Genomic DNA, 102,683 nt, shown 5'->3' with positions numbered 1-102,683 from the left:
AAAAAAAAAACATTAAAAGAATCCTCAAAATATGTTTCCACAAAAATATGAAGCAGCACAACTGTTTTCAACATTGATAATAATGCTTCAGCATATTAGAATGATTTCTGAAAGATCATGTGACACTGAAGACTGGAGTAATTATGCTAAAAATTCAGCTTCGACCACAGGAATAAATTACATTTTACCATATATTCAAACATAAAACAGTTCTTTAAAATTGTAACAATATTTCACAATATTGCCGTCATTTTATTTATTTTTTTCTTAATTTCTGGTTTTAACTCGTCCTTCAATTTTAATTAAAGAGAGAAAATACTGAATTTATCTGCATGTGTCAAAAATTAAGCCACTACAGAAGTGAACAGCAATTCAAAGCTGAGCAATATTCTCTTTTATGGTGAAAACACCTCATCATCGACAGTCTGAGGTAATAATTACCCGTCATACTCTAGTAATAGACTAAAGTGTTGTCTGAGATCATCAGAATGACATTAGCTCAGGTCTGAGATCAGTTTAGGTCAGTAAACAAGGTTACAAGGAGGTCTGAACAATCAGTAGTATCACTGTTTCTATGCATAGAGGGTTTGCACTTACGTCATGATTTGGTCAGTTACCCGGAAGCTAATTTAAACCATGGAAAAAACAACTTAGCAAGCCGGAAAGGGCACAATTAATAGGTGGTATAATAATTGCCTTGTCATACACTAGAAATAGAATATAGTGTTATCTGAGATCATCAGAATGACATTAGCTCAGGTCTGAGATCAGTTTAGGTCAGTAAACAAGGTTACAAGCAGGTCTGAACAATCAGTAGTGCTAATTTATGCTGTCTAAACCATGGAAAAAACAACTTAGCAAGCAGGAAAGGGCACAATATTTTGACAAACTAAAATTAATAGGTGGTAAAGATACATATGAGGAGTATAATTTAAGATACTAGCCTAATATATCACCTACCTGCCCGGAAATGATAAGAACAAACAAAAATATTGTCAAGATTCTTGCCCTGGAAATCTTAGTTCAGTTTGGCCAACTGTTCAGCTCCTCAGTTTTTTTTTTTGCACATTTCTTCTTGATTTGTTATAACTGTTGTCAGTATAGTACTTCAAATGTTTTTCCCCAGGCCGACCGATTAGTATACAACCCAAAACATGACAATAATTGACCATTTCAGCCGCAAAAATATTCAAAATATGCGAGTTTCGTTCGGTTCAGTGGCATTGTTTACTTACAATATGGCCGACTGATGACGCGTCGTATAAACAAAGCTGTGAAATATGCTCTTTGATGGTAAACACGCCTCATCATCCAGTGTCTGAGGTAATAATTGCCTGTCATACACTAGAAATAGACTAAAGTGTTATGTGAGATCATCAGAATGACATTAGCCCAGTAAACAAGGTTACAAGCAGGTCTGAACTATCCTTGTTTCTGCGTTGAATACGTTCCCAGTCGAGTCCAATCAGCAAATTAGCAAAATCATGTAGCTGACCTTGTATACACACTTAACCTTCTTGTCTGCGTGTGTGTGAGTTTGTGAGAGAGTGCAGTTCATTTGCCGTTTCTTGCCTGTTGGTCATGCTCTGGTTTGCATATCAGATGAATCATCTTTCCGAGGCGTTGGGTCACAGTTAAATTGAACATCTTGGAACCAATTTATTCCATTAGGAGCTCCGAGTCCAGCACCGGAATACTGACAGCCAATTTCAGCTCCTCTAAAGCGTCAAGCATGAAGGAACCGCGACAAAAGATGATAGATTTAGCCAGACAATACACACACCACTGGCATCAGGTGTGTGCGTGTGGGCGCGTTTCTATGTTTGAGCGGGTTTATGGAGTAAGATCTCACAATGCTGCCGCGATTTTATGTCTCTCTCATCAATTGTACCTCATTCATAAATGACTTCGGATTTTAAAAGACTGCTAAAATCCTCTCACAACACGGCGTGAGGTCTCATAAAGAGGCCGTAATTGAGGACGAGCTCCGACACGTGTCAACACATCCATTACTGAGCGCTGAAAGCGCTTCGACACTCGTCTAATCCCTTCTATTCTCTGTCACTAGCCTTTGTGTGTCCACTTCATTTTCCTTCGTTTGAACAGAGAACACGCTGAAAAAAACCTCTTGTCTGTGCTAAAGAAAGTCAAACGCTGTTCAAACTGCCTTTGTGAGAAAAGGGTTTAAATTATGGAGCACTTTTGGAGGACTTAAAATCATCCAAAAGAAGTTAGAACTAAAGGCGGAGAGGATTTTTAAAAGGTATATCTACCTTTTTTTTTGCAACGCGGAAGTAAGCCGTTTCATTTGAATGCGTGAAACTTCCAATTCATTAGCCGCTAGTAAACTAGAAGACGTGTAAACCTGCCAGCTTGTTTTTAATTGTGATAATACATTAAATTAATTTGAAAACAAATAACAGTTTGCAATTTCAAGCAACATCAGGCTGTATTTCTACAGGTAAAATAGAGGGTTTGCACCTACGTCACATTTTGGTCAGTTACCCAGATACTTGCAATACTCGGATGTAAACAACAGCATGGATTACGCGGTTAAAGGAGAAGTCCACTTCCAGAACAACAATTCACAAATAATTTACTCACCCCCTTGTCATCTAAGATGTTCATGTCTTTCTGTCTTCAGTCGTGAAAAAATCATGGTTTTTGAGGAAAACATTTCAGGATTTTTCTCCATATAATGGACTTCATTGAACTTCCAAAATGTAGTTTAAATGCAGCTTCAAAGGGCTCTAAATGATCCCAGCCGAGGAAGAAGGGTCTTATCTAGCGAATCGGTCAATTTTTTTTGGAAAATAAAAATTTGTATACTTTTTAAGCACAAAAGCTTGTGCAGCACAGGCTCTGGGATGCGCGTTCACGATGCTACATACTATTGAATCACGTCGAAAGGTCATGCAGAACTACAGACCCAGTGTTTACAAAGCGAACATGCAAAGACTAAGAAAGTGCAAGTAAGTCAAACGCTGTTTACAAACAAAAAGCTACAATGATGTCCTCCTCTCAAGTTGTAGGAGAAAATAAGATGGAGTTTTTCACCATACTCAGTGCATAGACGATGAACTTACACAATTCGTAGTAGTGATGGAAAGTTCGGATCATTTTACCGAATCTGACCTTTGAGTCTCATTCAGCAAAATGAACGAATGTTTTTTCAAGTCATTTCATTCATTTCAGCAAAATATAACTAAAATGTTACGTGTTACTTCCCTAACACATCTACTGCTTACACAAGCGTTGATCACACTACAAACAAGACAAACCTATAATGCTATAAGCAACAAAAAAATTACCTGGGTCTTTAGTCTATGATTCGCTCACCTCACCTCTTATCTGACAAGTTTTCAGGTTTGAGTTGTTCGTTCATCATGTGACAGTCTCATAAGATGAACGAACGACTCGAAAAACCCAAAGACTCGAAACAGGTGAACTAATTCCAGTGCAAAACTTAACAGGATGTTGCGCATGTGCAACTGAATGAATCACTCCCCGAGATGACTCATTCTTCCTGAGTCACATTAAAGATTTGTTAAAAATGAAAGAATCATTCAAAAACTATCCATTACAAATTCATAGCATCGTGTACGTGCATCCCAGAGCCTGTGCCACACAAGCCTTTGTGTTTAAAAATTTCAAAAAACTTATTTTTCGAAAAAAATGACACATCGTTTCGTTAGATAAGACACTTCTTCCTCGGCTGGGATCGTTTAGAGCCATTTGAAGCTGAAATGTTTTCCTCAAAAGCCATAATTTCTTTACGACTGAAGACAGAAAGACATGAACATCTTGGATGACAAGAGGGTGAGTAAATTATTTGTAAATTGTTGTTCTGGAAGTGGACTTCTCCTTTAACATACTACTGAAAGTTGTTCTGCTAATTTATGCTGTTTAAACCATGGAAAAATGTGTGGAAGCTGCTAATTCTTATAGAGAAGGACTTAGTAAGCAGGAAAGGGTGCAATAGTTTGACAACCTAAAGTTAGTAGGTGGTAAAGATACGTACGAGCAGTATTAATTAAGATTTTAGCCTAATATTTCACCTACCTGCCTGGAAATGATAAGAACAAACACAAATGTTGTCAAGAATCATGCCCTGGAAATCCTGGTTCAGTTTGGCCAACCACAAACGCCTTTTGGTCCTCCTTCTCTATGATTTGTTGGCAGTCTAGTATACTCCAAATGTTTGTCCTGGTCCAACCGATTAGTACAGCCTAAAACATGACAATAATTGACCATTTTCAGCAGCAATAATCAGCAAAATATGCAAGTTTTGTTTGTTTCAGTAGCATTGTTTACATTTAAGGCTGCACGTTAAATCGCATGCGATTATTGCGCACATCTCCTCAGTAAAGCCGGGTCTGTGATTAGTAGTAAATCTCAATCATATGCATTCAGCTGGAGCAGCAGTAAATGCACAGAGCTGTAAATCACTGACAAGCTTCCAAAAACCAACCTGACCACCTTAAGCTACTATGACCTGGTTTTTCCAACAGGAACTGTGCTGCAAATCACTCTATCGCACACTTTATTTAATTTAGTCCTTCAGTGTGATTATTATCCTGATCTTAACAGGAAGACTGAATCTGGCTTCAGAAATGAAGTAGATTTATGATTTATTAATATCCAATTTCTCCCCGCTGCACACCTACAGGACGAATCTGATAATGTAGGAGTGATAGAGAGATGGAGAGAGATGGATTTTGCAACATGGAAATGAGAATAAAGATGACTCTTTAACAAATACAGATTATGCAACTCTATTCACTATGAACACGTTACAATTGAACCGAATCTAATGGTTTAGTCTGAGGCTTTCAAGCACAAGCCGTACAGCACAAGTAAAGACACAAACCATCTCATGAAAATTCATAATCATGCCTAATAGTGAGGTTACAGAATATTTGTAAATATTCTCATTGCAGGCTAACTTATTCTGGCAAAGAGCTACTTGTCAAATAATGTGTCTTAAGTACACACCCACAATAGGGGAACTGAAACTTTTTAATGGGATCTAAATATCACACGACACCAGAGTTTTGAAATAAAAACAGGGTTTTCAGTGTTTCCAGAAAGTCTTTGTTCTCAAGGACCGGAAACTCCAAAGTAGTGTGGACCGCAGCGAAAGTTACGCATTTTAAACAAAAACGCACTAGTGAATTCTCGTATTCAGTCATGGGATTCAAAGCAACATATTTGGTTCTGCTCATGTGTGTCGCCATCATCCTCACCAGCACTAAAGATCAGAATCATTCACGATCTAATCCTGACATATTCTGTCCTAATGCTCCTCTGCAGATGTGGACTTACCCATCACGCAAAGGTAGGTGACCGCCTTTGGCCCCCAAAAGCCAAGGGCCTCTTAAAATGCTTTTTTATATGAGATGTGCATTAAGTTGAAGGAGTTGCCCCAATGGTTTCCTCTACAAATACCATTACAAACATAACAAACAATCAACTTTTAACCATAAAAACCATTAAAAGGTGGTTTCTGTAGTGTTTTGATACATATTCCAATAGAATTTATTGGATTTTAACAAGCCAATAGAAGGTGACCAATTACCAGTAGAGACCAACAAGGTCCATTACAGTTTCCATTAAAACCAATACAAGTCCCATTATAACCAGTAAAACCAATACAAATTTTGTGATGGTAACTATTGTTTTTTGTTGTTGTTGTTGTTGTTGTTTTAGCTGAGAAACATGCCTATTGTGTATCCTGCTTGTAGCAAAAGACAATACCATGCATTTGAAGGTGTAATTAAATATTGAGCAACAGTGTATATTATGTTTATCGTTTTAAATGCCGCTAAGAATTCCCTTTTCATTATTTTTTTTCAGTTTCATTTAAATTTGTAGTTAAAATAATTACAAATAAATGTTTTTTAAAGTTTAGAATGAGACAGCCTTGTTTGATGGCATTTTAATTTTATCAGAGAAAGCACCGTTTTCGCGCTTTGTTACAGCAGTTACCAGGGAAACCGCTATATTTCTGACGTTCCAAAAGCGCCTCCTACTGGCAGAAAATGAATGTTCATTTTGTTCTGTTTTAAGCAATATAATAAACAATACTTCTGACTCATCCCTTAAAAAAAAATAATTTAAGGCTCAGTTGTGAAGTTTATTATGTTATTTAATTTATTTATCCACCTTGCTCTTCAGGTTAGCAATAAAATAAAAATGATGATTAGATTGGATTAGATTGTGCTGCATTAATTTGAAGTCTTTCCACTCCCTTTATGAATTTGTGTTGTTACAAATTACAAAATGTAATGTTGACTTATAACATATAAACATATAAGTATAAACAGCAGTGTCATGAGCTTTTATACGAGGATTTAATTGACACAAATACAGACATAGTGAATTTTGCCTTTGTTCCAGGACCTCGCCGTGACACTTGCTGTAGGACCGTTTTAGAGAAAATCCCACGGCGCATTCTGCGATTAGTTACCAGTTGTGAGATGCAGAGGAATTATGGAGCCTGTCCCATCAGGGCATTGATGTGAGTGTTTAACATACAGAAACATAAATGACATATAAATCATCTGCTTTTGTATTTACTGTGTTTACTGCTTTTCAGATTACATATCAGAAACAGGCCAATCTGTGCACATCCCAGAATGTTGAAGAAACTGAAGAAGATTCACGAAACCGGCTTAAATGCAAACAGGAAATGAATGAACATGATTGTGCAATCTGTTTATAATCCAAGTGGAAGTGATACAGTTTCAATATTTTGCTGCCTATTTTTCAGCTGACAGTACCAAACATTATGCAGGTTACTACAATATACAGTATATATTCTTTGTATGCTCTGCTTTTTAATGAAATAAAACCATTTTTTCACTTTTGATTATATGTTGGTGACTGTTCATACCATTGTTGCTCCCAAGTGTCTCAAAGACAGTCAGTCCCTTAATGCAGAATCACTCAGATCTAGACTAGAGTTGCACTGCCACCTAGGGGTGTCCTTTGGTGTTGCTGCTTTTACTTCACTATCCAACTAAGCAGGTCAAACATTGTTTAAGATCAGGAGTAACACATTCAGTCACGAGTTAGTATATATGTAGTGTACGATACTGAACATGGAATAGCAAATATACACCAACATGTACACACATGCACAGACATATTACAAACACACACTGGAGTTAATGGGTGAAATGTGACAGCAGTGTAATAAATGCGGCTTAAAAACCTTTACACCTGTCAAGGGTGTCTGAGCCACATTATTATGATTCCTCTATTCTTATTCACTCATATTCAAGGATTTGCTGTGGTTTTGAGCTCCTCAAGGCCTGTCAGGATTAAAGAAACACAAAACTCAAGACAAACGCCTTTTCTATAAAAACATATGGTACTAATACCAAGGTACTTAGTTTGGAAGCTTGTTTCCGTCACTGAATTAAAAAAAAAGGTTGTTGCGACTTTTTATCTCACAATTCTGACTGTTTTTTTTTCAATTGCAATTGTGAGGTATAAACTCAGAATTGCAAAAAACTTACAATTCTGACTTTTTACTCATAGTCAAACTCATAGTTGCGAGAAATAAAGTCAGAATTGAGGTAAAAACGTGCAATTCTGACTTTTTTATCAGAATTGCATGATATAAACTCACAAACTTATATTATGATATTATAATAATTATGATATAAACGTATAATTGCGAGAAATAGAATTGAGATAAAAACACGCAATTCTGACTTTTTTCTGAGAATTGCATGATATAAACACACAATTGCAAGTTATAAAGTCAAAAATGTATAAATAAAGTCAAAATTGCGACTTCTTCTCAGAAATGCATGATATAAACTCATAATTCCAAAATATACATGTCCAATTCAAACTTTTTCTAAAAAAATCGTAATTGTGAGTTATAAAACTCACAGATATAATCTTAAAATTTAGAAAAGTCAAATTTGACTTAGAAATGCAAGATATAAACTTGCAATTGCAAGTTATGAAGTCAGAATTGTGAGATATAAACTTACAATTCTGACTTTTTTCTCAAAATAGCGTGAAATAAACTTGCAAGTAAATATAAAGTAAAAATGATATGAATAAACTCATAATATAAACTCAAAATTTATAAAGTCATGTCCAATTCAAAAACTATTTACAGTTGCAAGAAATAAAGTTAGAATTGTGAGATCAACGTACAATTTTTTTTTTTAAATTGCATGATATAAACTCGTAATTGTGAGTTATAAAGTCAGAAATGCATAATATAAACTTGCAATTGAGAGTTTGCGAACTATAAACTTACAATTCAGACTTTTTTCTCAAAATAGCGTGATATAAACTTATGAGTATGAGTTATAAAAATTGCAATATATAAACTCGAAATTTTGACTTTTTTCTCAAATTGCATATAAACTCACAATTGTGATTTATTAAGTGAGAATTGCACGATATAAACTTACGTTTTATTAACTTAAAGTCAGACTTGCTGATTTCAGAAATGCGTGATATAAACACAATTGTGAGAAATAAAGTCAGAATTAGGTATAAATATACAATTCTGACTTTTTTCTCAAAATTGCATAACAAATTCACATTTGCGAGAAAAAAAGTCAGAATTGCAAGATAAAAACTCACAATTCTGACTTTTTTTCTCATTGTGTGATATAAACTCACAATTGTTAGTTATGAAGTCAGAATTATGATATAAACACAATCGCAAAAAATAAAGTCAAAGTTGTGAGATATAAACTTGCAGTTGTGAGTTATGAAGTCCAATTTTGAGGGCTTTGACTTTAAACTCGCAGTTGTGAGTTTATATGACATTTATATCTTTGGCATATATATATATATATATATATATATATATATATATATATATATATGCGCTGTTTGAAAGTTTGGGATCAGTAAGACTTTTAATGTTTTTTTAAGAAGTTTCTTTTGCTCACCAAGGCTGATTTATTTGATGAAAAATACAGAAAAAACAATAATATTGTGAAATTTTATTACAATTTAAAATTACATTTTTCTATTTCAATATACTTAAAAATATGATTTATTCCTGCAAGTCAAAGCTGAGTTTTCATCATCATTACTCCAGTCTTTAGTGTCACATGACCCTTTAGAAATCTTTTTAATATGCTGATTTATTATTAATGTTGGAATATATTAGTAATATTTCTGGTGAATAAAAAGTTAAAAAGAACAGCATTAATTCAAAATATAAATCATTTCTAACAGTATAAGTCTTTATTATTATATTTTTTATTAATTTAACACATCCTTGCTGAACAAAATGATCAATTTCTTTCACCCCAGACTTAAATTTTAAATTTGTATTGTATATTTTTTGGCTGAAAAATGAATTGAAAACATACAGATGAATTTCTGGTCCCCAAACGTTCTAATTATTTCCTAACTGAAATAAAAAAGCAGATATTTAAGCTTTCATTGTGGTCTCAGACTTTCAGATCGCACTTCATGTCATGAACACTGAATGATTAAGATGTTAATTTGTCCAAACTCGTTGTCTTATCCACTCAAATGCAATCGCACACACTCGAGCGCTCCAGCGGTCAGAAAGGCATAACCGTGGTTATTTTTACAGAACCAATAACAAGTCCTTTATTTGAAAGGCACAGTGTTTGGACTTGCATAAGTGAAAAGGTCAGAGCGCCGGCGAGAGCTGAAACAGATTCAAAAACCCAGAGTGAAGTGATTGAACGCTGCAGTCTGAGACTCAAAAGAGCTGTGCTGAGATGAAGGTCAAACTCAAGTCTGAAATGATTTCCAAAGATACTTCATCTTGCACAATATTTATGGAGTCCGGCCTTAAATGCCAAGACAGGAAGTGAGTTCTTGAGCGCTTAGGCGGTGGTCTGCGTTCCCGTCGCAGAACTGCATGAACTTCTTGGCACAGCGGCGAGGACGCAGAGTTCTGCGGAGAAGGAGACGCAACGGACGCGATTCCCGCTCGCTCAGAAGCCCATCGGCATCTGCGTCCAGCCGCGTAAAGTACAGACGGAGAGTTTGAACGGATGAGAAAGAGGCCGGAGAGGTGAGGACATGAGGACGGGCCTCAGGTGTCCTGAGAGACAAGAACAACATCAGACACTTTACACAAAACTCAAGTCATGATGGACGTTCTAGATCAACATGTTTTCTAGATCTGCCACAAAGCTGAGAATGTAGAAATGCATTTAAAACATTTTTTTTGTAGGATTTTTATTAGTTTATTTTTGAATATTTCTATTTAACTTTGTTTACAATTAATTATATTACATACTTTTTTTTAAATACAATGGATGATTTTTAATTATCATGTTTAAATCATGTTTTTTCATGAAATATTAATATTATGACTTTCTTTTTATCTTTCTATTTAGCTTTAATCATATTTATTATCGTTTTAGTCATACATAGTATTTAGTCATTTTATTTCATTTAGTTGCCAAGGCAAGAATTCTAATTTAAATTTTTTTTTTAATCAACTGTTTGTATTTATTATTTTAAAAATATTTTTCGCTTTATTTATATATTAATTTTAGTTTCATGTAGTTGCCAAGATAACATTTTTTAAAATTGTAGTTTTTCATAACATTTTTTAAAATTGTAGTTTTTGAATTTTTAATCATTTGCATTATTATTATTATTTGTTTCTATTTAACTTTATTTATATATTTATTTTGGTTTTAGTAATTTAAACTTGTTTTATTTTATGTAGTGGCCAATGATTTCTAATTTTCATATTTTAATTATGTTTTTTCATCAAATATTTATATTATTACTTTCTTTTTATATTTATATTTCGCTTTATTTATATATTTATTTCAGTGTTAGTCATTTACACTTACACTTTTATTTTATTTAGTTGCCAGGGCAAGATTTCTAATTTTCATTTTTTATCAAATATTTGTATTTATTATTTTTTTAATATTTCTTTTTAGTTTTATTTATATATTTATTTCAGTTTAAGTGATTTAAACTTGTTTTATTTTATGTAGTGGCCAAGGCAAGTTTTCTAATTTTCATTTTTTATTTTTTTTCCATCAAATATTTGTATTATTATTATTTGTAAAATATTTCTGTTTAGCTTTATTCATATATTTATTTCCGTTTTAGTAATTTTAGTACTACAATTAATTTTTTTTTTTTTTTAGGTTTTTAAGTTTTAGTTTTTCATCTAATATTTGTATTTTATTTTAATTCATTTTAGCATTATATTAATCAACAAAAACGGTCACAAACTGACATTTCAGCATGTTTAACGACTTTCATTGAAACGCCGCTTGTTGATTCAACGTAGAAAACCATTCAATGGTAAATAGCTGTAAAAAGGTTAACAAAATGCTTATTAATCAATAATTTAACTGAATTCATCTATGTTGAAAAGACATTAAAAAAAGTCACAATATCAACGTTGACTGGAAATGCAAATTCAAAACAAAATTCAAGTGATTCAAACTTGATGCATGCTGTTGATTCACTCATATATAAACACTGAAATGTTGTCTGGGAGCAGATCAATGTTATGAAAGGGTCACAGAGTGATCGTTTACTCTGATGACTCAATATCGTGACGTCTAATGACTGTAATATCTGGTGACTGTAATCAGTGGGTGCGTCTCTAACCTGTAAACAGAAGACTGAGTCCCACTTTCAACTTTCTGCTGAAATGCTTGCATTAAACTCTTCAGAAAGTCTGGCTTTCGTACACTTGGACAACCTATACAAACACAGACAGATATCGTGAATGAAATCTGTGATATATATATATATATATAGTAGAGAATCAGATAGGCTAAGATCTGAGCTGTTGGTTGTATTTAAATTTATTGTCTAATCATATTCACATGGCAGATCCTTAAATGTGCACTACCAGTCAAAAGGTTTTCAATTTATTTTAAGGAGGTCTTTTTTGCTCACCAAGCTTGCATTTATTTGATTTGAAGTACAGCAAAAACAGTACAATTTTGAGAGATTTTTATTTTTAAAAAATAACTGTTTTCTATTTTAATATATTTTAAAATGTGATTTATTCCTGTGATTTCAAAGCTGAATTTTTAGCATCATTACTCCAGTCACATGATTCTTTAGAAATCATTCTAATATTCTAATTTGTGGCTCAAAAACATTTATTATTATTATTGTTTAAAAAAAAACAGCTGAGTAGAATTTTATCAGGATTCTTTGATGAATAGAAAGTTCAGAAAAACAGCACTTATCTGAAATAGAAATCTTTTGCAACATTATAAATGTCTTTATCATCACTTTTGATCAATTTAAAGCATCCCTGTTAAATAAAAGTATTGATTTCTATAATTTCTAACAAAAGCTTTTTATTTCAGATAAATGCTGATTTTTGGATCTTTCTATTCATCACAGAATCTTGAAAAAAATCTACTCAACTGTTTTAAATATTGATAATAATAATAAATGTTTCTTGAACAGCATATTAGAATGATTTCTGAAGGATCATGTGACACTGAAGACTGAAGTAATGATGCTGAAAATTCAGCTTTGATCACAGAAATAAATTACATTTTAACATATATTCAAATAGAAAACAGTTATTTTAAATAGTAAAAATGTTTCAAAATTTTACTGTTTTGCTGTATTTTGGATCAAATAAATGCAGGCTTTAGAAAACAATAAAACTTACTGTTCAAAAACTTTTGACTGGTAGTGTACTTACGATAAAAATATGATTTACAAACAAAAAAGTGCTACAATATTGACATTTTGGTGGTACTTCACCCTTACATAAATGCCCATGAGTCCCATAGTATCTATGGAAGCGAAAAAAAGGATTGTGGAGGAAAAAAAGTCATAATTGTGAGATATTAACTCAGAACTGAGTCATAAACTTGCAATTCTGAGAAAATTTGGGAGAGAATACTTTTACAATTCTGGGGTTGTATATTACAATTACACAGATATAAAGAATTGTGAGGGGAAAAGTCCACATTTTTATTCCTTGACTGAAATAAACTTCCCCAGCTCCCTTGTATAAACATCTTGAACATGTCTGGATTTAGAAGAGCAAATGCATTTTTTCCCACCACAGGATTTGTTGTTTTAACATTCTTCCCTGTCTGCATGCCACTTATCTAATCCAGATTGAGATCTGACCTGAGAGAGTAGTTTGTGTGTAGCTGTTGTTGATGATGAGCGTGTGTGTTTCCCGAGCGCTGCAGTCAGGCAGTTGGTTCCTGCACACAGTAAAAAATTATGTGGAGTTTTCTACACTCACTCACTCACTCACACTCTCTGACACACACACATAATCTTACATGGCTGAAGTGCCCGGGATGGGCCGTCCTGAGTCCACTCTCACACACCAGCAGTATCCTGTGTTGCTGTGGCACTGAACAGCTCTGTACCGCCCGTCTGCACTGCATTCTGGAACAAACCGCTTTTCTGAGCCCTGAGTGGCCACTTCAGCAAGTAAGGACATTCGCTCATGTTTACAAGTCTTGAGAGAATCTGCAAAGGAAGAAACAGAACAAATTCAGCCTTCAAAACACTCAGATAAAGCTTTGATCGTCTTTCTATCTCACCTGCAGGTCGTCTGACGGAACGGTTTCCATTCGGGTCCGAGTTCAGCAGGATTGTCACCCAAAATGGAGGCACTGTGACTCCTGGATACATATATATAAGCAATAATAATATTAAGTATAAGCACAAAGTATAAGGTAAGAATAAAGTAATTAACACTGAACGCTCACCAGCAGTGGTCAGAACAGAGCGCTGGTCAGGATCAGGAGTGGAGCGCCACTGAATGTTTCGCTCTAAACCCAGAAAGCAAATGTCAGATATTGGGATGCTTATTTAATTGTACTGCAATAATTGTGTGTGTGCGTTCTTACTTGTTTGCACAAATTCAGTTTCCTGAGCCATCTGACCTTCAACACAGATAATCATAATTGAGACATAAGTGAAAACCAATTCGATTTATATTGTATATTTTGTGAAGAAAAGTTTGGTTCTAGAGATGTTTTCATCTCATTTTACTACTCGAACATCCAATCATTTAAAAAATCCCGAACAAAGGTATCTAAAATTAAAACAATAATAAAACTAAACTTAAATAATAATAATAATAATAATAATAATAATAATATTTGATGAAAAAATAACATTTTAAAAATGAAAATGAGAATTTTTTACCTTGGCAACTACATGAAATAGAACAAGTAAAATAAAATAAAAAATATAAATAAAGCTAAAAATAAATATTAAAAAAATGAATAAATACAAATATTTGATATGAAAAAAAAAAAAAAAAAAAAAAAAAAAAATTAGACATCTTGCCCTGGCAACCACATAAAATAAAACAAGTTTAAATGACTAAAACGGAAATAAATATATAAATAAAGTTAAATAGAAACAAATACTAATAATAATAATAATAATAATAATGCAAATATTTGATGAAAAACTACAATTTTAAAAATGGAAATTAGAAATCTTGCCTTGGCAACTAAATGAAATAAAACAACTAAATACTACGTATTACTATGACTTAAACTATAATAAACATAAATAAAACTAAATAGACAGATAAAAAGAAAGTCATAATATTAATATTTTATGAAAAAACATGATAATCTTGCATTGTGTAGTAAAAAAAATATGTAATATAATTAATTGTAAATAAAGTTAAAGAGAAATATAAGAAAATACACTAATAAAAATCATACTAAAAAATATTTTAAATGCATTTCTACATTCTCAGCTTTGTGGCAGATCTAGAAAACATGTTGATCTAGAACGTCCATCATGATTTGAGTTTTGTGTAAAGTGTCTGATGTTGTTCTTGTCTCTCAGAATGGGCTTTCAGTAATATCTGAGTGAAACGAACTCATTTAACTTAGTTAATTCACTGTTTGGTTTTAAAGTGTACAGTAGTTGATTCTACTTTCAAACAGAACTCACTAGTGCAGTTGGGCCGCAGGTGTAAGACAGAGCTTCCGCTCACAGGAATCCCATCAGGAGAAGAGCACCAGCAGTAACCTGTCTGATTGTGACACTGCACCTAGAGGTCAAAGGTCATGAGACGTCACACCATATGAAATACTGTCAGTTACTCTGAACTAAGTTGCTAGACTTTAGCATCACAATACCTCTGTGTAGGTTCCATCAGCTTTGCATTCTGGGATAAAGCCGGCGAAGGAATCAGAACGAGCACTGGCCCGCAGAGCTTGAGATCGAGCCAGCTGACATTTAGACCTCAGTGCATCTCCTGACAAACACAAACAATTCCTGACTTTTAAAAAGCCTCAACTGAGAGCAGATGTTTTGCCTGTGATGAATCTCACCTGTGCACGTTGACAATGCGGCCGTCCTCAGCTGCCTGTTGATGCACTGCGCACGCTGGAAAGAGCACAAAGATATATACATTCGGCCGTTGCTGCCACACACAACTTGATGGCGCCCTCTAGCACAATCCACCACGCACGCCTGACGCCAATGCTCGTCCAACACCAGCAACTATAATTAGAGAACGGGAGGGGGTCAGCTGCTTTACATCTGGCTGAAAGTGAAAGGCTAGTCTGTGTAAAAACTCTCAAAAAAATGGGAAACATGGTGTCTGGCTGAAGAACAGCAGGCTACTGTCGTGGAAGGTGATGGGAGACGTTTTAGACACACCAATGAAAGATTCATATTTATGCACTCTCTCAAAGGACAGATTTTCTTGTTGAAGGTACGCAAAGAGAGCATATTTATATTTTAAATAGATTAAATATTTAAAAAATACTCTCCTGCAACTGAATTTGGATTTGTGTACTTTGGTGAACTTTGGTCAGATGGCAGCCCTCAATCTGAATTGGCCAATATCAGAGCATACGTTTTCCAATTATAACAGTAACAATCTTTCTATGCCAGATTCTAAAAAATACATCAGAGATGTAGTGTGGAAAAAAAAAACAGCCAAACAGTTAAGAATTATAATAGCAGAGGTTCCATTACCCAAGAATATCCCAAACATATGTGGCTGTGTTTACTGAATCCATGAAAAGAATAGAGCAGTGTGTCCTTTAATGAGGCCCGAGAGAGAGCGCTTGCAAAATGGCTTGCACATGTTCACATTTGTGGAAACATCTCCATCTCTGATGAGTGTGTACATGCGCACATGTTCTATATGCAACCCATCATTACTGAGAAACCATGAAAACTTTCAGTTCTGGAAAAATCCCAGAAAAATATTTGCCTAATTTTCCACAACATGCTGTAAAGGGCAAGTCATGACCCATCAGATTTAGAATTTATCCTGTTTCTTCTCAATTTTGTCATGAATTATGTACAATAGGGTCTCTTTGTGTGTATGCCAGTATGCAGTCCAAGTTACACAGCTATTGAAAAGACCTATTTTTAACAAATTTATATGTAAAAAAGGGTTTAATATAATATCAATTCTAATATGTGACCCTCGACCACAAAACCAGTCATAAGGGTCAATTTTTTTCAATTTAGACTTGAAGAGTTCAGATGCAAAACCAGCTAAAAGCCATCTCGGTCAAAAATGAGATAGTGATACTGAGTGAATGTTCTCGACACATATTATACGTCCATCAAATACTTTTACTTCAAACTTGCTAAAATCCCGTCCTCAGCCCAATCCGAAGTACCGGTACTTACACAGAAACCTATATAACCGATTCTGATAAAAATGCATTTTTTAAAGAAAGACGTCAGATGGATTTAGGGGCTTTTGCATCTGAACTCTTCATTTATACATCATCTGAAAGCTGAATAAATGTTTTCCACTGATGTATGGTTTGTTAGGAAAAGACAATATTTGGTCAAGATACAACTATTTGAAAATCTGGAATCTGAGAGTGCAAAAAACTACCTTTAAAGTAGTTCAAATTAAGTTCTTAGCAATGCATATTACTTAAAAAAAAAAAAAAACAAGTTTTGATATTTTTACGGTAGGAAATTTGCAAAATATCTTGATGGAACATATTTACTTAACATCCTAATGTTTTTAGGCATAATAGAAAAATCAATAATTTCGACCTATGCAATGTATTGTTGGCTTTTGCTACAAATATGCCTGTGCTACTTATGACTGGTTTTGTGGTCCAGGGTCATATATTTCAATGATATTTCAATGAGTCAAGGTACTAAAGTAACTCTTAATTTTTTGGACTCTAGGTTTTGCATTTCCCTGTACGCTTACTGATGCTGATTTGCCAAAATCATCAGGGTGGAAGCTTTCCACACCTTCACAGTCCAATTTCAATGTGAAACAGCAAATGAAACATTGAAAGTGACATGGACATGGTTGCGCTTAAACCTGCTCCTGCCAAGTGTGCAGTAACAAACACAGAAAGTCAACGATGTCTCTGTTGGAGAACAAGGCAGCACTGTAGACACGAGGCATGTCTAACAATTTTATAACTGTGAATGAAAATATATAGGCAGTCTGAGTGGCCTCAGGTGGTTGGTTTAGTAATGAATGAGAGATGTGGTGCCACTTTGCTGACAGGTGTGCATATTTTGAATTTAATGCCAATATTTTTTGTCTTTAACATATGGGCCTTGTAAAAACAGGGTGATTATAAAGAAATAAAATCTGTATTCCTGTCGCTTTTAGACAAAAACTCTTATAGTCTGCTCAGATTTATGTGCCTTGTGGCATTTCATATTTCCAGGTGGCTTTTTGCAGGTTAACAGGTGCATGTTTTGACATGGAAATTTATGACAGAGCGATACTATAATACATAGAAATTATTAATTAAACCCTTTTTTAGTTTGCTAGGGTTACATGTTAAATATTCATTATTTGTGAAGAAAAATAAGACAAATTATTAGACATATAATTGTATCATTTAGACAGATAAGTTTAGCAAATGTATTCGTTTATCTGTCAATCTGACCTTTTCAGAAAATTTGTCCTAAGCCTCTTGCATCTGTAAAAAATATTACAAAACTATACATTTCACACACGCAAGATTAAATTATTATTTTCGTCTCCAGTCGTAAGTTTACCTGCTTTTCGTCCGTCATCTTCACTGAATCTGACAACAGAAAGATGAGCAGTACGCGACAGGTGAACATCAAAACCAGCATGATTCCAGCCACAACAGCCCAAGCTCTGAGACCGGTCACGCTCTTCCCGCCAGCGTGTGAATTTAAACACAAGGCGCGCGTCCTCTCCACAGTAACGGCCAGGATTCAGAGGTTAAAGCCCGCGCTTACTCAGGTTGTCATAGCAGCCTAACCGTTCGCCTAATTCGACGAGTTCTTCGACGACGACAATCAACAGACAGGCGATAAAAACTACCAAAATAATACAAACTTAAACACGGTATGTCTTCAGTAGTATTTCACTCATGTTGTTTGGGGAACTGAATACAACCGACTGTACTGACTTCACATTTTCACACAGGAACTCCTCCTCGGGACGGCTAGGAGGATGGTAAGTTAACTCTCTATTGGTCCTCACCTGCCTAAAGTGTTTAATAGAGCGACTGATTTCTTGTTAAATTTTTATATGACTATAATAGCACATGTGACCCTGGACCACAAAACCAGCTATATTTCCACTGATGTATGGTTTGTTAGGATAGGACAATATTTGGCCAGGATACAACTATTTGAAAATCTGCAATCTCAGGGTGCAAAAAAAAAAAAAAAAAAAAAAAAAAAAAAAAAAAATCAAAATACTGAGAAAATCACCTTGAAAGTTGTCCAAATGAAGCAATGCATATTGCTGATCAAAAATTACGTTTTGGTATATTGGTATTGCTACAAATTTACCTGTCTTATGTAAGACCAGGTGCACATTTAGTATCTGGCTAATTTGAGCCTTCTTAAAATAATGTTTCAACATTTTACAAATTGAGCACCATCCACAACGTGCAAGGATAATGCAGATTACCACAAAATGTTCTTTTTAGGAAAAAATAAAAATAACACTAATACAGTAATACACCAAATCTGTCACAGTATGGATCATAATCTGAAAGATTCATTGCTAATCAATATTTTGTCACTAATGTTGTTGATAGAACTTGTAATAAAAAAGTTAAGCTCCAGAGAGACAAAATCAAATGATTGGTTGAAAAGCTCAAGCAAGCAGGGACACAGACAAATAATTCAAAGTGGTAATATTTTATAAGGAAACTTTATGTGTGCATGTGAAATTCACTTTTCATCTTGACAGAAAGCAGTTTTTGCAAATTTCCAGTACAGCAGATAACGTTTGATATTAAAGAGTACAAAAGAAAAAAAATCAGAATTCCAAATGCTTTTATTCAACTTTGCAGACGTAAGAGCAGGCTTTTGGTCCAAGTCTGTTCAAATTTTCTGAAGCCCATCAGCCCAACCCTATTCCCTCCCTCTACCCTTAATTTGTTCTCACTTCAATTCAACACTTTCGATTGCAAATCACCCCCGCCGTTCATTACAGAGCATGGTTGGTATTGGATACATGATTGCATAGATTTGTTAGACAGTAATTTAAATTTAATTAAGACATAATGGAATGTTCATTAAGACTTCAGCTCTCCCACTCCTTCCCCTCAACCTCCAGAGCTGTACGATGGGTCCCTGCCCCTCCCTGTAGAAAGAGAAAAAACGAGTGTACAACAAAAGAAAAGGAAAAAATGAGTGGGAGAGAGAGCAACCTGCAACTACCAGGCACATTGTACTTATTTCTGACTATATAAAATTCTCTTTTCCACTGTTGATTCAGCAGCTGTGTATTCATAGGCTCTAGTGGAGGATCACTACAAGGCTATGCTGCTTACATCAGCACTGAAGCTCTCACATGGACATTCAGTAATATCTGAGAAACAATTAGAGATGGATGGCAGATGGACATTAGTTACAGTTAATCTACTTGAGTCAGGGAATCAATAAGAGAACGCTGTATGGTTGATTAGGGATAGAAAAAAAAACATAAATCGACTGGGAATTTTTGTAGCTTCACTCTTCAACCCCTCAAAAAAGAAACAGACCAGTAGCTACTCAAACCTGCCTACAGTACTCCGCAGGGGTGAAACTGCTCACTTTATAATCTTTGCTTATGACCTGAAGCCCTGGGTAGTCCGACAGTTCTGCGTACTGGAAAATAAGTATGTACAGCGTAGAATCCCGCTAACTCAAAATTGCTGGAGAGGAGAGAAATAAAAAAAAAAAAGGAAGGAAAAAGCTGAGGTTAGATTTTCAAAGAGTTCCGCCGATCCAGCAAAATGGGTTAAGAGGGCATGTCACAAATTCCCTATCAAAACACTTGAGTCTTTCTGTCCATTTTCCTACGATATACAGCTTCGCTATATGCCAAATAAGAGATTCCAACCCCAAACCAATCCTCCCACCCCACCAACTCTAGCAAGAAAACATCAAAATTAAAACAAAGAAAATAGCATGTTAACTGGAAAAGCTTGGGCCCTCCCCACCAGGGTAGAGGGTGCAGGTTAAGTGTCTAGGCGTAGACTGAAGCCAAAGCTGATTCTTTAAGCTCTCTTTAGTTCCATCCCAGAACAACCTAGTAGATTTATTAATAATTAACAATTTAACAAGCCCACTGGCTTAACATCAACGGTTACTGCTGGTGAGAAATCACTTGAAAGCTGGAAAAAACACATCAAGTTCTTTCATAGTACGCATGTCATTTTAAGAGGAACGGAAGGAGATTAAAGAACCTGAGCTGTGGCTACAGTCCAAAGCCACACACCCTCTTCCCTTGACACTGAATCTGCAATATTAAACTTCTCTTTTTTCTTCTATCCTACATCTTTCCTTAAGCTCTCCAAGACCAACATGTTTAACACAGAATCAAAAGGTTATTCCTCAATGCATGGCAAGCTTCATCAACAGTTATTAGCTCTTCCAACAATGCCATGGTAACCCCCTTCCCCCAAACATCTATCCCCCCCCTCCCCCTCAGGTGTGCTATGAAGTCCCATTTCCAACACTCTTAAATATCTTCCTCTTCCTCAGGAGCACTGATCTCTTTAAGGACTGGATGGTTGAGAGAAAGACAGATGCGGCTCCATCCAGTGCTCTCATCTATCTAGTCTGTGAGAAGATCAGCACTGATGCAGGAGAGAGAACTGCTCCGGAGTTCTGGAGTTGGCCCTTAGAGGTCGCTCTCCCCATACAGAGCGGTGGAGAAGGACATGTAGTCAAGAGCACCCGGCACCGCGTCGGGGCCAGAGTATGGTGCCATTCGGGCAATGCAGTACTCTGCCTGGTCGGGAGGAAGCTCACGCCTCAACTCCTCAGCTGTGATGTAGTTCTGAAAAGCAGAATAGGCAAGGGATAGGTTGAAGTCTCGGACAACAAGAACTTTGGACACTCTCGGAGGGATGTCCTGGCGTGCACATTCATACCTTGTCTCCAGCCAGGATCTTAAATGAGGCGATGACCTGGTCAGCGGTGTCTGTGTCAGTTGTTTCCCTTGACATGAAGTCAATGAAAGCCTGGAAGGTCACTGCGCCGCTGTTGTTGGGGTCAACAATGCCCATAATACGAGCAAATTCAGCATCACCCTGAAGAATAGAGGTTAGAGGTTAACCCAGAAAAACCAGGAGAAGAGTCTTGAGAAGCAAAGTTAGAAACCATATTTGACGCAAATGAAAACAAGGCTGTAAGAAACTGTCGGCTCAATGCATTGATTTCAAGACATGAATGGTTACCTGAATGGTAAACCCCAAAGTACCCAGTAGTACAACCCATTTACATCTATCCCTCAGCTCCATTTTCATTTGAGCCAAATTAGTATTGCATCTAAGGTGCTTGACTATGGTCTATTACAGAGGTTCTCAACTCTGGCCTGTGAGTTTAGCTCCAACCTTGATCAAGCTTAAAGTTTCTAGTGATCCTAAAGAACTTGATTAACTTGTTGAGGTGTGTTTGATTAGGGTTGGAGCTAAACTCGTCGGGAAAATGGATCTTGCGGGCTAGAGTTGAGAACCCCTGGTCTATTACAAGGTGGCCACCTCTGGTTCTGGACAGCCATAGTCCTGCAGAGTTTTGCTTCAACCATGATAAAACCTCTTACTGTAGCCTTCTAGTAATTCTTAGATCCTGATTGGCTTGTTCAGGGGTGTTTGAGTTGTTAGGGATGAAGCAAAACTCTTTAGGACTGTGGCTCTTTAGAACCAGAGTTGGCCACCCCTGGTCTATTAGGATCTATTCAAGGGATGTGCAACTTTGGTCCTGGAGGGCCACTGTCCTCCACAGTTTAGCTCCAACCCTAATCAAACACTCCTGAACAAGCTAATCAATGTCTTTAAGATCACTAGGCAGGTGTGTTCGATTAGGGTTAAATCTAAACTCTGCAGGACACCGGCCCTCCAGAACCAAAGTTGCCCATCCCTGATCTATTCAGTAATTGTTTTTGTTCTTTTACAGATCTTAACCTAAAATTATAAATAAAAAAAAAAAAAAAAGTGTATATATATATATATATATATATATATATATATATATATATATATATATATATATATATATATATATATATATATATAAATAAAGTAACCAACAATATCCAACAAAACAGATTATTTTTAACAGCAGGCAAAAGCAGGAGTTCAGGAGAAACTGTTGCTGTAGATTGAGAAAGGAGGTAGCAGTACCAGGCTGTTCCCAGTGGAAATGAGCAGTGCGCGGAAATCATCGCTGTCCATTATCCCCGTGCGCTTCTACAGTTCGCAAAGGGAAGGATGAGAAAAGAAACAGGAAGGATGCATGTGGAAAGCAGAGAATTTGGGGAGATGAAGAGGTTGTACGCAAACAGAAGAGTTTGAGTTTGAAGAGAGGAATCAGAATGAATTTGTACAGAAGACAAGTAAGAGAAGGAGGGAAGTTACAGCAAGGACAAGTAAAGAAAACAAAAAGAAAAAGGAAGCAGTGAGAAACATAAAACATGAAAGCAAAACCTTAGCTGACCTGCAGAGGGCACCTTTTCAAGCAGCAGCACAACAGGTGAGTGAGGGAGTTAGTGAGTGATGGAATGAATGAGTGATGCGGCACGCACACACATACACACAGACAGACGGCAACCATCGTAATCCTTTCTTCACTGGGCGTGCTCATACCTGCTTGTCGTTTTCTACGTCGTAACCCAGACTGATCAAACAAGCCTTGAACTCCTCGGCGTGCAAGACACCACTGTGGTCCTGTGGTGAGCCAATCACGCAAGGGGCCGCAGTGGATGAACCAATCAGAGCATGCAGATTAGGGTTGATGATACCGATACGCAATGACACAACAGCACGTGTGGGATGAAGGCAGTGGCATGACATAAAAAAGATGGAGACAAAAAATTGTGGATGTCAGACACATGGACTGATGGCTAAACACGTCTAATAAAACACAAGTATGGCAGTGAGGGACCCGATTACATATGAATGTCAGACATAACATTCAGCTCAGAAAATTAGAGAGCCATTATGAAAGCACTATATCAATTTCTCTCCTTTATTCTAACATAAAACCCCCTCATTATTTCACTTCCACTAGACTATATTTACGTAATAGGTACAGGTGGCACATTTCATGTCAGAGGTGTTTGACGCACAGTATATTTCAGACGTTTTCCCTCCCATTAGTGCCAGAGTAAGTGGAGAAAATTGAGCAATGGACCAAATATTAAACAGTCTAACCAAAATTTTAAACTGAGGTCCATTTTTGTCATGCATCAATCACCCTGAAATTAAACACAGACATTCACCTTGACATAAGCAGCGTGGACTTAATTTTCCATATTATTCTTTATATATACACTTTAATCCACTGCAATGTATTTTAGTGGCGTGCCGCTCAGATGTCTTTGCTAACACAGGTTCAAACACATAAACCCTATTCAGAAGAACAGTTCACTCAAAAATGATCTTGTAATTTCCAAACGATGTGGGAAAACAAGATGTTAGACTATCCATTCTCATTCACACTGGGACATATTCAATTTTGGAGCAAGAAGACATCAAGTTTGACATAAGTGATGCAAAACGCCCAATGCTTTCGTTAAAAATGACAGTTTGAGTGATCCATTTCTCTACTACACTAACCTTGAATGACATTCATGCTCTTACAAATACTTATTCTTTCACCTAAATTAACTTAACTCCATTTCACACAAGAGTTAATCATGCAAATGAGTTCCTGACCTTGTCGAAGTGATTGAAGGACGTGCGGTACTCGTGAAGCTGCTCCTGGCTGATGCCTTTAGCATCACGAGTCAGAATCTGGTTCTCGATCTCATTAATGGTGCGGGCAATTGTAGTAAGCAATTGCTCCCAACCAACACGAAGGTGCTATAGAGGAGTAAAAGGCAATGGTAAAACTGTCAAGAAACAACACAGCTAGGAATTGTAAACACTTGACATTAACAGTACATCTATGGTTCCTCCATAGTTTCAACATGGTTTCAAAATGTGTGCATTTGCATATGCGTACCTCCATAGTGTAAGCAGTGTATTTGTTGTCAAATATAAGTGCTTCCTGAATGAGCTGATGGTCTCCCTCCAGTTGGTCAATTTTAGGTTTGTATTCGATGATGCTCTGCTCATACTGACGGAGGTGGGTCAGCTGATCTTCCAGCGTTCCATTCATCTCAATTGATATCCGGCCAATCTCCTACAAACATCATGCCATGGAGACAGATGAATCATACTTTTCTTCTTCAAAAAATGTTAACATCATCAAGCTACACAAACAGATGCAACAATACCTCCATCTTATTTTGGATCCATGGTCCAATCATGTTGGCCTGGTTGGCAAACTGGCGTCTGAGATGGTCATTAGACTGCTGACGTCCGAGTTCTTCCTGAAGAGCCTGATCACGCTGTGGAACCAGTTGCTGCACCTGCACATTGACACGAGATAGCATCAATACACGCATACTCAACTGATTTGTAAAACTACACCCACACACCTGGAGGAAGCAATGTCTCGTTCACAATACAAACAGATCTTACCTTCTCCCACTTCTTGTCAATGCTCTGAGGGGTGATGGTGGTGTAAGGATTGTTTCCTGCCAGTTTGATGCCATTGTACTGTGCGATTTTCTGAACTTCAGCCTGGATGGCCTGGATAGCTTCCCGCTCTTTATTCGCCTCTGGAAGAGTTGATTTGAACTGGTCGTGAGCTGTTATCAGTCCCTACAAATAGAGAAAGACGTTGGAGAAAGGATTCTTGCATCCAGCACATTACTGTTCCCTTCACCTCATTCTGAAATCTATGACTATCCAGAGATATCCATTTCAGAAGTGAAGCAAGATGAAAAGATTACAAATGCAAAACATTTTGCAGTACCTGGATTTCCTCGATGTTGTGTACAATGAACATGTCCTGAAGGTCCTCCATGGCTCCCTCCATCCAGTTGTTGAATGGCGCTGCTCTCTTGGCATACTCCAGGTACAGCTCATCAATAGACTCCAGCTGTTTCTCTGTTCTCTGTAGAGCAGATAAACACACAGTCAGCATGATAAAATGTAGAAATATGCCAGAAAGTGTCTCTTCGAGAAAGCACACATACCTCGAGGGACTCTCTGCGACTCTGTGTGAGGGAACCCAGAGCATCCCATTGTTCACAGATCTTCTGACAGCGTGCATTAACGCTCGGGGAGTCGTAGTAGTCCAGCTCACTATAATAGAGGCACAGAAGAGTTTGAACATTTCCCTTACAACCTAAATTTTATATTTGATTAATTAGCCCTTTTCTCACTTGAGCTCCTGTGCAATGGCGGCAATCTGCTCCACTCTGTCCTGGTGGGCGGCAAGGTCACTTTCGAATGCCTCATGCTTCTTCAGGAGAGCTTTGATCTCAGACAGAGATGCAGTCTCATAGTCCTTCTGTGTTAGCATGGCCTCCTTACCTACACACAAACAAACACAGTTCAATTTAGATGTATAAAGATCATCTGATCCTCAAAACTTTTGCTTGGCTGACAAGGCTCTGCAGTCATAAAAATCAAAACACTGATGAAAGAGTCATCAAGGAGCAGCCTCTCGGTGTATAGCAAGAACAATTGGTGTATTAATGTAGGTTAGGGATGTCCAAACTCTGTCCTGTAGGGCCACTGTCCTCCAACTCACCTCAACACTCCGGCCTGGAAATTTCTAGTATGTCTAGTAAGACCTTGATTAGCTGGTTCAGGTGTGTTTAACTTGGGTTGGAGCTAAACTATAGGACAGTGGCCCTCCAGGAACAGGAATGGACACACTGCTTTATGTGAATATGAATAATTGTCAAAAGCATCAGTAATTTCAGGGGTAGTTTCTGTATCCATACCATCTGTCCAGCTTTCATGGATGGCTGCTTTCTGACGGAACTTTTCTGCAAGATGGTCAAGTCTCTCCAAGCGACGGATCTCATTCAGTAGCCACTCTTCATAGCCTTTCTCGGCCCCTTCCAGTTTATGCCAAGCACCATTAATGTCCTAGAGAAAAAGTGAAAACTTTTCAGCCAAATGCCTTTCAGAATTGAGACAATGGTCCAACAACAGAGGTTTAGAATGAACAAGTTTCAACACTAAAACTCATACGTTTCATCAAAGCGATAAAGCAAAAAGAACTTATGGTTTATAAATTGAATTGTGCAAGTATTAAGCTTGTTTCTTACGGACACCATGCGCCCCTCAGATGGCATAAAGGCTGGTCGGTTGCTCAGACGGAGTTTGGTCTGCAATGTGTTGAAGTTGATCTCCAGCTGACACTTCTCCTGAACTTTGGGTGGTTTGTGAACGCGGCGGTAATCACGGAAATCTTCCAACTTCTGCTGCATCTCTGTCATGGTTTTCTCTGGAGCACGGTTTTCCAACCATGGAATTGTCCTACGAATCCACTCCAACAGCTATAAGAAAAAAAGCATGCAAAGAAATAAATAGAGGATCAATAGAACACACATACTCTGGGTAATTTGTCTAGAAATAGGTCTACTTAAATATTAAATTATCTACTTAAATATCACACAAACTCACATCGCTGGCCAGTTTTTCATAGTCCTCCATCAGGTGCTCGTTCTCCTGATTGACCGCCAACACCTTGCAAATACGATTGGCTGCGGTCTCAGCCTATCGCAGAAGAGGACAATCGTATTACATCACGCCATTTTCTAATTCTGAAATTTATCCATACATTCTAAAAACACTGAACAGCACAATGTTTACTACACTAATATGTAGTGTATACCATATGTTTAAAGTATTCTGATACAGTATACACTTCAATTAAGAGGTACAAAAATAAGTGTTTAGAACTGTAAATGTCAAGATGCTGCTTTAGTTTACACAGGAAAGAAATTCTGAACTATCCAGTATTTAATGGTTTTTGGTTTGGTGGGTTTAGCAAAAAGTGCCTCAAAATTACATTCAAACACACGCAAATGATGTACTGAGCACACAATGAAACAAAATTCCAAGTGTTGTAAGTTAATAATGTGCTATACACACAATAACATGCGTAAAATGAAATAAAGATCGAGTTAAACATCAACATTACATATTTCACTTGTAAGCTCTTTTTTAAACTAATTGACATTTCATGCAAACACCAAAACTGGTTAGTTTCGAAAACGTGTAGTCTAGCTGAAAAAATCCACATGCTATTTGTAAAATCAAATCTGCATTCTCAATTTTTTATACCACCAGTGGAGGATCTCTTCAGGGTTCTCTACAGCATTAACTAACGCTGAAACACAGAAAGTGTTCAAAACACTTGTGTAAAATGCTAAAGCACATTTAAACAATTATGATTCTAAGAGTCTGGCTTCACTTTAAATGGAAAACATCTAGCTTATGCAGCACCAAAACTTTACAGAAAAGTACTGTTTAATCTAATGGTGGATTTAACATGACTAACAAACATAATACATGACGTGCTTGTGTAGACAGATAAACAACACTAAACATCTAAGAACCAAAAAAGCAACCATAGTGTTTTAAATGTGAGCTATACTGTGAATTGCATTATGATTTTCATATTTACACTCAGCACTGTCCTCAACGGTTTCAAACTTTATCAGTGAGTGCAAATATGAAACATCAAACAATGAAATTCACTATTGCAGCATTTAAAGAAGGTTGTGATAGCCAGTAAACCCATTGAGGATATTAAATGACTACAGAACCATTAGAAAATAAGTGCGTATGTGAAAAAGGGTGAGAGCAATGGTTTGAGTGTAGTGAAGCCCAAAGCTGTGATGAATCAAACCCAGTCAGTGGCCTTAACTCTGAAGTCACGTTCACACCTGGTTCAGTTTACAAATTGGATTACTAATGGAAGTATCAACTGGCTACAAATCTGACATTCAGATTATTACGGCTGGATTCTTTTCACCATTTAAGACTCAATATTTGACTCAAAGTACTGAAATAAAACAATGGATCATGATAACAAGGCATCCACTGAAATATCCAGAACAAGTCAGTGGCGAGCCAACCAGAGGGTAAATATGGCGAGCCAACCAGAGGGTAAACCCATATTGAATAAAAACGCTCTTTATTTGACTTGGTTACATTTATGTATATTATTGTAAGGGCAACAACTACAAGAATTTTGAAATGGCTAACCTAGTACTACATTAGCAACCAACATTAGGGAATAGGGAACATTTACTGTTAGTCTTTTACTCTTGTAACACATCTGATTGGAGCAAAGTACAATGAACCAAGACGAGAACTCAGGTATGAAGGCACCTTAAGAGTTTCAAGGCCAGCAGTCAGGGGTCAAAGGTTTCTCACCTTCTGAGCACCTGAGAAGGCGTGATAGAAACAGGAGACGTAGGTCATAATAGCCTTCTCATCCGGCCGCAGAGTGCCCACGATATCTATAGCAAAGCCAGCGGAAAAAGAGAGAGAGAAAGAGACAGAAGTGAAGCAAAGCAACCCAAAGCCTGTGTGTCCCCACCAAGAGAGGAGGGGATGGTTATGCATTTTATGGGCTCCCCATTCAAAGGGAAATGGGGTTTGGAGTCCTGTGTTAAATCCCTGGCAACCCGCAAAGTAAGAGAAAGAGCCAATCCGCTGTTGAGAAAAAGAGTCGTAGGCCAAGGGAGGATGGGTTAAAACACCAGCTCCCCTCTTTGGTTATTCCAGCATTGGTGGAAAAAGCCATGCTGAAGAGGGGATGATGAGGGGTCAAGGGTTAGGGGTCATGGGGTACCTTCTGGGCTCCAGAAAAGGCATGGTAGAAACTGGACACATAGGTCATTATGGCTTTCTCATCTGGACGTGCTGTATTCACAATGTCTGCAGGGAAACAAGAGTTATAGACACACACATGCACATGATGCAACTCAAACACACACCCATACACACAACGACAATGGGCGAATCTCATACATTTGAGTATGTAGTAAAGCAGTATGCCATTTTTAGACACTACATCGCTGAATTCCATCTTGATGCCAAAGATCCATTGGCTCCACGCCTTTTGAAATTGTATGTGACCATTAGTGCCTACATACATTCATTTCTACTAAATCTGACCCCATGTTTGAATATAGTTTTCTCTACTATGTAGTATGCCAAAAGCAGCATGTCAAATGAATAGCACCTGAAAACAAAGTACAGATCAGATCTATAAAATCCATTGGAAGCAAAACACCATTCAGGCACTTTTAGCATACTTTTTTTTGCTGTACTATGATTTGGGACACACTAATTCTAATGTTACATACTATGTAGGATAGATAGTATGCAAATTGCAACGGACCTCTACTCTCATCAGAAATAGTGCACAATCCACGCAATCTAATTCTAAAGTCACATACAATTTCAGTATGACAGTATAGGAATAGTAAATCAAAAATAGTGTGCTTAAAGTGCATTCTTGTCAACATTAATAATATACCATCCAGGCACTTTTTGCATTCTGTTTTTGATTTACTATAATTTGGGACACACTAATTGTAAAGTCACATACTATTTAGGATGTTTAGTATGGGACTTAACACAAATAGTATACCATCCAGGCACTTTTAGCATCCTATATTTGAGGTACTATGATATGGGAAGCACCAACTCTGATATCACAAACTATAAAGGCTGGTCTTTATGCAAATTAATATTCAGGATTTCAAAACAACACACACACACACACACACACTGGTGCAGCAGGTTGAACGGAGGATCCTGGAGAAATCATGCTTGAGGGAGAAACAACATAATGCTCAGGGATGTTACCATGGTGACACGCTGTTTGTGGAAGACATTAAGTGTGGGTGTTTGCACTGTCTGTGAGCAGGAACAACTCCTGGAAATACAGGACATGTGCTGACATGCACAAAACACACACACTTTAATAGAGCAACTCATTCACTCTCTCCCACTCACACACACTCAAAAACATCATTGCACAGCCAAAAGCACACAACTAACTTCATACGCAGACACACGGACAGTGACGCACACACAGAAAATGAGAGAAGAGTTCATACCCTCTGCGTCCAACATCTTGGGGATGTCAAGATATCGCTCTGCCACTTCGAAAGCGTTGTTCAGATTGGTCACTGGGTCGTCCTGTTAACACAAAATGAACATCCGTCACTCCCTTGAATGTCTATTTATTATTTAATTTGGATGGATAGTATGCAAATTGTCTCATCAGAAGTAGTATATCATCCAGGCATATTTTTCATACTATTTTTGACATACTGTGATTTGGGACGCACTATTTTTGTCACATACCATTTAGAATGGATAGTTTAGTATAGTAAAATACTATACCATCCAGACACTTTTAACATACTATTTTTTGATGTATTAACATTACAGATAAACCAACAGTAAGGTCACATACTATTTAGTATGGATAGTATGCCAACTTTGATTCAATTCTCCTCTCATTAGAAATAGTACATAAAATATAGTATGCTAAAAGTGCATGGATGTATACTGCGATTTGGGACACTAATTCTGATGTCACGAAATACTTAGACAATACTGAATTTCAGTTCTCTCGTGAGAAACAGTACAATATTCAAACTACTATTTTGACAAACTGTGATTTGAAATGCACTATTTTTTGTTGCATACTATTTAGGATGGATAGTATGCAAACTAGGAATCAATTCCCCTCTCATAAGAAATAATATCATCAGAAACAGTACACCATCCAGGCTCTTTTAGCATACTATTTTTGATGTCCTAAGATTAGGGATGCACTAATTATAAATGTTGCATACTATTTATGATTGATAGTACCATTCAGGATGGATTTGCATACTATCCATACTAAATAGTATTTGACATTGAAATGTCACATTCTATTTAGAATGGCTAGTATGCAAACCGGCATTCAGTTCTCCTCTCATTAGAAATTGTACATTAAAAAAAAAAATAGTATACCATCCATGCACTTTTAGCATACTAGGATTTAAGACACACCAATTCTACTTAGATACTACTTCGTATGTGAACTGGGATTTAGTTCTCCTCTGAAACAGTATACCATCTAGGCACTTTTAGCATACTGTTTTAAAAATGCAATGATTTAGGATGCATTATATTTGTGTCACATGCTATTTAGGATGGATAGTATGCAAACTGAGAATTGTATGCAAACAATTCTCATTAGAAATAATACTGTCAAAGCACTTTTAACATACCATTATTGATGTACTAAGATTAGGTACGCACTAATTATAATGTTACAATCTATTTAGGATGGATCTGCATACTATCCATACTACATACTAAGTATGGATAATATGCAAATTGGGATTTAATTCTCTCTGTACAAACAGTACATTAAAAAAATAGCATGCTAAAAGTGATGGATTTGGGATGCACTAATTATAATGTTGGATACTATTTAGGATGGATCTGCATACTATCCATACTACATACTAAGTATGGATAATATGCAAATTGGGATTTAATTCTCTCTATATAAACAGTACATTAAAAAAATAGTACGCTATTAATAGGATGCACTAATTATAATGTTGCATGCTATTTAGGATGGAGCTGCATACTATCCATACTACATACTAAGTATGGATAATATGCAAATTGGGATTTAATTCTTTCTATAGAAAGAGTATATATAAAAAATGGCATGCTAAAAGTGATGGATTTGGGATGCACAAATTATAATGTTGCAAACTATTTAGGATGGATTTGCATACTATCCATACTACATACTAAGTATGGATAATATGCAAATTGGGATTTAATTCTCTCTATATAAACAGTACATTAAAAAATAGCATGCTAAAAGTAATGGATTTGGGATGCACTAATTATAATGTTACATACTATTTAGGATGGACAGTATGCAAACTGGTATTCAATTTTCCTCTGATTAGAAAGAACACATCAAAAAATTGATAAAAGTGCCTGGATGGAATATACATTTAGGATACACAAATGCCACACAATTTTTAGGATGAATAGTATGCAAATTGGGACATCAGAAATTGTATAGCAACCAGGTACTTTCAGCATACTATTTTTGATGTACTCCGATTTTGGACGCACAAACTCTGATATCACGAAATTAGATTTTCTCAAAACGTTTATAGATTGCATCTCATCCTTTTTGTTTTCTCATGAAGTACTAACCTTTCTCAGCTTGTCATAATCGATGAGCTCTGGCCTGTGTCTGTGGATCAGAGCATTGAAGGCGAGACCATCCTTCCAGCTGTCAAGAAAAGAAAAACAGTGTGAGGGAAAACAGGTATGTTATATTTCTCTCCTTTAACCAGCAGAGGGCGCCACTCAAACCACAGCTTATAATAAACTTTCCCCTCATTTCTCCATTTATGTCTGTTTAGGACTTGCTAAACTTCGACAAACTACAGCAAAGGAATCTTGCTTGCAAAATGACTGTGCAATTGAGATACTTCAGTTTCAAGTGTCATTTCATCAATCCTCTTTAGCCATCACTGATGATTTGTTTATTCAAATACATCCATAAATCCGCTTTATGCAAAAACAACAAATGAAAACCGCATTAAACACTCCCTGGACTAGTCAAATAAACCGTGTAGATCAACACTAATATGCATTTCAAACCTGATATGGAAGTTCTGAACGTTGACGTTCTTGTAAGGAGCCGTCTTTCTCTGACACCAGAGCAACAGTCCTTCTTTAGCGGAGGTTTCTAAAGAGAGACAAACAGCAGAAACAGGCCATCACCGAACAGTCATTAAGTTTGTTTGGTTTTGTTCTCTAAAGTATGTTTGATTATGCTGTGCAGAGCTGTTCCTAAAATTTCTAAAAGAATATGGAGGTTAAATTATACCCTCCACTGAGATGTCCTGGATGGCGAAGCGGAGGATGATGGTCCAAATCATTCCCAGAGTCATCTTGGCATTTCCATCCACGATTTCTACAAATGCAGACAAAACAGTTGTTGAAAGTGAAAAAAAACTGAAATAAAAATAAAAATAAATAGAAAATAGATAATAAAATTAAAATATAAAAATAAAATATATAAATACATATAAAATATAAAAATAAAATTGTTAACTTTAGTATTTTGGTATATTTTGGGTTTTCAGTTTAATTTAAAGCCTATAACTTAAAAAAAATAAAGACTTAGCATAATATTTTTAGTATGTAGTCATTTTTAAGTTCTCATATTTTATTTTAGACAATATTCAGTTATATTTATTTTATGTATTGTACATAAAACAATTAAATTGAAAATTAGAAACTGCTAACTAAATAAAATAAAAACAAGTATAATCTGACATACTAAAATTCCTAAAACTAAAATAAAAATAAAGATAAACAGAAATATTAAATAAACAAAAGTCAAAAGGTAAATAAAGTTACTAAAACTTACCACTAAAATTAAAATGAAACTGAATATATACAAGTAAAAAGAAATAACAGGAATATTATAAAATAAAATGACAAAGCAAATTACAAAACTAAAATTAAAATGAAAACTGAAAATATAAAAATAAAAATTATTTTTTTTTAATTAGTTTTTTGTATATTTTCAGTTTACATTTTCATATTAAATTTAGTTAATATTTATTTATATTTATTTTGTGTATACACACACACACAAACATTAAAAATTAGAAATTGCCAACAAAATAAAAGTTAAATGAAATATAATTAAAAGAAAAAACTTAAACTGAAATAAAAATAAAGCAAAATACAAATAAAAAAAATGACAAAAAGCAAATTACAGTTACTAAAACTTACACTAAAATTAAAATGAAAACTAAAAATAAAAAAGTTGATGTTTTGAATTAGTTTATTTTGTATATTTTTTCTCTTCATAATTTATATATTTAAGTTAATATTTATTTATATTTATTTTATATGTTTAGAAATTGGCAACTAAATGAACTAAAACAAGTACAATCTGACCTACTAAAGTTACTAGAAGTAAAAATGAAATAAAAATAAAGGTAAATAGAAATCTAAAAAAAAATAATAATAACAAAAAGCAAATTACAGTTACTAAAACTTACACTAAAATTAAAATGAAAACTGAAAATATAATCTAAAAGCAAATTAAATATCTATAAATATATATAGTATTTTATATATAGTATTAAAATACTAATATATATTAGTATTTATTAAAGTTTTTAATTTGCTTTTATTTTTGTATTTTCTGTTTAAACTTACACTAAAATTAAAATGAAAACTGAAAATATAAAAATAATTCTATTTATTTTTTAAATCAATTATTTTTTATTTATTTTGAAAACGAAAACTGAAAAATTTTATATTATTATTTTTTAGTTATTAACTACAGGACAGTCGACAGAAGGAGGGATCGCGGACCCTGTGAGACAACCAGACATTTTAAAAAATAAAAACCCTAGCCAATATTTGTATTGCAATAAATGCACTGCAAACTCAAACACAGACTCGATCTCAGAGACAGACACTGCGTCAACATGAAGGAGGACCGAAAAGGTCACAATTTCCCAAACACACACGCACACAAACATGCACAAGCCTTCAGGTCTGCAGTGGGATCTTCATCTGGCAAGAAAACACAGAGCATCTCTGAATACAGGAGCGTTTGTACCTTCTGCGCCGATGGACACCAGTTTGACTCCTTTGCTGGCGATGAAGTCCAGCGCTTTGTTGACGTTGTTGATCTTGTGAACTCTCATCTTGCCTCTTTCAGGTTTTGGTAACCTCTCCCCTGCATAAAAACACGATGAGCTCTCACACGCTTTCCGTCGTATCAGCACAAACACAAGCCCATTACATTCTCCTCGGCTAAACATTAGCTCAGCGTCTCTGCAGCGTTTTGCACGGCTCTGGAAATTTACAAATGAACTCGAGACTTCTGGGTGAATGAATGAATGAAGGAATGAAGGAAGGAAGTTCACTGACCTGAGATGACCTCTAGGAGCAGCATGAGTTTGAGTCCATCTCTGAAATCCTCCTCGATGTTCTCGATCTGCGTTCCCGCCTTCCGCAGGTGAGAGTTGCACCAGGCCGTGAAAGTCTAGAACAAACAGGAAATGATGTCAAAACAAGTGGAAGCAAGGTCAGGGAAACAGGAAATGGGCTGCGTACTGCTGCATACAGGAATGCTTAAGATGTTTGCTCAGGAAACAGGCGTGAAAATCAATGTCTGATGCGTTTCTAACATGAATACAAGACCACCTCTTGTACGAAATAGCTCAACAAATGCTCAAATATTACATACTTTGCTGCCAAAACATAACAATATGATAAGGTCAGCAGACAACAAACTGTAGCAAATCTTCCAAAACATGTATACATTTTTTTTTTATATTTTAATAAAAATAATCTAAAAAAAAAAAAAAAAAAAAAAAAAAAAAAAAAAAAGTTATTTTATGAAAAAAAATATTTTTAATATAAAAAGAAAAATACTACAACTGCTAAAACAGAAATACAATGACAGCTAAATAGAAGTATTAAAAAATAAAAAAAATATATACAAATAGAAATAAAATATAATCAAAAATGATAAATGTTTATTTCAGTTAATGATTATTTTAAACAACAAAAATGTTCTTATGGTTTTTGATTTAGTTAATTATTAATTAAAAGAAAAATAAATTAAATGAAAATTAGTAATATCTTGGCTACTAACTGAAATAATAATAATATTAATATTAATAATAATAATAATAAAGAAATACTAACATTTCTAAAATGAAAGCTAAAATAAAAATAAAGCCAAATATTAAATGAAGAAAAAAAAAGGAAAACAAAAAAAGTTAAATATTAAAAAAAGTACTTTTACTATAAGCCACCCTACATTAAATTAAATGTAAATTCAAAATAAAAATATTGAAAACAAAAACAAAAACATAGAATTAATTTTTTAACATACGTTTTTGGTTTAATCTTTATTTTTTACTAGAATTTTGTTGTTTGTTTCTAATTAATCTGTTTTTTTTTTGTAAATATGTACTTGTTTTATTTGCTAGTTTTAAATATAAACACAATATAAATAATATAATAAACACAAAATGATAAATGTTTGTAACATTTAATTTTATTTCAGTTAATGTTTATTTTGAATAACAGAACTGTTTTTATGGTTTTTGCCTTAATTAAAATAACCCTGAATAAAGCTAAAAAAAAAAAAACCAAACAAACACCATAATAATACAATATAATTTATAATATAATATTATAACAATACAATACAATATAATATAATATATAATATTTTCATTTAATAAATATTACTTTAAACTAAACGAAAATTAACTGAAATTAAAAAAAAAGAAAACATGAAAATTTCTAAAATGAAATCTAAAAAAGGCAAATATTAAATGAAGCCAAAAAAGAAAAAAAAGCTAAATATAAAAAAAATAATAATTAAAAAAAACAAAAAACAAAAAAACATACTTTTAATAAAACTTACCCCAAATTAAATTTAATTTAAATTAGATTAAAATTCAAAATAAAAGTATAAAAGCAAATTTTAAACATTAAACTTTTAAAAACGCGATTTACTCATTAGTTAACCTCACTAACTGACTAGTCTCGATTGCCAATTTAATCCTCAGCACCTCAACATGAACAGACAGAGACGGGCATCAGATCGCACTGGGAAAGGGGTTTCTAGGCCTGCAGCCTGCAACACAAAGACGCCATTGAGTTTAGTGGATAATGAGCCCCTTCAGCACCCCCTACCCTCGTACGACAGGCACCTACCCGGGACAGGGCCGCCACAAAAACAATTCAGCCTTCACACACATACACACAAACCAGTCAGGACCTGAGCCGGACGACCACATCCACACTGTCAACAAATGCCATTTGATGAGGCCTGAAATACCTCTGCTCACACAGGGGCACTGTGTGTGTGTGTGTGTGTGTGTGTGTGTGTGTGTGTGTGTGTGTGTGTGTGTGTAGGGAAAGCCCTGCGGGACGTCTGTGATTAGTTGGGTGTGGGTGACATCATTCCATCCAAGTCAGAGGAATTACAGAGGAAGAGACGCTACGCCACACATGCATACACTTATGTGCCACTTTTGGCCAGATTTTTATAACGAAATACACAACACTGATGCAAGCACTGCATAAACACAGTTACATCATAATTGCATTGCATATTGGCAATTTTGACTCTAAAAATAAAAACAGATGTTATACATTATGTTATAAATAAATGCATTTAAATTAAATGAACATTAGAAATGTTGCCTTGGCAACTAAATGAAACAAAATTGCTGAAATATTAAAATATAAATAAATGAATATAAATTAAATGAAACTTAGAAAAGTTGCCTGGGCGACTAAACGAAATAAAACATTCACTGAAGTACTAAAATCACTGAAACTAAACCAAAATAAAAATAAATTTAAATAGAAATATTTTAAAATTTAATAAAAATAACAAAATGAAATGAAAACTGAAAATATAATATAATTATGATATAATTATATTATATAATAAAAAAATAAAAATAACTTTTAATTAAATGAAAATTAGAACTAAAATAAAACACTGAAGTAAAATATTATATTATATTATATTATATAAATTATATTATATTATATAAATAATGTATTTAAATTAAAATTGGAAATGTGGCTTTGGCAACTAAATGAAATAAATCTTTGGGTGAAGTACTAAAAATAAATAAATACATAAATACATAAATAAATACATAAATAAAATTAAAATTAGAAATGTTGCCTTGGCAACTAAATGGGGAGGGAAAAAAAAACAAAAAAACAAAAAACTTTTATTGAAGTACTACAATCACTAAAATCAAAACCAAAATAAAAATACAGCTAAACAGAAATATTTGTAAAAATCTAATAAAAACAACAAAATGAAATTAAAACTCAAAATATAATATGATTACAAATAAATAAATTAATTAATTAATTAATTCCAATTAAATGAAAATTAGAAATGTTACTATGGCAACTAAATTAAATAAAATTTTCATACTAAGTACAAAATATAATATTATTATTATTATATTATTATATTATTATATTATAAATAAAAATTTAAATTTAAAGCTAAATAGAAATCTGTAAAAATCTAATGACCTAATGAAAACTGAAAATATAAAAATAAAAGAAAATTTACAATATTCAAGTCTATAATGTATATAAATATTAAACACTGATCTCCATTTATTCCCTATATAACTTAAAATATATAAAATATATAATAATAATAATAATAATAATAATAATAACAATAACAAACATTATTTAAAAAAAATAAACAATTTATATTACCAATAATAAAATCAATGTTTATATAGTTTATACATTATAATATTCTCTCTCTCTCTCTCTCTCTCTCTCTCTATATATATATATATATATATATATATATATTTATTTATTTATATTCAAATACATTATATTAAAAATACATAAAAAGATAAAAAGAATGCAATTAAAAAGTACACTAGTTTAATGTAAATAATTGGCAAACACAGGTGTGTCACACATGCATTGCATATCACTCATTTCGACTCTAGTAATGCGATCAAAATAATTTGCTATGAGAGCAGTGGTTGTGGAGTTTCTGAAACGTAAGAGTTAAAACTCTCGACTGCAGTCACCTGCCACTCCCTGCACAAGAACGCATTTAAGATGGCAGCACATCGTTCCTCGAGCCATCCTACACAAACACACACTCCTGCAGCGACGTGATTGACAGGTGAGGGTGTGGTGCTGTCAGAGGAATGAGCTCAATGCACACAATGCCGTTTCACAATCAGCACAATCAGAGTGATACCATCCATCAGGCTCCTTCACTCTCTCTGTCAGTCTGGCCTGCTTTCAATAGCTTGCTTATGGGTTTGACACCGAACTGTACTGTTAATATGTTCACGAATAACACTAAATCATATTATCACAAATATTCATAAAAACTACATATCTGGAGAAAGTGTAGGTGGTGAGCTGCTTAGGCAAAATACAACAGCATCCGGTATCCAGGGAAAAGGTTCGAGGAGAACAGCATTTAAAAAAATAAATCAATAAAATAAAAAGAACTAAATTATTTAAATAATAGAGTGTAAAAATGTAAAAATCAATAACAAGCATGAATAAACTAATAAACACTAATAAATAAAACTGAATAAGTAAAGATACATTTAAATTGTGTAAGTGTAAAAATAAAAAGATTCTAAATAAATAAAACTATGTATATAAATAAATATAATTATTATAATTATTTACAAAAAGTTACATGTATAACTATTATAAATAAAATAAAAATAAATAATAAAATAATGCAGTGTAAAATGTAAAAAATAATTTAAAAATAAGATTAATAAATATTAATATAAAAATAAAATAATTTAAATAGTTTATATTTAAATAGTAAAAAATAAGCTTTTTGAACTAATGAAACATTTAAAAACGTTAAAATAATAAGAAATGCTTTAAATAATACAGTGTAAAAATAAATAAATACAAATAATTAAAATAAAAATAAATGATTAAAATAGATAAATTTAAATTGTGTAAAATGTAAAAAAAAAGATTAAGATTAATAAATACATAAAGCTATGTATATAAATAAAAATATTTAAATTATCTATATTAAATACAAATATAAAGTTATATTTATATAATACAAAACAATAAGATAAATAAATATTTAAAAAAAATACAAAAGTAATTAAAAAATTATTTAAATAGTGTAAAAATTTAAAAAATACATAAAAATAAGCTTTTCGAACTAATAAATGAAATACTCAAAAAAATATTGAAATAAAAAATAAATACTTTAAATAATACAGTATAAAAATAAATAAATACAAATAATTAAAATAAAAAATGATTCAAATAAATACACATCTTATAATTATTATAGCGAGTAGGAAAAAATACTATAATAATAATAATAATAATAATAATAATAATAAATTAAAAAATAATATTTAATAGAAACCAAGTATTTTCCAAACTAAATTTTAAGTATTTTCAGTGTAAATTGGTTCTTTACACATTTTAACCTTCATATTTGACATCATATTTGGAGGTCTGTGGCATCTAAAAGATTGAAAACCCTTGATATTGGACATTAATAGGTGTGACAATAATATTTGGTGGATTTGGTGATTTTACCACACCACCGCAGTGGCTTTCTATAAGAGTTTTTATAAGAGACACTCATCTGAGGTATCTCTGACTCTCCGGTTGGACTCTACCTGCAAAGGTTGACGATTATACATACATATGAGTCGATACACTGGTAATTATTACTTTGTCTGCAGTGAAATGTCACGTCTGTAATACTAGAACAGCTCAAGCAGGGTTCATGCTCATATCCTAGAGGAAACTTCAGCAGAAATATTCGAAACGGCAATAAACGATTTCCTCATTCTCTGCGAGCTCTAATGTGTTTTCGTCTACGAGATCAACATCAGATCAGCATCATCTTCTACACAACAGCTAGACAAGCCCAATTAAACCAAACTTCAGTGCGCCAGAGCTAAATCTGTGACATTTATAAACACCAATTGGCAACAGTTGGTCGTGAAACAGATCTGGTATCGTTTCCATAATTTTGAGATGTAAAACAGACCCATTCAGTAGGTGGGGCTATGAAAAAACCTCATCTAAAACCGAATGGACGACAAATATGAATGACTATGAGCACAACAGAGATATTAAAATCATAGCAAACTTTAAAGAAGGCCTCAAGATGACTTAAAACTACTTAAAATAAAACGTAAGCTTTGAAATAAGCTAAATTAACTGGGGAAAAAAAAAAAAAAAATCAAGATGCAATCATATTTAATGTTTTTAATCATGCCGTCACCTGCATTTAACTTAAAATGAATTTTCTAGACCTGGGATGGAAATTTATTGTTAACTAAATACAAAAAAAAAAAAAAAAAACCTTCTTGGAAAGAAAAAAAAAAAAAAAAAAAAAACTCTTGAAATAAAAAAAAATACACTGTTTTTGTAAAATAAAAACAAAAAAAAATGATATAAGCTACAAAAAGTTAATTTTTTTTAAAAGCAAGGAAAAAAAAATGTATTTTCTAGACCTGGGATTGAAATTTATTGTTAACTAAATGTAAAAATTAAACCAGTGAAAAAAAAAATCCTTGAAATAATTTAATTTCATTACTTGAAATAATAATAAAAAAAACTGTTTTTGTTTAAAAAAAAAAAAAAATACAATTTCAGACTGTACTAATAAATACAAATAACACACAAAAAAGTTTTTTTTTTTAATAAAAACAGAAAAACAGAATCAAATTAAAATATTAACAAAAACTCTCATAGCATAGCAACGAAAGTAAAAAAAAAAAAAAAAAAAAAAACATGCATATAAAATAAGTAATACATTTTATGTAAGTATAAAAAAATCCCAATAAATCATTAAAAAAACCCATGTCCTTTCTAGAGTTATGGAAATTCATTCTTTTAATTTGATATAATTATTTTAATTATTTAATTTATTGCCACTCCTAGTTTCTGTAAGTTAATCTTAAAGTTTGAACATGACTAGTTTCGTCATTACAGCAGAAACAACACAGATATTTTATGGATTATCATCTTGCATAATCAAAGGTGATAACTCTAACCCTAACCTTATTAAATGACACAAAACGCAGTCATGCAGACGCACATCAATCCTGTGCACTCCTCTGAATGTCCTGAGATCCAGAACTACAACACAACGAGTCTCAACAAAAACTATAGTGAATGTCATGACAATCTGAGCTTTCAAGTGGGAGCAACAGTAGCAGCACAAAGTCCAGAGGAGGGAAATAGGAGGACAGGAAAAGAGTGAGGAGGAGAGAGGGACGTCCATGTAGGAGTCGCCCTGGTGGATGCCATGTTTATTTGTTGATTTATTTATAGCACTTCCTGTCTTTGTGAGACTCCGGGCAGCGTCTGAAGGGCTCGGGTTGCTCAGCCAGACTGCAGGAAGGTTAACCCTCGCAGCGGCCCGGGACGGATCGATCCCAAACGCCAACAACCAGATCCACAAATCTGGAACGCTTTGAGAATGATTTAGTCAACAGACACCTGCGGATCTGACACAGATCAGAGACTGGATTGTGTGAACACACAAATCCACACCAGAGTCCATTTTTCCGCATCTGTTCATCGCCACTTCCAAATGTGGTATTAAATCAGATACATATCTGATATTTGGATGTCAGACCTCTAAACACACACATATATCCCATTTACACAGGAAATCCAAGCCACAAGGCAACAGAGACACATTTACCAACAAAGATAACTTTTATAATAACTTTATTATTAGCAGATATATATATATGTGTTTGCTGAATGCTTATTTAGTAATAATAATAGTAATAATAATAATAATAATAATAATAATAATAATAATAATAATAATAATAATACACTTTATTTCATTCATTTTAAATGTGTTTAATATTTAGTAATAAAAAATAGTAATAGTAGTAGTAGTAGTAGTAGTAGTAATAATAATAATAATAATAATAGAAAAATTAATAACAATAAGAATTAAGACAAAGACAGGCTTTTCTTTATTTTTTTTACTTTTATTGAATGCTTAATAATAATAATAATAATAATAATAATAATAATAATAATATATTATTATTATTATTATTATTATTATTATTATTATAGAATCAACATGTTTAGGTTTTTTAGTTCATTTTTAACTTGTTATTTAGTAATACTAATAATAGTAGAAAAATTAATAAGAATTAAAAGACGACGACAAATTATTACTGTTGTTGTTAATGGCAATAATTATAATATTTAATAAAGATACAGAATTAACAGTTTGGGGCTTTTCTTTAATTTTTAAATTTTATCAAATTCTTATTTAATAATAATAATAATAATAATAATAATAATAATATTATTATTATTATTATTATTATTATTATTATAATTATTATTATTATTATTATTATTATTAATTGTAGAATCAACATGTTTGAGTTTTTAAGTTCATTTTTTACAGAATTAACTTTTTTGGGCTTTTCTTTATTTTTTTATTTTATTGAATGCTTATTTAATAATAATACAATTAATAATAATAATAATCATAATCATAATCATAATAATGATAATATATAAAAATTAATATGATATAGAACCAACATGTTTGGTCTTTTCTTTAATGTTACTATTTTGTTGCTTTATGCTTTATTTAGTAGCTTTTCTTTTATATTAAATTTTTGTTAAACGCTTTTATTAGTAATAATAAAATTATTATTATTGACATATAAGCTCAGCATTTTTGGGCTTATCTTTTGCTCATCTTTTTCTGACCTACAAACAAGCACAGAAAACCTGGAGCTATATTACAAAAAAAAAAAAGAATTAATTAATTAACCACAAATGCAATTTGTAACAAAAAATAAAAAAAGTTGCGGAGCAATTTCACTAAACTATAAACAGTTATTCTGTTAAACAACTATAAACAGTTTGCTACCTGAATAACAACATATCTGGGTAAATGGCAAAAATAAACACGTTTGTGTTTTTGTATTAGTGTAGAGCAGGATTCAATCCTGACTACAGGAGTCCCATCTAGAAATCAGCTTTATTTGAACCACGTCTGCATCTGTGAAACACACAAGGCGACACAAAGTGACAAAGGAGCTGAGTGAAGACTGCTGGGAAGGAGTGTCTGACTCAGGGAGAGTTCGCACAGGAATTGAAATCATCCCAATATCGCACGAGCGATTTTAAGAATGCCAGACATGCGTGTCACGCAGAGAACGGCTGTCCAAACATGATGAAGTGTGTTTGCGTTTGAAGAGCGAGAGTGAGAATGCAGCAGAAAGTCAAGAGACGTAAGAAAAAAATGCAAAGACTCTGATGCATCTTCATCCATTCTCAAGGGCAAACGCCTCCACCTGAGCAGCACAGCAGCTGAGGATCCAGTTTAGTGTCACGCGTGACGAGAGTCCTAGCAACTAGTGATGTTTAAAGAGAGCTGATCTCCAACATACAAGTGCACGAGGGAAAACTATTTTTAACTCGACTTGTCAACTGAAAAACACAACACTCAGCGAGAAGCGACATCAGTCTGCATGCATGCACAAAACGGTTTTTTTTTTTAAAATTGCTGGTTTGTGTGCACAATCAGACAGACTTGGATAATTGTTCTTGCTGAGCTTTGTGTTTTTAAGATGACACACCTGGAGTCTGGCAATAACAGAACTAAAACAGTGTTGTTACTATTAAAGTAAAAAAATAAAAAATAAAGCAAATGAAAATAAATATTAACAGAAATAAAATATTTATATTTCAGTTCAGTTTAAGTACTAAAATTGTTTAAACAAAAACTGATTATTAAAGCTAAACAAAAATATTAAACAAAAAAACTACTAAAACAAAATGTCTATAACTAAAAATTAACATGGAACAGAACATATAAAAACTAATTCAAATATTAAATCAAGATTTTTTTTTTTTTTTTTTTACATTTTTAAAAAATATTTTAGTGAAAGTATAACAGTAATATTTATTATATAATACAGTAATATTAATAATAAAAACTAAACTGACATTTAACAAAAAAAGTACTAAAGTTAAAATAAAAGCAGTACATAAAAACCTACTTAAATATAATACACAGATTTTTTACATTTTTAAAAAAATTTTTACAGAGAAATTACATTTGAAATATTATATAATACAGTAATAATAATAAAAATAAACTGACAAACTAAAAAAAGTATAAAAACTAGTAAATTACTAAAACTATCTAAAATTAAAATGAAAACTACTTAAAAATATTAAATACAGATTTTGATTTAATTATTTACATTTTTACAAATATTTTTACAGAGAAATTACATTAGAAATATTTATTATATAATATAGTAATAAAAACTAAACCGACATTATACAAACAAAAAATATATAAAAAACAAATTACTAAAATGAACTAAAATTAAAATAAAAACAGAACATAAAACCTCATTAAAAATCTTAAATGAAGATTATTTTATTTTAATTTTTTTTTTTAATTTAAAAAATATTTTTAACAGTGAAATTACAATAGTAATATTTCTTATATAATATAGATATTAATACAAATAATAAAATGTCTAAAACCAATTAAAATGAAAACAGAACATAAAACAATATAAAAGATTATTTTATTCGTAATTATTTTTTACATTTAAAAAAAAAAAAAACAGTGAAATTACAATAGTAATATTTGTGTTTTATTTAATATTTTTATTTAGCAGTAATAAAGCTAAAATAAAAATATTAATAAAAACTAAACCAGCATTAAACAAAAAAAAAAAAAAAAAAAAAAAAAAAAAAAAAAAAAAAAAAAAAAAAACAACAACAATCACTAAAACGAACTAAAATGAAAACAGAAAATATTAAAATGAATTCAAAATATTAATAAATACTAACACAATAATCATATTAAAATAACACTGGCTTGAAATTTAAATGGATGAATTTAGCGATAACGTCTCATTGAAAGAACAAGCTGTCTGCATGACTGTGATTATACCCCTTTTACAACATAATTATAAATTACAGATCATTTATAACACACTATAAATTCCCTAGTAGACTTATCCAATCAACTAGTAAATCGTTGTGCATCCAGATGAATTGCTATTTGCAACGTTCCCTCCAAAATCAATATAGACAGCGATTCAAACGACTTGCAACTTGATGAATTCACACCTTCCTACACACACTTCCCGATCAAAGCCATACGTGCTGAGCTTTATGGTTACAGGATGTGACACAGGAAATGTTTCTTTAGCCCACACATGCACAATAAATCACACTAAACTCCTGATCAGAATGAGACGAACGACCTTTGATCTAGAAAACGGAAAGAAACCGAACAAGACAAACAAATTGCACAAGTGATCAAAACTTCATGCTGACATAGTTCAAGTGAATAATGCTCGAGTCAATAAGAGGGAAGCACTCCAGGTGAAATAAAAAGTAATAAGCTTCGGTCTTAAAGGGACAGTGCACCCAAAAATTAACATTCTGTCTTTAACATAAGGATGAATAAATGATCATAGAAAATACATTTTTAGTGAACGGTCCCTTTAACTGTAAGGTCCAGTCAAAAAAACATCCCACGGCCCAAAGGAAATGAGCTCTACAACTGTCATTGGGTGTAGATGGACAGGAAGTAGGGGACTTGGAAATTAAGTCTGAGAACATCTCGTTCTTCAGATTTACAAATGACTACACATTTTGCTGAAAATGTACGTAGCCTCAGGCCATCCAAGATGTAGAGGAGTTCTTCATCAGATTTGGAGAAATGTAGCATTGCATCATTTGCTCACCAATGGATATGAATGGGTGCTGTCAGAATGAGAGCCCAAACAGCTGATAAAAACATCACAGTAATCCACACCACTCCAGTCCATGAGCTAACATCTTGAGAAGCCAAAAGATTTGTGTTTATAAGAGATAAAGCCATCATTAAGCATTTTTTAATGTTAAACAATTGCTTCAATCTTAAATCTATAGTCTATAATCCATAATAAACCCTTTCTTCTGTTGTCTCTCACATCAAAACCCATCAACATGTTTGTTTAGAGCTGTTTTGGACTTGTAAACAGTGCTTAATCCATGTGTATTTCTCTCATGATTTAGACCAGACCACTTCTTCATTGGAGGAAGCATTGTTAAGAATTATGGACTCGTATTTTAGCTAGAAGCAATGGTTTGAAGTTAAAAACACTGTAATGATGGATTTGTTTCTTACAAACATGCAGCTTTTGGCTTCTCAAGATGTTAATTGATGGACTGAAATGGGATGGATTACTTGTGAATTACTGTGATGTTTTTATCAGCTGTTTGGACTCTTCTGACAGAACCCATTCGCATCCATTGGTGAGCAAGTGACGTAAACGTAAAAACCTCCTAAAATCTCTTCTACAGTGCAGTCTGTTGAGTTCAGTCAGTTGCGAGTCTGAAGAACAAGATGTTCTCGGACGTTAACAAGACGTTAATTGATGGACTGGAGTGATGTGGATTACGGTGATGTTTTTATCAGCTGTTTGGACTCTCATTCTGATGGCACCCATTCACATCCATTGGTGAGCAGGTGACGTAATGCTACATTTCTCCAAATCTAATGAAGAAACAAACTCATCTAAATCTCAAATGGCCTGAGGGCAAGTACATTTTCAGCAAATTTTCATTTATGGGTGAAATTTATTGAGTTTAATCAATTGCGAGTCTGAAGAACAAGATGTTCTCGGACGTTAACAAGATGTTAATTGATGAACTGGAGTGTTGTGGATTACTTGTGGATTATTGTGATGTTTTTATCAGCTGTTCGGACTCTCATTCTGACGGCACCCATTCACATCCATTAGTGAGCAAGTGACAATGCTACATTTCTCCAAATGTGATGAAGAAACAAACTCATCTACATCTCGGATGACCTGAGGGTTAGTGCATTTTTTGCAAATTTAAATTTTTGGGTGAACTATTCCTTTAAAGAACAGTAAAAAAAAAAAAAACTCTTTAAATCTCTTCTACGGTGCAGTTCGTTGAGTTTAGTCAGTTGCGAGTCTGAAGAACGAGATGCTCTCTCAGACTTCATTTCCAAGACTTCCTGTCCATCTGGATTATGGACTCACATTTTGGCCAGAAGCATCGGTTTGAGGTTAAAACATCCAAATGATGGATTTGTTTCTTATAAACACACAACTTTTGGCTTCTCAAGACGTTAACTGATAGACTGGAGTGGTGTGGTTTACTGTAATGCTTTTATTAACTGTCATTATGACGGCACCCATTCACATCCATTGGTGAGCAAGTGACGTAATGCTACATATCCACAAATCTAATTAAGAAACAAACTTGTCTACATCTTGAATGGCCTGAGGGTGAGCACATTTTTATTTTTGGGTGCACTATTCTTTTAACCTCTCATTCACACAAACATTCATAAATAACACGGACACATGAATCTCACAGAAAAATTACGGGTCAGCTCTTGAGATTCTGGTGGTGCTCCAGGTTTGTATATCAACTGCTTAAACAGTTTGTGGGAGACGTAAAACCGTCGCCAAGAAAGGTCACCAAACCGAGTGCACTTGAAATTCCTGCGACATCCTCCCGCAGCAGTGGCGGACGAGCAGGAATTTGGCAAAAGGTCAATCTGTAACTAATAAGGCAACTAACAGAGTCAACAACAGTAAATCAGAGCATATTTGAGGACAAATACATATACTTATCACCCATTTTCACCCGTTGACTCCCTTAGTTTTGGCTTATTTTTAGTGCACTACTTGTTCTGCATGTTTTAGCTTTGGTAGTTTCACTAGTGCTGACTCACAAGTGTGAATCGGACTCTTAAGGCTGCTTTCACTGAGGAAAGTGAGTTGGATCGGATTAGACTGAGGCCTCACAGGGACACAGGAAATCTAGTTTGCCAACACAGTCATCCGACACACAGCCAAAAGCACAAAAACACAACCACCTGTAGCAACTAGCTAGCGATTATGCATCAGATCAAGATAGCAACAGGTATTTCTGTCACTATGTTCTGCAGGCGTCTATTTCTATCAACGTCGGCTCTGTAATAGGTTTGTAATACACCAGTGAGTTTCAGAGTGCTCGGAAACAAGCTAAATTAAATGAAGTGGTTTCTCATCGACCACACACTGATCAGAAACAGATAGAAAACTCTGAACCACATCACAGCTGAGAATAAGACACTGCAACTCACCCTGTGTTCTCTCTGACTCTGGCTCAGAGGTCAACCAAGACCAACCCGGCCTGTCAGCAGACAGGAGATCAGATCTTTCCGGCCAGGAGGAATCAGATTTCTTGTTTGGTAACAGGAGAAGCCATTGCAGAGACTGTGCCTCTGGTCTGACAGACTTCAGTGGTTATTACATTGTGCATTAAAGCACAACTAGAAATGCTGACCAATCAGCAATCAACTAGTGAGCAATCAGCATCCCAGACGGGAATAATCTGCTTTAGAATATAAAGCACAGTATCAAACTGCAGTAATTAATAGGGCAGCATGATTTAGGAAAAAAATAATCTAAATGCATTTTTTTTCTAAATAAAATATTTAAAAAACATTTTAATTTACAGTATAGCTGTAAAATTACAATAGTTAAAAAGACAGTTCTAACTGTAATATTTTAATACTAATATTTAATTTCAAAAATAATTTTAATTTATAGCACAACTAAAATTACAATATAAATATTTTTAAAATATTTTTAAAAAATATTCTAACTAATCTTACAATACTAATATTTAAAAATTCAGAAAATAATTTTAATTTATAGTATAACTAAAGTTACAATACTATTTAAAATATTTAAAAATTAATTTTAATTTACAGTACAACTAAAGTTACAATACTAATATTTAAAATATTTAAAAATAATTTTAATTTAAGTACAACTGTAAAATTACAATACTAATGTTTAAAATATTTAAGAAATTGCCATTTTAATTTGCAGTGCAGCAAAAATTACAATATTAATATTTAAAAATATTAAAAAAAAATAGTATTAATTTAAAGTACAACTGCAAAACTAAAATAGAAATATTTACAAAATTTGAAATTATTTTTAATTTACAGTACAACTGTAAAATTATAATACTAAGATTTATGGCTAACATTTATTTATTTATTTTTAAACAAACTATAATAATTTAAGATTTTTAATGTTTGGGGAGATTGTTGGAAAGTTGCTTTTCCAGATTGTGTGGTTATCTATCAATATGGCTAGTAGTAATAGTAGTAGTAGTAGTAGTGATAAAAATAAATATTTTATAGTATAACTGTAAAAACTAGGGGTCGACCAATTATCGGCACCGATATTAATCATTTTTATGGTTATCAGCCATTTTCAAAACCGATTTGCAGATGAAAATAATTTAAAAGCATTTAAAGAATTTTTGTCAGAGCCCTTGTTATTCTTAATTTTGACATCAACTTTTATTTTTTGTTATCAATTTTTAAACCAGACATGTATATTGGTTCAAAATATCGGTCTAGATGATCTATAATAATCGGTATCAACACTTCTAGTCTTAAAAATCACAGTGAACGCTATTAAAGATTAAAAATGCATGTTATAAGCGACCCAAACTCAGAGCAGATGCAAAGATGAGTTAATGTGGTTGAGCATTTACAGTGAACAGAGTCGCTGAAAACAGATCATGAGCTGCTCGCGTGTAAATGAACACAGGGCTGCGTTTCAATCTAAAACACTGCACATGTTTATTTAATTAAATCACAGCCTTTGCAAATTGAGAATCGCTCTAAGCCACATGACGATTTCGGTTTTGTATTTGAGCAGCCCTTTTAAAAAAGTGATATGCAGGGACTTCTGGGACCTCAGTTGAGTGCACTAATTTGCTAAAATGCGGATTTCCCCATACTAGCGTCCCATCACTGGGAAACATGGAACATTTGAAGCTCTGTGGATGCTCATTCCTCACATTCCCCAGCGGAGAGCGAGCGACAGAAGCCCTCTGAACTCCCACCAGTGTGTGAGAGAGAGAGAGAGAGAGAGAGACACTGTCCAGCTCCTCACAGCCCACACCAGGATGGAATGTGTCTCTTCAGCACTTACATAAACACTCTCTCTCTCTGTCCCTCTCTGGGCTAATATTTACTGTGGAATGCACTAACCCAGTGTTTGGTCCTCCACTGGAGCTTTCTGGAGGTCAAAGCACATAGTCAACGGCTGCAGGTCGGAGTCTGTGGGCATTTAGCCTCTACATAACTCATCTCACTGAATCAATCATGTTTAATTGTAGAGATTTATGTTTTCTAATGGAATCATGAGTGGCATTTGAACATGTAAAAGTCGCTGGGGTGCTACTTTGACATTGTTACTGAATTATAAGTGGTTTTTAACCAAGTTGCTATGCGGCTGCTTAATGACACAAAAAGTCTAAAATGACAAAAAGTCCAACTCTCTATGAGTTTGATGAATCATATGTGACCCTGGACTACAAAACCAGTCATAAGGGTCTTTTTTTTTTTTAATTGAGATTTATACATCATCTAAAAAGCTAAATAAATAGGCTTGTTAGGATAGGGCAATATTGGGCTAACATACAACTATTTGAAAATCTGGAATCCAAGGGTGCAAAAAAAATAAAAGATAAAATAAAATCAAAATATTGAGAAAATCTACTTGTCTAAAATCTACAAATGAAGTTCTTAGCAATGCATATTACTAATCAAAAATTAAGTTCTGATATATTTACGGTACTTTTACAAAATATCTTCATTGAACATTATCTTTACTTAATATCCTAATGATTTTTGGCACAAAAGAAAAAAAATCACCCATATTGTTGGCTACTGCTGCAAATACATCTGTGCTACTAATGACTGGTTTTGTGGTCCAGGGTCACATATAGCTATGTTTGCAATTGAACATGAGAGTACTGCGTATTTCTCATTACTGTTCAAAAGTTTGGGGTTGGTAAGACTTTTTTAAAGTCTTGAAAGACATCTCTAATGCTCAACAAGGCTGTATTTATGATTAAAAATACAATAAAAATTGTAAAATTGTGAAATAGTATTGCAATTCTAAATAATGGTTTTCTATGGGAAAATACTGTAAAATATAATTTATTCCTGGGATCAAAATCTAAATTTAGACATCTCTAATGCTCAGCAAGGCTGCATTAATTTGATTAAAAATACAATAGAAATTGTAAAATTGTGAAATATTATTACAATTCTAAATAACTGTTTTCTATGGGAAAATATTGTAAAATAGAATTTATTCCTGTGATCAAAATCTGAATTTTCAGCATCATTACTCTGGTATTCAGTTTCACATAACCCTTGTATCTGAGTGCAAGGTTTTCTTTCAGTTTTCTTTCTATAAAATTTCACAATTGCTTGCCATTTTCATTATATATTTGTTAAATCTAGCAATTTCTGAGTGAAAATTGTTTGTACACCCATTTTTTTCCCATTGCACCAGTATTTCATATTATTTCAGAATGTAATACTAAAATAGGACTTGTAACTTATGCAACTTTTTTTTTTAAATGCAAGTTTGACCCGGTGCAACTTTAAAAATAAAAAATAAAATATGAAAACTTATTAATAATTACTAAAAAGGAAAGTAAATATTCTAAAGTAAAACTGGCCAGGCCTAGAAAGAAAGCCAGATGGAAATGCATTAATTTCAGTATGAACGCAATATTAAAATGTGACGTTACACTCCAATGCCACAACAACGCAATTTTGACCAAGTGCAAAAATATGGTGATTGTGAACGCTTGCCTAAACTAAAACCACTAATGAGGGCACTTTAATTTATTCATGACTCCTAATGTGGCGTGTCATAAAGAACAGTTCAAGGGGAGAAAGTGAGAGAAAGAGAGAGAATGAAGTCAGACAGGTCAGTCCGGTCGGCCTGGTCTCCTGGTATTGTCACTCTGAACTGCCTCTTCCTGTGTCTCCTGTAAAGTTCTTATGTCCTTATAAGGCAACGCACACTCAGTTCTGTGACGCAATAGGCTGCCTGAAGCCCCGCCCCCCTCCTCAACACATACACAAAAGCCACACTCACACCTGATCAAAGCCACCACACCTTTTCTCATCTCGCGCCCAAAAACGCTCTCACTTCATAAAAAGGAAAGCACGTTTTATAAAGTTGATGTTTAGCCTCGTTTATGTTTGTTTGTCCTTCGGGTGCAGGAATGCGAAATATGAGCCCACCCCCCTCAGTGGGACGCTTACAATGAGACAGCAAACAGTAGACGGAAAACAGCCATCAGAGAAACTGCTGTTCACAAACTTCTGCTCAACTTCCTGTTCCTGTGTGAACACATCAGTCTCTACGGGACAAGACAGACAAGTATATGCAATATGGAAAGAGACGGTTGGACCATTTAGTCATTTCAGTAGAAATGCACACGCACGCATACACTCATATCTGTCCTCTAAATGAAATACTGACCTCATTAACTAAAATTAAATGTTTTATTAAAATAAATAAATGTTAACTGAAAATATACAAAACTTATTTTATTTTAGTTAGATGTCAAGGTAAGATTTCAAATTTACATTTGGTTTAAGTTAAAGTACTAAAATTACTGAAAAAAATAAAATAATGTTAAAAAAAAACTTTAATAACAATTACACTGATTTCAGTTTTAGTTTAGGGAAAAGAAGACAAAAACACAAAACGACAAACTTTAAAATTAATAAAAAGAAAGAAAAACGGTTGGACAATTCACTTCTTTCCTGTAAGTGAAGTGTTGTCATTAATAAAAAGGTAATTTAAAGTATAATTTAAAAAAAAATGGTGTTATTTGAAATAAAATAAATGTGAATAAAACATTAAACATTTCATATTTCAGCTAGTTTCAAATGCAACAAATTAAAAATTTAAATTAAAATTTTAAGAAATAATGAAGAAAAAAAAATACTAAAACTAATAAATAAACTAAACATTTTAAAAATTCTAAAAAATAAAAAAGAAAAAGAAAAAGAAAACATTTTATGTTAAAAAAAAATAGGGAAAAAAAAAAAAAAAAAAAAAACATAAAATAATAGTAAACTAAAAGTATTAATAAATTAATTATTTAGTTAAGTATTAATATATTTAACACTGGGCAGACCTAGGAAGCCAGAATGAAATGCATTAACTTCAACAGGACTGAAAACACACACACACACACAACAACATTCCAGCACAAACTGAGTCACCATCCCACTCCTAAAACCGTTTGACACACACATACCGATGACATCCACTGACGGCCCATTCACCTACACTGACCATGTTTACCCATATAAAGACACACGATCGCACACACACAATGACATGATCATCTTTCACAATAGGTGTGTCAAGGCCTTTCTGTTCTATAAATTACTCCACAGTGTGTACTCATTTACTCATGGTCTCTTTCTCACACACACACACACACACACACTATAAATGAAGACATGAATTTGTGGCGGAAGTAAGCCGCAGTGAGTCCATCTTTCCTGTTAGTGAAGTGGCTTTGCCCACATCTGTTTATACACACACACACACACACACACACAACTAGGGATTTCATAATACTAAAATGTCAACAGCTTATAGTTTCATATGCTAATACATAAAAAAAACGTTAAAACTTGTAAAACTTGTTTTTAAAAAAAGTTATAATTTATTTTAGCTACTTGTCAATACAGCATTTTGACTTATCTAGTTTAAGTACTAAATTACTAAAACGAACAAAGTTCAATAAAAACTATATAAAAAAAAAACTGTACAATTCACATCTTTCCTTTAACTGAAGTGTTATCATTAGTTAAAAGTAAATAAAAAATATTATTTTAAAAAAGTGTTATTTTAAAAATAAAATAAATGTGAACTGAAATAAAACATGCAACAAATTCAAAAATTTAATTTAAATTTTAATCTGCTTACCAAGGCTGCATTTATTTGATCAAAAACACAGTAAAAACTATAAAATCTTGAAATATTATGATGATTTAAAATAACTGCTTTCTATTTTGATTATATAATAAAATGTAATTTATTCCTGTGATTAAATGATGAATTTCCAGCATCATTACTCCAGTCTCCAGTGTCACCTGATCATTCGAAAATCATTCTAATATGCCAATTTGCTGCTCAAGCAACATTTCTGATCATCATCAATGATAAAAACAGTTTTCCTGCTTTATATTTTGGTGGAAACTTTTCTTTTTAGGATACTTTGATGAATAGAAAGTTCAAAAGAACATAATTTAAATAAAATACAAAAGCTGTGTTACATCTTTACTGTCAGTTTTGATCAATTTAATGCTTTCTTGCTGAGTTTGGTGTCAGATCTTTCAAAAAAATGACAGGAAGTAACACACAGTTGAGCTATGCTGATACAAGCGACCTGAAAGCGAGGTGTTATTTGTCATGATTCTGAGAAGATCTGCTCAGATCTGCACTCATGACATCACAAGCTCTCTGTGGGTCTGTTGCGGTCTGTTGAGAAACCAAACGCTTAAACGCCTGGGAACATCCGACCACGAGCGCTCCAGAACCGCACGCTTCCATGAAACCCAACTCCCAAGTAGAAAAGACGAGGCTTGTGCGTCAACAACCAAAGTGGAGAATCACAGGCGTCGTGATGTCACTACTCCACACGAACGGAGCCAACGCACAGTGTAGGGCTTTTCACACATCCAGATCACACACGTTGGCTCGCGCTAACTGCTTCTGCTGTGCGTTTAGCAGCAAGACAGAAATGACTCAAACACCACACAATGCTGACGATGCTATCAATAGGTGGAAATGGTGCTGTGGCGTCTCACTGGTGTTTGTCTAGCATCTTGGTGAGCTGTATGACCAAAAACAGTGCATGATTCAGTCACCAAATTGTAGTTAGCATTCACATCAGGATCTACAGGGGAATTTTTCTTCTTCTTCTTTTTTTTTTTTAAATGCACTTCCAGTGGACGGAAAACTAAGATCTAGAAAGAAATGTGAAAATCTGCAGAATGGATGGACACATGTGGGTATTGAAAATATGGCAAAATTAGGAAATGTTAAATAGTATCATTCTTTAATTTTAAAATTATATTTTAAATATTTTATATTTGTATTTTTAATTAATTAATTAATGAATTAAATTAATTTTTAGTGGTGGTGTTATTTTATAGAGAATATTATAAACACTTTAAATGCATATAAAAGTAGTAATTATCAGCTTAAAAAAGCATGAAAAAAAGATGAGACTGATAAATGTGTAAAGATTTTTTAAATCCATATTTTAAAAATGTTTATATTAGTTTTTTTTATTAATGAATGAATTAATTATTACTAGTGGTGGTGTTATTTCATAGAGAATGTTATATAGATAATTACATTTTAAATACATATAAAAATTGGTAATTGGTAGCTTAAGCATTATGAAATTAGAAAATATTTCATAAATGATTTTTTAATCTATATTTTAAAGATATTTTATATTTGTTTTTTATTAATGAATGAATGAATGAATGAATTATTACTAGAAATTCTTTGTTGTCAATTTTTTTGGATTCTGGGTTTTATTTTTTAATCCACATTTATTGTTAAAAATGGTGGTAATCAAATGAATGCATACAATTTTAACAATTTAATTGTTACTACTATTTTTTAAGTTTTTTTTTTTTTTTAAAGTGCTGGAGGTTCACTTTTAAAAAATGAATATATGAACACAAAATTGTGTGATATTACATGCAGACATTGTATTTAGTCCATATCACAATTTTATGTAAGTGTATAGCCCTATTTTTAAATTCATTAATCAGAATTTTCTCATATTTACAGTAAATTCCATTATTACAATATTCCATGGTTCTGTTCAGTTTTTCTAAGGAAACAATCACCGAAACTTGACAAACATTCAATGACAATAATATACATAGTCATATAATTCCATAAAAAAAGGCCTAAAATTACAATAGAAAATACTTCCTAACGTTCATGGTTTCCCATGACTGTGGAAATCTTGTTAATAATTTTTTACTATTTTTAAACAGAACAATCCCTCCTCTTACTGACTCCAAAGGAAAAATAACGTCACGTATGCTTGTCCCTCGTGTCTCTCTACAAAAAGTCTTTTTAGCAACATCATCCTGCATTTAAGCACACATGTCACGCTCACTGATCTGAAGCAGACGATAGCAACAACAACTGACTTGCTAAACTAGTCAGGTCAGTCAAGAGTTAAGAGTACAGAGTTTTAGGTGCAACGACCTAAAATAACTCCAGAGTTATAAAAAGATGTTTTTATCTATAGTAACCCACAATGATGAAGAGTCATCGATTCCACATGAATTGTATTACTAACAACATTTCCCACGAGACAGTTGATCACATGTTCTCTCAAACACACACATGAATAGTCAAGGTTCACACCATTAAAGGAAACAAAACAGAAACCACAACAACCACAACTTCCTTCTGCCAACAAGAGCATGACAGAGGCACAAGCAGTGAGCCCTGAACGCATATGGGGCGCCGAGTTTCAGCGTGACGGTCACTGCAGGTTAAAACCGGGACGGGAGGTCGACCCGCTTCTCAAGCGCATGCTAAAGGTTCTTCCTTCTTATTTTGCAACGGCTGGCTTAAAGATCTCGATGGGAAAAGAATGCACATCTGCAGCAAAAACACGAGCCATATATGTGGGTTTCACATCAGTTCTGCTCCAGCGTTCAGGAACAAGGGAAAATTTTCAGGTTTTCGAGTCTTTAACTGTGGGCTGAAGGAAGCATGACAGCATCCAGCCTCAAACCAATCCATATGCCACGTCGCAGGGGTCAAAGGTCACGGTTTATAGACTTCCTGAGCTAAACGGCCATTTTTGAGCAAAACGGCTGACAAAGTACTTCTGTGTGATTTAGAATAATACTGCATAATTTTTTTTCTTTCAAAGGTCGTAAAAAAAACATGCAGTTGTGTTTTCAGCATATTTTTGAAAAAACAATAGGAAATCATGCCAAAAATCAAGCTGAACCAAACTGTTTAAAATATAATACTGATTTTGACTTTCCTAATTGTCTCTGAAAACTGTATAGATTTTTTTTTAAATCATAGTGAAAAAAAGAAAACAAATAGAAATTATAAATCCCGTTCACTATAAAATATGGATTTTATATAATTATATACATAATATGTATTATTACACACATACTCACAGAGATATATACACATACATACAAATATATATTTTATATTATTTCATAGTGAAATATAAAAAAAAATGACTATCAAATACATATAACTGTAATAATAAAACCATAACAGAAAATAATAAATAATAAACAAAATTTTAAACATTTCATTTCAGTTAGTTTCCACTGCAATTTTTAAAATTTGAAATAAAAAATAAAATACAATACAATAAAAGTAATAAAATTACTAAAAAGTAAAACAAAAAAAGAAATCTAAAATCTAAAAATAATAATTAAAAAAAGGGAAAAAAAATTTAAAATGTAATTAAAAATTCAAAATAAAACAAATGTAAACATGATTTCAGTTTCCACAGCAACATTTCAAATTTGAAATTTAATTTAAAAATAAAAACAAATATAATAAAATGGCAAAATTTAATAAAAAAGTAATAAAATAAAAATGAAATCTAAAAACTAAATTAAAATTAACTAAAAAATAATCATTCAAAACAATTCAATACTAAAAAAAAAAAAAAAAAAAAAAAAAAAAAAAATCACAAAAATAAATAAAATAAAATAAATAAAAACAACTGTAAACATTATTTCAGTTTCCACTACAAATTTCAAATTTATATTTGAAATTTTTTAATAAAATAATAAAATTAATAAAAATAAAATAAATAAAAATGAATAATAAAAAAAAAAAAAAAAATCTAAAAATAAAATTAAAATTAACTAAAAATAATTAAAAACATACAAAGTAACACAAAAATAATAGAAATAAGTAAATTGAAACAAATTCAAAATAAAACAAATTTACACATTTTATTTCCACTGCAACATTTCAAATTTGAAATGCAAGTAAAATAACAATAAAAATAATAAAACTACTTAAAATAAAATATAAAATAAAAATGAAATCTAAAATTTAAAAACAATGAAAAATTTAACTAAAAATGAAATGAAAAAGGACAAATATATCCCACAATTTTAAAGTTTCCTAATACCATGTTTCATACAATCCTAAGAACTGTGCCCCGATAAACACGCCATCTATCCATCTGATAAAGTAGACCATAATGGTTTTACTTGATGTCTTTATTGCTTTTTGGTCTATTATTGTGCCATCATCCTCTTTAGTTTCACCTGCTCGCATAAAAACAAAACGAATCCTAGTTGCCTGTTTTACGTAGCAGGTCTCTTCCTGTCGTAATCGGACAGGCCTTGACCAGAATAATCTGCAAAGTGGACCAGAAACTACACCAATACTCAAAAACCTGGTTTTATGACAGTAGCTAGACACGACCACAATAGATTACGACGCCCTCGGGGCATCAGCCCACCCGTTAAACAGGCTTTATTGGTGGCGTATTCATCCGAGTGTGTCTTTTATGACGGGTAACCGCACTATAAACGTACCCTGCTTAAAAGAACAGGAATGTCTGATGAAGACTTTACATTAACAGCCCGTCAGGATCCACAGAAGCAAACAAAGGACGGAATCAAAGAATCAAAACATCTGTGGTACAAAAAGCGTACAGTTCAGATGGGAATCTAGGTGAAGCAGGCTCTAATCCTCTTAGAGGTCAGTCTTTTGTCTGAGCCGCCGCACTTAAGAGCTTTCAGTGCTGCAGAGGACATTATACACAGAGAAAGTCCCGTCCAGTCTTATCATAAGGTGCAAACAATAAAAAAAAAAAAAAAAAAACAACAACAACACAGCACAAGATTGAACATGCAGTACTTCAAATGAACAGGACAAGAAATGCAACAGTGAATCGTTACAAAATATGCACATTTTATATATGCATAAAACCACAAGCAATTATAAATTGAGTGAATGTCATGAACAACTCACATTTAAGCCTCCCCAGAAAATTGCATGAAGAAAATTAAGCCTATTTTAATAACCGTTGCTATTTTGTAACCTCGCATTTTTTTTTACTAAATAGCTACTGCATACAAGAATGCATGCAAGAAAAGATGCATACAAGAAAACTCTAATTTAAATGCATCTCATTTGTTTTGCATTACGATAATGAGAATATGGGGATAAATGTGCTTTACAGTCATGAAAGAAAACCTCAAAAGGTCCTAAAAAAGGCTTCATTTCCTTTAAGCAAAACAAAGTTTTATTTTGTGTTCAGATAACATTTTTTTAACCCCAAGAAACTGCATAAAAATTAAGCCTATAAAACTACAACAGCACTAAAAACAGGATTCCTAAATTCATTTAAAAATAAAATAACATTGCATAAAGAAAATTAAGCCTATAAAATATAACAGTACTGAAAACAAGCGTTCGTAAATTATTAAAAAGAAAAAAATAAAATAAAATAAGATAAAATAAAATAAAATGTTTGATTTTTGGTAAAAACTGACCCAGGCAGTGTGTAAATGTGGGGAACAAAAAAAAATTAAAAATCATAAAGAAAATTAAGCCTATAAAAGTACAACACTACCAAAAAAAACAGGCATTCATAAATTCCTTTAAAATAAAATAAAAAATAAAATAAACACTTGATTTTTGGAGTGAAAAGGGACCCAGGCAGTATGTAAAATTTGTAAAGAATAAAAAAAATAAATAAATAAATAAAAAAAATAAAAAAATTGCACAAAGAAAATTAAGCCTATAAAAGTACAACAGTACTAAAACCAGGCATTCATACAGTTCTTAAATAAAATAAAATAAAATAAAATAAAAAATAACTTGATTTTTGGAGTGAAAAATGACCCAGACAGTGTGTAAATTTGGGAGACAATAAAAATAATAAATAAATAAATAAATAAAGCCTATAAAAGTATGACAGTACTAAAAACAGACATTCGTAAATTCATAAAATAAAATAAAATACAATAAAATAAATACATTTTTGGAGTGAAAATGGACCCAGGCAGTGTGTAAATTTGAGAAACAATTTAAAAAAAATGAATAAAGTAAATTAAGCCTATAAAAGTACAACAGTAAAAACAGACATTCGAAAACTCCTATAAAATAAAATAAAACTTTAATTTGTGCAATGAAAATGGACCCAGGCAGTGTGTACATTTGCAAAACAATCCAAAAAAACTACATAAAGAAAATAAGTTTTGTGACCATTACAATTTTTAACCTCATATGAGTATTTTTAATAGGATGTCACATCAAGCATTTTTACTAATGCAAAGCATGTAAGAATAAATGCATGCATGCATCAAATGTAAATGCATCTTGCATTACAATGCAGAGATATTGCAAAAAAAAAAACAAAACATCAGATTTACAGTCATATTTTATTACAGTTAATAAAAGTGGAGTTAAATGTGCTTTATAGTTATGAAATACATCTCATTTTCTTTTTTTAATTTATTTCTTTTGATTTTTGGAGTGAAACTTGACCCAGTTTTGACTCACTTAAACTTTATGGCAATCGATTAAAAGTGATAAATCAAAGGTCACAGTTAATCCCAGATTATACAACTCCACACTGACCAAATGACATCTGAATTCCCGAAGCATGATTGTGTGACTCAGCAGCAGGTTGGAGAAGTTACGTCTATCTCATGCCGGCGCGCCCACAGTGACGGACAGAGCAAGAATGTCTGATTTCCGGCAGGATGACTGCACCGGCAGATTTGGGTTGGATCAGTTCCTGACGTTTCCTCTTCCACAGACACCAGCGGGAACGATCTGTGCCGAACACCGGCTAAAGCCTGAACAACACCCGTTTACAGCTACTTTTCATTTCATTAACTGCTGGCACAGCCATTCTGAGTCCACTGCCAACAACATTAAAATTAATTTACATATGAACATCACAAAGATCAACAGGATGTAAAATAGGAAGCAAACTGAACTTTATTTCCCCACACTTCCTGACAAATGAATTCTCATGACTTTGCCAGTTATTTGTGATTATCGGTACAGTGATGATTTGCAAACAAGAACAAAACAAGTCCTGCAGTTTGAGTCTCAATGCTTTGCAAGAAACACTCTGAGGATACAGACATATTCACGGCATTTCCCTTGATAGCCAACAACATATTTCTCTCTACAGAAACACAACACCCTCTACAAAAATTTCCATTATTTTTCCATGCCTGGAAATCACTTAAAATTAATTTGACCTAATTTACCTAATTTTCCAGCAATTTTCCCTTAATATATACATGTATGTGTATTTATATGTACACATTAAATATACACAGTACAGACAGATAGTATGTAAACATTATTTTGAATCGATTAATCGAAATTAATCGTTTTGCAGCTCTAAATTATATCTGCACAATTAAATATTTTGAGCTGTAATGTTTTATTATTATTGTCAGAATTATACATAATTTTAAAATACAAATTATAATACTTTTAAAAATTACAGCTTATTAAATAAATAATAATATAATATATAAATTATATTTAAATGAAATAAACTACTATAAATGTATAATTTTAAAATACAATTTTAATAATAGTTCAATAAATGACAGCTCACTTAAAAATAAAGTACAAAAAATAAATACAGCTCACTTAAAAAAATAAGTATATATAAATATAATAAGACTGCTATAAGTAATTAAAAATTAAAAACAAATTACTATATAAAATACAAATTAAATAAGTAATAATTTTAATAATTAACAGCTTACTTAAATTACTACTTAATTAAAATAAATATCATAAATTATATATAAATGAAATATAAAAGTACTACTATAAATTAATCATTTTAAAATATTATAATAAATAAAATGATAGCACTTAAATTTAAAAATATAAATAAAATAAGTAATTTTAATAATAACAACAAATAAATTACAGTTCACTTAAAATAAGAATTACATAAATTTATATCAAAAATATAAATTATATATATGTAATAATCTTGAATAATAATTAATAGCTTACTTAAATTACTTAAATTAAAATAAAATAAATATCAAATTATACATAAATGAAATATAAAAGTACTACTATAAATTAATTTAAAAATATAATTATAATAAGTAAAATTAAATTACAGCTGACTTAAAATAAAACAAATATTATACAAATTATAAATAAATATAATAATACTATTTTAAATTCTAGGTCACCTAAAACAATAACATTATTATTATTATTATTATTATTATTATTATTATTTACTACTACTACTACTACTAATAATAATAATAATAATAATAATAATAATAGGAAATCACAATTTTAATTTAAAATTTCCTAATAATACAACACTTGAAAATGGCTTTCGGGAGAAGAGCTGTATGAAAATTATGATTAATACTACAAAATAAGCAGTATTGTGTTTGTTGTACTGGGAAATCGTTAGTCATTTTAATATTCTTGGTGTTTACACCCAATATTAGATATCATAACAAGAAGACAATAAACAATTTGACAGACCTTATTGATTCTGCCATGTTTAAGGCTCCAGTTATGATTTAAAAAAATTATAAAAATGTACACTTGTATTACTGTAAATGTTCTAAGGCATTTCTCTGGTATAGTTTGTACGGTCGGGTGTGACTGAAGTAGGTCAGGTGACGCAACACCCTCTGTGACCTCATAATGCCTCTTAGCGTGACTGCCTTTATCTCAGTCCGCTCCCACTCGCTGTTTTCACTGGGACACACCTGAACCACGTCCAAACACCCACTAGAACAATCCAAAATTGGATTGCTGCACAGTAACCACCGCTTTAGTTCACGTTTCAGTTTGCCCAGCACGCCGTGACTCACGGTCAGCTCTTCATTCACTCATTCAGTGGTCAAAGCTCCGTTCCTGGAAAAGACACGCTCAGGTCTGAGTTTGACCGTTGTCGTAAGACACTTGTTGCCTGACATCAATACAAGCATCAGTTCAGACATCAAGTCCAGACGTTCTCCCATGCAATCGACTCATTTGCAAACTAACTCTTCCATGCAGCAGAAACAGTTACAGTGCATGGAAAAAAACAAAACTTGGCAGAGGGATTTAGATTGCGCACTTTGTTGTTTTTAACATGCATACGCAACTTGGAAATAGAAACGACGAACTAATAATGAGCGCAAGCGCATGCACTCAAGCCTAATTGAACAGGAACTCACACATACGAGCTTGATCGCACTTCTGCACCACACATCTTGTTAGCTGAAAAACAATACAGTGAGAAATGCTTATAGGAACAAAAATAAGTTAACTGCCTGTTCTGTGGTGCTCTTGAGAGTAAACCACAACTGTGAAACAGTCACACTAAATGCATACGAAATATCAGCAAAAAAGTGAGTGTTAAACTGCACAGAACTGACAAAAAGTCACAATTTCTGCCTTTCACACATTTAATTCGGACTCCTAAATGCTGCTGTGGTTTTGCCATCAACCTCACAGAGGCAACATTTGCATGTGTACTAATAGCAACATATTTTTTCATATATTTGTGCAGAAAAACCTCAGAGACCACAAACCGGGTTTATTCTACAAGACTAATCACTAAAAGCATTTTGTTCTAGATATAAGATATTTTAGCTCATCCGGTTTCATCATCCTGAAGTCATCATTTTTTGCTGCGCAAGCTCAAGATATTTTCATGTTTTGTTCTACAATATTAGTAAAACTTATTTTGTACAGCTTGTCTTGAGACATTGCTGGAGACCGAACAGAAGATCTGGATGATATTACCTAAAATCAAAATCAATTGAACGTTTTCCCTCAATTACAAATAATGAACGATTATTTACTGCGAGACATAGCATTAAGGAATGCTTTTTTTTGGAAAAAAGCGCAAATTCAGAAGTTGATATGCCGATAGTGCTGTCAATCGATTAATCGCAATTAATCGCATGCAAAATAAGTTTTTGTTTACATAATATATGTATGTGTACTGTGTATGTTTATTATGTATATACAGACACACATATACAGTATATATTTAGAAAATATTTACAGATTTATATAGACATAATAAATATACACAGTACACACACATCTTTTAAAAAAAAAAACTTATTTTGGATGCGATTAATCGCAATTAATCGCCTCCGGGGTCGTCTAATTGGTCCACTGTTTTGGAACGGCGTCTTAAACATGGTAGTCACGTGCAAGATGCTGCAAAAAGTCACAAGCGCAATGTAAGCAAATAGCGCAGACTACATATGTGGTATTATGTTTTTATGGGGAAAGCATTAAAAATAGTTAAAAAAAATTTTTTTTAAATAACTAATTACGCTGGTTAGAGGTTATGAACTTCGATTTCGAATACTTTCCGATTAATCGACCAACTTTACCGAGCAGGTGAACTTATCTATTCACTAGTAGCTTTTACGGTTTATAATTGCGCTTTTGCAAACTATTCAAATTTTTAAGGAAAACGTTCTCAAATTAAGACTGAAAAAGCTGGAAGTCATGGTGTAGTTTGTTTACAGCCTACATTTAGCTTTTTAACTCTGACGATTGTGTTTAGGCATGAAACCATATTTACTTGCGATTATCATAAACAAAATGTGCAAAACTCAAAATTTGTCAGTCACAGAGCTTATTTTCTGCAATAATCCAAAAGCCAGTCGAAGAAAACCTATTGGGTTGTTGTTGAAGTAACCAAGTTAGGGCTGCCACTAACAATTATTTTGGTAATCTGTCGATTAATTGAGTGATCGAATAATTATATATATTTTTTGTAAATTTTAATATGTGGAATGCACAACTTCCAGTATTTTGCAGATTACTCGGCATGGGCAAAATGCAATCGAGGATTTTTTAAAATCGAATACTCTAACAGAATCGAGGAATCATTGCAGCTGAACCAAAGTGATGCAAACTTTAGGATTACACAACAAAAATCATCATCATTGCAGCACTCGGTGTTGGGTCAAATAGTTATTGCTAATTCCGTTGATGCATTTCTCTTATGACTGCAATTGCAACTGTAATTTTAAACTCAAACTCTGTCAATGACTCATTTTTCACCAAGTTTGCGGCAATGCATGTTGGGATTCCCTTCAGAACAAGTGGATGGCTGCCCATCAGGACACATGCCACCATCACAGAATCCAAATAAAAACTGCACTCTCACTAAACACAATCAATGAGTCCAATCAAACCCATCTAAACACACTGACTCACACAGACACTGACCAGACAGCGGCACAAGCCAGAGGCAAGGCTACTGCAAGACACCGTCTGGCGCACCAAATACAGCAATATGAAGAGGTAAAACCAACCACATATAATCACACATAAAAGCTGTGGTTTCATCTTTGGATCCTGAAGGTAGTCACATTTAGCTGCCTAATGCATCTAGTATTAAATAGAATTCTTATCAATGAAACTTCACATGAAATGCATGACGAAAATGACTTGACAACTTGAACTACACAGGAACTCGAACTCTCCTTTCCTCAAGACTATGTCACATGAGCATTTAGTTTCCTTGAAGTGACCACTGTTTGGATCCCATAATGCACTGCAATGAGCACATCAAAAATAAATCTACGACGGTGGAAAATACAACATTCATGTTGATTATAAACATTATTTCATGCAATACTGAAAAAAAATTGCTTTTAATGCAACTTTACCCAATATTTTTGCACGTTATGCATTTTTACACTTCGTGCATTTTTAATGCATTTTTATGGATTGCTAATTTAGCAACAAGATAATGCCAAACACTAAATCAACTTTGACTGAAAAAAGAGTGTAGGTTTTACTCTGAAACAATTTCATGCACTGAAAGAGTATTGTCTTGTAAAAACACACTCCAAAACTCCTTATTTACATATTTGAAATTGCATTTGTATGACACTTTGTACAAGTTGTAACCTTTGTACTTGATCAGGTTACCTTTCACTTCTAATGCTGCCTGAGAAGACAACTGCCTATTTAGGCAGTAGACAGCACAGCAACTCACTAGGTTTTGGGGCAGAGCCAATGTGTTGAACTTTTGAGAATGAATCCCACTGTTTTATAGAGGAACGCGACCTCTGGATCAGTAGCTCGAGTCTAGTTTAGTCTGCAGTCTAGTCGATGTACATTCTAGAAGCGTGTGATTGGATTACACTTGCTGCTGTGATCATTTCAAGCCTGTAACACTTTAAACAGACATGATGAAATACAAAGATAGAGAGAAAGAACTTTATACAGAGCCAAACTCGCTACCAAACACCCTCATGACTCAGGGATTTTTATTTGGCCTGCGATACTGGTGTTCTGGAATTCTTATTTTGTTGCCCCTAACGGTGCTGTAAAGCAATAATCCACTCGAGGCCGTGCATTACAGTGAATTTATTACATGTAAGGGGTCTAAATCCTCCTATGCCCTCAAGTCTTAAAGAAAATCACTAACACAAACAAACTACACAGAGTGGTTTATCACGTTGATAGCAACATCAATGCAACAAAAGTCATTTATATTTGCCGTTACATACAATAACAGTCAGAATAAACATTTACTGTACCAAGTATTATTGTTTGTTACTGTTGCTAAGCAACATGAGAATTTGGTGGCAGATTAGAATGCAGTTTATCCAACTGGAATTCAGAGCTATTTAAGTATCAATTAGATATTATAAAACTTTTTTAAAAATAGTTTGATTTGTTTTATAGATTTTAAAAATGTTATATTGAATTTATTTGTATATTTTCTTTTTTTTTGGAAATTTGGAATTTTTGCATGTTCATTTGAGCTGATTTTATTTCAGTTATTTTAGTACATTTGTTTTGGGTTTTTTTTTTAAGTTAACATTTATTTTAAGTAAAAAAAAAAAAAAAAAAAAAAAAAAAAAAAAAAGTTTATAGTTTTCTTTTTACTCAACTATAATAACCCTGTCAGAATTTGGAGTCACGACATCTGTTTATAATATACAACTGACAGCTATGCTCATCATAAACATCTGGAAGTGCTTGATGGTGATACAGGAATAGAAAAGGCTACTGGAAATTGTTTGAAACTGCATAAAAGTCACGTTAAATTGAAGAAAAGATCCATGTGATATAACCTGCCATGAAACGACTACCAAAAGCGTCCTTGAACAATTGCATATGTAGTGAATATGAAGTCATCATGATCTTCTAATCTAAAAAAACATTAGCAAAAAAACCTATCGGTCCTGTAGGGCACAAAGCTGTATTTTTGGTTTCCATGCGTCTTTCTTATCAAACACTGTTGGATTTATGCGTGCTTATCTACACAAGAAGAACAAAGCCAGTTAAATCGCTGCATCTTATTTCAATTCATATCTGCCCGGCTTTGCAACTCCCAAACAGGCTGCTCAATAGAGAATGAAACACTTCAATGACCTTTCAGACGTTTTGGGTGGAGTGGAATGGAGAGGCAAGTCTTAGCCAGTCACAGGGCGTTTGGCATTTGTCGGGGAGTAATTTCACGTCTCTGTCACGGATAAGGGGATGACTTCGGTATAATTCCATACGCCTTGTTTCGGTCGAGCGGAAATAGGCAACGGTGTGTGGAGACTGTAATGAAACTCAGCGTGGGGTTTTAACAAGGATGCGTTGGTTTGGTAATCACAAGTGAACTTTGCTCTGTGTGTAATATTCATCCTCACAAACATGCAATATAAATTCCAGAGCTGAGACATCATTTTACAACCAATGCTGAGACGAGATTGGAGGGACATTCACTAAACTTTAGACTCAGAATCATGCAGACTGGTGAAGATCTCACAGACTGCTCTTATAGACAAAACGTGCAAATCCTGTGCAACTAGTGGCAGCAAATGGAACTGCAACTGTCATTTTTTACACTCTGCCTGTGTAATATTCCTTTGGCGTTCACTTACAGAAAACAAGCAAAGTCTAATACAACAACACAATCTAATACAATATCGCAATCTCTCACTACTTTTTTTCCTCTTTTTCAAAGATAAACATTATCAAATATAGATTTGCCAAGTGTGACGACTTAGGATTCTGAGGAAGTGAGAAAAGGCTCAATAACAGATATCGGAGTGTGAAACCTGTTTGATAACAGTAATTATTATTGCATTTTTCAACATTTATGGGAGGAGAGTATTTCAATAAATCATGCAACATTATTTACTAAGGTTTGCAGAGTCAATTGACTGGTATTTGTGCCATGTAACGCCCCCAAAAAATTATTAACCCATTTTGTGCTTGTCATGACTGTGATGGTTGCGAACTGGCGCTGTTGCATTGGTCCTGGCCCTTACTATAATTATGCCACTTATGATAATTAAGCCTTAATCTAACCACTACCTTTGGGAATTACAGATTTTAGACATTGGAAATGTAAAGCCAAGTCAAAATGTGAAGCAAATTGCTTGTATATGCACATTCTGGGAATAGCACTAAGTTGGCTATGCATACTGTGCACTAGTAAGAGCAAAATGGTAGAATGTAAACATAGAATAGTAAACATGACTAACTAGTCCGACCCCAACCCCCAACCACAAACCTGCTTTCTAAAACCCCGCCCTCCAAAAATATGTCAGCCAGTCTGATAGCTCCAAGGTGGTGGGCATTTCTGATTGGCTACAGAGAGTGTGGGCCATTCCCCTTAATTTTATGTGCTGTTTACAGTACTGTCAAAGACAGATGTGAGAAGTATTCACTGATATCTGTCAGGTTATGCGTGATATACGGTAATAGACACTGGCAGTTGCTGAAATCCACACTGTTTGTATTGAACGGCCACTCTAGACTATTTCACAAGTTTAAGAACTCAAGAGTTAGTCAGTCTCCTCCTCCACTTGACTTTCTCAAATAAATGCCCCGTTTGTGTGTCCGTCACACCTCCGGGGTCTGAAGGCTAGTGACTGTGTCTATATATATGTGATTTATTCGTGTGCATGTGTGCGTGTTTGCTGAAGGGGCTCTGGTGGGTTAATAATTAATTCTTTTTCCAATCAAACTTTAACCTTCCTTTCTCAAACTCTCTCTAAATACCGTCTGTCACACCAAAAATGCAAATCAGTCAAGCCTGTCTTGCCCCAAAAGACACACACCCAAGAACGTCATTCAACCCCTGAGCATTCCTCAATACTCCTTACTATAATTCGTGTGTATGAAACACCAGAAGACTGACTATCAATCAGGTTTTACACAGAAACACCACAGAGTGAATTTAGAACGACAACGCGCCTCAGATGTTCCTTTTTTATTCTTTTTAGCTTATCTTTCCACTCCAGAACAGCAGATAAACTCCAGAAACACCATTTCGGCAGCTATTTTAAGCTCCCGTGCTGTGATATCTAGCTACTGCCATTTTAAATCCGGATGTCTGGCTGTAACTACGAGTCTAAATGTCGCTTTGAGAAAGAACAGAGGAGAAAAAAAAGGCAGCAGCAGCGAATGAAACTCGCTCTAGTAAAACAGGTTCAGCCGTTACAATGTATCACTCACGCACACACGCGCGCCCACGACTGAAACATTGTAACACGGTAACATTCGAAACCCGCGAAACATTGTAACATTCGAAGCGCGCTTGATGTTCTAAGCGGGTAGAAAAGCAGACTGGTGATAATAAAACGACTAAAACGTGTTGTACGAGCAAAAAAATCTCATCGCACAGGCCCCTGCGGCGGCCCCCGAGCTTTCAGAAGCTCTTACCTTCCGCTGCTGTTTCTCCCAGGCCGGGTCTAGCAGCAGGTCCCGGTCCCAATCGTTCTCTTGCTCCATGTAGCTCTGCTGGCCTCCCGCCGAATATTGGGTTTGACTATTAGCGGCGTGATAATCTACCATGTCAGAAACCTGAGGGCACTGTGAAAACTCTTCCTAACCGCAAGCCAAAAGAAAACAGACTGCAGCAGTCGCTCGCGAAGCCTTTGTTGCTCGAAATTGAAGTATCCACTGCGTGGACTGACAGTATCCCCGCCGAGAGTGCGTTCCTCCACCCGTTTGACAAAAATGGAGTAGGAGACGCGCCGCTCCCACTGAGGAGGAGGTAGTAGGCCCGGAAAACTCATGAATATTTAAAAGACCGGTTTACTTATTCAGGAGATATCCGATCTTAGCTCTACCCACGACAGGCTGGGCTTCTGCCATTGGCTAATCTCGTCAGGGGGTAGTATTTTTAGATTGAAAATGTGAATTTGTGGATGGTATAATAAAATATTCACAGTGGGGTTCAGAAGTCTAAAAATCTGATGATTAAGAGCTAATACAAATCTGAAGATTTTTTTAAACGATTCTGAAAAACTGCACTGTATGAATTGTGTATTGCGTAAATAAATTGCATTTGATCTATTTCGAGAGAAATGTGTGTGTGAACACACACAAAACTAGTCTTAAGTAGCACTTTAGTTCTTTATGTTCTTTAGGTTATTTTATGCCCAAATCATTAGGATATTAATTAAAGATCATGTTCCATTAAGATATTATGTACATTTCCTACCGTAAATATATCAAAACATCATTTTTGATAAGTAATATGCATTGCTAAGAACTTCATTTGGACAACTTTAAAGGCGATTCTCGATATTATATCATTTTCTCAATATTTTGATTTTTTTTTTTTTGCACCCTCAGATTCCAACATTTCAAATATCTTGTTGTATCTTGGCCAGATATTATCCTATCCTAACAAACCATACATCAGTGTTTATTTATTCAGCTTTCAGATTATGTATAAATCTCAATTTTGAAAATTTACACTTTTGATTGGTTCTGTGGTCCAGGGTCACACATTTATATTATATTTGCATATATAAATTTAATATAAATTAAAATAATGTATTATTAAAATAATGCTTACATTTTAATAATTCATTATGTATTTATACACTACTGGATTTTACTAGCTTTTTCACATGTGGATATAAATAAATAATATACAAATTATAGTTATTTTGAATTACTATTTATTTAGTTACATATTTTACGTATTTTTGTGTAAATAAATTGCTCTTAATCTATAGAGATCTATATCTATAGAATCTATAGAATTATATTTAAATAAATCTATTATATAAATAAAAACAAATAAATATATAGATTTTTTCACAAGTGTTCTTAAATAATACATAAAATAATAATTATTTTTATTTACTATTTATTTAGTTACATATTTTATGTATTTTTGTATAAATAAACTGTATTTGATCGATATAGATAGAATTGAAATAAATCTATTATATAAATATATACATAAATATATAGATTTTTCACAAGTGCTCTTAAATAAATAATATATATAAAAAAGAAATATTCTTATTTACTATTTATTTATTTAGTTACATATTTTTTGCATAAATTGCATTTGATCTATATAGATAGAACTGTATTTAAATAGATAAATAAATAAATAAATAAATAAATATATAGTAATTATTATTCTTATTTACAATTTATGTAAGTACATATTTTACATATTTTATGTATCAAAAATATTCATTGTAATTTAATAAAATTATATCAAATATATTTGAATAAAAAATCCTTCTATTGAGATCTGTCTTTCAATTATTAAAATTATACGAACATTATATAAATATATTTTATATACTAACAAATTTCACTAGTTTTATCACTAGTGGTCTCAAAGTAATAATATATAAAGTAATATTATTCTTATTATTCATTTTTCTAATTTTACATATACATTTTACATATACACTCGATATATTATCATTAAATTAAATAAATTGTATATATTACCAAATTCTTTCTATTTAAACAATACTTACATTATATAAATATATTTTATATACTAACAAATTTCACTAGTTTTATCACTAGTGGTCTCAAAGTAATAATATATAAAGTAATATTATTCTTATTATTCATTTTTCTAATTTTACATATACATTTTACATATACACTCGATATATTATCATTAAATTAAATAAATTGTATATATTACCAAATTCTTTCTATTTAAACAATACTTACATTAAATAAATATATTTTATATACTAACAAATTTCAGTTTTTACTACTTTATAAATTACCAAATTTTATCTATCTATCCTGTTTGTATGAAGTATAATTATATTTATTACTATAATAAAATGTCATTAAAAGCAAAGTGAATAGAATTTTTTATTTAAAGGCGCTTATTTTGACTTGTACAGTGTATCAGTGTAACCTGTATCTTCTAACTTTACACATTCACACAAACGGAAAGAGTTGATGTATTATTCATACACTTTCCACGAAACACTCACCAGCCGGTTGCGTTGTTTCTTCTAAGCTTCATCTGAATTCAACTCTGTACAGTTTTAATAACACACATTGTTTGGTGAAAACCGCATGAATGTTTATGACTTGAATTTATTGTGGTTAAACTAGTGTGGTTCTTTGCCAGCTTTAAGCTGCTTAAAGCAGACATTAATATTTCATGGCGTCTGTCAAAGGGGACGTGAAGTGGGTCAACATCAGACAGATGAGCGCATCAGCCATACGCTGCTGTTTACATTGTTCATGACACCCAAATCCAGAGAATTAAAGCGCATCAAACTCAACAGCTGATATTGAGCTTTATCTGTAATATCATCTCCTCTATTATCTGTAAGAGTCAAATACAAATCCGTCATTTGAATCATTGAATGTTTTGCAATTCAAAGCAGCAGAAGCAGCCGCATGTTAAAAATCATAGCTGGGACATTTAACAGACCTGAAGCTTATGTAAGATTCCTGAACTGATCCGGTCCACACATATTTCATTATCTGGCATATTTCCCAGTCATGCATGCTCTAAAAGTTCCCACCGTAATAAATACTAACTGAACATGCCTCCAGAGACAAGAGGAAGAACACATCCGAAAATTACAATTATTCATATGACCTAAACGAGGAACATTTGGTTTGGTTAAAACAACAAGATAGAAAATCTATTTATTTATTACTTTTATCATTATTTAAAAATATTTATTTATCATTTATAATACTAAATTGTTATAAGATAATTATATTTTTTTCTAAAATAAAAATATCAAAATAAAATTATATAAAATAATACACTGTTAAATTGTTATTTTATTATGGTTACTAATTTTCCTTGAAAATATTACTTTAAATATATATTATATGTTAATTGTCTCATTTTTTATCTATATTTATCTATCTATTTATCTATCTATCTATCATATGTAACTATGATTTATAATACTAAATTGTTATAATTAGAAATAATTATATAATAAAATAATAACATATTTATAAAATAAAAATGTAAAAATAAAATTGTATAAAAAATTATAAATTATATATTTTATGTTATTATGGTTACTAATAAAAATAATACATATTTGTTTATTAAAAATATTATTTTTGTCCAAATATATACATTATTAGTATCATGATATTATCAAATGTATTTATAATTTCTAATAGTAAATTGTTATAAAGTAATTCTATAATAAATATATATTTTTATAATAAAATAAATAAATAAAATATATTTTATAAATAACTTAATTTTATATTATTATGGTTACAAAAACAATGCACCAATTTAAAAATAATGTTAAACAATGTTAACGTAAAAACACTATTTTTGTCAGAATATATATTATTTGTATCATTATTTTATCATATGTAATTATGATTTATAATACTGAAATGGTTATAAAAATGATTATATAATAAAATAATATATTTCTAAAATAAAAATGTCATAATAAAAGTTTATACAAAATTATAAATAATTTAATTTTATGTTATTATGGTTACTAATTAAAAGAATATAGATTTTTTTTTAAATATATATTATTTATTATTTGTATCATGATGCTATTAAATGTATTTATAATTTAATTTACTAAATTGTTATGAAATAATTATATAATAAAATTATAAAATAAAATTTAATAAAAAAAAAGTTATTTTACATTATTATGGTTACTAATAAAAATAATGCACCAATTTAAAAATAGTGTTAAATAATGTTAATGTAAATATTTTAAAATATTTTTTGTCAGAATATATATTATTTGTATCATTATTTTATAATATTTATTTATAATTTATATATAAATAAATTGTAAAATAATTATTGAATGAAATTACACTATTTTACAAAAAAAGTTGGATTTCATTTTTATTTTGGAAACTATTAAAGATATTAGGCCAATTTTCATTAAAAATAATGTTTTTATTAAGCAAATTCATTAAATGACATCAGTCCATTAGAAGCAGTAAAATGAGGTTAATAGTTGGTCTATATATATAGTAGCTACATCACATCCGTTAATATAGCATGTATTGTATTATAACTGCAACGCTGTATTGACCAATCAGCATCCACTCCTGAAACTATCCACTTAAAGCAGATGTAGGGTTGTTTCCCTGCAGCTGGTCTGGAATCAGTTGTACATGGTCATTTGCAGGAACTACAAATCAAGAGAAAAAGGCACAAATATTCATTTGACTCATGTAATAACTGTCAGTCATGTTGCATAAAGATGGTTAAGAAGAACTAAAGACAGTTGGATCAGCCAGATTGAACATCAAAGAGGTTCAGAGGATGAAATATTGAGTGTGCGTGTGTGTGTGTAAAGAGGACTCAATGCTCTCATGTGTTTTATGTTTTTACCTGTCTGCAGTTTACAGAAATCACTCCCATCCCCGTCATATCCATAGACTGAAACTTGCCTGAAAACAAAAACAATATATAAAAATGATTAATATTATTAAATCTGATTAAATTAAAAAAAATATATAATATGCATTTGGAATGGTGAGAAATTATTTTATTTTATTTTATTACTATTATTATTATTTTATTTATTTATTTATTTATATTTTATTACTGCATTTTTTAAGTATGGGTTTAGTGTCCAAACACTATTTGTGCCTCTATGCAGTAGCTGTTTTTTTTTTTTTTTTTAAATGTACAGGTTTTTATTTTCATATTTTTGGATTTAATTTTATTTTAATTACAATTAAAGTTGTAGTAATTTTGTTGTGTGTTTTAGTCATTTTTATAATATATATATATTTTTAAATATGTCTTAATTCAAACTTTCATTACTTTTATTTTCAACTAAATATTATTAAATTTGTTAAATATATTATAAAATATTATATAATATTATATTATATTATATTATATTATATTATATTATATTATATTATATGTATTTGTTTGTTTGATTATTTATTTATTTATTTCCCAATATGTGTTTAATATGTATTTCAATAATTTTCAAAACTTCAGTTGTTTTACAATGTACATTTAAAATGTACAAGTTTTAATTTCATATTTTTGGATTTCAGTTTAATTTTATTTTAATTACAATTAAAGTAAATATCCTGCTCTTTTGTTTTATTTAAACACCAGAAAAAGGCTAGAATATCGTTCAAAGATTATTTTCATATGTTTGGATTTCATTTTAACTTTATTTTAATCACAATTAAAGTTTTAGAAATTTTGTTGTGTGTTTTAGTCATTTTTATTATGTTTTTATTGTCTATATAGTTGTAATATTTTTATTCAAACTTTTATTACTTTTATTTTCAACTAAATATTATTACATATTATTACATTTCTTAAATATATTATAAAATATTAAATTTATTTATTTATTTATTTATTTACCAATATGTATTTCAATAATCTTCAAACCTTCAGGTTTTATTTTCATATTTTTGGTTTTCATTTTAATTTTATTTTAATTACAACTAAAGTAAATATCCTGTTCTTGTTCATTTAAAGACCAGAAAAAACTGTGCATATAAAATGCAATCTGCACTTGGATTGGTGATTAATTAATTCTTTTCTTTTCTTTTCTTTTATTATTTTTATTATTTATTTATTTATTTATTATTATTTTTATTTTATTTTTATTTTTTTGCATTTTAAGTGTGGGTTTAGTGTCCAAATACTATTCGTGCCACTTTGCAGTAACTGTTTTTTTCCTCCAAAATGTACAGGTTTCATTTTCATATTTTTGGATTTCATTTTAATTTTATTTTAATTACAATTAAAGATTTCGTAATTCTTTTATAACTTTTATTTTCAACTAAATATTATTAAATATGATTACATATACAATATATTATAAAATACTTACATTTTTTATTTTTTCCAATATGTATTTCAAATGTATTTCAATAATCTTCAAAACTTCAGTTGTTTTACAGTGTACATTTAATATGTACATTTTTGCCTTATTTTCATATTTTTAATTTCATTTTAACTACAATTAAAGTAAACATTCTGCTGTTTTGTTTTATTTAAAGACCAGAAAATTTGTCCCATTTAACAAAACTTATTATTATTATTATTTGTTTATTTTTTATTTTATGTATTTATTTTGTTTAGTGTTCAAATACTATTTGTGCTGCTTTGCAGTAACTGGATTTTTTCAAAATGTACAGGTTTTATTTTCATATTTTTGATTTTTGTTACAATTAAAGTTTTAGTAATTTTGTTGTGTTTCAGTCATTTTCATTATTTATTTAATGTCTATATAGTTTTCATATTTTTATTCAAACTTTTATTATTTTATTTTCAACTAAATATTATTAAATATTACATTTATTTATTTATTTACCAATATGTATTTCAATAATCTTCAAAACTTGTTCAAAAAGTTGTTTTACAGTGTACATTTAAATGGTACAAGTTTTATTTTCATATTTTTGGATTCATTTTAATTTTATTTAAATTTAATTTAAAGTAAATATCCTGCTCTTAAAGGCTAGAATATATATTAAAAAATTGTTCCATTGAACATAAAATGTAATATGCATTTGGAACTTGAAGAATTGATTGATTGATTTATTTATTTTTGCATTTTAAGTGTGGTTTCAGTATCCAACTACTATTTGTGCTGCTTTGCAGTGACTGTTTAATGAATGTATGCGCTCTCACTTACGCATCATGTAGTCCAGTTTCACGAGCAGGAAGAGGAATCCCGGGAAGCTGACGGTCATATCTGGCTCCGTGTAGCGCAGGCTGATCAGCTGCATTATGAATTCATCCACCCGTATGCCTAGACCAGAGCAGACGAGCTCAGATCAACCCGATCATCAACATTCCTCAATTCCTCAAGCGTTCAGACTCACAACAGCAGATGAATGAACAGGTTTCTCTCCTGACAACTGGGTGTGTGTGTGTGTGTGTGTGGGAGAGCATTTCACTGTGTGTATGCATTCATTCTCAATAAGTGTTGCATCAGTGAATGCATTTCCATGTACAGGGTGTGTGTTCATGCTCATACTTGCATTTGTGTGTGAATGTGAGTAAGTGTGTGTCATAGGTTTCACCTGCTGCTGTCAGAGCGGGTGGGATTTCGAGATAATCCAGAGCTTGGTTCTTGTTTTTGTCGAATGTCATAAATATACCCTAGAAAAACACAGACAGACGGGTGAATAATCACAGAATCAAGTCTTAATTTGATCCAAGATGAAGTCATGAATATTAATCCATGCCTTCAAGCAATAGTTAGACCTAACTCTACTTTTACAAATGGATGAGGAAAGAAGGTGTGTTCTAGCTTTTTTATGTCATTCACTTTATAAAGGTACTGTATATGAAGTCGTTACACACACACTCATACATTCATGTATATAATTATACAGGAATATATAATTTAGTTATATTTATTAAATAAAACATATTTGAATACATTATACACCAGCAGATTTTTTATGTTTTTTAAAGAAACTTCTTCTGCTCAGCAAGGCTGCATTTATTTGATCTAAATTACAGAAAAAAAGAGTCAAATTTTTAAATATTTTTACTATTTAAAATAACTGTTTTCTTTTTGAATATTTTTTAAAATGTAATTTATTCCTGTGATCTCAAAGCTGAATTTTTAGCATCATTATTCCAGTCACATGATCCTTCAGAAATCATTCTAATATTCTAATATGCTGCTCAAAAAACATTGCTTATTATTATTATGTTGAAAACAGCTGAGCAGAATTTTTTCGGGTTTCTTTGATGAGTAGAAAGTTCTATTTGAGATAAAGCATTTATCTCAAATAGAATTTTTTGTAACATTATAAATGTCTTTATCATCGCTTTTGATCAATTTAAAGCATCCTTGTTAAATAAAAGTATTAATTTCTATAATTTCTTATGAAAAAAACTATACTAACTATACTAAGCTTTTGAATGGTAAAGTGTATAATGTTACAAAAGCTTTTTATTTCAGATAAATGCTGATCTTTGGATCTTTTTTATTCATCAAAGAAAGAATCCTGGAAAAAATGTACTCAACTGTTTTAAATATTTATAATAATAATAATAAAAATGTTTCTTGAGCAGCAGATCAGCATATTAGAATGATTACTGAAGGATCATGTGACACTGAAGACTGGAGTAATGATGCTGAAAATTTTGCTTTGATCGCAGGAATAAATTACATTTTAACAGATATTCAAATAGAAAGCAGTTATTTTAAATAGTAAAAATATTTCAAGATTTTACTGATTTGGCTGCACTTTGGATCGAATAATTGCCGGCTTGGTGAGCAGAAGAGACTTCTTTAAAAAACATTAAAAAATCTTACTGCTCAAAAACTATTGACTGGAAGTGTATATATATAATTTTAATTCTAATTTATTATGAAATAATATATATATATATATATATATATATATACATACAGTCATGTGAAAAAGTTAGGACATCCTATTAAATTCCATGGTTTTCTGTATCAGGACATAATAAAAACGTATCTGGTCCTTGGCAGGTCTTAAAATTTGGAAAATAAATTCTCAGATAAACATCATCACATGACATATCACACAGTGTCATTATTTAACAAAAATAAAGCCAAGATAGGAAAACCACGTGTGACAAAGTTAGGACACCCTATAATTAAACTGCCTGTAGATCCACTTTTAGCAGCAATAACTTGACACATTCATTTTCTGTGTGACTTTATCAGTCTCTCACATCATTCTGGAGGAATTTGGACCACTCTTCTTTTTAACGTTGCTCCAGTTTATTGAGGTTTGTGGGCATTTGCTTATGCACAGCTCTCACCACAGGATTTGAGTCAGGATGAGCTCTGGACTTGGACTGGGCTATTGCAACACCTCAGCCATTCTGTTGCAGATTTGCTGGTGTGCTTGGGATCATTGTCCTGTTGCATGACCCAATTTTGGCCCAACTTTAGATGTCGGACAGATGCCCTCACATTTGACTCTAGAATACTTTGATATACAGAGGAGTTCATGGCCAACTCAGTGACTGTGAGGTGCAGGTCCTGTGGCTACAAAACAAGCCCACAATTATCAGCCCTCCTCCAGCATGCTTGTCTTTTGCTATGTTTGTGGTGATATGCTCTTTAGGTTTTCACCAAACTTGGCGCTGTGCACAGTCTGTTCAAAGGACATTATCCTAGAAGACTTGTGTTTTGTTCAGATGCAACTTTGCAGACCTAAACTGTGCTGCAATGTTTTTTTTAGAGGTGTTCTTCTGCCAAGCCTTCCAAACATGCCATTTTTCCCATATTTTTCTTATGGTATTGTCATGAACTTTATCATTTAACATGTTAACTGAGGCCTGTAGAGTCTGAGGTGTAGTTCTTGGGTTGTCTGCCATTTCTCTAAGCTTTACATGGTCTGATCTTGGAGTGAATTTTCTGGTTTAAATGTCTTCCACTTGTGAATAAACTTCACATAGTTTGGAAATGGCCGTATTACTCTTCTCAGATTGATGGCAGCAACAATTGCTTCTCTAAGATGATTGCTGATGTCTTACCTCCTTGGCATTGTGTTAACACACCCCTGAAGGCTCCAGATCAGCAAACTGCCAAAGCTTATGCTTTTATAGATGCGCTCAGACTTGCTGATGATCAGTTAATCAAAGGTATTTGATTAGCAGTGCTTGACTGTTATTTACCCTCTTAATTCCAACGTTAACAGTAAGTAACTTTGTCACACATGGCTTTTCCATTTTGGCTTTATTTTTGTTCAGTAAATAATGACACGGTGCAATTTGTCATGTGTTGTTGTTCATCTGAGATTTTATTTTCTAAATTTTAAGACCAGCCAAGGACCAGTTTTTTTTAATGATGTCCTGATACGGAAAACCATGGAATTCGATAGGGTGTCCTAACTTTTTCACATGACTGTGTGTGTATATATATATATATATATAATATAACATGTATTAAAATATTTTTTTGTTTGAATATTTTTAATATTTTTTAATATATATTGTAAATGAATACATTTCATTAATTTAAAAAATATTTACTGACATGCATTCAACTTGAAAACTTTGGGCTTAAAAAAAACTTTTTACAAAGTTTTGGTTGCGTTCATGTGCATTCAACTCGTAAATGATTTTTCTGACATGACTTGAACGCACCATATGATGCAATCGGTCATGTGACACAAAAACGCACCGCCTTCACCTTCTGCATTCTGGCCCTCATTGTAATCAAACACACCCAACATGTATTAAAACAGCAAACAGCCAAATATCCTCACCGTCCACTTCCGGAGTTTCTCCCACAATGCCTGGAACTCTATCAAGTCGAGTCGTCCCATTCCTTGGCTCTGATTGAAACTGTTAAGGTGACATTCCAATCTCCACCCAAACTTATACATTCTTGTGAAATGCACCATAAAACACACCCACCCACATCCACCTGCAGCTACTTAGATAAGACATCCGCTATGATGAGAATGAAATACTAGCATATACATTGCATAGCAAACACAATACTATTCTTAGAAATAGAATGTGAAACGAACTGTTGCATGTTACACTACCGGTCAAAAGCTTGGAATCGTTTCATGTTTCTGAAAGTCTCTTCTGCTCACCAAAGCTGCATTTATTTGATTAGAAATACAGCAAAAACAGTAAAAATGTGAAATATTATTTCAATTCAAAATAAATATTTTCAATTGTAATATATAGTAAATTGTAATTTATTTCCATGATCAAAGCTGAATTTTCAGCATCTTCACTTTAGTCTTCAGTGTCACATGATTTTCAGAAATCCTTCTAATATGCTGCTCAAGAAACATTTCTTATTATTATCAGTGTTGAAAACACTTGTGCTGATTCATATTTCTCTAGAAACCAAGATAAAGTATGAATTTTTTAATCAGCAATGATGCATTAAATTGATCAAAGGTGACAGTAAAGTCGTTTAGAATGCTATAAAAGATTTCTATTTCAAATAAATGCTGTTCTTTTGAACTTTCTATTCTTCAAAAAATCCTGAAAAATAAAATGCGTCGCGCTTTCACTAAAATATGATGCAACATCAACACTGATAATAATCTGAAATGTTTCTTGAGCAACAAATCAGCATATTAGAATGATTTTTGAAGGATCATGTGACAGTAACGGTGCTGAAAATTCAGCTTTGGTCACAGGAATAAATTACATTTTAACAGATATTCACATAGAAAACAGTTATTTTAAATTGTAAAACTATTTCAGAATTTTACTGTATTTTTGATCAAACAAATGCAGCTTTGGTGTATAACAGAGACTTTATTAAAAATCATGTTTTAACACTAGATTTGCACACTAAGAGTAGTATGCATGTATGCTATTAAAGCCATGCATTCTTAAAGATTAGTCATTTAAATTCAATGTTTGAGCAATATTTGCCCAAATTATGCATTTATAACCAGTGCGTTTATAGGACAGTGTACATCAGAAGTGCACTAGCTATACAGGATACATCCATGAGCACCACGAAACTCTTGCAGTGCTCCAAACTCAGCTTCTTCTCGCTACCTGCAAAGACTGACCGGGCAAAAACAGGAAACAGAAACAATATCATCCAACTCACTTCCTCACGGGTTACCGCATCACTTCCTGTATGATTTTCAACTCTGCTTGCAGAACTAATGAAAAGAATTGCATTATAACGGTGAACACGACTTCTCCTGCGAAACGCGTTTACCATTCAAATGCAAATGTGGAAAAAAAGAAGTGAATCAATGAAAAACAGCTTGTGGATAAGTTTGTTCTCACCTCCTTTGGCAATGGATTCAGTCAACAAGTTATACAGATCCAATGGACTACAATAAGGGCCCTATAGACAACACATATACAAACACTTAACATTCACACACTAAATATTAGCTCTGAAAATACATGCACAAACTTAATAGCACTGTATTGGGCAGCTCATCACGTAAGTAACATGTTTTTACCTTGACACAGTGTTTCACAAAGAGCTCTTTTGCTTCATTTACAGACGGCAAACCTGCGAGACGTGGAGACATTGGCTACACACACACACACACACACACACAGAAAGCATTAAAAACCCAGTGATAAAAAATGATCAAAGTACTGGAACTAGATCAACTTCTCTATTTTACCACTGTAATCGAGTTTGCATCTACTCCTGGTCTCTCAACCGCTCTGCAAACATACAAACACACATATATATATTGACATATGTAGCAATTTATTATGTTAAAACAAAGAAAATTAAAGAAAACAAAGTATGTTTTGCTAATGTTCCCATCAAGTTATGAAAACATTATTTTAGAATTTTCACATAACGTTCAAACAGTCCAGGTTTTAAAATGTTGAGGAAACATTCCGTTTTATGTTTTAAAAAATGATGAGAACGTTAGATTTGAATGTTCTCTGAACATTCCGAGACAATAAGTAACATTTAAAAAAAAAAAAAACGTTCCATGAATGATGTAGCGAACAAATGTTTTTGTGCTTACGTTTTGAAAACATTATTACAGACCAATTAATTGCTCTATTAACGTTAACGGAGTAACGTTTGCTTCCAGAACATTCCATGTTAGATGGGATTTTACTTCCAAAAATAAAGACAGATTTTTGGAGTTCTCATTTTTGTTTCATTTAGGTATTTATTTTGTCTCACGTTTCTCCTAAAACTCGTTTTGGGAAATCAAAATAGGCACAAAGTATTTGTCATATAGTTAGAGCAAAGAGGTGCAGCAGTAATGCAAAGAGTAGCTCAGCAGTGTGGTTATTGCTAACTAAAACTATTAAAAAATCACTTTTGTTAATGGTAATTAAGTTGACATAAAAGCAAATTTAAATACTAGACAAAACATCAACTTAAAAACCTTTAAAAAAATACACAAATATTAGAAATGCTGCATTGGGAACTAACTAAAAAAAACAGAGCTAAATATAAATATTTAAGAAGCACATATGAAGAGTTTATTTGCAAAAACAGAACTCCCTTTTTTATTTTTAAAAATCATGTTTTTTATTGTGTAAGTTAGCTATTTTTAGTTATTTTTACTGTATATCAAAATAACTGCATTCACTGAGGTTAACTGGAATGCACAATGAAAAAACATGATTTTTGAAAATTGTAGTTGAAAATATAGAAATAAGAGCTAATTCAAAATATTAATTTTAAATAAAAATGATTATTATATTAATGAAATTAAAATAAAAAAACAATATTAATTTAAATGAATAAATATTCATTTTAATATTAAAAGACTTATAATACTAAAATGACACTGCAGCACAGATCATTTGCTCTTGGAGGAAATGTTTGAGTTTAAAATCAAGATTTTTGATTTTTTCTATTCTGTCAAGTATGTGACCTTGGACCACAAAACCAGTCATAAGTACCACGGTTATATTTGTAGAAATAGCCAAAAACCCATTGTATGGGTCAAAATAATCGATCTTTCTTTTATGCCAAAAATCATTAGGATATTAATTAAAGATCATGTTTCCATGATGTTATTTTGTGAATTTCCTACTGTAAATATATCAAAACTTAATTTTTGATTAGTAATATGCATTGCTAAGAACTTCATTTGGACAACTTTAAAGGCGATTTTCTTAATATTTTTTAATTTTTTTGCACCCTCAGATTCCAGATTTTCAAATAGTTGCATTTCAGTCCTGTCCTAACAAACCATACATCAATGGAGAGCTTATTTATTTAACTTTCAGATTATGTATAAATGTCAATTTCAAAAAATTGACCCATATGACTGGTTTTGTGGTCCTGGGTTACATAAACAAAGACCATATTTGAGACAACATTAGTTGTGTGCATTAGATCACTGGGTCTGTTTCTCAGTATAAATGCTCAAGATTTGCTCTATATTTATTCCCATTGCTGTGGAATAAGATTTTAAAGAGATGTGATTCATGTGATTTTCTTTCATGTGGGTGAGCATTACTTACGTGGTTATGTTTGCTTTCTCGGTCAGGACTCTCAGGAGGAAATGTCCCTCCTGACTGGTCTCTGAAGTGCTGGGAATGATGACGTAATGACCGGGCGCCAGGCGACCGCGAAACACCAGCTCCCGCCGCTGGTCTTGAGGGGTGCCGAGCACCGGTCTCAACTGAGACAAGTCCCAAGGGTTAAGGAAATCATGCTCGGATCGGGCCTGATCACACACACAAACATCAGAGTCAGGAGACACTAATAAACTCCAATCTTAACTTTTTCTCTTTACGTCATTTTCCGTTTCCTTTTCTTTTTGTCTAACACATGACATATAATATGAAATATATTTTTTAAAATACGTTGTAGTACAATATTATATATTATACTGCTTCCTTTAAGCAGTACAATATATAACACAGTGACTAGCTCTTCCTTTGAATTAGTATACTATATACATAAATAAATATTATACCTAAAAAGTAACATATTACATAATACAGTGACTAGTACTTTCTTGAAAGAAGCACAACAATATATAATAAATAATATATAATATTATAATTAAGAGTCTAGTTCTTCCTTAAAAGCAGAGCAATTATAGTTAACTAAAACTAAAACCATAACAAAATTTAGTTACTTCAAAGAACAAAAAATGTTAACTGAAAAAAGATATATATTAAAAACATTAAAATTGTATAATACAGAGACTAGCTCTTCCTTCCTTCAATGCAGGGTAATTATTAAAACTAAAACCATAAAAAAAGGTTACTTCAAAAAACTAAATCGTTAACTGAAATAAAACATAATAAAAAATTAAGCTCATTTTATAAATAATATATTACATAATGAATAAAATAAAATCATATAAATTATATATTACATAATACTGTGACTACTTCTTTCAAAGCAGGGTAATTATTATTAACTATAAAAATTACAATAAGCAATAAAAAAATATGTTATTTCAAATGACAAAAAATGTTGTAATATACTGATATAAAAAAACTGAAATATTGAAAAAATTCAAATATTGAAATAAAATTCTTTTATAAATAATATTTTATTCATATTTTATAAATATATATAAATATAATATATAATATAGTTCTTCCTTCAAAGCAGTACAATACGTAATGAATAATAAATAAATAAATATACTAAATAATATATCATATATTATAATACATTGGCTAGAATAAATAGATATAAAATAAAAGACATAAAATATCCCTTTACTTCAAATAAAAAAAAAAAAAAAATGTGAATAATTAAACTTATTTTACAATCAAGGCAACATTTTTAATTTTCATTTAGTTTAACCTGATGTACTAAAATAAAAAATAAATAACTAAATAAAATTACAAAAACACAACGAAATAACTAGAACTAAAAAACTGAAGTGGAAAATATAAATAATATATAAATAAAATATATTATATTATATTATTATAATACAGGGACTAGCTCTTCCTTCCTTCAAAGCAGAGTAATTATAATTAACTAAAACTAAAACCATAACAAAACTGAAATAAAATATAAGCTTAGAAATAAAATAAATTTATAATAAAAAAAATAATAATTAAAATTAACTATTGCAACAAAATAACTAAAACATTAATTAAAATTAAATAAAACATATTAAAACTAAAACTAATTCAAACTACTAATAAAAACTATAATCAGGGGTGCACATAAGTTTTTTGGCCTGGTTCTCATAGGAATACCTGGAGATTTGTTTTGGTCCTCAGACTACACATAGTGTGACGCATTAAATATAACTCTAAAAAAAATAAATTATTAATAGTGATAATAATATCATCAGACTTTTGGATGTAGTTAAAAAAAAAAAAGACAAAATAATAAAGTGCGGTAATACAACTATATTTTAAAATAAAAAAGGAGTACAAAATAAAAAATACAATTATTTTATAGTAAACTTAAAAATAAAATAATAATATTTACTTTTTTATACGAATTTCATCATTTTCAAACCTAAATTAGCATTATTTTATTTTGACGGGTTGTCAGGTTTTTGCATTGTGCTTTGAAAACGGCAGCAAATAGCCTAGAAATATGCTTTCCACTTATGTGCACAATAATACTAAGACAACATTGCTTTGAAGTGTTTGCGAACTTGTAAACATCTGTTTCCCAGCGAAACTGAAAAAGCCAACCAATCAGATTGCAGCGTGCACATCCAATAATACACACTTAAAAAACACGTGTACAAACACCTTGAATATCTGCAGCGCGATGTAGGACAGCACTCCTCTCTTACGAGTGTGTTTCTGCATGAGCGCCAGCAGGAATGAGCACGTTAGTTCAGGGTCACTGGGGTCGTCGTCCTCCTCCAGCAGGGTCAGATTGTACTGAGGAGGGCCTACAAACACAGTCACTGTGAGTATAATACAATAACTAGTTCTTTTGAAGCAGTATAATATTTGTGTATGTGACGCTCATGCACCTTGATAAGGAATCCATTTTCCATGATGAGGTGTACATTTCCAAGGCTTTTTCACTGTGCTCACACTCAGCGTGTCTTCGGTCAGGTGACAAACCTCTAGCATTTCAAAGTTCTGGCAGAAATCTGCCAGAGACATCCTGAGGGCAAGAGAGAGAAGACGATGAAGCTGCATCTAAACCAGTCAGGGACAAGCCTGAATATGAATCAGCCAATCAGCAACGAGAAAAGAATGCCTCACCAGAATTCCCCATCATCAAGCTGGTTTCTCTGCACACGCTGCTGCTCTTCAGCGCTCACCATATTCCACTCCATCCTAAACACACACATTACACACATTCTTAAAGCACAAACTCAAAAACACAAAGAAATACACTCAAATACACACCTGGCTAAACATTTTCTTGGCTATCTAATCAAAGAAATATCATGGATTTCTATTGTTTCATAAAAAGCAAACGTTTTGCAGTTTATCTAATATGTAATATTTACATAATTTGTGAATTTTTGAAATAGATAAATAAACACATACATACTGTATATGTTTATAAATTGATCAGAATTGACAGTAAAGACATTCATAATATTGCATAAGATTACTAAAAGTAAATAAACTAAAGATTTAATACTGCGTTGTCACCTGAGTGATCCACAGCTGTGTTTTTTTGTTCAGTGATAGTTGTTCATGAGTCCCTTCTTTGTCCTAAACAGTTAAACTGCCTGCTGCTCTTCAGAAAAATCCCTGAGGTCCCACAATTTTTTGGTTTTTCAGCATTTTTGTGTGTTTGAACCCTTTCCAACAATGACTGTATGATTCTGAGATGCATCTTTTCACACTGAGAACAACTGAGGGACTCATATGCGACTATTACAGAAGGTTCAAACGCTCACTGATGCTTTAGAAGGTAAAACGATGCATTAAGAGCCGGGGGGTGAAAACTTTTGAACAGAATGAAGATGTGCACATTTTTCTTATTTTGCCTAAATATTGTATTTTTCCATTTAGTACTGCCCTTCAGAAGCTACAGAAGATATTTCCACGTTTCCTTCTTAATGCGTTGTGTTTCCTTCTGGAGCATCAGTGAGTGTTTGAACCTTCTGTAATAGTTGCATATGAGCCGCTCAGTTGTCCTCAGTGTGAAAAGATGCATCTCAAAATCATACAGACATTGTTGGAAAGGGTTCAAATACACATAAATGCTGAAAAACCAAAGAATTTGTTGGATCTGAAGAATTTTTCTGAAGAACAGCAGACAGTTTAACTGTTCAGGACAAACAAGTGACCCATGAACAACTATCACTAAACAAAAAACACAGCTGAGGATCATTCAGGTAATAACACAGTATTAAGAATCAAGTAAATCCAAACTTTCAAAAAGGGTCATTTTTATAAATTCTTATTATTATAATTCTTATAGTATTATTTTCTCTTGTGGACTTTATGTAAATGTCTTTTATGTGAAATATCTTATTCAGATAATACTAAATAAAAAATAAAATGCATTTTGTATGATCCTTCTTATTTTGATAATTAACATTTTGCAGATTCTGCAAGGTGTATGTAAACTTTTGACTTGAAATGATATATTCAACAGTGTTTTATACCCTTTTTTGTCACTCCAAGGCCCCTCCCATTCAGTATTACCCCATGGGTTCCTAATTCGCACCAGCTCAACCGGACCGGTCGTAGTTTTGATCTGAAACACACGTAAACCAAGCTCAGTCTGAAGAGCAGTGATGTTTGCTGGACTTGCTTGTGTTTCTCTCTTTCAGATGTTTGTGGTGTATTCTGACCTTACGTCCTTTAGAGGGCGCTGAAACCAAATCCAACAGCTTTCTAAATATAATAAGTAACTTTTGAGAGCTTGATGAATGAATGATGTTCAAAATAGGGTTTAAAAGACTATTAATATATTAATAAACAATTTACCTGTACTAACATGTATAGTATTCACTGAGAACAAAATCTGAACTATATAATATGGCAATATCATGTACTGTGGAGCTGCTTAACAGCTCAAACTAAATTTGCTTCAGAATTGATCAAATTTACAAAATGAACACTGAATATTTTTCTGTTTATTACTTTAAAGCCACTCTGAAACAATCTGCACTGTATAAAACGCTATATAAAAATATTTATAATTTTTTTCTGGTACATTTTAGGTGGACATTTATCTAATGTTATTTTGCTACTTATTTCAGAATGTTCACAGAACATTCAAAACTAACATTCCCATAATATTTGCAAAATTCTAAAATGGAATGTTCGTTTAACATTCAAAAAATGTTCCCTTAGCAACAACAACAAAGTTTTGGAATGTTCTGGCAATGTTCTCTTAAAGCTATCAACAAACATTCTTATAGTAAATTTAATAGAAACTTTGTTTAAAGTTACCTGGTTCTCAGATGTTATCATGAAAACATATATTGTTCAAGAAACTTTTTTCCTGTTTTTTTGTTTTTTGGAGGGGAACTATCCCTTTAAAGGAAACGTTAGCAAAACGTTCCTAGAACATCATTTTTTGTCATCTGGGAGGATTTTGTTATCATATAGTATGATTTGGGATGCACTGTTTCTGATCTTGCACACTATTTCAGATTGACAGCAATACTGTAAATACAGCTTTCTCAGAAATACTAGCGATGTGCCATTCTGTTGTTATTTAAGCTGATGGCGCCCTCTGGTGGAATTCAACAGTTGGTTTAACAGACAGACAATGAAAGAGAAAGACAGAGAGAAAAAACACCAAATTTAACATTTCCCCCTCACCGTCTCCAAACCCGTCACAGAATAGGCATGACCGAACACAATCCCCAACTCATTCGTCTTCTCAGGAGATCCCTGCACAAAAACAAAGACACAAGACAACAGATTACCTTTACAAAACAACACCTGTCAAAAGAAAACACTTTCCTGGAACTCAAGAAAGATCATCTTTCATAGAAGAGCACAAACAAAGAGGGAAGAACACATGTACACACACGAGACTCTCACATCGATAATGATCGCAACAATTTCATTTAGAACATTACAGAATGTTATAGATCTGGGCTGTTAAATGAAAGGTTGCAGGTTCGAACCTGCAAGTTTATGATCAGTGAGCTTTAACTAATGTTCCCTGAAGCAGAAAACAGAACTTACTACACCTGTAATTTAATATGCTGCTGTCACAGACACAAATTCCAGCAGTTTTTTTTAAAGGAAATTAATACTTTTATCCGGCAAAGACATGTATCAAAAAGTATGTATCAAATGTAAAAGTGATTGTAAACACATCTATAATGTTACAAAATAATAAATGCTGTTCTTTTGAACTTTGAACTCTGCAGAATTTGGAGTGTACAGTACCGATTTCATTATATGAAAAAGAGCAGCATGAACATTCTACTGAACGTCTTCTTTTGTGTTCCACAAGTCATACAACAGGTTTGGAATGACATGAGGGAACTGCAGTTTTTGGGTGAACTATTTCTTTAAATGAGCCATGTGAAGAGTGCATACCCTTGAGTTACCACAGTTGATCAGAGCTCCTTTCTGCAGCAGCGAGCCCAGGAAAGAGCCCAGCATTCGATGGTCAGGCGGCACCGTGAAAACCTCTGTAACCCCACCGGTCATATCTGCCATCGCCTCATGAGGCAAACCCAGGTTCAGAGCGTTATAACCACCTTTCAGCCTGAGAGAAAGATGGAAAAGACAATCTGAACAACAGAAAACAAGCAAAAATAAGGCCATGGACGTGAATGGGTGCCGTCAGAATGAGAGCCCAAACAACTGATAAAAACATCACAATAATCCACAAGTAATCCACACCACTCTAGTCCATCAATTAACATCATGAGAAGCCAAAAGTTGCATGTTTGTAAGAATCAAATCCATCATTTAGACGATTCTGGCTAAAATACAAGTCCATAATCCATAGTAACACTTCCTCCAATGAAAAAGCCATCTGGCCTGAATCAGGAGAGAAATCTGCACAGATCAATCACTGTTTACAAGACGGTCCAAAACAGCTCTAAACAACTATTTGGGTGGACTTTAATGTGAGAAACAACAGGAGATTTTTTTTTTTTTTTTTTACATAAGGAGGCATTGAGGATTAGATGTATTTTGGCCCAAAGTGACGGCTAAGGCCATGTCCACACTAATACGTTTTCGTTTGAAAACGCGTCTTTTTCTCTCCATTTTGGAGAGTTTTTACACTGAGACAGTGTTTTTGGTCAAGGAAAACGCTTTTTGAAAACGCTTTCCAAAGTGGATAAATTTGAAAACGCTGTTTTCGCGTTGCAGTGTGGACTGTGAAAACAGAGGCTTTTTGAAAATGATGACGCATGTTTAGTCATGTGACGCATATTGTACCAATAGATATCTATGTTTATACCGGTAATTGTGGCTGTTATGTGCTATTCACTTTCACACTGCTGCTGAAGACATATTTGTACACTCTTCATATTACAGTCCTAAAAAGATGACAGAAAATGTACTCAACAGTTGCTGTCCTGACTCCTGCAACTAAACGTGAGGGCAGCTGCTTTTTAGATCAAACATAAGAGTGCGCAACATGGAGGCATCAGTGAATGATGAGATATTTCTGTAAATAAAACGATCCTGCCAAGAACTTATTACGTCTGTTCCATCTGTATCATCTTAGTGAGTTTTTACGCATGCGCAGTATGGCGAATTTAACGTTTTCCTACATTTCAGTGCGGATGAGAAACATTTGGAAAACGCTTGAAAACGCTAGTGTGGACGGAGAGCTTTTAAACCGAAAACTCAGTTTTCAAATGTATCTGGATTAATGTAGACGTAGCCTAAAAGTTACAAATGCCTTAATGATGTTTTTATTTCTTACAAACATGCAGCTTTTCGCTTCACAAGATGTTAATTGATGGACTGGAGTGGTGTGGATTGCTTGTGGATTATTGTGATATCTTTATCAGCTGTTTGGACTCTCATTCTGACGGCACCCATTCACTGTAGAGGATCCATTGGTGAACAAGTGATGTAATGCTATATTTTTCCTAATTTGTAAAAGGAACAAACTCATCTCTTGGATGGCCTGAGGGTATGCAAATTTTCATTTTTGGGTGCTATTCAGGCATTTTTATGCATTCAAATATTCCACTAACTTGGCATAAGCTTTTTCCAGTAGAGCGCTCCAGAATTCATTTCTGTTTGTGGAGAACAGATATATCAGCTGACCGTTTTTTGTGGGCAAGCGGTCATCGATTTGCACCTCAGTCCACTCACCATACTGCCAAAACTACAAACAGAGAGACACTGTTAAAACCATCGCAACCACGTCATTCTGTATGGTAGCACACGGTACTAACCCGAAAATTGAAGCAGCCGTTGTATCCCTCCTGAAAGCTTTGGCCTGGGGGAATGACGCGTTGCAGAAGAGAAGGGTAGAGAGAGAGAGACGCCACTGCTGACAAGAACCAGCAGTCATCTGAGAGAGAGAGTTAAAGCATGTTACTCCCGTTAAAACATGTTTTCGGTCTAATTAGCTTATAAGAGATGATGTTAATGGTATGTGGTGAAATAAATTGGTTCTGCTACACTGGTTCTTATCTGTTTTTACTTCAGGGCTTTCAAAGTTACAACATTAAATTGAGATCCAACACAAAATCAAACATAAGTACACAAAAATATTGAAAATCAAACATTTTGAATTGTTTGATTGCAAAAGTTTGGAATAATTAAGATTTTTAATGTTTTTGAACATTAAAGTCTCTTCTGCTCACCAAGGTTGCATTTATTTGATCAAAAATGCAGTAAAATCAGCAATACTGTGAAATATTATCAGTTTTCTATTTTAATATGTCTTTTTATGTCACCTTTGGTCAATTTATTGCATTCTGGCTAAATAAAACTATTTCTTCTTTCTTTTACCTCAAATCTTAACTCAAACTTTTGTTTGTTATTGTATCACAAAAATATTAGGCAGCACAGCTGTTTTCAACATTGATAATACTCAAAAATGTTTTTGAGCATAATGATTTCTGAGGGATCATGTGACTCTGAACACTGGAGTAATGATGTTGAACATTTTTTACTGCATTTTTTAAAAAATATATCCAGTTTTGGTGAGCATAAGAGACGTTTTGTCATTTTTAACAGATTCTGGGTCATTTTTATTCATCTTTTTGAGGATCAGGGCATCATGCAACCTGCCCATTTTTGCATTTGCCTAATTTGATGAGCTTCTACCAAGTGACAATTCAATGTGCACCAAAATTCTATAGAGTTTGATTGGATGCACGACCTCTGACCTTAAAAACAAAAGATCATCCCCATACGACAACCACCGCTTTATACCAAACATTGAAGCTATTTGATGCCAGCATACTCCTTTCATGAAGCACAAATAGTGTGTTATACGAGAACACGCAAAAGCCTGCAGCACCTGTATTATTCTCAGTGTGCTTTCTTATTTAAATGGTTCAGCTTTAAATTCTCACACAGAGCTCCCTGGCAGACGTCCATACGTGTGGCTCCATCTGCAATAAATTCAGGAAACGGACAGATCTCCTGGAAAAGAGAGGAGAAATGCATTAATTCACTTTAGGATTAATAAATATTTAGGAACAGGAATAATTACCAAAAAATCTTTCGATTTTTTTATATTCACTGACTTAAAGAATCTATTCTGACTTAAGAACTGAGTAGTTGAAAAGTTCCGGAGAACTGCAATAGAAAGATTACAGTCAAGGAACATAATTTCAAACATTCCATTTCTACACCGTTTCCTCCTTTGGGCAGCATGTGGCAACTGTGCTGTGACAAGCCTGGACAGTTCTTCATTGGAATACCCAAAAACCTCAAATTATATAAAACACCCTCTCAGTTTCACGCAGTTTGCTTTTACACTTGGAATAACTAAAATTTCACAAAAATATGAAGCAGCACAACTGTCTACAACATTAGTAATAATCAGAAATGTTTCTTAAGCAGCAAATCAGCACATTAGAATGATTTCTGAAGGATCATGTGACACTGTGGACTGGAGTAATGATGCTGAAAATTCAGCTTTGCATCACAGGAATAAATTACATTTTACAATATATTCACATAGAAAACAGTTATTTTAAATAATATTTCATATTTTTACAGTTCTTACTGTATTTTTGATCAAATAAATGCAGCCTGAATTAAATATATACTCATAACTATGCACTAGTGTGACAGTTAAAGACATCAGATATTTTAAATCCTATTATTAAATATTTGAAATCCTATTATTAAAGACCTTTAATGTATTCTTTAATGTATATTTAATGTACTTTTTTTTACAGCATCTAAACCCTAAACAGCAATAAAAGACCTACAACAAATGTTAAATGCATTATGATATCAGAATAATGTTGCATTATGAAGTATTTGGACACTTAAGTCACAGTTAAACTGTTTGAATGTCATTGCATTGTATGTCTTTAAACATTACAAGCTTTATTTATACAAATATTAGCTTCTACACCAACTCTGCAAAACTATATATCAGGCGTTAAAATATATGACATGCTTTGACATTTCGTTTGCATTCCAATGGCACTGAAAGAGTTTGAGCATGACTTATAAGTGCCAAAATATTTTTTTTATTAATGCATGACAAAGCATTGTGTCCAAATATAATGTGTAAATTATAATATTGGTCAAACCCCCAAACAGCCGGTATTAATCCATCTAACAGGGCTCCCACAACTTTCACTAACGTTTTTAACTTTCTGACATTTTAAAAAGTCCATATGATGTTATTTATACTTGATGAACATTCTAAGAAATGTTTTGTAACCTTATATCACTGTCATGTGCCTGGTCTTTGTCTTCTGTATTCGTGTTTAAGGACTTTTATTTTGTAGTTTTTGTGTCTTATTGTTCCCTGCTTCCCTGTACCTCTGTTCCCTTGTTTGTTGCCATGGATCTTCATTGAACCACACCCACTCCCTCATCAGTTACCCCGGTTACCAATTAGATCATTACCTCACCCTGTGTATAAATAGTCCTTGTCTTTCCCCTGTATTTTGTCAGTTGTTTAATGTCTGTGATGGTTGCTCCCTGTTCTTGCCTGGATTCTAAGGGTTCCCCGTTCTGGATAATTTGTTGTTTTCTTTGGATGTACAATAAACTCTTGCACATAGATCCTCGTCTCATCTCCGCTTCGTTACAGAACAACTGACCAACTATGGATCTAGCAGGAGTTTATCGCGACCCTCTGAGCACTCTTTGCTCAATTTTTCAAAACGGCCGACCGATCGAATATTATGTGGAGGAGTTCCTTTATTACAGCCAGCTAGTGCCTGGAGATGACACCAAAATAAAGGACTGTTTCTGGAGTGGACTCGATCCAGAGGTTAGTTTAAACTTACCGGATGAGGACCCCAGCTGGACCCTGTCACAGTATATAGACTTTGTTTTGCTGTTCTGTGAATCCCCTTTTTCTGTTAAGGAAGTAGAAAGGGTAATTCACAGCATGGTCGCCACTCCTGAGTCTCCTTGCAAGATGGCCGCCAGCCCAGACCCACTGCACAAGATGGCCGCCACGCCAGAGCCAGTCGCAAAGATGGCCGCCACGCCAGAGCCTGTCGCAAAGATGGCCGCCACGCCAGAGCCTGTCGCAAAGATGGCCGCCACGCCAGAGCCTGTCGCAAAGATGGCCGCCACGCCAGAGCCTGTCGCAAAGATGGCCGCCACGCCAGAGCCTGTCGCAAAGATGGCCGCCACGCCAGAGCCTGTCGCAAAGATGGCCGCCACGCCAGAGCCTGTCGCAAAGATGGCCGCCACGCCAGAGCCTGTCGCAAAGATGGCCGTCACGCCAGAGCCTGTCGCAAAGATGGCCGCCACGCCAAAGCCAGTCCACAAGATGGTCGCTGTCTCCAAGTCACGCCACATGATGACCCACGTGTTGGACTCACCCCTAATGGCTGTACGGACAGCTAAGATGGCGCTCCCTCTTGTTGCGGCAGCTACCCCTGATTCAAGTCAAGCTACAGGGCCGAGTCAAGCTACAGCAGCTGTTCCCCACGAGTCAAGCCAAGTCAATGTTGTTCCCGAGTCAAGCCATGTTGTTCCCGAGTCAAGCCATGTTGTTCCCGAGTCAAGCCATGTTGTTCCCGAGTCAAGCCATGTTGTTCCCGAGTCAAGCCATGTTGTTCCCGAGTCAAGCCATGTTGTTCCCGAGTCAAGCCACGTTACAGCAGATCTTCACAAGCCAAGTGACGTTATCGCTGCTGCTCTTCCCTTAATGGCAGTGGCCATGTGGTGTGTGTGGGCTACACACTGTGCTCCTGAGGTCACGCCTGTTCACAGGTCAGCCTCTGAGCTCTCGTCTGATCACAAGCCTGCACCAGAGCTCTCGTCTGGTCTCAAGTCTGCCCCAGAGGCCCCGTCTGGTCTCAAGTCTGCTCCAGAGGCCTTCCCCGTCGGAGAAGCTGCGCCAATGCCTCCAGAGGTGTCGGCGCCAGCCGTAGAACCTCTTACGGGGGGCGTTAACCACCAAACTCTCTGCTTCTCCCTTTTCCCTGTCTACATCCTCTGTCACTGTTCTCCCCAGGTCCCAGTCGATGACGCAGCCTCCTGTTCCGCCCGGAGGGCTGCTCCGCCTCCTGTTCCGCCCGGAGGGCTGCTCCGCCTCCTGTTCCGCCCGGAGGGCTGCTCCGCCTCCTGTTCCGCCCCGGAGGGCTGCTCCGCCTCCTGTTCCGCCCGGAGGGTTGCTCCGCCTCCTGTTCCGCCCTGGAGGGCTGCTGCGCCTTCTCCCTCTATTCTGTCTGCCTCCTCTGTCCCTGCTCTCCCCAGGTCCCAGAGCGTGATGCAGATTCCTGTTCCGCCCCGCAGGGCTGCGCCTCCTGCGCCTCCTGCTCCGCCTCCTGCTCCGCCTCCTGTTCCGCCTCCTGTTCCGCCTGGGAGGGCTGTTGTGCCTCCGGCTCTGCCCTTGGGGGCTCTAGTGTCGCTGGCTCTGCCTCCGGCTCCGACCTGGAGGGCTGTAGCGCCGTCTGTTCTGCCTCCGGCTCCGCCCTGGAGGGCTCTAGTGCCACCTGTTCTGCCTCCGGCTCCGCCCTGGAGGGCTCTAGCGCCGCCTGCTCTGCCTCCGGCTCCACCCTGGAGGGCTCTAGTGCCACCTGCTCTGCCTCCGGCTCCGCCCTGGAGGGCTCCTGAGCCTCCTGCTCCGCCCTGCTGGGTACCGCCTGCTCCGCCGTGGAGGTCTTCTCTCATGATCTGGTGGTCCTCAGCTCCTCCCATCTGGCCGACTCCACCCTGGCCTCTTGCTCTGCTTCAGTCCCTTGTTTATCTCCCCTTACATGGACCTGGCCCTCCATCCCTTCCCCAGTTCTGCCTGAGCTCCTCCCCCTTCCTGGACTGGTATTTCTGTTTGGAGCGTCTGGAAGCCACTCTTTTGAGGGGGGGTTATGTCATGTGCCTGGTCTTTGTCTTCTGTATTCGTGTTTAAGGACTTTTATTTTGTAGTTTTTGTGTCTTATTGTTCCCTGCTTCCCTGTACCTCTGTTCCCTTGTTTGTTGCCATGGATCTTCATTGAACCACACCCACTCCCTCATCAGTTACCCCGGTTACCAATTAGATCATTACCTCACCCTGTGTATAAATAGTCCTTGTCTTTCCCCTGTATTTTGTCAGTTGTTTAATGTCTGTGATGGTTGCTCCCTGTTCTTGCCTGGATTCTAAGGGTTCCCCCGTTCTGGATAATTTGTTGTTTTCTTTGGATGTACAATAAACTCTTGCACATAGATCCTCGTCTCATCTCCGCTTCGTTACAATCACGATGTTAGATCATGAATGAGGTTGCATCAGGAATGAAAAGTTAAGGAGTCCAGGTATGGAGATGAACAGTCTTAGTCAAGTGTCAAATCAGAAGTGGCAAAATAGCCCAACTACATATATCACCCTCTCTGCCTGCCCAAGCATTGGCATACATCCCAGTTCCCGGGTGCGCACCATGTACTTGTTTATCAGTTTTTAACAGAAACATAGGAGGTAGTTCAGCCTTGCATATAAAACTATGGTTGCATGTTACACAGTATGAGAATAAAGACTGAAAATATTAAAAGTATAAACTACATGATCTCACAACGACAATAAGGTTTTTAAAATAATAAAAATAAACGTTCTAATATCGTTATATTTTGGGTGAAAATAAACTTAAGTTGTAAGAAACTTAAGTTGTCATGTCGCATAACGTCATGACAAGAAAACTGGAAAAACAATTTCAAAACGTTCCGACAACGTTTTTATAGCCTAACTTTTGTTACCCTGAAAAGAACAGTAACAGTTCAGGTTTTTTAACACACATATATGTGGATTTTATGTTATTATATGGCTCTCATGTGTGTGCTGTGCTGTCAGTTTGGCTCACCTTTGGTCGTTTCCAAACTACGTCGGTCTGAATCGGCATATTCTGCACCGGGAATTCCGCATCCGTGTAAAGCCCGTTCTGCAAGGGAAGCCGGGAAGCGGGAGACCCCAGCAGCGTCGGGCTGCCCAGACTCACCTTGGGGTTCGAATTGGACGAGTTTCTCCTCGGTTGTTTCGTTATTTCGGACATACTGGAGTGCGTCAAATACTTTCGCCTCAGGGCTCGACTTCTTTTTATCCTTCTGAATATGTCTATGCGTTTGGGTATCTGAATGTATCTGAATGCACGAATAAACTATTTCAGTTTATCCCTATTGTCAAAAATGTAATCGAGTCGTACGTCGGTCTGTGGTAAAGTGGGCGTAAAGCAGATCTTCTCTAAACGCGCTTACCTGAGCAGCTCCTCCCCTGCCGCGCTCACCTGTGCGCTAACAATACTGTCAAAACGAAAACATCTGTCGTCATAAACGACAACCTTTACCACGGTGGAACTGTGTATTTACTGTAGGCTATTTACTAAGTTAGTCTTTGCAAAAAGACCTCTGCGTTGACCTTTTACAACAAAGGCAAACAACGTGTAAACAATAACGACTATGAAGCACAAAAGCACTGACAGAGCTACATACACTACCGTTCAAAAGTTTGGGGTCAGTACATTTTTATTGTTTCTTTTTTTTTTTTAAGAAATTAATACTTTTATTCACCAAGGATGTATTAAGTTAATAATTAAAAGTTTATTAAAAGTTAATAATAAATAATTTACATTGTTATAAAATATTTATATTTTGAATAAACACTGTACTTTTTAAACTTGTTATTCATGAAAGAATCCTGAAAAAAAAAAAAATCACAGGTTCCAAAAAATATTTGGCAGCACAACTGTTGATATTATCCAACACTGATCATTCTAATAATAAATCCGCATATTAGAATGATTTCTGAAGGATCATGTGACACTTAAGACTGGAGTAACAGCTGATAAAAATTCAGCTTTTCATCACAGGAATAAATTCTATTTTAAAGTATGTTAAAATAAAAATGAACGTTCCCTGAATGTTTAAAACGTTCCGTTTTTTTAATGTTTAAAAACCTTTATATTGGTTAAGTAAAATTCAGAGAAAACATTAAGGGAACATTCCATTTTAGAATTTTCCGAACATTAGGTGAATGTTACTTTTGTATGTTTTCTGAACATTCTGAAACTAATAAGTAGTAACATTTAGACAAATAGTTTCAGAATGTTCAGAAAACATTCAAAAGTAACATTCCCATAATGTTCAGAAAATTCTAAAATGGAATGTTCCCTTAATGTTTTATCTGAATTTTACTTGTGTATTAAAGACCAGATATCTTTCAGTGAATGTTCTGTTAATGTTACTGTAGGAATATTTGTTTATACCTTTCTGAGAATGTTCACTGTCATTTACAGCCAATAAATTTCCTTATTTTAGCCACCATTAATGCAGGTGTGGCAAAAGGTTCATTTTGACCCCATAAAGCCTATCCTTCAGCAAACACACTGATATGCAAAAGCTCAGATCTGTATTGTAGTCTATTGTGAATGATGTAAAGAACTTGATCTGCCAGTTGACCAGAGAATACAGTTGAAGGATAAATCCTGCAAAGCCTGTTGAGAACCAAAAACTACTTCCAGGTCATGTTTCAGCCCAAATCAAGGCTGCATTTATTTGATAAAAAATCCAGTTAAAACGAATATTTATCACAAGGTTCTTTTAGAAATCATTCTAATATGCTGATTTGCTTATCATGAAACATTTCTGATTATTATCAATGTTTAAAAGAGTTGTGCTGCTTCATATTTTTGTGTAAACTGATTTTGTCAGGCTTTTTAATGAAAGACATTTATTTGACATAGAAATCTTTTGTCACACTATAAAAGTTTTTATACTGTCAGCTTTGATCAAATTAATGTATCATTAATGAATTCTTTAAAAACATTCAACTGACCCAAAACATTTGAACAGTTTTTTTTTTGTGCAATGTAATTTCTTGATGAAGTTCTTTTGATTATAGCATGACCAGAACATTTAATAGTGATTAAAATACATTTAGTTGAAAAACTGTTGTCATCAGGTAACGTTTACCTTTACACTGTAAAAAATAAAAAACACAATTTGTTTAGTTAGTTTAAAATAATTTGTTACCCTGAAAATTTTAAGTTCAGTCAACTAAAATAAGTTTATTCAACTTGAAATGTTAAGTTGTACTAAGTAACAACTTAGATATTTGTGTTTGCTAAACTTAACAGATGGGTAAGTAACCCAGCTGCATTAAAATTTTAAGTTAATTCAACTCAAATATCTAAGTTGTCACTTACTATAATTTAACATTTCAAGTTGAATAAACTGTTTTTGAGTTGACTGAATTTTAAGGGTTACAAATTATTTTAATTTGACTCAACAAATTGTTTTTTACAGTGTATTCGTTTTGAAACCGTTTTTATCCAAAACGACTTGCAAATGAGGAAGAAAAAGCAATTTACCCTTAGGCAACAGTAACATGAGAAAGGCTGCAATACAAAGAAGTGAACCAGAGTACAGAGACGTTGGTGTGAGTCACAGAAAAACACCACAGTTGCATTTATACAGATACATACAGATTAATTAGACTGCTCAATAAGGGAGTTTTTTTTTTTATTGTATGGTTTTAAGTATTGAAGTCTTTGTTTTGTAATCCTTATAATATTGTCATTAGTTGTTGTTCAGTAGTGGTGACTGTAACATTTCTGAGAGATCCAATGAGAAAAGATTATGATTATATTACATATAATGTGATAATGGCATCTGGAATGATAATATCATAAAATAATATCATAAAACTAGCCATTTTTTTTTTTCTCTTTTCTCTCCTTCTTGAATTCTATGTATTTAATGGTCTTATAAGAACACATACGTGCATATATACCAACACTTTCTATGTTTTAATTGTTCTATGCTTTGCATCATAGATATGCAACACTGTAGAAATGCCCTTGGTAAGATCAAAGTGATAAACATTCTTTCGTCTCCTGGACTGATATTATCATGTTAAATGTAAACGTAGGCATGTCCTTACTCACACCACTTACTGTTTTGCACATTAACGACGGCAGTGAATGTAGTGAACGTCCCTGAGATGAGTGAGACCTTCTGATCAGAGCATGTTGTGTTTAACATGCAAATTACACTGTGAGGTTACAGGTTTTTGGATAAATATATGCAGTGAAAATCAAATAAGATCTTTTAAACAACACTGGTAGGAAAAACACCACTGTTGACTTTCTCTGTTGAGTTGTGCAGTCTTGGCATTTTATCTTTGATGGAGATCTGCTGCTGTTTATGATCACTAAACAATGACTTCCAACATATGCTGACCTGGTGAGATCTAATGACTTTGAAGGTCTTACCAATGTTATTTTATCCTTTCGTGACTGTTGATGAGTACTTTTTGTGCCTAATGCATAATGTGACATTTGCATTTTAGGCGTCACCTGTCTTGTGTAGAGGGAATTAAACAGTATCTTTCAGTGAAAATGTACTTGGAGGTGCAAATCCCACAACTACAATGCTGGAAACGGTTCAGGTGATGGTCATGCATGCAACTGTGGGCGACATCTTGCACGTACATGCTTAAGTCTGACAAGTTAAATCCTGTGTTCACTAGATGGCCTGGAACAGATGATTTTTCAACTCATGCAACAGTGATTTAACATAAAACACATTAAATATACATTTCGTTCATGGTCTTTTACATACATATTGTATAAAATATGTCCTGAAATCTTTAAAATGAGGCTTTTCCCAAATATATAAAGGGGTTTCACAACACGTCATCAATTGGCCATATTGCTGACACTGAATGTAAAC

The 102,683-nt window shown here is 33.4% G+C and overlaps 4 protein-coding genes across 5 annotated transcripts; 1 reads left to right on the top strand and 3 right to left on the bottom strand.

The window, feature by feature from the left end:
• The first annotated feature begins 5,043 nt into the window (after positions 1 to 5,043).
• On the top strand, positions 5,044 to 6,869 carry ccl27a (chemokine (C-C motif) ligand 27a). The gene is made up of 3 exons (XM_051129632.1): positions 5,044 to 5,338; positions 6,400 to 6,520; positions 6,599 to 6,869. Exons 1-3 carry the CDS (start codon positions 5,191 to 5,193, stop codon positions 6,693 to 6,695), a joined length of 366 nt encoding a protein of 121 aa, XP_050985589.1. The 5' UTR covers positions 5,044 to 5,190; the 3' UTR covers positions 6,696 to 6,869.
• Positions 6,870 to 8,926: 2,057 nt separating this feature from the next.
• LOC127177424 (SPARC-related modular calcium-binding protein 1-like) lies at positions 8,927 to 18,643 on the bottom strand. Its single transcript, XM_051129698.1, has 11 exons — positions 17,980 to 18,643; positions 15,303 to 15,474; positions 15,108 to 15,226; positions 14,920 to 15,019; positions 13,851 to 13,886; positions 13,710 to 13,772; positions 13,542 to 13,622; positions 13,275 to 13,467; positions 13,114 to 13,193; positions 11,614 to 11,707; positions 8,927 to 10,069 (listed from the first exon to the last, which is right to left on the bottom strand). The coding sequence occupies exons 1-11, from the start codon at positions 18,058 to 18,060 to the stop codon at positions 9,814 to 9,816; spliced, it is 1,275 nt and encodes a 424-aa protein (XP_050985655.1). The 5' UTR covers positions 18,061 to 18,643; the 3' UTR covers positions 8,927 to 9,813.
• Positions 18,644 to 19,088: 445 nt separating this feature from the next.
• actn4 (actinin, alpha 4) lies at positions 19,089 to 70,873 on the bottom strand. Of its 2 annotated transcripts, none has more exons than XM_051128737.1 (21): positions 70,535 to 70,873; positions 35,268 to 35,382; positions 34,954 to 35,073; positions 33,196 to 33,282; positions 32,967 to 33,054; positions 32,514 to 32,592; positions 30,386 to 30,467; positions 29,110 to 29,195; positions 26,928 to 27,020; positions 26,570 to 26,800; positions 26,240 to 26,387; positions 25,673 to 25,823; positions 25,484 to 25,592; positions 25,261 to 25,401; positions 24,924 to 25,106; positions 24,677 to 24,811; positions 24,403 to 24,582; positions 24,114 to 24,260; positions 23,043 to 23,123; positions 21,330 to 21,488; positions 19,089 to 21,235 (listed from the first exon to the last, which is right to left on the bottom strand). In XM_051128737.1, exons 1-21 carry the CDS (start codon positions 70,664 to 70,666, stop codon positions 21,077 to 21,079), a joined length of 2,706 nt encoding a protein of 901 aa, XP_050984694.1. In that variant the 5' UTR covers positions 70,667 to 70,873; the 3' UTR covers positions 19,089 to 21,076. The 2 variants fall into 2 exon arrangements, with proteins under 2 accessions (XP_050984694.1, XP_050984695.1); XM_051128738.1 differs by lacking the exon at positions 29,110 to 29,195 and adding an exon at positions 28,689 to 28,774.
• A 4,129-nt stretch (positions 70,874 to 75,002) lies between these two features.
• On the bottom strand, positions 75,003 to 99,220 carry zgc:85932 (uncharacterized protein LOC405875 homolog). Its single transcript, XM_051130111.1, has 20 exons — positions 98,819 to 99,220; positions 93,914 to 93,983; positions 92,783 to 92,901; positions 92,579 to 92,712; positions 90,954 to 91,125; positions 90,222 to 90,293; positions 89,054 to 89,145; positions 87,690 to 87,764; positions 87,452 to 87,588; positions 87,222 to 87,367; positions 85,002 to 85,207; positions 83,180 to 83,222; positions 83,009 to 83,083; positions 82,827 to 82,887; positions 82,531 to 82,595; positions 81,320 to 81,388; positions 78,137 to 78,215; positions 77,746 to 77,862; positions 75,459 to 75,517; positions 75,003 to 75,255 (listed from the first exon to the last, which is right to left on the bottom strand). Exons 1-20 carry the CDS (start codon positions 99,005 to 99,007, stop codon positions 75,229 to 75,231), a joined length of 2,007 nt encoding a protein of 668 aa, XP_050986068.1. The 5' UTR covers positions 99,008 to 99,220; the 3' UTR covers positions 75,003 to 75,228.
• Between the last annotated feature and the right edge of the window lie 3,463 nt (positions 99,221 to 102,683).

This window comes from Labeo rohita, chromosome 15 (assembly GCF_022985175.1).
Source record: "Labeo rohita strain BAU-BD-2019 chromosome 15, IGBB_LRoh.1.0, whole genome shotgun sequence".
NCBI classification, from domain to species: domain Eukaryota; kingdom Metazoa; phylum Chordata; class Actinopteri; order Cypriniformes; family Cyprinidae; genus Labeo; species Labeo rohita.
This window is presented reverse-complemented; position numbering and strand designations above follow the sequence as displayed.

Excerpts from the sequence above, each read along its gene's own strand:
- ccl27a (XM_051129632.1), top strand. The coding sequence starts at position 5,191 with ATGGGATTCAAAGCAACATATTTGGTTCTGCTCATGTGTGTCGCCATC. Across the intron at positions 5,339-6,399 it reads GACTTACCCATCACGCAAAG|GACCTCGCCGTGACACTTGC; the intron begins GTAGGTGACCGC and ends CCTTTGTTCCAG. Across the intron at positions 6,521-6,598 it reads TGTCCCATCAGGGCATTGAT|ATTACATATCAGAAACAGGC; the intron begins GTGAGTGTTTAA and ends ACTGCTTTTCAG.
- LOC127177424 (XM_051129698.1), bottom strand. The coding sequence starts at position 18,060 with ATGCTGGTTTTGATGTTCACCTGTCGCGTACTGCTCATCTTTCTGTTG. Across the intron at positions 15,227-15,302 it reads CGCATTGTCAACGTGCACAG|GAGATGCACTGAGGTCTAAA; the intron begins GTGAGATTCATC and ends TGTGTTTGTCAG. Across the intron at positions 13,194-13,274 it reads ATCCCGGGCACTTCAGCCAT|GAACCAACTGCCTGACTGCA; the intron begins GTAAGATTATGT and ends TACTGTGTGCAG.
- actn4 (XM_051128737.1), bottom strand. The coding sequence starts at position 70,666 with ATGGTAGATTATCACGCCGCTAATAGTCAAACCCAATATTCGGCGGGA. Across the intron at positions 25,593-25,672 it reads GCCATTGCACAGGAGCTCAA|TGAGCTGGACTACTACGACT; the intron begins GTGAGAAAAGGG and ends CCTCTATTATAG. Across the intron at positions 24,583-24,676 it reads GGATCCAAAATAAGATGGAG|GAGATTGGCCGGATATCAAT; the intron begins GTATTGTTGCAT and ends TGATGTTTGTAG.
- zgc:85932 (XM_051130111.1), bottom strand. The coding sequence starts at position 99,007 with ATGTCCGAAATAACGAAACAACCGAGGAGAAACTCGTCCAATTCGAAC. Across the intron at positions 87,368-87,451 it reads AAAATGGATTCCTTATCAAG|GCCCTCCTCAGTACAATCTG; the intron begins GTGCATGAGCGT and ends CTGTGTTTGTAG. Across the intron at positions 75,256-75,458 it reads TTTCTGTAAACTGCAGACAG|TTCCTGCAAATGACCATGTA; the intron begins GTAAAAACATAA and ends CTTGATTTGTAG.